At 41.2% G+C, this 144,179-nt stretch overlaps 1 protein-coding gene and 1 long non-coding RNA gene across 3 annotated transcripts; both read right to left on the reverse strand.

Annotated features, from left to right (window-relative positions):
* Positions 1-40,676: 40,676 nt before the first annotated feature.
* On the reverse strand, positions 40,677-41,922 carry LOC121278654. The gene is made up of 2 exons (XR_005943251.1): positions 41,866-41,922; positions 40,677-41,706 (listed from the first exon to the last, which is right to left on the reverse strand). It is a non-coding gene; the product is annotated as an uncharacterized LOC121278654 (long non-coding RNA).
* Positions 41,923-54,622: 12,700 nt separating this feature from the next.
* Positions 54,623-112,293, reverse strand: LOC121278653 (BEN domain-containing protein 5-like). Of its 2 annotated transcripts, XR_005943250.1 has the most exons (7): positions 111,785-112,293; positions 88,887-89,026; positions 72,276-72,534; positions 67,913-68,205; positions 67,608-67,818; positions 56,436-57,381; positions 54,623-56,292 (listed from the first exon to the last, which is right to left on the reverse strand). XR_005943250.1 is itself a non-coding variant. In XM_041188965.1 (6 exons), the coding sequence occupies exons 1-6, from the start codon at positions 112,029-112,031 to the stop codon at positions 57,131-57,133; spliced, it is 1,401 nt and encodes a 466-aa protein (XP_041044899.1). In that variant the 5' UTR covers positions 112,032-112,293; the 3' UTR covers positions 56,309-57,130. The 2 variants fall into 2 exon arrangements, 1 of the variants encoding a protein (XP_041044899.1); XM_041188965.1 differs by lacking the exon at positions 54,623-56,292 and having other exon boundaries at positions 56,309-57,381.
* Positions 112,294-144,179: the final 31,886 nt, after the last annotated feature.

Below are 144,179 nucleotides of genomic sequence, written 5' to 3' on the forward strand. Positions count from 1 at the left end.
CCTGGAGAGACAGAGCCTCCTTCAGGTTCGCACGTCAGACATATTGAGGTAGCTGCATCACTGCCTGTAAACCCTGGCAGCAGGATAGTGGCGTCTTCTGCGGCCCCTTCCGCCTTAGAATTCCTGCTGGCCCTGTGCTCCTTGTGCCTGCACCTCTCCTCCCACAGATCCCTCCCCTGCAAGCTGCATTGGGACACATGGCCTCCTCTCCCTTCTGTCCCTCTCTTCCTCCTCAGAGGAGGTGCCACCAACGGAGACCACAATCCCCATTACCAGGGTAAGGGAAGACTGTCAGATACCTGGAAGGGTCCACATGGTCCAAATCCTCAGGGGACCTGGAAGACACTTATGAGTCCTGAAATGACGTGTGGAAATGCTAAGAATGAAGCCCCGTTCAGAGGTTAAGCTGTCAAGTACCAATAAGCCACCAGCAGCAAGTAATCTCCAAAACCCCTCAATATTCACATTGACAATACTGCTGACCCTTCTTATTCCGCCTGTGGATGAGGTTTTACAAATTATGGGCTGCCCGCCTGCCTGTTTTTCCCGTGCGATGAGTGAAAAATCACACGGGCAATGTTAAATCGCCATCAACTGGGTTGTCCCGATGTCATTACACATAATTTTCCGCTCACCTGGGTCGGGCGCACGGCTACCTGAGAAGCAGAAACTTCTGCCCATAATTATGATAGGGATCATAGATGAAAGCCTCCTTAGGGAGTTTTGGTCTCTTACTTGCAGCATTGGTTCTTCTTGCATTCTCACTCTGACAACTTCTTGCCTTCTTACTCTACTCTCTTCAGTTTCCCTTTCTCTAATTGCTGTCTGTTGCTTCCCGTCAACTTTTTGCTCTAGCCCCTTCATGTAACCTGGGTCTGTGTGCCGCCTGTTGCTTTCCCTTACCAAGTGATAGCTATTTAATAATGTTAATGCATGTTAAATATATATCTAAGCTTCCATTTGTTACAAATATATGAAGATCCAAACTACTCCTGCACTGATGAACTCCTCAGGGTAATCCAATGTTAAGGTAAAGAGCAGGCATTGTTTATTACTAAAGAATATCCAAATAAAATGGTAAAATATAACTTTTATATTAGTATTAAAAATTGCAGCCATTTCTTTTTCTATGACATACTACTATATCTCCAAATAATATCTTTTATTTTCTTGCAGGACTGCATTCAACGTACAGTTATACAATTAGGAGCAGGATCCAGAACATATAGCATTTTACTGCTATCTGCTGGTGGAAATGATTCATTTCAGTGATTGAACCTAGTCAAAGTATAAATTTGAGAGTTGGAACTTGATCTTCAACAAAGATTATTATGTTCCCAAATTATTATGCATTTTCTGCTTAAATATCAAAAAATATAGTCACACCTTATGATGAGGAAGCATCTTTGAGATGAAATGTTGCCTGATTGACTTCTGTTTCTCACATTTGCTAGTTCACCTTCTGAGTATTTCCAATGTTTTCTATTTTGTTTTAAGACTTCCAGCATCTTGAGTACCTTATTTTTTGGTTAATGCCTTTTCCTTGTTCTATACTCAGTTTAAATATCATTGAAAGATGTAGATTCCCACAGATTTTATGGAGCCATTTGCTGACTAATTCTCATGGGTTTCCAAGAGTCTGTGCTGAGACAATCAAAGCTAAATCATCTATTTTCATGATGGTGATCTGCAACCTTTCTTGCTCAACATTTCTGAATCACAGATTGATAATATACTAACGTTTTGAACTTTGATCCTTCTGAACTTCTGATGTAGTCAGCACATTCCTTGTGGCTGGCTTGGCTCAGTGGTAGCACTCATGCCTCTGAGTCAAAAAGAATGTGGGTTCAGGTCCCATTCCATGAGAATTGAGCACATAATCTTGACTAACACTTCAGTCCAGCATGGAGAGAATGCTGTGTTGTTTCATTGAACTGAGGCCCCATCTATTTGGGTGGATGTAAAAGTCTCATGGCACTGTTTGAAGTAAAGTAGCAGAATTGCATTGGCTGATATTCATCATTTAGAGCTTATTTAGTTTTTGTCGCATTGCTATTTATGAGACTGCTGTGCAAAATTGTTTGCCACGTTTTCTAGATTAAAACAGTGACTACACTTCAAAAGTACTTAATTGGCTATAAAGTGCTTAGGGATGTCCTGAGGTTGTAAAAGTTGTTATATAAATGCAAGTTCTTTTTAGTTCTGACCTATGGATTGGGAGCATAGTAAAATGCATTTTTTAACCCATTTAGCTTTCAGCTATAAATACTTTAACTTAAAGCCAATTGTTGCAGCAAACAAGTATGGCTATTTTGTTGGTTATACAGATAAAATCAAGCATTCTAAATGTCAGACTTGTGTGGGATGTGTTGGTTCACAAAATATTAGCACTATAATCTTTAATAAGGGATGCGTTTCTAATGTATCATAATCAACATAATGAGTAAGCCCATAAAAGTTAAGGAGGGCCAAACATGGCTCGAAGTTCCTTTGCTTGTTATGTTAAACCAGAATCAAGTGTCTTAAAAGTAAGAAATGCAACACAAAAATTACATGAAATTAATTTGAAAATATACGGTTTTGTGCATTACAAAACTAAAATTAAAGTCCAATACAGAGTCACAAATTAAGGATGGAATTTTACGGCTCCGTTGAAGTGGGGGCTGGGCCGGAAAATGCAGCGAGCTATTCAAAACTCCATTGACTTTAGCAGGAGCAAAAGATCCAACTGACTGAAGGGGGCTGTAAAATTCTGCCCTAGAGTTTTTCTCCTATAAGTTGGGCATTCCACAGAAGGATGCTTGGATGAAATGGTCACCATATGGCTTTTAATCAAACTAGCTTCAAGACATTGATTAAGCAACAATTGTAGTTAAACCAGATTGGATAGCAATAGAATCTATGTGGTTACAGATAGGAGATAAAGAAAGATCAGTAACACTAATAGCGAGAGTCTACAGACCAGATAATAGTAGAAAGTAGTTGTAGGAAGAAATGTGCAAACAGGTTGGGGAAATGAGTAACACACATAGGGCTGAATTTTCCCCCCATTGGGGGGGAAAGTTCAAGGGTGGGCGCGCACAGGTGCACTTCCGATCAGCGCCCCCTATTGGAGGTGCGGCACCATTTTACATGGGCGGGCCAATTAAGGCCCGTCTAGCGTGACATCCACACAGAAGCGTTATGCGCTCCCTGTGCGGACGGGAAGGAATCCCAAAATCAAGAGTGCGCTCTTTTGCACATGCGTACAAAAGAGCGCACTCATCTCCCTGAAGCTAAGTGCAGCCTCAGGGAGATTGGCTGTAAATGTTAAAAACCTTAAAATAGAAAAATAAAATTTCCCTGACATGTCCCCTCATGTGACACTGTCACGAGTTGGGAACTGTCCATAATTTTCAAAAATATTACGTCACCGCGTGTCATTTTACACGTCGGCAAGCGGGCCCCACAAAATCCTGCCCATAGAATAACAATCACCGGGAATTTCAACTACCATGAACTTAATTAACCAAGAGAGATAAATAAGAGGTATAAGGGAATAGAGTTCTTACAATATGTACAGGACTCCTTTCTAACCCTGTAAGTGAAAAGCAAAAGAAGGGAGGATTCACTACTGGATTTGGTAATGGGGAACAAATCATAAAGGATAAAAGAAGTAAAAGTTGAGGAACATGTATGCAATAGTGTATGTAATATACTAAGGTTTAGGATAATAATCGAGAAAGATGTATGCATGACACAGAGTAATAGATTAAAGAAAAGCTGATTTTAAAGATCTGAGAATATAACTTGGTAAAATAAAATGGTTAACAATATTGGCAAACAATTACGTGGAACAGCAATGGAAAATACTCAAAACAGTGTCCAGCAGAGCTCAGGAAAAATATATTCCCTAAAACAGTTAACAAACTAACTACTAATGAGATGAGCAAAGATGCAAGGAAAAAATTGAGGATAAAGAAGGGGATAGGTACAGAGAAGAGTATGATAAGGGAGAATACAAAGAGATTAAAAGAGAAGTCAAAATACAAATAGAAAGGCAAAGAACAAATATGAAATTAAATTATCAAGGAACATGAAACAAACTAGTAAGATTTTCTTCAGCCATGCAGATAAAAACATAGGTGGCATAGAAAAATTGCAGAAATATTAAATTCTTCATTTTGAGTATTTACCAGGGAGATAGATCATGTGGACATGACATCAGAAGATAAGATTAGGAATGATATAATCGTATTGCATTTAAAGTGAAAAGAAGAGAAATATTAAATAATGTTACATGGGGAAACCATAAACCAAAATAACCCAATTTACCAAACAACCCCCAAATGAAGAAATTGCCAACAAGGTACTATTTTTTTTAGCATTTATTTTAACACAAATCAGAATCTACATAAACTAAACATGAATTAACAGGTGAATTACAGTCAGTACAAACTATAAATTACACATAGCATAGCAGATGCAACAAAGACTATCTCATGAGATTACAAAGATTTGCATCACTCCCCACACAAATATGACACCCCATGCAATCTCACAGGCTGGGATTTTCTAGCCCCATCATTGCGGGACCCACAGTGGGAGATTCAACGGCCCAGCCAAATGTCCCTTGACTATCGGCAGGATCGGACAATCCAGAGAAAATGGAAAATCCCGCCCACAGTCTTTCCAATTGGCCTCCAGAATGAAGGATTCTCACTTTTCTCACTCAATGGATTTCATCCAGTCCATCCAAGTTCCCTGGAGTCAGTCGTCACTCAAACGGCATACTCCTGCAAAACCTCCTTAGCTAGATTCATGACAGTCTTGATGGTGCACCTCAATAAAATGTCTGGTCCGCTTTGGCAAATAGAATTAGCCATAGAATTGACCAATTCACAATTTCTGCTTCTACCCTGTCTTCAGCTTTCTGTCTTTTTAACTGTAGTAGACACATAGCTCCTTGTAAATGTGTCTTCTCTGTTCTCCCCTCTGCTGTAGCTCCCTTTTGTCTGCAGCTCTCCTCTGTGTCTGGCCACATTGGCACTGCTTCCAGGTCAAGGCTTGCTTGGCCATATGGACCTGTATTTCTTATTATCCAAGAAAATTATAATTGATCTCTTTGCAATTGATGCAAGATCTTAAAAGTCCTTTTTAAACATTCTTAAAAACAATTTCAGATTCCCTAGACATTCCAAAGAAATTAGATATTCCTTAGGGTACTATTTCCAAAGGGTCAAAAGTTGTCACAATATCAAAAAAGAAATGGTTCTGGCACAATCAGGAACAACATTCTCTACCATCCTCCAGTTTGAAAAAAAACATTTACCATGATTGAATGTTTTCTGTCTTAAGCCAATTTTTTATGCAGGTTGACACTGAGCCTCCTATTCACGAGCCACAATTTTGAAACCCAGCCTTTTATGTGGTACATTATCAAATACTTACTTAAAATCCAAATAAACAAAATTTATTGCATTCCCTTCATCAGCCTTCTCTGCTACTTCATAAAAATATTCAGTTAGAGATTGATCTGCCTTTTACAAATCCATGCTGGTGATCCTCAATTAACTCAAGCCTGTCCAACTGCTTATATAAAACAAAAAGAAGTGCTTGAAATACTCAACAGATCTGGCAGCATCTGTGGAGAGAGAGTCAGGGTTAATGTTTCAAGTTGAATATAACTCTTCTTAAGAACGTTTGAAGAATTTTAGTTTCCTCCTTATCCACGTTGCTTGTTACTTCCTCAAATAACTGTAACAAATTAGTTAAACATCATTTCCCTTTCACAAAACCATGTTGACTTTGCCTGATTGCATTAAGGTTTTCTAAGTGCCCTGCTATAACCTCCTTAATAATAGATTCCAGCATTTTCCCTATAACAGATGTTAGGCTAACTGGCCTGTAGCTTCCTGTTTTCTGTCTCCCTCCTTTCTTGTATAGCGGAAGTATATTTGCTATTTTTCAATCTGATGGGACCTTTCCAGAATCCAGGGCATATTGGAAAATCGTAACCAATGCATCTTTTATCTCAGCAGGGACTGCTTTTAGATGGTCCTGGGGGCTTGTCAGCCTTTAGTTCTAATAGTTTTCTCAGGACCTTTTCCTGGTGATTGTAATTATTTTAAGTTCTTCCCTCCCTTTCACCTCTCAATTTACAAATATTTTTAGGATGTTTTTTGTGGCTTTTACATTGAAGACATACACAAAATACCTGCTCAATGCTTCTGCTATTTCCTTATTTCCCATTAATAATTCCCCAGACGCAACCTCTAGAGGATCAACACTCACTTTGGTTACTCTTTTCCTGTTTAAATACTTGTAGAAAGTCTTACTATCTGTTTTTATATTTATAACCAGCTCTCTCTCTCTCATACTCTAATTTCTCTCTCCTTATTTTTTCATAATTTGTCATATAAATTCTGTCCAATCTTCTGACCTGCCACTAATCTTTGCAGAATTGTATGCTTTTTCTTTCAATTTGATACCATCCTTAACTTCCTTGGTTAGTCACAGATGGTGCATTTTTCTCATGGAGCCTTTCCCATTGACATGCATCTTTGCTGAGTATTATGAAAAAGCTCCTTAATTATCTGCCACCGCATCTCTACTTTCCTTCCCTTTAACCTAATTTCCGTGTTCACTTTAGCCAGCTTTGCCTTCATACCCTTTTAATTTCTTTTATTTAAGTTTAAAACACTTGTCTCAGATCCACACTTCTCACCCTCAAACTGAATGCGAAATTATGTTATGATCATTGCTACTTAAGGCTCTTTTACTATGAGGTCATTAATTAGTCCTGTCTCATTTTACATTATTAGGTCTAGAAAACCCTGCTGTCTGGTTGGCTCTAGAACATGCTGATCCAAGAAATTGTCCCAAATACACTCTATGAATTCAAGTTCCAGGCTGTCTTTGCCAATCTGATTCATCCAATCTATATGTAGATTAAAATCACCCATGCTTATCATAGTACCCTTGAATATCAAGTACACTTTGATATTCAGGTCCCAGCCTTGGTCACCTTGCAGCTACATCTCAGCAATGGCTATCAGGTCATATATGTTTATTTCTATTTGTGCTGACAATTCATCAGTTTTGTTATGAATGTGTGCACTTTCAGATACAGAGCCTCTAGTTCTGTCTTTTTACTATTTTTGCAAACTCTGGCCTTATCTTAAATTTGTATGCTCTGTCCCTTCCTGCCATGCTCTGATTATCACTACCCTTATTGCTGCCTTGCTGTCTTACCTTGTCCTTTCCCTTTAATTTACATCTTCCTTCACCCCTACTATTCAGTTTAAAGCCCTCTCTAACGCCCTAGTTATACGACTTGCCAAACACTGACTCCAGCAGATGAAGACCATCCCAATGGTACAGCTCCCTCTTTCCCCAGTATTGGTGCCAAGGCCTCGTGAATCGAAACCCATTCTGCCATGCCAATCTTTGAGCCATACATTCAGCTCTCTAGTCTTATTTACTCCATGCCAATTTGCTCGTGGTTTAGGTAATAGTCCAGAGATCATTATCTCTGTGGTTCTGTTTTTTAATTTATCCTCTAGCTGCTCATACTCCCTAAGCAGAACCTCTTTCCTAGTCCTAACTATATCATTGGCACCATGTGGACCACAATAACTGGATTCTTCCCCTTCCATCTCAAGTATCTTTCCAGCGCTTTGCAGATGTCCTGAACCCTGGCACTGGGCAGGCAACACAGCATTCTGGATTCTCGCTCCCAAGTACAAAGAACTGCTTCTATCGCCTGACTATATAGTCCCCTACTACCGCTTAATTCTTATTTGCTCCCCATGCTTGAACGGCTACCTGTATCATGGTGTCAAAGTAAGTTTGCTCATGCATCCTGCAGCCCCAGCTCTCATCCATATAAGCTGAAAGAACCTCAAACCTGTTGGACAATTGCAAGGGCTGCAGCTCTTCCACTTCTGCCTTCTTGATCCCCATACTTTCCTCACTTGCAGTCACAACCCCTGTCTCTGACCACTGACCAAATCAGAAGTCCCCATCCTAAAGGGTGCAACTGCTTTCTGGAATATAGTGTCCGGGTAGCTATTCCCCTCCTTGATGCATCACAGTGTCTGTAGCTCGGCCTCTAGCTCAATGACCGTGAACCAAAGCTTCTAGAGCTGCAGAGACCTACTACTGACATGATTCACATCGGTGTCCATGAGTTCCCATATACTGCAGCTGCAACAAATCACTTGCCCTGACATCCTTAGTGTTTTAATTAACTAATGAATTAATTATTTTCTTACTAAATTTTTAAATTAATGCCTTTCTTCATCACCACTTAATGTGTCCTAATTTAAACCTTAGAAATACAATAAACCTTACCACTTAAAAATAAAACAATAGACTCACCAGCTTCTTACTTCCTTTCTGCTTGCATTAATTAATTATAAAGTAGCTGCACAAGGGCTATTTAAATTTTTTAATATGTTTTTCTAATTTCCAGCTACTTATACAGGTATCCTAATTAACCCTTTTGGCTCTTTGAACACAAGTGGTATTGTCCACTAACAGGGTGCTGCCGTCAAGCCAAATAATGTTCAGTTTATCACAAAGATGAGTAATGCGGTATATGAATTTCAGTACTGGTGTGATGCCAGGTATATAGGCTGTATGTCCCAACAACTGGTTGATCAAATCAAACAGCACATCCCTTCAGCTGTTCACAATAGGCAAAATATCTACCGTACCCAACCAGCCCATGTCTGCAAAATTCAAAACATGGTGTTCAACATTATGTGTGATTCCACGATTGGACAACACTAGCTAAACAATCCTGATTGTGCTAAAAATTATATTAACAGCCAATTTAAGATTATCAGTTGGGCTAGCAGTGTGGTTCACTTACACATGCTAGAAGCTACATATAGTCACACACAGGGTCCTGTACTTTGCAGACAGAAGGAGCATGTCCACACATTGCACCGTTTTTCAACAAAACAAAAGCTTGTGTTGTGGGGGGCAGGATGGGGAAACAGCCATTTCCTGGTTCATTCCCCATGGTGGTGCCTTGACCAATCAGAGTCCACTGGTTTGGTTTGAATTTGAAGCTTGGCAGTTAACTGTTTTCTGGTGCATTCTCCATGACAACACCTCTACCAATCAGAAACCACTTGCCAACTAATCAGCACTCTCTTCTCATGCAGTATAAATTGTTGTTCCCTTTACAATTGGTATTCTTGCGAGCTGTCCTGATGAGTGCAAGATCAAAAGTTTCAACATCATGTCTTTTTTTTCAGCAATATATATTTTATCCTATTCATTCAGTAATCTCTGAGTCAACTTCTCTGAATCTACTTTCCCTAGTTTGGTGTTGTTTGCAAATCTGAACACATAAAATTGAGTTTCTGCATGCAGTGAGTAACATTAGTGGTCTCAATACCAAGCCATGGGACAACCCAACTTTGTATTCCCTCAACGTGGACTTAATACCTCTAACGAATATTGTTTTTAACCCTTCAGTCAATTTCTTATCTGTTTCCAGGATTTACCCTAAATTCATAGAGTTCTAGGTTTAACCAATAATCTTTCATGTGAAAAGACATTTGGCAAAGTTCCAAAGTCATGTTGTAGAGGTCACCATTGTCCACATGAGCTGTCACTTCTTTGAAGTCAAGGAGGTTGGTTCCATTAGATCTGAATGCAAGTTGATTTCAGTTTACTAGATTATTGATATTCTTCAAATTTACTCCTGCTAATAAATGTCATTATTTTGCACAGAATGAGCTTCTGGGTGTGTAGTAGCCTGTGCCTGTTTCATTTCCTTTTTGAATGAGATAGAATTTTATTGAAGACTTCCTGTAAATCTAGAACATACTAATGGTATAAGCTTTTCAATAATCTACTTGAGCTGCCAATTCTTCCAAAATCTCTTTCCTACCAAACACTCCTTTCCCCCCCTCAGCCATTTTAATGCTTTATAATGTCAAGGTGCATGCTCAATATATCATATTTGAATAGCTCTTATAGCATCTTCTTGGAGATGGCCCAAATCTTCCTTTCAAGGTTGGAACCCCTATTTCTGACCTTGATCAAATAAATACACGCATACCATCCTCTGATTTTTATGGAACAGTATCCGATGGAGGATCCTTCCAAACTGACTTCGCACAGGAAACCTCAGACACATCAGTAAAGGGGATCTCCCCCGATCTTTTACAACACCAGCTGCCATGTTCTGGTTAAGTAAAGAGCTTAAACATCCCAAAGCTTCTTTGAAAAGCGACGGAGAGAAGTTAAGTAGGTGAGGGAGTAGGGTGGGTGAGGGAGTAGGATGGGTAAATGGACAGGGTAGGTGAAGGGGTTGAATAATGAAGGTGTTGGGTGGGTCAGAGGAGGAGAGGGATGGAGAGGGGCTAGGGTGGATGAGGTAAGCGGGTAAGGGGGTAGGATGAGTAACTGGGAATGGTAAGTGGATAAGGGGTAGAGTGACAGTTGGGTGGGGTAATGAGGTTTGGTCAGTCAGGAGGGAGTCAGGTGGTGGGGCTAGGCAGGTTGGGTCAGTGCGGTGTCGGGTGGTGGAGGCATTTCAAATCAGGTTGGGGGTAGTCAGGTTAGGTCAGGAGGGAGTTAGAGGGTAGGGGAGAAGACTCAAGGGGGTCCGTGTGAGTGATTAGAGTGTCAGCTATGTAGTTACCCTGGTGCTTGACTAGGGCCGGGATTTTCAGCACCCAATTGAGGCAGGCATGTTTGGCAAATCTCGTGAGAAGGTCTTAGTCGCGTTTCCTTGTGATGTAAATCCAGGAGGAGGAGGCAAGGCAGTACAGACTGAAGGAAGTACACAAGCACATGCTGGGGGGCAGGTGGGGGGGGAAAAATCGGCCAGGTACTCGGAATAGCATTTCAAGATTGAGCATTCTTTTGCAGCTAAGGCCATTCAGCATTAGCTCCATTGACATGCTTGGAGTCAGCCTTCTGAAACAATTATGTCCACTCAAGCAACACAAATTCCTGAAAGTGCCACTGATTGCTCCTGAAATTTTAACCCCTCAGGTGCAGACTGCAAAATATTCCAAGTTTAATGGGACTTGAGAACAATTGGGCGACTGGACAAGTTAGACAATCCCCTTGAGAGAGGTGGGCACTGGGGGAAGTGCTCAGAAGCCCTTGCTTTGTAGTTATTCCGGCTTTGAGCAGCAACCCTCATGGTTCAAGCTAACCACGTAGCCTTGGAGTGCAGGTCAGGATAATACCTGCACCTGCGCTGACAGCACAGGATGCAGTCAAGTGGCCGAAGCAGTCTCTACTTGGTCATGTGGTGTGGGCAGAGGGGTATGGGGTTTTGGTCAGGCATCAAGCGAACTAAGCACTGGCCATCTAAGTGGTGGCCAGGACTCTCCATCATGTGTGAAGGGCCTTGTGATGCAGCTGGAGCCAGAGACTCAACTAAGAGAGGCCTTTAGACACATTTGATGACCCTCGTGTCTTTCTCTTTGGTACTGCAATGAGGAACATGGAGCTGGTAATCTCGATCTCTGCCTCATGGCTTACAGGCAGGATTGAAGAAGGAGAAGAATGCAATGAAGGCACCTGGGCTTGGAAAAGGGAGGAGCACAACCTTCAAGATCAAAGTGCAGAAGGGCCTCCTCTGCATGTAGAGGAAGATCCACAGAGAGCCATAGTTTGTAGGCGCCTTGCTAGATCCAGGTTATATAGACAGTGCATGTGCTATCTGCAGCTGAGAGAACACCAGTGTCACCAAAGACTGTGATTGTCAAGGGAACTGGTTACTTGCATATGCCACTTTCTGCAGGATTTGGCACCTCAGGGACTCAAAGAGCATCCACTGCCAGTGGCATTGAAAGTCACTGCTGCACTCAATTTCTATGGCTGTGCTCCTTCCAGGGTTCCACTGGTGACCTGTGTGGAATCTCTCAAGCCTCCACCCACAAATGTATCCAGGAGGTCACAGACACCATCTTCATCAAGGCACACAACCTTATCAATTTTGACCGAGATCAGGTGAGCCAGGAAGCAAGAGCGCTGGGATTCGCTGAGATTTGCAGTTTCCTACAGGTGCAGAGTGTCATTGACTGCACTCATGTGGCTTTAAGATCTCTGTGGCAACAAGCAGCCCAGCATGTGAACCACAAGGCCTTCTACTCGCTCATTGTTCAGCTGGTCTGCAACCATAACAAACGGATCAAGCAGGTCTGGCCACTATACCAAGGGACTGTCCGCAACTCATACATTCTCAGCAGGTTTCAGATCCCTGACATCTTCCAGGGTGCACTGGGGCTGCAGAGCTGGCTCCTCAGGGACAAGGGTTACCCACAGAGGATGTGGCTGATGATGCCAGCGCAGAGGCCTGAGACACCAGCTGAGAGAAGGTGCTACAAGGTTCATGCTGCAACCCAGACTTTGGTGGAGCAAACCATTGGAATCCTGAAAATGAGGTTCCAGTGCCTCGACAGATCCGGCAGAGCACTTCATTACACCCCCTAGAGGGTGCCATTCATCATTGTGGCTTGTTGTACACTGTACAGCTTGACGATGCAAAGGGGGAGGTCCTGAATGATGAGGAGATGGAGGAGCTGCACGTCTCCTCTGATGAGGAGGAAGAGGCAGGGAAGGAGAGTGATGAGGCCCTGGATGCAGGTGATGAGGCCATTGCTCCGGCCAGACTAGGCAGGCATGCTTGTGAGGTCCTAATAGCAAGATTCTGTGATGAGGGTGATGAGAACAGTGAGGACTCTCCTGAGGGCACAAGATGACAACTGGGAGCATCTGGCACCAGTCGGCCTGAGGTCAGCACACTCACACGCTTTGCAGAATCTCATCTCATGCAGATCTTGCTGGAATCCAGCAGGAACTTGGACTTCAAAAGTGCTTGATCCCTTTGCATGCAAAATTACCTGTCACCTTCATCTGTCCAGAATGCAGATGAGAATGGGGGGCAGCTCCATCTCAAAGGTGCTCAGAACACACATAACATCACGTGACCCAACAACGCCACAACACAATACTGTTGCTGTAAACACAAACAGGGATCACTGAGGTGGGTTGTGACTTTGGGATGGGACAATCACTGTGGTCAGAGGGTTACGCCCTGCACAGAGGAAACTCCCTGGACTGCAACTTGTGACTTAATTTTGTGTAGGGACCAAGGATTCACTTCTGAATAACGCAAACACACCTCATCATAACAAGGAGCCACAGGCAAGGAGACATGACAGCATTTACATAGCTGAACATTATATACAAGTGATTAACACCCAGGCCCATGTTGTACAACTACATCTAAATAGCCAAGTGGTTATGGTACTGGGTTTGTAACCCCAAGATCAAGAGTTCAAATCTCACAATGGCAAACTATGAAACAATGTAACTTCATCTGAAACAGATGGAAACGGGTTTGTACTTGAAAGAGTTACATCTTCTTGACTTTCCTAACTCTGCTGCTACATCTTGGTGCACCCCTGACCTCCATAATGGAGGTGGAGGTGGCCTGTGGACTGCTCCGCCCTGTTGTCTGTGATGGCAATAGTGGGCGTCCTCTGGAGTGCCGAGACCTGGAGGGCCCTGGCCTGCCTTTGGGGTCCTGCTGTTGGGCAGTGCCACCCTCCTCGGCCTGCAGAGCTGGAGCTGCTGGGGTCACAGAAAGAGGGAATTCATATGGGCCAGTCACTCCCAGAATCACCTGGGTGGATGGCCCCAGGGTGTGCACCTGCTAATCCTTCTCCCTATGGGAGCCTGGGGGGAGACTTGACTTGTGATTTGACTCTTTGAGAGGAAGAGGCAGCTGGAGTGAGCTCGGGATCCGCCGCCCCCCTCACATTGACACTGATGGATGCCAGCAAGTTCCTCAGCGATGGAGTGCAGCCCCTGCAGCAGTACAGGATCGATGTCCTGGACCAAGGTCTCCAGGCGGCCACCACCCCTACCAGTGTTGACCTTGGTGCTTTGGCACGTCAGTGCTACCACCTCAGCCTGAAGGCAGACTGACTCCTCCATCATACTTTGCAATCTGAGGAATACAGCAGGCAGCCCTTCCCAATGTTCCCGAGCTTATCTCTGCAGCTTCTGAAACTGAGGTAAAACCGGGTCTAAAGGCTTGTCATCTGACTTGAACTCAGCACATTCCTGGCCTCCGGTTGTCCTCTGAGTGCTGCCACCCTGGGGTGCCCTGCCTCCGTCTGCTGAGGATCAGACAATGCGATGAGCTCACCAGATTGTGACCCGAGGCTGCTCTAGAACTTGGTCCCACTTCAGCATTACACCTATGTGCCTCTGCACTGGTCGAGGCTGTGAGTGAGTGCTGTAACAGGTCTTCAATTAGGATGTCATCAGGTTCCTCTTCCAAGGTGTCTTTAGGGCTTGAGTTGAGGGCCTAGCTTGTGGTTACTCTTGGATGCTTCTCAGATGTGCTTGTGAAAGAAAGGAGAGATAATTAGTACATGGCAGTGGACTACAGAACAGCAGACATCACTCACAGTATGGTTGTCTGATGGATGTTGTAGTGCAGGATCCTCACTTGGTTGAGCGCTGCCGACTTCCATCAGCACTGGAAAGGTCCACACCCTCACTGGCAGGTGGATCGCACTATTCTCAAAGTCAGTCAGGACCTTCAGTTGAGGCATTCCACCCCTGGTCTGGGACCTCTCCCTTTTGTTATGAGCCAGCTTGTCCTGCATGAAGACAGATGGATGGACTGTAAACAGGATGCCTGACATGTGTGGGTGCCATGGACGGACACGATTTGGAGAGATGATAGTGTGTGTGAGAGTGAGTGCTGATGTCCCTTGAGCTGGCAGTGTGTGAGATCCTTGTGGATGTGCAATGGGTTTGTGAATGTGTGAGTTGAGAGTGATGAGTACGGTGACTTACCCTGTTGGAAGGGAGATCATTCATTCTCTTCCTGCACGCGGTGGCTGTCCTCTTTTGTAGAGTGTTGGTGTGCACAACCATTCCCACCATCTCCCATGCTGGATTTGTCACTTTGAATGGAGGATCTTCGCCCAGAAGGGGTAGACGATTTCGCAGCGTTTATCCAGTAGATGTTTGAGAGAGGGAGGCATCTTTGAATTAGGGGGCAGCATACTTCCTCCCTTTGGAAGCCATGACTTTCCATCAGCTTTTGATCCTTTAGAGTGTGCTAGCTCTGTGCAGACATCTGAATTACAGAAGGCCTGAGGTGACAGTGGAATGGGCGAATCAGAGGCTGCCCCACCAATGATCTGGTGTGAAACCTCTGCCTCTCAATTTTTTCAACAAAGTGGCGCACGATGCAGCAAAAAAAGCTGCCATTGCCAACGGTGGGTCAAATGCCAATTTCTCAGCTGGCTTTCCGACTTTGCCGATTTCTGCCAATTTCGCCCTAGGTTTTAATCTAACATTTCCTGGGTAACTATCAGGTAAGTAACTCAGAACCAGCTAAAGTCTCCGACTCTAAGTCAGAGTTGGAGAGATTCTTAGAGGGTCCCAGGGAGCACAGGACTTGTCCATCACAAGTTCAAACTTCTTGGGTAATTCCCATGGAGCCATTGCAATGGGACTTCCGAGGGGTGCCTGAGTGCATCTTGCGGCGTACGTCTGGTCTCCCACTATCCGAAGACTAAAAGATCTGGACCAACATAAACTTATCATCTGATGAAATATCTCTCTTACTTCTAGTCTTTCATTTTTATTTCTCGATTGCAATCTTATTCGTCTCTATCATCATCAGGAAGAACATAAGAACTAGGAGCAGTAGGCGATACAGCCTTCAAACCTGCTCCACCATTCAACACAAACATAGCTGATCATCTACCTCAACTCCACCTTCCGGCACTATTCCATAGCCCTTGATTCCCTTACTGTCCAGAAAGCTATCTATCTTTATCTCACATATACCTAACAACTGAATATCCACAACTCTCTGGAGTACAGAATGCTAAAGATTCACAACCTTTTGCATGAAGAAATTCTTACTCAGCCCAGTCCTAAATGGCTGGCCTCTTATTCTGAGACTGTGACCTCTTAATTCTAGATTCCCCAGTCAGGGGAAATATCCTGCTAACATTTACCCTATCAAGCTCTTTAAGAATTCTATGTTTCAATTTGATCACCTCTCATTCTTCTAAACTGCAGGGAATATGGGCCGAATCTCTTCACCTCAGGAATCAGTCGAATACACCTATGTTGCAATCCTTCTAAGGCAAATATATCATTCCTTTTGTAAGGATACCAAAACTGTATTACAGTACTCCAGGTCTCACCAAGGCCATATATAATTATAATAAGACTTCTTTACTTTTGTATTCTAATTTCTTTGTTATAAAGGCTAACGTACTATTTTATTTCCTAGTTGTTTGCACCTGCATGTTAACTTTGTGATTGACGTACAAGTAAGCTCAGATCTCTTTGAATACCAATATTTTCAGGTCTCTCACCATTAAAGTATTTTGCATTTCTACTTTTTCCTATTCAAGTGGATAAGTTCACGTCTCCACATTATATTCCACCTACCAGCTTCTTGCCCAATCTCTTAGCCTGTCTAAATCCATTTACAATTTCCTTGCATCCTCCTCACAGCTTATTTTTCCCACCTAAGTTTGTACCATCAGTAAACTTAGATATATTACACCTGGTGCCCACATCTAAATCATTGACATAGATTATAGACAGCAGAGGCTCAATCACTGATCCTTGTGGAACTCCATTGGTTAGAGCCTGCCAATCTGAAAATGACCCATTTATTCCCATACAGTTTTCTGCCTATTAACCAGTCTTCAGTCCATGAAAATATATTACCCAAATGCTGCATTTCATGCATTAACATTTCGTGTGTCACCTTATCAAATAATTCTTGAAAATCCAAACGCAATTATGTGAAGGAATCTAGCTGTAATATGGAATTATAAGATTAAAAAGGGATTCTATGAAGTAAGGACTAAAAATTAAAAGTAGATTTCATCCGCTGGACAAGGTTTAAAAGTTCATAAACATGCCGAGGCATAATTGTATGCTCAAGGACAGCAAAATCCTGTGGCACAGGATATGGAATATCTTCATTGATAAGAATGCATCACTTCAGTCAGGCATTGATAAATTATAAGATACCACAACCTAACAATGGATAACTTTAAATTTTAAGGATGTCCCATATCAACTATCAACCAAATCTGGAGAAATGAGTTCTAATCTTAAGAGACAATTGTGTAGCAAGGATATTACCACGATCTGCATCTCTCAGTATTCTATTTGTTCAAAGGATGTGCTCAACATGCTTCCTGCTAGTTCAGCTCTTTTATGATAAACAAAATGGAACTTCACAGTATGATTATTAGATTCATTGTATTCACTCCAGCATCCCTCAAGGTAAAAGCATCAGCTATTGTAGTGTAACAACTATAGTCCTTCCCTTAATTGGATGGAGGTGCCTCGCTAGACTATAGCTTTCTACTCAGGGATTTAAGATAAATACTACTTTAAATATTGATGGATATCTTAAATATCTCTCTAACATTATTTAAAACCCGGATTGCTTAATCGAAACTAATTATGCTTTCTTTTCCTAGAACTGTCAATGTTGCAATTGAATTACCATTAAATGTGAATTGCATGTTCAGTTCTTTAATAAACTTTCATATAATTTGGAAAATATATTATCTCATATAGTCTTCTGTATGGAAACTCAAGGACCCATCTCCATTCACTCCTTAGTGGAGAGATACATTACTGAGTCTTATTACTCAGAGTCTTATAATTGCCAGGGTGTTATAATCTGGCTAAAACTCATTAAAAGGCTATCTGGAGGATGGTAACATTCTCTGATGGTTCCCTTCCTTCAGGGGGAGTTAGGTCATTTCTTCAGACCCATTTAAGATTCTGTGAGACCTGTCTTTCTCAATGTTAAATGAAAGTGATCATCCGAGGAGTGCACCTGATCTGGAATAGTCCCAGGCGGGCACAAATTGATTCAGAAGTCTATACTTATGTTTATATCTAAAATGTATCCTTTCGATCAGGCTTGTCCAACCTTTTCATGTTGGGAGGCCACATCTCAATTTTTTTCTCACTCAAGGGGCTTATAAGCAAATTTCAGAAAGGTAAGGATTGGCACAACATTAAACAGGAATTTATTTTTAAACTGAGGTGTGAAGAGAAACAACCTGCTGAGCAAAAGAAAAAAAATATCAAAGCAATGAATTGAAATTTTTTTAAAAATTAGACATAAAGATGACCATTAGGGCTTGCGAGGGTGAGTGTGTGTCTGTCTGTCTCACTCCCAGGCTCAGGGCACTCACTCACCCTCAGCCACTGTGAGAATGATGAGAGTGCATGTAGGTGTGTGGGGGTGAGGGTGAATGAGAATCCTGAGACTGGAAGTGAGCCAGACTGATGCGCACACCCTCCCTCACACACACAGTCTCCTGCCTTCCCTTATACACTTTCTCACTCACCCCTCAATCTTGCCCTTGTTCCCTCACTCCCTCCCCCTCACTTTCCCTCCCCTCACTCTCTCCATCACCTCCTCACTTTCTTCCTCCCCACCACCTCTCCCCCTCACTATTGCTTTCCCCTTTGGCCTTCACATTCTCTCTCCGCTGTCTCAGTCTCCAGTCAAACATTCAGGTGGGTCCCACATGCCTGCCTCGGATCTCACTCTGCTCTGGTTGACACATCCCCTGCTCGACTCTGCCTTTCCCAGGCCCCGCTCTGGCCGCCCTGTGCCCTGCTCCACTCCACCTTCCCTGGACCACGCTCTGGCTACCCTGTGCCCCACTCTGCTCTGCTTTGGCTGCCCTGCCCCCGCTCCACTTTGCACTGCCTTCCCTGGGACCCACTCTGGCTAACCCAGGCCCCAGTCTGCTTTGCCCTGGCTGCCCCATCCCCCACTCTATTCTGCTCTGCCCTCCCCGGACCTCATCCCTGCTACCCCATACCCAGCTCCTCTCTTTCTCTTGGGGCTCTAAAGCTCACCTTAAAAACTTACTTCCAAATGTTTGCTGCTCATCCATTTACAGGCTGGTTTCTCTCCGCATTTGCTGATGATAGGCTCAAATTAACCTATCATTAGCAAATGCAAAGAGAAACCAGCCTGTAATTGGATGAACAGCTTTACAGCATTTTTCAAATATAATTCGGTTGAATGTCCGACAGCTTTGGGGGGCCGAGTCCAGAGATCTTGGGGGCCACAATGTGCAGTCCACAGGGGGCCCTTAGCATTTCTTCAGTGATAATAAGGCACAAGTTGCTTTGATACTGCCAGATTACTTCCTATTGTTGAAGTTTACAGCCAGACATGGCTGATACAGCATCGCTCCACGTCTAAACAAAAAGTCAGAAGAGCAGGTGAACATGCTGCTTTACTTGATAGGCCTGGTTGCAGATGACATCATTGTAAGACAGAGAATCTATGAATCATCCACAAAATTTGTACAAAAGTACAGCACATACAGTGATGTAAGAATGCACATGACCTAAATCCAGGGACAATGTGGTGTTGAGTAGAGATGTGTGTAGATCTGAGCATGGAGACAGATCCACTGTTTCTAGCGGCTTTGGGTTGGCTTGGAAACAGGCGGACAGCCTGCTCCTGAACTTGGGTCAGCCTTTCTGGGCCCGGATGATAGAAAGATGGCACTTCTAGGAAGTGTCATTCCCCAACAATACAGTTTCTCATAATGACACATTTACTCTTACTAAAGTACCACTTCCTTTAGCATCATTTCAATACCTCAGCCTCAACCACTCGGGTTCTCACATGGCTCTATTTATCAGCCTACACAAGTTGAGCTTGACAGTACAATCTTAGCAAAGACTCTTGAAATTAAATCAGTTCAAATGGAAAATGAACTGGTTGCAAGACTTAATGGAGCCATGAGCAACCTTCAAAAAGAAAATCCAGTCTTTCAAATGTCACAGAATCACAATGTGCAGAAGAGGCCCTTCGGCCCATCGACTCTGCACCGACACGTGAGAAACACCTGACCTACCTACCTAATCCCATTTACCAGTACTTGCCCCATAGCCTTGAATGTTATGACATGCCAAGTGCTCATCCAGGTACTTTTTAAAGGATGTGAGGCAACCTGCCTCCACCACCCTCCCAGGCAGTGCATTCCAGACTGTCACCACCCTCTGGATGAAAAAGTTTTTCCTCACATCCCCCCTAAACCTCCTGCCCCTCATTTTGAACTTATGTCCCCTTGTGGCTGACCCTTCAACTAAGGGGAACAGCTGTTCCCTATCCACCCTGTCCATGTCCCTCATAATCTTGTACACCTCAAGCAGGTCGCCCCTCAGTCTTCTCTACTCCAACAAAAACAACCCAAGTCTATCCAATTTCTCTTCATAACTTAAATGTTTCATCCCAGGCAACATCCTGTTGAATCTCCTCTGCACCCCCTCCAGTGCAATCACATCCTTCCTATAATGTGGCAACCAGAACTGCACACAGTAGTCCAGCTGTGGCCTCATCAAGGTTCTATACATATCCAACATGACATCCTTACTTTTGCAATCTATGCCTCGATTGATAAAGGTAAATGTACCATATGCCTTTTTCACCACCCCACTAACATGCCCCTCCACCTTCAGAAATCTATGGACACACACGCCTAGGTCCCTTTGTTCCTCAGAAATTCCTAGTGTCATGCTGTTCATTCAATATTTCCTTGTCAAATTACTCCTTCCAAAGTGTATCACCTCACACTTTTCAGGGTTAAATTCCATCTGCCACTTATCTGCCCATTTGACCATCCTGTCCATATCTTCCTGTAGCCCAAGACACTCAACCTCATTGTTAACCACCCGGCCAATCTTTGTGTCATCCGCAAACTTGCTAATCCTACTCCCCAAATAGTCATCTATGTTGCTTATATAAATGACAAATAATAAGGGACCCAGCACAGACCCCTGTGGTACGCCACTGGACACTGGCTTCCAGTCACTAAAGCATCCTTCTATCATCACCCTCCATCTCCTTCAACTAAGCCAATGTTGAATCCACCTTATCAAATTACCCTGGATCCCACGTGCATTTGCCTTCTTCATAAGTCTCCCATGTGGGACCTTGTGAAAGGCTTTGCTGAAATTCATATAGACTACATCAACTGCACTACCCACATCTACACACCTGGTCACCTCCTCAAAAAATTCAATCAAATTTGTTAGGCATGACCTCCCTCTGACAAAGCCATGCTGACTATCTCTGATCAAACCTTGCCTCTCCAAATGGAGATAGATACTCTCCTTCAGAATTTTCTCCATTAGTTTTCCTACCACTGACGTGAGACTCACTAGCCTGTAGTCAGCTGGAGACCGGGTTGAAAAGACACCATATGAGCAATGCTTTGAGCAGGCGGGACATTAGTCATTTGGTAGTACAGAACTTGAATTATGCTGAAAATGAGAGACATGTCAAAGCTTTTCATCTTGCACTCATCAGGACACTTGCAAGAATACTAACATAAGGGTAAAACAACAGTTTATACTCTAAGTGAAGAGAGTGCTGATTGGTCGGCAAGTGGCATTGCCATGGAGAATGTGCCACACTTGATGACTGATAGTTAACTGCCAAGCATTGTTTGAAATTTAAACCAGGTAGCTTGACCCTGTCAGCAAATGGCTGTCATTTATTTTGTTTAGCTGAAACAGACGCAAAGGAAGAACATTGCAGGAGGCAGTGGCATAGCGGTATTGTCACTGGACTAGTAATCCAGAGACCCAGGGTAATGCTTTGGGGACCAGGTTCAAATACCACCATGGCTAATAGTGGAATTTGAATTCAATTAAAAATCTTGAATTAAAAGTCTGATGATGACCAATGACCATGAAACCATTGCTGATTGTCATAAAAACAAATCTGGTTCACTAATGCCCTTTAGGGAAGGAAATCTGCTGTCCTTGCCTGGTCTAGCCTACATGTGACTCTAGGCCCACAGCAATGTGGTTGACTTTTAAATGCCTTCTGAACAAGGTCAATTAGGGATGGGCAATAAATGCTGGCCTAGCCAGCAATGCCCATGTCCCATGAATGAATTAAAAAAACATACATTGCACCTGTTTCAGCTAAACAAAATAAGTGACGACCATTCACTGACTCATTCCTCAGGGCAATGCCTTAACCAATCAGGGTCAAGCTGGCTGGTTAAAATTCCAAATAATGCCTGGCAGTTAACTGTCAGTTACCATGGCAATGCCACTTACCAACCAATCAGCACTCTTTTCACATACAGTATAAATTGTTGTATTGACAATTATTGTCAAGATGAAAAGCTTAGATGTGTCTCATTTTTCAGCAATGCTCAGATGTGACACTGCTACTTCATTGACTGGGGGAGCAGAAAACTTACCCTTACACTGATAGCATTAAAAAACATCCACTGTCTGCATCCCAGACTACAGATCTTCACTGACACGGGCATGTTCCTATGAGGGCATGATATAGAATCATTGTGAATCATCCCAAGAATCAGGTGTGTTCAGATCCATTTCCCCTATTCATCAATATGTCCCTTATTCAACTCCATCATTCAGCCTTTGGCACTGTTATAAACCTATGATTTTACTCCCTGTTGATGGTAGATTTCCTTAAAATTCAATGGTATTTTGTTCCTTGAAATTTTACTCTGACTACTTTAAGAATACTTGCAGTTATGACAGGATGAATGAGATTGATCAAAAGCTCGTCAACAAATGCAGGACAAAGAATTCCAATTTGTCAGATGGTGAGTATTGTCTCGATGAGTCCTGCCTGCCCTGACATTGGCATTCAAAGGGTACTGGACAATTTCTTGTTATAGAGCTTCCAGATGCAGGCAATGCATGTGAAATGCCAGAAATGTCTTATTACTTAAACAGCTTACACTATGTAATTTCCTGCAGAAGTGCTGAGATCAAGCACTTTTCTAAGTTTAATTTGGCTCACATCTGGTTGGGTGGCAATGAGTGTGATGTACCAATTCAGTACAATGGTCAAGTGCGATGGCACAAGGGAAAACATGAAGAAACCTTGTTTGTATCACAAAGTTATCTTCTGATGGGACATATCCCTGTTATAAAGATAATCGAGTTCCCAATGGCACTTCTATCCAGGAATTTTCCAGTATCAAAGTTTATTCACTTTAATAAAAGCAAAATACTGCAGATGCTGGAAATCTAGAACAAAAACAAAAATACCTGGAAAAACTCTGCAGGTCTGACAGCATCTGCGGAGAGGGACACAGATGACATTTCGAGTCCGTAAGACCCTTCATCAGAACTAAGACATATAGAAATGAGATGAAATATAAGCTGGTAGAAGGGGGTGAGACAGGAGAATTCGACAGGGGGCCAGTGATAGGTGGAGGCCCAGAAGAGACTGCCAAAGATGTCATAGACAAAAGGACAAAGGAGTGTTGATGGTGGTGATATTATCTAAAGGATGTGCTAATGGGGACATTAAGGGAAGCAAGCTATTGGCAGATGGCCCTAGTGCGGGTGGGGTGGGGGGGAAGGGATCGAAATGGACTAACAGGTGGAGATGAAATAATAGATTTGAAATAAATTTTAAAATAGGAAGGAAAAGAAAAAAATATAGTTGGAAAAAAATTATAAATTATTGGAAAAAGGGGGATCAGAAAGGGGGTGGGGATGGAGGAGACAGTTCATGATCTGAAATTGTTGAACTCAGTATTAAGTCCGGAAGACTGTAAAGCACCTAGTCAGAAGATGAGGTGCTATTCCTCCAGTTTGTGTTGAGCTTCACTGGAACATTGCAGCAGGCCAAGGACAGACGTGTGGGCATGAGAGCAGGGTGGTGTGCTGAAATGGCAAGGGACAGGGAGGGCTGGGTCATGCTTGCAGACAGACCGAAGGTGTTCCGCAACGTGGTCACCCAGTCTGCGTTTGGTCTCTCCAACGTAGAGGAAACCACATTGGGAGCAGCGAATGCAGTAGTCTAAATTGAGGGAAGTGCAAGTGAATTGCCTCACTTGAAAGGAGTGACTGGGCCCTTGGACGGTGAGGATGGGGGAAGTAAAGAGGCAGGTGTTGCACCTTCTGCGGTTGCATGGGAAGGTGCTGTGGGTGGGGGTTGAGATGTAGGGGGTGATGGAGGAGTGGACCAGGGTGTCCCGGAGGGAACGATCCCTGCGGAAAGCTGCCGGGGCGGGGTGAAAGGAAGATGTGTTTGGTGGTGGCATCATGCTGGAGTTGGCAGAATGGCGGAGAATGATCCTTTGAATGTGGAGGCTAGTGGAGTGATGTGAGGACAAGGGGGACCCTAACATGTTTCTGGAAGGGAGAGGAAGGTGTGAGGGCGGATGCATGGGAGATGGGCCGGACATGGTTGAGGGCCCTGTCAACCACTGTGGGTGGAAAACCTAGGTTAAGGAAGAAGGAAGACATGTCAGAGGAACTGTTTTGGAAAGTGGCATCATCAGAGCAGATGCAACGGAGGCAAAGGAACTAAGAGAATGGGATGGAGTCCTTACAGGAAGCAAGGTGTGAGGAGCTGTAGGCGAGGTAGCTGTGGGAGTCGGTAGGCTTGTAATGAATATTGGTAGACAGTCTATCACCAGAAATTGAGATTGAGAGGTCAAGGAAGGGAAGTGTCAGTGATGGACCACGTGAAAATGATGGAGGGGTGGAAATTGGAGGCAAAATTAATAAATTTTTCCAGATCCAGACCAGAGCATGAAGTGGCACTGAAGCAGTCATTGATGTACCAGAGAAAGAGTTGTGGGAGGGGGCCTGAGTAGGACTGGAACAAGGAATGTTCCACATACCCCATAAAGAGACAGGCATAACTGGGGCTCACACGGGTACCCATAGCCACACCTTTTATTTGGAGGAAGTGAGAGGAGTTAAAGGAGAAATTGTTCAGTGAGAGAACAAGTTCAGCTAGACGGAGGAGTAGTGGTGGATGGGGATTGTTCTGGCCTCTGTTCGAGGAAGAAGCAGAGAGCCATCAGACCATCCCGATGGGGGATGGAGGTGTAGAGGGATTGGACGACCATGGTGAAGAGAAGGCGGTTGGGGCCAGGGAACTGGAAATTGTTGATATGATATAGGGCGTGAGAGGGATCGTGGATGTAGGTGGAAAAAGACTGGACAAGGGGAGAGAAAATGGAGTCAAGATAGCAAGAAATGAGTTCCGTGGGGCAGGAGCAGACTGACACGATCGGTCTGCTGGGACAGTCCTGTTTGTGGATTTCGGGTAGGAGGTAGAAGCAGGTCATCCAAGGTTGGGAGACTATGAGGTTGGAAGCTGTGGAGGGAAGATCTCCAGGGGAGATGAGGTCAGTGACATGTCCTGGAAACAATGGTTTGATGTTCAGTGGTGGGGTCATGGTCTGGGGGAGGTAGGAGGAAGTGTCTGTGAGTTGATGCTCAGCCTCTGCGAGGTAGAGGTCAGTGCGCCAGACAACAACAGCACCACTCTTGTCAGCGGGTTTGATGACAAAGTCAGGGTTGGACCTGAGAGAACGGAGCATGGCAAGTTCAGAAAGAGACAGATTAGAGTGGGTGAGAGGAGCAGAGAAATTGAGATGGCTGATGTCATGCCGACAGTTCTCAATGAAAAGATCAAGAGCAAGTAAAAATCCAGAGGGAGGGGTCCAGGTGCAGGGAGAATATTGGAGGCGGATAAAAGGATCCGTTGAACAGGGAGAGGACTCCTGCCCAAAGAGGTGAGCATGGAGACAAAGGCGGCGGAAGAAGAGTTCAGCATCGTGCGGAGCCCAAAATTCATTGAGGTGAGGGTGTCAGGGTATGAAACTGAGTCCTTTGCTGAGCACTGAATGTTCAGCATCAGAGAGGGGAAGGTCAGAGGGTATGGTGAATACACGGCCGGGGCTGGGATTAGAAGACGGGATGGGGACAGAAGGACGGATAGGGGTGGAGGGTCCTGGATGGGTGTTGGTGTCGATGACTTGTTGGAGCTTGCGTTCCTTTGCATCTGAAAACTTTACTCCTGGTGTAAGGACATTGTAGCTTATTCTTGACTGTACCCCAGCCAAAGAATATTAATTTGTGCCAACAGAAGCTTACCAATTCAGAATTGAGCAGAAGCTATCAAACATTACCTCTCTAATAACTATTTAGGGGAAAGTTTGATAACACTTCTCTACAAATATAACAATCTGATGTTTATAGGGCAATCATGCCTTTGAATCAATCTTTTATGGACTTCACTAAAGCAAGTGATTCTTTCTGAAGAAATGCAAGAAATGTTTATATTAATAAACACCAACTCACTCCCAACAATCTTCTCTGCTGCAAGCAGAATCTAGCTTAATGTTGGATTAGTGGAACAGAGACCAAGATCACACCTCAAAAAGATTGGGGATTTTATTAAGCTCCAGAAACTGCTTATTGTCAATGGTATTTGAACTATCCACAAAAAACTCCTCTCCTCAGGTGAAGGCATTAGAATCAATAGCCTTATGATGACTATACCTATGACCCTTTTAAAACTCCAGTCTAACCAGGCCCCTTAGTAATGGTATTGAGATCCTTTCAATAGCCTCAGGCTCAATACCATAAGGGAAAAAGCCCTTCCTAAACTCACATCTCATGACATGCTTCACAATATTTCTTCCCTTCGTACTGAACCATAATCGGAGCTAAATTTATCAAAAGGAGACTGGATATTCTTCTATCTATCCATTGATAAAACAAAGAAATCTATTACAAGCAGTGGAAGATCCTTTGGGCCTAATTAAGACTTCAGGTTCATTCAGGGCCCTGGTAACAGTCAGGCATCCATATAACAGGATGCCCTGTCCATGCTTGGAGCATAATTACATTTCCAATTCCGCCTCCATGAAATAGGATTTCCTTCCTGTGGAGGAATTTACTGATCTAGAGTTCTTCCTCAGTCATAAATGGGAGAAATTTAAAATGTGGAACTGGTTCAGATAATGCAAATTGCCCTGTCACCTCTACACCAATTAAACCAGATTAGTGGTGAATCTCTCTTTGGAGAACAGATCCTATGCAGTCATTACAGCTTCCAGGTGTTCTGACCGTGATCTTGACATAGGCACCTGGATGATAATACCCTCTAAAGAAGTCACTTGCTGTGGACACACTTTCCAATATATAAAGTCCTCTAGATCTAGAAATTCCTAAACTGCTTGTATTCTTTATACACCTATTGAACTTGGCAAACTTCGTACAGTTTTTAGCCAGTTACATGGCATGGAACTGATTCTTACCTTTATCAATTACTCAGTCGAGGATACTGTTAGACGGGAACAACATGTTGTCACAAATTGAATTAAATAATATTTAGCAAGCTCCAGATTGACTTCAGGCTATAGGTCAAGGTATTATAAAGACAATGCCAGGGTTAACTTCTGTTACTAAATCTGCAACTGAACGGATCACTGATCCTGTCTCATGAGCTTTTGGAAGTACGATTAGTGTCTTCTCATATGTCATTCCGGTACCCACTGTGATTGGGATTATGATCCTCATTTTGGTTATTAAGCAGTAACTTCTATTCAACGGTTGTATGTGGTATTGCTACAATTTGCAGAGGTTTTCCTTTTTGATAACGTAGATTTCTTTGAATTTGAGAATAGCAAATTCATCTCAGCATTTAACAGCCCTTTTGTGCATCTACCAATGCATGTTCAAGATTCATCTTCTCCCACACCTCATGTGAGTCCTCCACCTCAATGACTGCATTCAATTATCAATTATTAACCATCATAGATGTAACTCAGCATGTCAAGCTTCAGTCAGTTCATCAGACATTGAGACTTCTTGATTCACCTGACTGCCTCAGATTGACATTTCATCCGACTCATCATTGTTCAAAGATTTGTTTGGTTGGTAATGAATCTAAAGGTTGGCCTTGGCATAGTTTAGGGGAGCACTATTGTAGCCCATGTTTAAACTATTGCACATCTCACGGTACCGAAATCGTTTATTGTACTCTTGAGATCTCATTTGATAGCTATTGAATCTGTAGAATTAATCATTTGCGGACGTCACTTACTTGAGACCCCCTATCCTCTTTGCTCGCATATGTGCTGTGCAAGAGGGGCTATGAAAGAATTTAGCTGTAATAAGGAATTATAAAATTAAAAATACTGATTCTATAGATTAAAAAGAGTGAATCTATGAAGTAAAGATTAAAAATTAAAAGCAGAGTTCACCTGTTGAACAAGGGTTTAAAAGTTCATAAACATGCCTAGGCATAATTGTGTGCTCAAGGACACCAACATCCAATAGCATAGGATATGGAATATCCTTTTAACACAAACAATTACTGACAAACAGAAACTGGCCTCTGTAAATCATGGATACCTCATCTCAATAAGGCATTGATAAATTGTAAGCTACTAAGGATGCTGCTAACTCAACTGTCAACTAAATCTTGAAGAATAAGTTCTAATCTTAAAACAATTGTGTAGCAAATGAAGTTACCACTATCTGCACCTCTCAGTATCCTGTTTGCTCAAAGAATGTTGCCCAGCACAAGTGGTCAACATGTTTTCTGTTGGTTCAGCTCTTTTATGAAATACATAATGGAACTTCACAGTAGGATTTTTAGATTCGCTGGATTCACTCCAACGTGTCTCAGGGTAAAGGTCTCAGCTATTGTAGTTTAGCAACCATAACTCTCCCCTTAATTGGATAGAGGTGCCTCGCTAGGTTTCTGCTTGGGGGAGAGGTGGGGCGATTTAAGATAAAAACTGCTTTAAATATTGATGGATATCTTAAATATCTCCGTGTGACATTGTTTAAAACCTGGATTCTCTGATAGAAACAAGATTATACTTTTTTCCCCAAGACTTATCAATGAGGCGATTGATTTACCATCAAATGTGAATTGCATGTTTGGTTCTTGAATAAACTTTTATATAATTTGGAAAATATATTGTCTCCTATAGTTTTCTGTATCCAAATTATACAACCCACCTCTGTATACTCTTCAGTGGAGAGATATGTTACTGAGGAGAAATATTCGCATTCTTATAACAGCTGGGTTGTTATAATCTGGCTAAAGCTTGCTTAAAAGGCTCTATGGAGGATGGTAATATCCTCTGGTGATTCCTTTTCTTCAGGAAGAGTTAGATCAGTTCTGCAGCCCCATTTAAGTGTCTGAGAGACCCATTTTTCTCAACAGTAAGTGAGAGCATTCAGCTGGCAAATACGTCTGATCCCAGACAGTCCCAAAAGGGGCAAGGATTATAATTGACTTCAGTACTTCCACTGGTTTCCCTTTACCCACCCTGCTAGTAACATCCTTAAAGGCCACTTCGGATTTGTTGCACGCTATTTCTTTTTCATAAACCCCTGTTGACCCAGCTCAACCATATTATGATTTTCTAATTGCCCTGTTACCATGTGCTTAATTAGTCCAACATCTTTCCTGAATTATAGTCCGTTTTCGCCTTCCCTCCTACTTTGATCAATGTTCCTGTAAGGTAGCTGCAGTGAATCCAGAGGGTTAATTTATTTACATGCTTTTATTACTCACTCAAAAAATTATTACTATTTATGTCTGGAGTTTCATGTAGAATTAGCTTGCTGTACTGAATAACCAATTCAAATTATTTGGTTAACCTGGGCCTGTCAACAGTAAGAACACAGTACTCTGAACCAAGTGCAATTTAACTTATAATTGTCAGAGACGTCAAGGACTGAGATGGATATACAACTGTACTTGGCAACATGTGTAGGATACCACAAGAACAAAATTATCGAAGATCATGACCTATAAAATCAACTTTTGAAGCCTCCAAAAATCCTTCCAAAAATGGGGGTCGACTAATACAAGTATAAAATGTGAACTACTGGTAATATTTGGAAATGTGACAAAAAAACACTGGTAATTCATAACAATGTGACACAGTTTATTCCATGAATTAACTGTACAAAGATAACTTTAACCACAAAGTATTTTAAAACCATCAAAATCATTGCCTTCAGCACCTGCTGCAACGAGTTAATCGAATTCATTCTGAGTCACTTTCGCTATGGCATCATCATAAAGATCCCACTCTGGATCAGATGTAGCATTTTCACTTTCAGAAACTTCGCTCCACAAGACATCTTCCTCTCCAACCACTGAACTGCTGCAGATGCATCTGCCCATGACAGCATAGGCAGGAGCGACCACCACACAGTCCGTGTGGAGACCAAGTCCCATCTTCACGTTGAGAATACCCTCCATCGTGTTGTGTAGCATTACCACCATGCTAAATGAGATAGATTTTGAACAGATCTAGCACTGCAAAACTGGGCAACCATGGGGCGCTGTGGGCCATCAACAACAGCAGAATTGCACTCGACCATAACCTGTAACTTCATGGCCCGGCATATCCCCCACTCTACCATTACTACCAAGCCAAGCCTGGTTCAATGATGAGTGCAGGAGGGCATGCCAGGAGTAGCACCAGGCATGCCGAAAAATGAGGTATCAACCTGTTGAAGCTACAACGCAGGACTACTTGCATGCCAAACAGCATAAGCAGCAAGCAATAGACAGAACTAAGCGATTCCACAACCAACGGATCAGGTGTCTCTGCAGTCCTGCCACATCCAGTCGTGAATGGTGGTGGGCAATAAAACAACTGGAGGAGGAGACTCCACAAATATCCCCATCCTCAATGGTGGAGAATACCAACACATCAGTGCAAAAGATAAGGCTGAAGCATTTGCAACCATCCTCAGCCAGAAGTGCCAACTGGATGATCCATCTCGGCCTCCTTCAGAGGTCCCCAGCATCACAGATACCAGTCTTCAGCCAATTCAATTCACTCCATGTGATATCAGGAAACAGCTGAAGGCACTGGATACTGCAAAGGCTAAGGGCTCTGACAACATTCCAGCAATAGTGAAGATTTGTGCTCCAGAATTTGCTGTGCCCCTAGCCAAGCTTTTCTAGTACAGCTACAACACTGACATCTACCTGGCTATGTGGAAAATTGCCCAGTTATGTCCTGTACATAAAAAGCAGGACAAATCCAACTTGGCCAATTATTGTCCCATCAGTCTACTCTCGATCATCAGTAAAGTAATGGAAGGGGTCATCAACAGTGCTATCATGCAGCACTTACTTAGCAATAACCCTCTCACTGGCTCTCAGTTTGGACTCCGTCAGGGTCACTCAGCTTCTGGCCTCTTTACAGCCTTGGTCCAAACATGGACAAGAGCTGAATTCCAGAGGTGAGGTGACAGTGACTGCCCTTGACCTTGACATCAAGGAGTCCTAGCAAAACTGAAGTCAATGGGAATCAGGGGAAAATTCTCCACTGGTTGTAGTCACACCTAGCACAAAGGAAGATGGTTGTGGTTGTTGGAAGTCAACCATCTCAGTTCCAGGACATCACTGCAAGAGTTCGTCCGGGTAATGTCCTAGGCCCAACCATCTTCAGCTGCTTCATCAATGGCCTTCCTTCCATCATAAAGGTCAGAAGTGGGGATTTTGCTGATGATTTCACAATGTTCGGGCACCATTCACGACTCTTCAGATATTGAAACAGTGTATGTCCAAATGCAACAAGACAATATCCTGGCTTGGGCTGACAAGTGGCAAGTAACATTCATGCCACACAAGTGCCAGGCAATGACCATAGCCAAGAAGACAGAATCTAACCATTGTCCTTAACATTCAATGGCACTATCATCACTGAATCCCCCACTATCAATGTCCTGGGGGGGTTACCATTGACCAGAAACTGAACTGAACTAGCCATATAAATACTGTGCCTACAAGAGCAGGTCAGAGGCTAGGAATCTTGCAGCGAGTAGCTCAGCTCCCGACTCTCCAAAGCCTGTCCACCATCTACAAGACACAGGTCAGGAGTGTGATGGAATACTCTCTGCTTCCCTGGATGAGTGCAGCTCCAACCACACAAGCAGCTTGACATCATCCAGGACAAAGCAGCCCACTTGATTGGCATCCCCTTTCACAAACATTCATTCCCCTCCACTACTGATGCACAGTAGCAGCAATGTGTACCATCTACAAGATGCACTGCAGAAATTCACCAAGGCTCTTTACGTAGAACCTTCTAAACCCATGACCACTACCATCTAGAAGGACAAGAGCAGAGATGCATGGGAACACCACCACCTGGAAGATCCCCTCCAAGCCACTCACCATCCCGACTTGGAAATATATCGCAGTTCCTTCACTGTCACTGGGTCAAAATCTTGGTACACTTTCCCTAACAGCACTGTGGGTGTATGTACACCACAGGGACTGTAGCGGTTCAAGAAGGCAGCTCACCACTACCTTCTCAAGGGTAATCAGGGATGGGCAATAAATGTTGGACTAACTTGCGACGCCACATTCCATGAATGGAGTTATAAAATTTGCATTTTTTGAATGATCTGATAGCATTTGGTGCACTAATAGCATCCCACAATTTGATAATGAAACCACACAAAACGTCAAGTGGAGCAGCATGCATATTTCTACTCTTTTGTGAAGATATTTTCTCCCTTAATTATTCACTTATTCCATTTGGCACAAATGATCCTTGACCATTTTGTTGAGGCACGCATCCAAAGGTTGAATTATGAACATTAGACCCCCTGGTATAAATGCAATGCAAGTGTTATTCCTTTCCAAGTACTCCTGATTTCATTCGTTATAAAGGGACCTGAACATGTCTCACACGAGTAAGCTGCATTCTTTATGTATGTCACTGGGATGCCTATTCCACACATTATCAATCCATAACTTCACTCCATCCTTATCCATCCAGCCGTTGTCATGGACATGCATAAATACTTCTCATGGGACTTAGATAGTTGGCATGGTTGTACGTTTGAAAAGTACCATAGGTTTTAATTTTGCTCCATCAGCCATGCAGGCTGGTTTCACTGTGAATCTTGTCTTTTCATGTCCTGTCATTGTCAGTAGAGCTGCTTTTAAACCTCTCCTCTCCATGGTTTAACTGTTGGACCTATCGAAATTCATGGGCATTTCATCCATGATTCATCAATCTGATGACAAATTGCTGGAAACTGATCATTTTGACATCCAAGTCGTTTGGTGGTCTCTGAGCAATCTTCTACCATAAAATTAGATTGTTTTGTTTCATAAAGCAGCTACACCAACTAACTGTTAGTCTGAAATCTTTGCTGGACTCAGGGTTGGATTTGGCCCATTTAAATGTGCATCTACACATTGCATTTCTGGTGATGCTGCAACCATTCTGATCATTTTTGAGGACCCATTCTGATGCATGCTGATCACCGTTCTGATTGCACATTTGGTCTTGGGCATCTTCTTCAGGGAGGATTGCTCCTTCTTCCATTTTTGTGTCAGTTTTTCATTAACACTGAATTCCCTTGCTGCAGCACAGTTATTTGATGATTTAGTAAATGCTATTACTTTTAGTTTTAAAGTAGCTTCATACCCACTTCTGTTGGTCACTCCCCATGTCATGGGTGGTCTGCTGTGTGTGGGTATGTCAAACTCCTGTGTATCTTCTTCGCAACACAACCTCTACTGTCCGCTTGTTCCCATGCACCAACTTACAGTATAAGGTAATTAAAACATGCAGTTCTGAAAAATTGAGGCTGATTACTAAAGCAAGTACAGTAAACTCCCGCCGTTTGCAGGGGTTCAGTTCCTGTGAGATCTCATGAAGGGTGAAATTGTGAACGGCAGTTTATAATGCAACTGAATTAGATATGTTCCAGCCATTCCCAAATTTCGTATTTTTATCTTAATGGAGTCAATAAAAACATTTTTTGATTAAAGACAGTTTTACTGAAGAAATTGTTTTTGTTGTATTGACAAACTATGTAAAACTTTTCAATGACAGAATACAGTACCCTGTAGTAAATTACAGTACAGTAGTACTGTACATTACAGTACAGGTACATTGAAGACAATTTTACTGAAGAAATTATTTGTCAACACAAGAAAACAGGAAGAATTTAAAACTTATCAATTACAGAATACAGTATGTACCTGTAGTATAATTTACAAATCACAGTACTGGTGCTGTACATTACCGTACAGGTTTCATACTTTTGAGTGGGTGTAGATGGAGTGGGTGACATGGCTGATGCAAGCGTTGATATGGATGATTTGGATGAGAAGAATGATGTTATTGTTGACTGCTTTGCCTTTTGTTTTTCAATTTTGTAAAGCTCTCCTTAAAAAGCAATAGCTGTGTCGATCACTCTACAAAAAGCGATGCTTCTTTCCATGCTTGTATCATGGTCTGTTGCCTGCTTTTTCAAATCTTCGGCTGACTTTATGAGATCTGCCATCATCTTGCTTGTGAACTTTCTAGGCTCTTCTTCCCACTCCTGCTCCTGTTTAGGTTTATTTAATCTCGTTCAACCAATTCTTCCATAGAGAGTTCCCCTTGATGAGATTGAAGCAACTTATCCACTTCAGCTGTGGTGATGTCTTCAAATCCCTCTCCTCCAACTTGTTTTGCCAAGTCAATAATCCTAGCCACTTCAGTATCCACATTGGGGAACCCTGGGAAATCATTCACAGTCTCAGGTCAAACTTTTTTCCAGCAGGGATTTATGGCTAAAGCTGTAACTTCATCCCAAAAGTCCTTAATTATGCCTACTGCTATGAAGATGTTGAATTGCTTCCATCGATCTCAGACTGTGGTTGAACAGTCTGCTTCCAGAAGATGAAGGATGTGACTGAAACTTTATCCAGTGTAGCAAGCCTTGAATGAGGTCATGACCCCTTGGCCCATTGGTTGGATGAGTGAGGTCATATTTGGGGGCAAAAACAAAATTTCAACATCTGGATGGTTCTCGACAAGAATGTGGGGATGTCCAGGTACATTACCGAGGGTTAGTAGGACTTTGAAAGACAAGTTCTTTTCCCTCAGTTAAATGCGGACCTCTGGCAGAAAGCAATTAGCAAACCAGTCTCCAAATACGGATGCTGTAACTCAGACATTGCTGTTAGCCTTCCAAAAAGTGACAATTATTTTTCCCTTTGAAAGCACAAGGGTTTTCTTACCTATAAACCAGCGTTATTTTACATTTAAATTCAGCCTTACTGACACATAGCAGAAGTGTCTATCTGTCCTTTGCTGCCTTAAACCCAGGAGCTGTCTTCTTTTGAAATGTAGGTCCTAATTGACATCTTACAGAACAGGCCAGTCATATCTGCTTTGAAGACCTGCTCTGTTTGGTAGTCTCTCTCCTGTGTGTATTCCCTGCAGCACCTTGGGAAACTCTCCTGCAGCTGCATGGCCAACTGAAGCAGCCTCCCCCACCAACTTCACAATATGCAGCCCAAAACAATTTTTAAAGCAATTGAACCATCCTGTGCTGGCTGAGGATTTTTTGGAAATAGGAGAGGCGCCTTCTGTACCACCTTCATCATCAGCAGCACTACCCTCTTTATTACTCAATGTTCTGGTGCTATTTAAAGGCTTGGTTTCGAATGATTGGTCCATTAACTGGATTCCTCCTTTGGTGCTCGTGCTCAATCCACATGTTGAGTAGTAACTTCTCCATTTCCTACAAGTGTGGATCGCTCTTGCTTACAAAAGATATCTTGGCAGTACAACCCCCAGAAACACTAACTCTGGCCCTTATTTTTTCTTCAGACTGCCTAATGTACCCGATTGTGGATTAATTCACAAAGTTTTCCCTGGCCAGTATGGAAGCACTTGCACCATTTTGCAGTCTATCGATGATTGTGACTTTTTGTTCAAGTGCAATCAATTTCCTAGGATGCTTTCTGCTTAGCTGTGACTCTTATTTTTAGTAAAATGCTGTCCTGTCTTGTAACTGTACTGCAAAATACTGTACTACTGTATAATCTTGTAAATCACAGCAACCCACGTGCACCTGGTGACTACACATGCGCAGTGAAGGGACTTTGCGGTGCACGCTTTCTTCGAGGAGTGTTTCTAATGGAATTTTATAAGGTACAGTACGTTCTTTATTAACCTTTGTGCTTGTGTGTTGTTTAAATCATGATTGTCACATTTTTAACTGCAGATGAGCGAGGTTTCGGGGCAAAAACTGCGATTTGATACAGTTTTGTGCGGGTAACTGGAATTCCGAAGGGGGGGTGGGCGGTGCAAACTGCAGGAGTTTACTGGATAGCATTCTGTAGCTAAAAATGGGATTGATTTATATGCTGAGTATATGCAGAAGCATAACTTTTGGTGCCAAAAAAATGGGTAGCTGCTTTATACATCGGGTCCATTTATACGCCGTGGTCTACAGTAAATATATATAGTTCTTTTAAGGTAGTAAAATGTCCAAAGTGCTTCACAGGGGTGTGAAAAAACAAAATTTGATACCGATCCACATAAAAAGAGTTATTCCCTAGGTCAAAATCCTGAACGTCCTTCCTAACAGCACTGAGGTGTACCTACTCCAAATGGCCTGCAGCGGTTCAAGGCGGCAGCTCACCACCACCTTCTCAAGGGCAGTTAGGGGTGGGCAATAAATGCTGACCTAGCCAGTGATGCCTGTGAAAGAAAAAAGAAATTAGATCAAATGAACACATGGTTGGTCAAAGAGTAGGATTTAAGGAGCTTTTTGAGAGTAAAGATAGGTGGGGATCTGGAGAGGTTTAGGGAGGAATTTCCAGAACTCAGGGATTTGGTAGCTGAAGGCACAGCCACTAATGCTGGAGCAACTAACATCAGGTACATTGAAGATGCCACAATTGGTGAGCAACAGATATCTGAAGGTTGTAAATCTGAAAGAGTTTACACAGATAGGGAAGGGTGAGGCCATGGAAGAATTTGAAATCAACAATGTACGGTTTAGTAGTAAACTCACAAATAATTTTCACTATCCAAAGGTGATGGCGGGGGGAGACATTCATTTTCTGCTCTTTAATAACTCTTATGCATTGTTAACTAAGTATTCTGAAGTGGGATATCTCTCACCATCTTTATGCTTCTAAGTTAATCTACTGCAAAATAGAAAAACCTGCAGGTAATTGTGTATGTCCATTGTGTGCACACTCAGTATCCATCTTCTTCAACACCAGGCAGCTTAGGAGCAGATGGTAGAGCCAAGGTTTAGGTCCCTGAAGTGTGAACAGGGATACTTGTTAATAAGCTGAAGTGACTAAAACTACACAGTTCATTAGAGCTGCTTGTTCAGCTAGAACCATTGGGCCATTGGTTTTTCAGTTATTTGCAGCTTAGTCCATTAGTGAGCCTAGCTAGTTGATCACTTATCAATAAATTATTGATTCTGTCACAGGGAATTGCTTACTTCCCTCAAAGGGTGTAGTTGTTAGTTGGTCGTCGGAAAGCTAATACAGGTTTATAACCTATAATGTAGCTTATACACTGCAAATATTGAGTACGTTTTTCCACTACTGTAATTGCCCCTCACTCAGAATTTACAATTTATACCTCCTAAACTCCTCCAAACTTTCCCTTTTCATACGAATCTCCAAATATGCAATCCTACATGCTCTCCCTTGTGCTTACATCATCACGGAGTTAAAATTACGGCTCATTGTATAATTTCCCAATCCAATTTACGCTTATGAATCTGTGAAATACAGTTTCTCTCTCAGTATTACATTCATCCTAAAATAATTAAATATTCAGTTGTGGCCTTCCCTTTCATAGTTTTCAGCAATGGCTCTTTATTTTCCTTTTTTTTTAAAGTGATATTGCATGCAATATGACTTTCTGATGATTTTGGACCACGATTTGCTATAGCAGGTCATCTAACAGCATATCATATGTCAAAAGTTAGAATTGTTCTTGCACATTTAGGTTTTAAAAGTTTTTGCATGGCAAGTTGCTGAAACTGTAGGCTGTAGTGCAGGGAGGGAAAAAAGGCACCTGGGATCTGATGGCAATCCATCTGTATCCTCTTATGATTGAAGGATTGTGAAATTAACCAAGCAAGGACTGAGCAAATGTTAATTAGAGTAGGTGAATTCAATGTCAAATTAGTTACAAAAAGAGAAATAAAGAGATGGACAGTAAGATTGGATTGAGAGAGAAACAAGAGATAGGACAGAAATGTAAAAGAAAAATTATAGTTTTGAAATCCCCAATTAAAAATTTGAAGGAATGAGCTTCACACTAGTAACAGTTATTTTTCAGTGCCAGAGAGGTTGCTTGGCAGCAATTAACACTAATCTCAGCATTAAAGGTTACTTAGACTGGAAAGGACAATTTAACTTTGTGGTGAGTTTAGTTCCTTATCAGCTGTGGAAATGCAGCAAATTCGCGCCACTCAATGAATGCCAATAATGAGCCAGGCAGAAAGGTACTGCTTTCGGGAATCTAATAACATAGCACACAACTACAAAAGCAGCTTTGGATCTAAGCATTTAACTGCATTTCTGCCCTTGCCTGAAGTTGTCTTACCACTTACATATAAATAGCAGCAAAAACTGTTAGCTTCACTATTATTTTGACAGGAAGATCTGGATACAGTAGTGTATGTGGATACAGTAGTAAATGGATTATATTTTTAAGTGTAGTGTGTAGTCTAACAAAACTAAAAATTGAACAAAAAAAATAAAAAAGGGAAAAGCAGCAAATTGAACTACTGAATTTTTGAAGGAACTCCGAAGAATAAGCATGAAATTTTAAATCAAGTTTTCATGCGATCATGCCATAAAATCATTCTTGTGCAAAGTAACCTGTTCTCAATTTTATAAAGGCAATTTAATAAAAGGAACATCTGTCATTATATAATTATTTGCATATCTTGTGTGATAAGTAGAGTAACCTGATAAAGACTACTGTTTCAGACTATCTCACAATAAATTTTAAAAAGTGAATCAAAGCAATATTTAATAAATTTTCAGCATTAGAGCTGGAGTTCTGAGATTACCTGTGTTCATTCTTGAATAGACAAATTTATCACCTTGCGATAAAATCCCCACTTCCATTCTTAATATAAGACTTTTCATTAACTCAAATTGCAAACATTTAATAAAATACTTAAATACTATAATCACTACTTCAAAATACATATTTCAAAAAATGAAATAATTACTCATCACAATAGAAAGACACCAAGCCCAAGAAGCATAGTAACAACAATCAATTCCTCCGTTACTTACTACAGAGCAGCTCCTGCAAACTTTTGAAAATTATTGAGCACAAAGGAGCTGCATGCTTTGCTTACTTTAAAGGGTACAACGTATATTTGCTTCAATATGATATTGTAATTGGCCAATAGTCACCTGGGCAAACACAACATGAACGTACATCTGTGCAAAATATTTAGGTGATGATTAGTGTCTAGAGTTGGTAATCATAATTGCAAAAAAAAATAGAGACAGTGGAAAGCATTTAAATGGATAATTAAAACATTATTCCGTTTTGCAGCATTAAGCTATTGTGCAAGTTTAGCTAACAAGTAGCTTGGTCAGACATAACAGGAAGTTCCCAGATTCAAATCTAGGCCTAGACTGGGTTTGCTGATCTTAACAGTGGTTTTACAATTGACTTCAACGCCTATTGATTAGCAAAGGGAAAACTGGCTAGGATTTCCACCCTTTAATTGTTATCCAATTACCTCTGCTGTATGGTTATGGATGTCAGGTAGTGACAGGATCCATTTGATTATGGTCAAATAATCTGCAAACATTCACCAATAAGGCTCATGCTTGAATATTGATGAGTTATTGGAGAAAATCTTCGTTCATAAAATTATACTCTTGCAAACAAGGAGTCCTTGACTTCAGAGAGGAAAGGAGTACACCAGCAGTAAAAAATAAAAAATATGCTTCTTGGAAAATGAGTCTGGGGGAATGCAAGAAGGAAAGGCCTGATGATAATCTTAGCCAGGTAGCTGCAAGCATTACAACTGGTCTCAGTATGAATTAGGAACTACAGCTTACAAAAAAAAGAATCGCCTCCCCAGTCTCAACACAGTGGCCTATGTTGCACGCAGTACGTACAGAATGACGAGAGGCTTGTGCTCTGTCGTGAGATGCTCCACTCTCCAACTCCATTAACATGCTATCTGATCAAGTTTAATGCATGATGGATAATTACTTTGGCAAAGTACCTATTTAGCTGTTAAGATAGGAAAACTGTGTCCAGGGTGGCTCTTGGGAGGGAAGGAGAAATAATTTGGTGGGGGAGAAGGGGTACATCAAACTGTCTCTACTACTTTATGCAAGTAGAACACAATATGTGTAATCAATATTCTTCAAGGAAGGTGTACATCACCTAACATTGGAGTGCCTTCTACTAATTAAAAGCTCAAATCATTCTATCATGCTCAGGAATCCCTCAAGAATTGTACAATAGAACTTGGAGCTTCCCTGTACTGTAAGCATCCATTTTCAGGTAAATCAGGGGTTTGGCATGAAGTGAGAAGGAAATTTGTATCTTCTGGTTTGCTCATTTATTTGGGTGATAACAATAATGGTGGTGCCTGTTCAAATGAAGACAATTATCTGGGACCAGCAAAATTTCAATGCTTGCCAGATGGCTCATAAACTCCAAACAGTGATAGCAACTGATCCACATCAGTTGGTCCACTAAGCATCCCAAACTGGCAGGGATATAATAGTGTGATGGTCAGGAGTTGTAATTATGTTTCCTCTTGTAGTAATTGAACTTGTTCACATTTTCCATTGTACTTTTCATGTGCTAGTGCCATTAAGTTTTCTTGTAAAGATTACTTAAACAACTTGTGGTGGATATCAAAAATCCACTGGCTTGAATTGCTACAATAGGCTCTCAATATAGTTTTGCTGCATGATCTGAAGTTGACCCAAGTCCTAAGGAAGTAGTCCTGTGGATGAAGGATTGTTACATGCAAAGACATAATATAACTTAACCTGAAAATAGGGTATTTTTATTAATATGTTTGTCACTTGAAAGAAAATCCTTAAAAAGATCACATAGTTCATATGGATTCATTTTTGCCCAACTCCTTAAGGACATTTTCAAATGTGGAATACATCTGGTAAGCATGGTTCAATGTTGATATTTCCACAGTTGGTTTAAGAGCATTAAAACAATGTCCAAGTTCAAGAACACTGGTGCATTCGAACTAGTGAGAGGAAAGCAACCAGGTCTGATCTTGCTCCAGTACACCAAATTATTTTTTTAAGGTGGAGGGGAGAGGTCATGTCCTGTTTGAGGCTTTAACAATTTGCTTTATTTGAACTATACATTATAACCTAAAAAAACATTTATAAATAGCACCCAAAAAGCTGCATCTTCAGAATATGCCTCATTTACACCAATAAAGGAATAGCTGCTTTACAACCTAACCTTTTGTTGAAAAGCACTATCTGCTATGAACTGAGATCCAACATACATGGAACAGATGATGTGCAGGGGATCACAAAGGAAGAGGAATGTGCCCTTTAAGTGCACATATTTTGAATATAAGTAGACTAACCAGATTTTCTGAATGACTTTAAAAATCTCAATTTTACAATGAGGAACAGAAAAGCTGAGAGTGTCTTCACATTTACCCTGTTTGTAATGCCCAAGATCTTAATATTTTTCTTTTGTCAATTTTGTGCTAATCATGAACATTGGTGAATGGAATATGTTACATCTTGGACATGGTAGGAGCATTAAGCATTGTCAGATCCTGCACAGTTATATTAGATGCAGAGGAAAACTTACTTTATTCTGTCTCAACATTGTGCCTCAGTTGCAATCTTTGAAATGTATCTGTGGATGCACCAGTGAGACATTTTTCCTATTACCATATCAGCCAAACACTCATTCTTCTTGATAAAGACTGTTAATTAGGGCCAAATTCGAGGGCAGTTTTCCTTGTAGGCCGCTAGGATCTGGACTGTGACAACCAGTTCTGCCAATGGGTTCCACCAAGGCCATTCAGCTCCTAATCAGACAAAAGCATTGAACTTAAGAGGTGAGGAAAGAGTAGAGTGACTGCTCTTGACATCTAGGCTGTATTTGACTGAGTGTGGCATCAAGGAGCCCTGGCAAAACCGAAGTCAATGGGCATCAGGGGAAAACTCTCCACTGATTAGAATCATACCTAGCACAAAGGAAGACGGTTGTGGTTGTTGGAGATCAATCATTTCAGTCCTGGGATATCGCTGCAGGAGTTCTTCAGAGTAGTCTCCTGGCTGAACCATCTTTAGCTGTTTCATCAATGGCCTTCCCTCCATCATAAGGTCAGAAGTGGGGATGTTGACGGATGACTGCACAATGTTCAGTACCGTTTGCAACTTCTCAGGTACTGAAGCAGTCCATGTCCATATGCAGCAAGACCTAGAAAACGTTCAGGCTTGGGTTGATAACTGGCTAGTAACATTCGTGCCACACAAGTACCAGGCAATGACCATCTCCAACAACAGAGAATCTAGCCATCTTCCCTTAACATTCAATGGCACTACCATTGCTGAAGCCCCCACTATCAACATCCTGGGGGTTACCACTGATCAGAAACTGAACTGGACCAGCCATATAAATACTGTAGTGGCAACAGCAGGTCAAAGTCAGGAATTCTGTGGAGAATAACTCACCTCCTGAATCCCAAAAAACTTGTCTACCATCTACAAAGCACAATTCAGGAGTGTGATGGAGTACTTTCCTCTTACCTGGATGACTGCAGCTCCAACACTCAAGAAACTCAACACCATCCAGGACAAAGCAGCCTGCTTGATTGGCATCCCACCCACCACAATAAACATTCACTCCCTCCACCACTGATGCACAGTGGCAGCAGTGTGTACAATCTACAAGATGCATTGCAGCAACTCACCAAGGTTCCTTCAACAGCACCTTCCAAACCCACAACCTCTACTACCTAGAAGGACAAGGGCAGCAAGTGCATGGGAACACAACCACTTGCAAGTTCCCCTCCAAGTCACACACCATCCTGACTTGGAACTATACCGCCATTCCTTCACTGTCACTGGGTCAAAATCCTGGATCTCCTTTCCTAACAGCATTGTGGGTGTTCCTTCAACACAAGGACTGCAGCGGTTTAAGAAGGCAACTCACCTCCACCTTCGCAAGGGCAAGCGATGCCCACATCCCATGAAGGAATAAATAAAAAGATTATTCTACACAAGACGTTACAGACAACTGAGGAATCTAGTAGTTAAACCAACAGTTTTGGCCGGAGGACCAAGGTCTCAAAAGTGAAAGATTAATTTGTAACCCAATGGACCGTCAAATCACAAAATCGTTACAGCGCAGAAGTAGGCTATTTGGCCCATTGTGCCTGCACCGGCTCTCCAAACGAGCATTGTGACAGTGCCTTTCTCCTCGTACCCTTGCACATTGTTTCCATTCAAGTAATCATCTAATGCCCTCTTGAATGCTACAATTGAACCTGCATCTACCACACTTCCAGGCAGTGCATTGCAGACTCGAAAAAGTTTTTTCTCACATCACATTTGCTTCTTTTGCAAATCACTTTAAATCTGTGCCCTCTCGTTCTCGATCCCTTGACGAAGGAAACAGTTTCTCCTTATCTACTCTATCCAGTCCCCTAATGATTTTGAACACCTCTATCAAATCTCCTCTTAGCCTTCTCCTCACCAAAGGGAACAGTCCCAACCTCTCCGATCTATCTTCATAACTCAAGTTTCTCATCGCTGGAACCATTCTTGTAAACATCTTTTAAACTCTCTCCAATGCGGTCACATCCTTCCTGTACTGTGGTGCCCAGAACTGTACACAACACTCCAGCTGAGGTCTAACTAGTGTCCTATATAAGCTGAGCAAAACCTCCCTGCTCTTGTACTTATTGCCCTTATAAATAAAGCCCAGGATACTGTATGCTTTATTAACTGCACTCTCCACCTTTCCTGCCACCTTCAATAATCAATGCACAATACACCCAGGTCTCTCTGCCACTGCACACCCTTAAGAATTGTATCCCTTATTTTATATTGTCTGCCCATGTTCTTCCTACCAAAATGAATCACCTCTCAGTTCTCCGCATTTAACTTCATCTGCCACCTATCTGCCCACTCCACCAACTTGTCTATGGTCTTTTGAAGTTCTACACTGTTCTCCTCATAAGTTTGCAATACTTCCAAGTTTTGTATCATCCACAAATTTTGAAATTATCCTCTGCACACCAAGATTTAGATCATTAATATATATCAAGAAAAGCAAGGGTCCCAATACCAACCCCTGGGGAACGCCACTACTAACCTTCCTCCAGCCCGAAAAATATCTATTGACCATTAACCTACTTCCTATCACCCAGCCAATTTTGTATCCATGTTGCTACTGTCCCTTTTATTCCATGAGTTATAACTTTTCTCACAAGTCTGTTGTGTGGTACTGTATCGAATGCCTTATCAAAGTCCACGTAAACCACATTACCCTCATCAACCCTCTACGTTACGTCTTCAAGTAGTTAAACATGATTTCCCCTTTATAAATCCATGCTGACTCTTCCTTATCAACCCACATTTTTCCATGTGACTACTAATTCTATCCAGAATAATTTCCTCTAGAAGCTTCCCCACTACTGAATTTAAACTAACTGGTCTATAATTGCTGGGCTTATCCTTTCAAACTTTTTTAAACAAGGACGTAATGTTTGCAATTCCTCAGGTTCTCCAAATGCTGAACAAATATAGGCAAACAACAGCACTGCATGGTACATTCAGCAATACAGAAGGGATTTTTCCAACCCTTCCGATGTGCTGCAATTCAGGCAAAACTTGAAAAGCTGTTTGAGCAGGCGGGGATAGGTGGGATGGAGATATACTAATAAGCTAAATTTTATGTTGAAATTTTCAAGCCAAAAAAGTAATTCTACTGGGCTTTAAGGTTCTCAGTTTGGAATAGGTATAATCTATGTGAAAGACAAAAGGGAGAAATAACTGAACATTGCTGCCATTTGTTGACCTTTAAATGGGATTTGAAAGAAGGAAAAAAAAAATAGGTGCCAGTCAGCTACCCATGCATAATTTTAAAAATGTCCACCTAACATCTATTCTTCTAACCACTATCTGAATCAGAAATTGCTTAAATTCCTATCTGAATGCTTTAACTGGGCTAAAATACAATCTGAAGATAGTAGGCTATTCCACAATGACGGTGATCACAAATTGATTAGCTTAGTTTAGTTTGCAGCTTCTTAAGTTTATAGGTGAGATTTCACATTATCATGATGTAGTTTTGCACAAAATACTTCTTTACATTCACATTATTGATTTCCTTCAGTTATCAGAATTCCTTTCCTTGGTTTTCTGAAAAGTGTTGATTTAACATAGTATCAGACAGTGATTGCCTAAACATGAAGATTAGAAACTAAGATTTTTTTTCTAGACAGAAGGCTGTAATCAGAGTTACTTTTGAGAAGAATGGCTGAAACCAAGTGTAAATTGTGATATCCCACTAATGTTCTCTGAATCTGAACCATATGAACAATGGAAAAATGAAGCCGATATCTGGACACGGGTTATGTTGTTACCAAAGAGGAAACAAGGTATGGCCTTGGCACTGTTGCTTCCTAATAAAAGCATGATCAGGTGCAAAGCATTTTATGAGCTAGAGGCCCATCAGTTGGATACTGATGACGGTTTGGATGTTCTATTACGTTTCATGGATGTAATTTATGAGATAATCTATTAAATGCATACGAGGCATCGTTAGACTTTGATAAATTTAGAAAGATGGACAATTATTCCATTGAAGAATACTTCACGGAATTAAATAGAATGCAGAAATTCAATTTGGAAATTGCTTGTTCAGTGCTCGTTTTAAATTGTTGAGTTGTGTTATATATAGTATGATTTTAGTGACAATTCAGAGGAGCTGAGCGGGGTTAAAAGCCAGCGAGAGAAAGTGAGAATTCAGAGGAGCTGAGCGGAGTTAAAAGCCAGCGAGAGAAAGTGAGAATTTAGAGGAGCTGAGCAGGGTTAAAAACCAGCGAGAGAAAAAAAGTGAGAATTCAGAGGAGTTGGGAGGGGCTAAAACCAGCAAGAGAAAGCGAGAATTTAGAAGAGCTGAGCGGGGTTAAAAGCCAGTGAAAGTGAGAATTCAGAGGAGCTGAGCTGGGTTAAAAGCCAGCGAGAGAAATTGAGAATTTAGAACAGCTGAGCAGGGCTCTCTCTATTACAGTCTGTGGGTTCAGAGCCATGCTCGGAAACACAAATTGAGGTGTGACACCACAGGGAAGTTATAAGTTGATTGACTGGTGAGTATTGCTGCTTCGGTTCTAAGTCTAGGAAGATTAAAAATAATGCATTAAGTAACAAATGAATAGCTGATAACTGTTCTTTGAAGCAAGGTTTATTAATAATAGTAAGGTGCGTTAAATAGGGTGTATCAGTATTATGAGGTTTACTAATAGCAGTAAGGTTTATTGGCATTGGTAAGGTTTATTAGCAGAAGCAAGATTAACTAATAAATAGGGAAATGGCAGGGCTGGTCAGATCTCCAGAGTGCACATCCTGTGCTATGTGGGAACTGCAGGATCCTTCAGGTGAACCAGATAACCATTTGTGCAGGAAGTGTCATCAGTTGCAGCAGCTTGAGCTGCAGATTTCAGAAGTTGAGCAGCAGCTTGCATCACTGCGGTGCATCCATGAGCTTGAGCGCTTTGTGGATAGCATGTTTACAGATGTGGTCACCCCACAGCTTTAGAGTATGCAGGGAGAGAGAAAGAGAATGGGTGACCATCGGGCAGTCAAAAAGGAACAGGCAGGTGTTGCAGGAGTCCCGAGAGTATCCTACTCTCCAACCAGTATTCAGTTTTGATAGCTGGTTGGTTCATCCAGGGAATGCAGCCAGAGCCAAGTCCATGGCAACAATGTCAGCTCAGCTATACATGGGGGTACAAGGAAGACTGGAAGAGCAATGGTAATTAGGCATTTCTGTGGCCGAAGATGTAATTCCAGGATGGCATGTTGTCTCCCTGATGCCAGGGTTAAGGATGTCACTAAGCAGCTGCAGGGGACCGAGGTGAACAGCCAGGAGTCATAGTCCACATTGGTACCAATGACATAAGCAGAAAGGAGAATGTGGTCTTGCAGTCAGAATTTAGGTACCCTGACAGGAAATTAGCAAGCAGGACCTTAAAAGTAATAATTTCCAGATTACTCAAAGTACCTAGTACAAGTGAGCATAGAAATAGGAGGGTAAGACAGATGAATGCATGGCTGGAAAGATAGTGTAGGAGGGAGGGTGGGACATGGGAAAGGCTCTGAGGGCGATGAGAGCTGTACAGGCCAGACAGTTTGTACCTAGATAGATCCGGGATGCAATTCCTTGCGAGGTGTTTTGGTAGTTCTATTGGGGAAGACTTTAAACTAACGAGGCAGGTGCATGAAACACTGGGAGAGATAGATAGCCCTAGTATAAGGAATAGTAATTATTAGGTGGGATCAGAGTAAGGGAGAATGTAATAAAGTATAAATCAGGGTTGCTATGCATGTATGTGAATGCATGGAGTATGGTAAATAAGACTAGTGAGCTACAGGCACAGATTGCCACACGGAAATACAATGTTATGGCTATAACAGAGACCTTGCTAAAAGAATGGAAGGACTTAGTGTTAAACATTCCTAGATACATCGTGTACAGGAAAGATAGGAAAGGAAGAAAGAGGAGGGGTGATGGTATTGATTAAGGAGAGCATTGCAGTGCTGGGGAAAAAGGATGTCCCACGGGAGTCAAAGACAGAATCTATCTGGCTAGAGCCAAGGAATATAAAAGGTGGAATTACATTGTTTGCAGTAGTCACTAGGCTACCAACTAGTCAGGAGGATGTAGAGGAAAAATTACAAAATTTGCAAGGAAATTACAGAGAGGTGCAAGAATTACAGAGTAGTTATAACAGAGGACTTTAATTATTCGAATATAGACTGGGATATTACTAGGGTAAAGGGGCAGAGAGGGGAAAGAGCTCCTAATGTGTTCAAAAAAATGTTCTACACCAGTATGCTTCCAGTCTATGCTGACTATGGAAAGAGGCAAAGAACAAACCAAAGTAAGAATAATTAACTGGGGAAAAAAGCCAACTTCAATGTGGTAAGGACGGATCTGGGCCAAATAAATTGAAGTCAAAGGTTGGTAGGAGCTGAACATAGTAGCTGAACAATTGGCTATCTTCAAAGAGACAGTTCAGGCACAGTCAAGGTATATTCCCTCAAAAGGGAAAGATAGGGTGGGTAAACAAAGCCAGAGCTCCCTGGATGACAAGAGGTAGAAATTAAGATAAAGAAGAAAAAGTGCACTTATAACAAATGTCAGGTAGAAAATACAATTGAGAGTCAGGCTGAATAAAGAAGGTTCTGAGGTGAGGTGAAAAAGCAAAGGGAAGCAAAGAGGAAGTACAAAAAGAAACTGGTAGTCTTCTATAATCATATTAATAGCGCTAGGAAATAGAGATAGTTTAATAAGTTATATTTGTATTTGTAAGTGTTGGGAATGAGTTTTAGCTTTAAAGTTTAAATTTGATTTTTATTTGTGTTAAGAGAAGGTCAAATTGAGTTTCAGTTTCACTTTAAAAGATGCCTGCATTTCTAATGAGGGTTTACGGTTGTTGCAGCTAAGTTAAACAAACAAGAATAGAGAAACTGGGCGCTGCCTAGCAACTGTGGTCCAGAGAGGCAGGTCCCTCCCACAGACACACAGAAGAAACTAGACTTGGAAGCTGTGAGTTCATTTGATTTTGAAAGTAGCTGCCAGGAGAGATTGAAGCAAAGGGGATATATAGCCAGTCCCCAAGCTAAAGAAAATAAACCAAAATCCATGGAAGTAGAACAGGAGAAAGTCCCAAGCAGACCTTATAGTCAAAAGGAGGGCAGGAACATGGAAAATATCCTGTTAAGTGAAGTTAAGAGTGAAGGGCAGAAAGGCTCCAAGCTTCAGATTTAAAGAGACAAAAGCTGCAGAAAGCAGATTTAAAGTGAGAACAGCTTGCAAGAGGTCAGAAGGTGCAAAGAGACAACTGAAGGTCTGTCAGTCTTTGCTATGGGCATGTGAAGCAGTGGTGTACTGTTGACAACTGAGTCGGAGAGAGAGAGTGCGTGGAAGACAGCTTGAATGCATGTGGTGACCCAGGGGAGAACATCGGAAGGAGAGTTCGATACTCTGGAGGTGAACCCTTGTGGAAGGCATCTGAGAGAAAGCGTTGGTTTGGGAGAAGATTCCAAAATGGGCTCTTGGAGAGTGCAGATTGGAAACCCTCGTGTGAAAGACAGAGTGCAGTGAGACTGAGTGGCTCACTGTGTGACAAGCATATGGGCGAGGTAATTGATGGGAGATCCATAGCATCTGATTGAGGTGGCATCTGTCACTTGATTTCAGAATGTGGTGTGTCTGACCACAGGTTGCCAACTGGGTTACATGGACTGTGCACTTACTGTGAACACTAAAGTATAAGGTAGCTTTTGTAACTTGTGTTATCCTTACAAGTCTGCTTACCTGTAAAGGTATAGTTGTGGGTGAAGGAGTATTGTAATATAGTTAATCTTTTCTTGTTTAATAAATGCTTTATGCTTTTTTTTTTAAAGAAGTGCAAAAGCTGACTCCGGTGAGACTGTTCAGTAGCTCCTCTCCACGTATCTGAACAAAAAAATAGAAGTTAGGATCTATTAAGCTGGGTTCCACCCTGGGATCAGGCTTGTCCAGTGATAACCTCAGCTGGGGATTATAACAATAGTAGAAGGGTGGTAAAAGGGAAAGTGGGGCTAATTAGGGACAAAAAAAGGGGATTTATGCACGGAGGCAGAATTGAGGTATTAAATGAATACTTTGCATCTGTCTTTACCAAGGAAGAAGATGCTCCCAAGGCCATGTAGGAGGTAATTCAGACACCAGAAGGATTTAAAATTAATATGCATTGGATAGGCTGTCTATACTTAAAATTGATAAGTAACCAGGACCAGATGAGATGCATCCAAGGATACTGAGGAGTGAGAGTGCGGCAAGTACAGAGGCACTGGCTATAATTTTTCAGTCTTTCTTTGACCTGGGGTGGTCCCAGAGGACTGGAGAATTGCAAATGTTACACCCTTGTTCAAATAAAGGTTATAAAAGATAAAAATGTGAAGTGATTCATTTCGGTCAGATGAACATGGAATGACAATAAAAAAAGGGTACAATTCTAAAGGGGGTGCAGCAGCAGAGGGGCCTTGGTGCATATGTGTATAAGCCATTGAAGGTGGCACAGAATATAAGAGCAAAGAGGTTATGTTGAACTTGTGTAAGACACTAGCTCAGCCTCAGCTGGAGTATTGCATCCAATCCTGGGCGCCGCACTTCAGGAAGGTTGTGAAGGCATTGGAAAGGGCACAGAAAGGATTCATGAGAATGGTTCCAGGGATGAGGAGCTTCAGTTATGAAGATAGTTTAGAAAAGTTATGACTGTTTTCCTTTGAGAAAAGAAGGTTGAGGGGAGATCTGGCGGAGGTGTTCAAGATCATGAAAAATCTGGACAGAGTAGGTAGAGAGAAGCTGTTCCCACTCAAAATGGTTAAGAATGACAAGGCACAGATTTAAAGAAATTGGCAAAAGAAGCAAAAGCGATATATAAAAAAAAAGTTTTTATGCAGTGAGTGGTTAAGGTCTGGAATGCACTGCTGGAGAGTGTGGTGGAGGCAGATACAATTGAAGCATGCAAGGGAATTAGATTTATCTGAAAAGGAAGAACATGCAGGGTTCCAGGGAGAAGGCAATGAATGGCACTAAGGGAATTGCCCATTTGGTGAGTTGGTGCAGACACAATGGGCCGAATAGCCTCCTTCTGCGCTGTAACAATTCTGAGACATGGATCAGCTCCTGGTCTTAATTGGAGTTCTCCAAAAGGAACATGCTTTTGGAGATGAAGTCTGATGTTTTAAAAAAAAATTGTTAGGAAAGCAGTCATTTCCAGCAGCCTTCATGACAGAAATGGAGCATTCGGCAGGGTTACAGATAATGGAGGGATTCAATGGTCAGAGGCTAATGGAGCCATTCAGGTCTGGAATGTAGGCATCAATATAACAGAAGAATCATAGACAAAAGAAATGACGGAGACATTTTTAGCAGAGCTGGCAGACGACAGGATTGGAGTAATAATAACAAATGAATGAACCCCACGAATGCCCAGGAACTATTAGCACATCTTTCAGATGTGATTTGAAATATCATTATGCTGTAAACTGTCCAAACAGAACAAGAGTTTGAGGCAATGCATGACACGAAAGGTTCAGAAGTGAAAGATGATGTCATCGATTTGTCTGAGAGAATCGTACTGGTTACAAGAGGCTTCAGTCCGGTAATGAACGTACTAGTTGTGGATTCATTTATTTGCACGGTGTTGGAAAGTGGTTACACATTGACAATGTGTGGAATGGATTGGTTGAAATATTAGTAGGAAGGGTCAAAGTAAAGTCAGGGAAAATGAAAATTCTACTTGCTTCAGCTTCGGGTATGACAACACATTAAGGTCACTGAAAACAGTGGTGATTCCATGCAGAGTACAGAGTGAACACTTTATTAGTGCAAAACAAAAACAGAATTACCTGGAAATACTCAGCAGGTCTGGCAGCATCGGCGGAGAAGAGTTGATGTTTCGAGTCCTCATGACCATTCAACAGAACTGTTCTGCTGAAGGGTCATGAGGACTTGAAACATCAACTCTTTTCTTCTCTGCCGATGCTGCCAGACCTGCTGAGTTTTTCCAGGTAATTCTGTTTTTGTTTTGGATTTCCAGCATCCGCAGTTTTTTGTTTTTAACTTTATTAGTGCAGATGTGCTACCTAATAAGGTACCCTTGCTGCTGAGCAAGCCTTCCATGAAAAAGGTATAAATGAAATTGGACAGGAACTATGATAAAGCAATTGTCTTTGGAAAGTCAGTAGATATACAATTTACCCCATCAGGACATTATTGCATCCCTTTAATAAAACCTAGACCTCTAATCAGAATGTTAAAGTGTTAATGGCATCAGATGATAGGAGTTTGAGAGAAAAACAATTTGTTTTAAAGTTTGTGACAATTTGTTCATCCCTCGACACAGATTAACAATCCAACTAAAGGATGCAGAGGTAGCTGATAACGAGCATATGAAGCTTGGTGAAAAATGTGATATAAGCAAAAAGTATCAGAGGATACCATCATGGCTTTTTATAAGTCTCCCATTAGCATGAGTAGTAGCAGTAATGGATTTAAAGATGTGGGACAAAGAATGAAACATGATCATTTTGAATTTCATAAACATGGCAACAAGGTTCAGTCTTTCTACATAACACATGATTAAGATCATGGAAACATGGATACGTTGCGGACTGGGAGCCAGCTAAATTCCTGACTGACCATCATTTGGGGGGGTGGGGTTAGGGAGCGGTTAGTATTTGCAAGTGACGACTTTAGAAATGTGTGAGGAAATATGAACATTGTAGTTATGACCACCAGAGCTGAAAATCCTTTCAGCAATGGACTCTATGAAAGAAATCATGCCATGTTTGGTGAGATGCTCCATAAGATTTTAGTCAAACAATCAAATTGCAAGCTAACATCTGGTGTGGGCAGTCCATGCAAAGAATTCACTTCAAACATTTGGGAGTTTAGGTCTGTATCAGTTGGTCTACGGACAGAATCCAAAAATACCTTCTGTACTGTGTGATCATATTCCGGCCTTTTTTACGCACTTGAATTCCCTACATGCAGAGAGAAGTTCATTCATCAAAGCAGAAGTCTCAGGGAAAATTTGGCAAGCTTCACAACACTATAGAAGACCTTCAGAGATAAGCTTTAATCCTGGAGATTTAGCATATTATGAAAGTGAGGGCCAGGAAAAGTGTAAAGGTGCAGGTAAAAAGTGATAAAGTGTGCTGGGAAGACAGTGATTCTACATGGTAGTCAAACTATTTGGGTCCATTCATCTAGGTTAATCTAGATTTACTACGAACTTTCAGAATCTAAGAAATTAGAAGAAGGAGGCATCCTGTACCTCACACTCAGATTTGACAATTATAAAGGGACAGAATACCATAGCTAAGGGGCTGGGTGACAACAGACAAAGTGATACCAATGCATAGGATAGGACAATTGTACCCAAAGGACAACTGCCTAAAATTGGCATTAATGTAATGTACATAACAGAAGGGTCCAGTGAATGCAGGGATATGACCGTTATAGGGAGAGCAGGTAAAGCCACCAGCAAGTTCACGCATTGGTTAAATGTCTAAGATGATGGGAAAGAGGTAAGATCTCTGGACTGGCAAATCAAGTGAAACAGTGGAAATCAGGAAAACAGAATGCGAGTCCACATGGTGGACTTGACTCTGGCATTAGTGAACAATCACTTACTGGTGACAGAACCTCTGATCTTGGGAGGGAGAGATCCTGTAACAGTAGTCCAGGAATAGATAGGAGGGCAAATAGAGGCCATAGCTTGACTAAGCTGTGTGATAGAACAAAGACTACAGAAAAAACTAGGAATATGAAGAGAAGTAGAAGACATTATTAGGTAGTTTTGGTGGCTGCAAACAAATTAGAAGATAAATCAATATGAGAAGTAACAAAAAAAGAGTTGGATAGTTGGAAGGAATTTGGTGTCTATTCTGAAGCCAGAGAGGAAACAGCCAGCCTTAAACACAAATGGACGTGTACGGAGAACAATACTCCCAGATGGGACATAAGGCTAAATTGAGACACGCAGCTAAAGGCTTTGAAGAGAGACTTGGTGATCGAGATGTTGGAGTGGTGCCCCCATGACAGAAAAAATAATCTTGAAAACTTTAACTCCTTTAGCCACATTCATGGGAATGTAGGTCAATCCAAATAAAAGCCGCATTTTTGTAGGGTAAAAAATTTCAATGAGAAGTGTTTTTGAAGCTACCTAACAAAGCAAGTGATGTAGAAGGGAAGCCGTGGAAATTAAACACGTGTTTGTGGATTAAATGATGCATTGATGCCATGGCATTTCTTGGTTAGGTCTGTCTTGCTGAAAGTAGGATGCATTTAGCTGAAGGTAGATCCAGCAATATTCTATTGTAATCACAAAGAAAAACTCTCAGGTATCTTCATGGTACATGTCAATGCTTTTCTATGGGTAGCTCTGCAGATTCTGAGCAATGTGTGGGGAGTTTAAGATTGAAAGTCAGGAACTGGGGCCTCTAAATATATAAGCTTACACACTGATCACCCTACACATTGATCAGAAAACGTGAAATCAAAAATCGTATCTAGGAAGTGTTAATCGTATCCCAATAAATCAGGCTACATCATCACAGAAAGAAGAAACAGAGCAGCTAAGAAGCTTGATTGGACAGTTAAACTAGCTTTGTACTCAGACAAGGCCTGATGCCAGTTATGGTGTATTGGAAATTAATACTATGATGAAACACAATACAATCAAGATGGCTTTTGAGGGCAAATAAAACATTAACAAAATTAAATTTTGAGAATGTGCACTCTAGTATCCAGACCTGGATCACCCAAAAGATATGAGGTTAGTCCTTTTTCCTGATTGGTATTCGAGTACAGCTGGATTACTATTCCTAGTAGGTAAAAATGGATAAAATGTTCTCCTTTGGCCTGGGAAGCCAAGAAAATAAAAAGGGTGGTTAAAAGTACCCTAGCTGCAGAAATTCTGGCTCTGATAGAAGCAATGGCTATGGGACTTTACTTAAACATTTGAAGGAATTTAAGATATTCCGAAAAAAGTTTGCCCATTCAATGCAATGTAGAAACTATTCCCTGAGGGATAATGTACATTCAGCAAAAAAGTACAACCTAGAAAAGGCTAAGGATTGGCATTGTTAACATAAAAGATATGCTAGAAAGAAAATAAATCACCAAGATAAAATGGGCTGACGCAAATCACCAATTGTTGGATTGCTTTACCAAAAGGAATGCTTGCACAGAAACACTATTGGAGGTCTTAGAAGAGCAAAGTCTTGTATTATGATGTGACATAAAGAATATGAAAATCATTTTTTTCTTTGATTTGTTTTGGAACATTGTGTTATAAAGTTTTAATTTAAAGAGGGGAATCTATTAATGGTACGTTAATTGTATTATCAAGGTTAAGGATACAAAGGTGAAGGGCACTGATTAAGTATCTTGAGCACATATAATGAAAGACTTCCTCTTTAAAGGGGTGATTCATTAGGTTAATTGTTCTTAGTTTGCTCAAAAATGAACAAAAGGAAGCCTTCTGGGATACGGTGTTAGTATGTAGGATGCTGCATTTTATAGATAAACCAATTATTACGCAAAGAATTTGTGCCTAGTTTCACATTTCACCATTTGGCTTGGAACCTATTTAACAGATAAAGAGATCCACAACGCTGGCCTAAGATGCTGTCCTATTTAAACAAGTGTTTAGTAAAGACTAAGAAATAGTCCTCAGTATGAGGTAAACAAAAGTAATGGACAAGGGGGATGTGACCCCTCCCCCCTCCCACCCAGGGTAAGCAATCAGCCCCTAGAAATAAAGTATATTAATGGGTTCGCAAAGGCTGGGGGTAGTCCTCGTCAGGCATATGCCTGATCTTCAGATGCAGGAAGACCAGAGATGATGGGAGACCGGGAGAAGATTGACGTAACACTTTGGCTACAGAGCAGAAGGCTGTCGCCACAAGGGATCAACACACTCTGCGCCATCCATCCATTTGTCCTCTGGGATCAGCATACTGCTCTCACCTGTCATGGCTGTATGCTTTTCCTATCTATTTAGCTTATGCATCATATATAATCTGTCACTTCTTAATAAACTGCCTTAAAATCACTTGGGAGTTCCCAACCATGTATTTTGGGTAATCTGTGACTTCTGAACCTAAAACTTATACAGTGGTTCTTACAGAACCTGGTATATCTTACTTTTAATGTTTTTTTCAAAAGAGTGAACTACTCAGTTCCAATAGTATGACACAAGCTGAAAGTTATCATTGACAAATAAGGATACGAAATATACAATAAATGCTGAAACCTTAAAAAAGAGAAGCTGACGACTTAAGAGATTCCAATCAATATTTGTAAAAGTGAGAGGACAAGTTCACTTCCAAGGGACTTTGATATCAAGGCAGCATTTGATCACATACATGCCAAGAAGCACTAGTAAAACTGAAGTGAATGGGAATCCGGAGAACACAATCCAGGATAAAGCAGTAACTTGATCAGCATGCCAGCCACCAGCTTAAACATCCTCTCTGGGGCTGCAATGTTTACTATCTACAAATTCACCACAGCACCTTCCCATAGCAGTCCTACAACCTCTACCATCTAGTTGGACGTACGGGAACACCATCACCTCAAAGTTTCCTTCCAAGTCACACATAATCCTTACTTGGGAAATATATTGTCATTCCTATATTCTCACTGGGTCAAAATACTGGAACTCCCCACCTAATAGCATTTTGGCAGTACCTTCACTAGACGAGTTGCAGCAGTACAAAAATGCTCAACATCATCTTCTTCAAGGACAACTAGGGATTGGTGATAAATGCCAGCTCGGACAGTGATCGCCACATCCAACGAATGAATAACGATAAAGCTGTATAAAAAAAAAGTATACAACAAGATTCTATGTTTTATAAATTGGGACACAGAATACAAAAGCAAAGGGTAAGGCTAAAGCTAAACATAATACTGGTTCAGCCAAATTTTTGATTTTATATTTGGTTTTGTTTGACTTACTGAGAGAGGGACATCAAGGACACAGTCAGAGTACAGAAGAGATTCACTAAGATCATTCCAGAGATGAGATAATTTGGTTATGAGGACAGATCACAGATACTGACACAATCTTTTATAAGATTACAAGCAATATCATGAGAAGATCTTATGCAATATTCAAAATAAAAGAGTTTTGATACGGTAGATAGGGAAAAACTATGTCCAATTAATTGATGACTCAGTAAATAAAGAGCTTAAATTTATCGTTACCAAAATAACAAAAGGCAAAAAGAATTATTTATTATTAAACTCAGCATTGTTAGGTCGTGGAAACAGGATCTATTATAGGCTTTAACAGGGAAGTGGATAAATATTTGAATTAAAAAGAAACGATATAGGAGAAGGGCAGGAAATGGGGATTAAGTAGACAGCTGAGAATGGCATAGTTGCAACAGGCTAAATGGCTTCCTTCTGTAGAATTCCACAACAATTTGCTGAATTATCTGAACATTCCACTGATTTAACATTGATATATAAAACTTGAAAGCTATACAGAAATTAATAGGAAAAAGCTTTCTATGGTACCATTCTATGTAAACAAATGATAAGAGAACAAGTAGATTTCACTGTAATCAAATATTAGTTATATACTATTAATAATCAGAATAGCCATGAACAGAACTTTCTGATCATGCAAGACATTAGTTCTCACTAGATTATTCATAGATAAAAGTTTCAATCTCTTCCTTGATAGGTACTTCGGATCTCTCACAATGTGCATGAGTTTCACATTTTAATCCCATCTCACATTCACAGTTCCTAAATTTTGATATTTCTGCTTTGGCTTTTCGCCACTGCTTATTAATGTCCATTATTTTTTCCCCAATATATCGATTGACTTTATTTAGTCGCTTGTGGATCTCATTGTCATCTTTGGCATCTTGTCGTATTCTGTTCAGTAATTGTTCTGTAGAGGAAACAGAATTTTATTTAATTTCACTAAAATATTAATCTAGAGCTGTAAATTTTAAGAATTGATTTGTTTTTGAAAACTGAAATATATATCAGATGCCTCATTGATAGCCTTCGCAGTCAGTTATAAGCATGCTAGGAGTTCAAGGCCTGCTCCAGGACTACAGCACGTAGTCTTGGCTGACGGTTCAGTGCAATTCTGAAGGAATCCTGCATTGTTGCAGGTGCTACTTTTCGGATCAGAAGTCAAATCGAGGTCAGGTGGCTGTAAAGATAGCAGGTTTCAGTCTGAGAAGCAGGAAAATTCTCCTAGTGTGCTGCCCAACATTTATCATCATGGATCAAAATAAGTTCACTGGGAACTTGGGCGCAGATTGGTTGCTTTGCCTAAATAAAAACAGAGACTATGCTTCCATTGCTGAAGCGCCTGAAAGATGCTATATAAATGCAAAATTTATGTTAGAAAGATTACAATATCAAAAGAGGCCAGATTAATAAAAACACTTAGAAATACTTAGCCAAAACAAAAATACTAAATAAATACTGTAAGGGACTAAAGAACTCAAAAACTTATGAAACAAATAACACGTATATGAAGAGATTTAAGACAAAAAAATGGAGAGATCATACAACTAGAATTTACATTAACAGCATATAGGTTTATATAGGTTAGAATGATTTTAATGCCTCAGTCACAGGCATAGTCGCCGGTAATGGCGGCAGTTTTGGTGGAAAAGAGCTACTTAAAAAAGAAATCCCCAATTTTCTCAATTCCTCTAAGTGTTCATTCCTTACTAGGGAAGAGTTTGAGTTGTATCTCTCATAAGTGATGCTTACAAGCAGAAACCTTGCGGTGGGGCAGGGAACGTTGTCATTAGATAGCATTAGATAGATCTCCTGCAATGAAAGCATTGCACAAAAATGTGAGTTATCTGGTCCAGGCTAAGCTGCAGCAAATGAAAGACAAAAAAAGTGGATAAAATCCAATATGTTCATCAAAATGACACAAAGAGCTTCTATGATTCATTAAGAAAAGAGCACAGCTCCTAATATACCAAGACTGGATTTCTGAAGAGTACAGAGGATGCTGTCCTAGTCTATGTAAAGACAAGATTGCATAATGATGATACAAGTACTTTGATAAACCATTGAATAAACCAGCAATCAACATATACACAAAATCTTCAGTCACACAGCAGCTACAAAATAACATGGAGATCCTAATAACTGCCACAGTTAATGAAACAAATCAGACAAAGGCAATCATAAAGCCCCAGAACCAGGTGTAAACCTTGCAAATATTGACAAATGCAGCACTTGGGCTGCCACTTACTAATTATACAGGTGCTTCAAAATCATCTGGAAGTGGTGCCAGACAACAAGATTTAAAGAATACAATCATAGCATTTATAAGCATGAGAGACTAAAAAAACTGGCACATATTGAGAAATTTATTTTAATTTGATAGCTGGAAACAAATCCACAAAAGTACTTCCCAATCAACCTTTTCAAAATGTTGACTCATTCCTCCCAAAGGCATATTGTCGCTTAAATTCAAACTTCAACATCATTGACTGTTTTCATCACTCAGTAGATTCAGAAAGAACACGTGTAGTAGTATAAAAGACCTTTACATAATCTTCACTGACATGATCAAGAATTGTGACACACTGTCAGCTGACTGGGTCTGTTGAAACCTCTGGCCAAGTTTGGGTGCCAAGAAAGGTTTGTTTAGATGGTGAGTCAGCTCTATTTGGAGCATTTAGTAACTTTTTTAATTCTTTCATGGGACGTGAGCGTTGATGGCAAGTTCAACATTTGTTGCTCATCCCTAATTGTCCTTAAGGAGGTGGTTTTAAGTGTCTCCTTGAACTACTGCAGTCCAACTGCTGTAGATACAACTATAGTGCTGTTAGGAAAGGAGTGCCAAGGTTTAACCAAGCAACAGTGAAGGGAATAGTGATATAGTTCTAAGTGAAGATGATGTGTGGTTTGGAGGGGAACCTGCAGGTGGTAGTATTCCCATGCATCTGCTGCCCTTGCCCTTCTAGGTGGTAGAGGTCGCAGATTTTGAAGGTGCTGTCAAAGAAGCCTTGGCAAGTTACAGTGATACATCATGTACATAGTACGCATTGCTGCCACCATGCATCGTTGGTGGATGGGGTGTCAATCAAGCAGGCTACTTTGCCCTGGGTTGTGTTGAGCTTCTTAAGCATTATTGAGGCTGCACTTTTCAGGCAAGTGGATAGCTTTCCAACACACTCCTGACTTGTGCCTTGTAGATAGTGGACAGGTTTTGAGGAGTCAGGAGACTAGTTACTTGCTGCAGGATTCCTAGCATCTGACCTGCTCTTGTAGCCACAGTATTTATATGGCTGGTCCAGTTCAGTTTCTGGTCAATGGAAACCCCTAATATGTTGATGGTGAGAATTCAATGATGGCAGTGCCACTAAATGTTAAGATGAGATGATTAGGTTCTTTTGGCTGGAAATGGTCATTACCTGACACTGGTATGATGCCAATATTACTTGCCACTTTTCGGCCCAAGCCTGGACGTTATCCACGTCTTGCTGCATGTAGTAATGGACTGCTTCAGTACCTGAGAAGTCCCGAATGGTGCTGAGCATTGTGCAATCATTATCAAGCATTCCCAATTCTGACCTTATGATGGAGGGAAGATCATTGATGAAGCAACAAGAGATGACTGGGCCTAGGACCTGAGGAACTCTTGCAGCAATGTCCTTGGACTGAGATGATTGGTCTCCAACAACCACAGCCATCTTTTTTGCTTGGTATGACTCCAACCAGTGCAGAGTTCCCCAGTACCCCTCCCTAAATTCTCCTTGACTTTAATTTTGAGATTCCTTGATGCCATACTCAGTCAAATGCAGTCACACTCATCTCACCTTTTGATTTTAGTTCCTTTGTCCATCTTGAATTCAGTTCTTTTGTCCATATTAGGGCCAAGGCTGTAGTGAGGTCAGGAGACAAGCAGTCATGGTGAAAACCAAACTGGGCATTGGTGAGCAGGTTATTTGCTGTATCAGTGCTACTTGATAGCACTGTTGATGACACTATGTCACTTTGCAGATGATTGCGGGTAAACCAACAGCGCAGTAATTGGCCAGATTGGATTTGAGCTGTTTTTGTCGAAAGGACATATCTGGCCAATTTTCTACATTATCAGGTAGATTTCAGTGTTGTAGCTATATTGGCTAGGGGAGTAGCTAGTTCTGGAGCAGAACTACTGCCGGGATTTTGTCAGCACCCATAACCCTAGCTGTAGTCAGTACCTTCAGCCATTTCTTGAAGTCACATGGAGTGAATCGAATTGGCTTAAGACTGACATGTGATGTTGGGGACCACAGGAGTAGGCTGAGATGGATCAAGCACTTGGCATTTCTGTCTGCTGATGGCTGAAAATGTTCAATCTTGTCTTTATTTTTATTCATCCATGGGACTTGGGCATCGCTGGTTAAGGCAGCATTTATTGCCTGATATGCTGGGCTCCCCCATCATTGAGGATGAGCATATTTGTGGAACCCCCTCAAGTTAGTTGTTTAAAGCTACCTACCCATATTCATGACTAGATGTGGCAGGACTGCAGAATTTTAATCTGATCCATTGGCTGTGGCAGCACTTAGTTCTGTCTATTGCGTGCTGCTTCTTTTGTTTGGCATGCATACTGTGTTGTAGCTACAACAGGTTGGCACTTCAACTATTAGTATGCCCGGTGCTGCTGCTAGCATGCTCTCTTGCACTCTTCACTGAACCAGCACTGATCCTCTAGTTTGATGTAATGGTAAGGTGAAGGAAATGGCCCATGAGCATATGAATATACGAATTAGGCGCAGGAGTAGGCCATTCAGCCCCTCAAGTCTGCTTCTACATTCCAAAAGATCATTGCTGATCTGATTGCGGCCTCTACTTTCATGTCTACCCCCTATACCCTTTGACTCCTTTGTCAGTCAAGAATTTATCTAACTCGGCCTTCAAAAATTCAGTGACCCTGCCACCACTGCTTTCTGGGCAAGAGGAGAATTCCACAGTCTAACGGCTTTCAGATAAAGTTTTTTATTGTCGCTGTCTTAAATGGGAGATCCCTTATTTTTAAACCCTGTCCTCTAGTTCTCATCTCGCCCACAAGGGGAAACATCCTTTCAGCACTCACTTGTCAAATCCCCTTAGGATCTTATATGCTTCAACAAGGTCACTTCTCATTCTTCCAAACTCCAAGGAATACAGGCCCAGCCTGTCCAACCTTTCCACGTAAGATAACCCCTTCATCCCAGAAATCAGTCGTGAACCCTCCCTGAACTGCATCTAATGCAATTATGTCCTTTCTTAAATATCATCAAAACTGTACTTTTGATGTCTCACCAATGCCTTGTACAACTGTAGCGAAACTTCCCTACTTTTACATCCCATTCGCCTTGCAATAAACAACAATGTTCCATTTGCCTTCCTAATCACTTGTGGAATACTAACTTTTCATGATTTCATGTACCAGGGCACCCAGAGAAGCCAAGTAGCAATAATGTCCATGGGACACACCTCAGCAAACTTTGAAAAACTGTTTTAAAAGTTTCAATTTATTTAAGTTCATAACAGTTTTAAAAAGTATCATAATTGTTTCAAAATATTTAAAAATCACAAAAGAAAACTGACAGGTATTCCAGACTGCCCCTCAAGGGGCATGTTTTCAGCTCATGATGTCAAAAGGGGTCTGGCCTCTGTACTAGAGTTCTGTAATCTCACTCTCTCCATTCAAATAATATGCTGCTTTTCTATTCTTCTTGCCTAAGTGGACAAGTTCACATTTTTCCCACATTATACTCCATTTGCCAAATTTTTGCCCACTCTCAATCTATATCCTTTTGCAGACTCCTTGTGCCCTCTTCACAACTTCCTCTCCTATCTACCTTGTGTCATCAGCAAATTTAGCAACCATACCTTCTGTCCTTTCATCCAAGTCATTGATGTAGATTGTAAATAGTTGAGGTCCCAGCACTGACCCCTGTGGTATTCCACTCTTTCCATCTCGCCACCCCGAAAATGACCTATTTATGCCTACTCTGTTTTTTTGCTAGCTAACCAATCCTCTATCTGTGCTAATATGTTACCCCCTACACCATGAGCTCTTATTTTCTGTAGTAACCTTTGATGTGGCACTTTGTCAAACGCCTTCTGGAAATCCAGATTACAGATTGTGGTGGAATACACTTCTGCTGATGGCACCGACACCTCATAAATGCCCAGTTTTGAGCTGCTCGATCTGTTCTGAATCTATTCCATCTTGCACAGTGGTAGTGCTACAACATACAACAGAGGGTATCCTCAGTGTGAAGATCAGGCTTCATCTCCAAAGGACTGTGCAATGGTCACTCCTACCAATATTATCATGGACAGGTACAGCTGTGACAGATAGATTGATGGGTGCAAAGTCTAGCAGGGTTTTTTTCATCTTTTGTTGGTTTCCCCCACCATCAGCACTTGGCCAGCAGAGTCAGTAGTGGTGCTACTGAGCCACTAGTGATGGGCATTGAAGTCCCCCACATGAAGTACATTCTGTGCCCCTGCTACCCTCAGTGCTTCTTCCAAGTAGTTTTGAACATGGAGGAGTACTGATTCATCAAGTGAGGGAGGGCAATACGTGCTTATCAGCAGGAAGTTTCCTTGTCCATGTTTAGTCTGATGCCATGAGACTTCATGGCATTCAGAGTCAATGTTACTCCCAGCACAACTTCCTCTTGACTGTATACCACTGTACCACCACGTCCTGTTGGGTTTGTCCTGCCAGTAGGACAGTACACACCCAGGGATGATGATGGAGGTGTTTTGCACATTGGCTGCAAGGTATGATTCAGTGAATATGTCTATTGCTGTTACTTGACTCATCTGTGGAACAGCTCTCCCAATTCTCGCATAAGCTCCTAGATGTTAGTAAAGAGGACTTTGCAGTGTCAACTGGCACAGTGTGCCGTTGTTATTTTCAGCACCTAAGTCGATGCCAGGTCATACATCCAGTCATTTGGTAGTAGAGAACTTGAGTATTAATGAAAAAAAATTTTTTTTTTTGAAGGTTTTCATTTTTTGCTCATCAGGACAATTTGCAAAAAAAGAAACCCAATGTCAGGGGAAAGTACATATTTGTACTGAATGAGAAGAGACTGATTGGCTGGCAAGTGGATTTTGATTGGTAGAGGCATTGCCATGGAGAATGCATCAGCATTTCCTCCTTACATTAGTATTTTCTTGTGAATTGTCCTGATGAAAAGACTAAAACCTTTACAAAAGTGTCTCTTTTTTATAGCAATACATCCAGTTTTATTCTTTTTTACTTTTCTGTAACTGTTTGGTATAACTGTGTGGCTTTCTAGGTTGCTTCAGAGGCAGTTAACAGTAAACCACATTGTGGGTTTGGAGTCACACGTAGACCAGACCAGATAAAGACGGCAGACTTCCTTCCCTAAAGGACATTAGTGAACCAGATAGGTCTTTACAACAATCCGATAGTTTCATGGTCTCTAATACTCACATTTAATTAATAAATCTGGAATTAAAAATGAGTTTTACCAGCTGCCATGGTGGGATTTGAACCTGTGTCCCCAGAGAACTTGGCCTCTGGGTAACTACTCCAATAACATTCACACTATGCCACTGCCCCAATGTTGATGCGCATTGGTAACAAAAAGGTTCTGTGCTTGTACCCAGCCTCTTTCCACTGCTGCGCTTGAAAACATGACCAAAGGCTTAGACATGGCCATCCATGGAACTGGAAGCTCATTAAGCTAAGTAAAGCCGCGACAAAGGTCACACAGAGGTCCTACATGGGTCTGTGCGTGCGATAAGATGTAAAAGAGTTGATCAATAAGCTCGTGGATGACATGAAAATTGGTAGGGTGATAAATAGTGAGGATAGCCTTAGATTACAGGAGGATATAGACAGGCTGGTCAGATGGGCTGATCAGTGGCAAATGGAATTTAATCCGGATAAGCGTGAGGTGATGCACTTGGGCAGGACAAACAAGGCACAGGAATACATGATGAATGGTAGGACCATGGGAAGTACCGAGGGTCAGAGAGACTTGGTGTGCATGTCCACCGGCCCCTTAAGGTAGTGGGACAGGTAGAGAAGGTGGTTAAGAAGGCATATGGGATACTTGCCTTTATTAGCCGAGGGATAGAATATAAGAGCAGGGAGGTTATGCTGGAACTGTATAAAACGCTGGTTAGGCCACAGCTAGAGTATTGCGTGCAGTTCTGGAATCCGCATTATAGGAAGGGTGCGATTGCACTATAGAGAGTGCAGAGCAGATTTACCAAGATGTTGCCTGGGCTGGAGAGCTTTAGTTATGAGGAGAGATTGGATAGACTGGGGTTATTTTACCTGGGGCAGAGGAGATTGAGGGGGGACATGATTGAGGTGTATAAAGATTATGAGGGGCATAGATAGGGTAGATAGGAAGGAACTTTTCCCCTTGATGGAGGGATCAATAACCTGGGGGCATGGATTTAAGGTAAGGGGCAGGAGGTTTAGAGGGGAAGTGAGGAAGAATTTTTTCACCCAAAGGGTGATGGGAACTGGAACTCACTGCCTGAAAGGGTGATAAGAGGGAAAAACCTTCATAACATTTAAGAAGTATTTGGATGTGCACTTGCGATGCCATGGCATACAAGGCTCTGGGCCTAGTGCTGGAAAATGGGATTAGAATAATTAGGTACTTGTTTACCGGCGCAGACTCGATGGGCTGAAGGGCCTTTTTCTCTGCTGTAGACCTCTATGACTCAGATAGATACTAATTGGTTTGCCAAAGCAGCAAATACCATCTTATCATAAGAAAAAAAAAGATGCTTTGCTTTGTTGGGGCTGGTTGATGCTACAGCAAACTATCAACATTAAATGCTAAATCAAATGTCAATAATTACACTGGCGTTAAGTTGTTAAATGAGGCACTAGTGGCTAACAAACCTCTATCATGAAATCCATTAGTTCGATTGAAAAACTGGAAAAACATGTTTCAAATCAGCACAAGGCCAAATATATTATTTATATATATATATATATATATATATATATATATATATATATATATATAAATAAATATATATTTTATATATATTTAAATATATAAAATAGAAAAATGTATATTCTGTGATCACCCTTTGGATGTAGAATGAAAGCCTTGGACATGTGAACAATGTAATAATTGGCAGTTTAACAAGTTCCACTTCTACCTAACACCTGAGGTCATGCAAATCAAGTGGTAGGAAAAAGTAACAAACCTGAAGATTAAAGAGCATATCAAAGTCATTGGAATCGAGGCCATGCTTAGAACAGCATACTCAAAACACGTAGTCTGCATGGAAAACTCCACAATGCCAAAAATGATGCTTCACTGCAAACCGGGATGGGCCAAGTAGAAACAGCGCTGGTAGCACGATGGACAAGGACATGCTCAAGCACAATCTTATATCAACATTGACAACTGAGAAAATCTTGCAGCAAGTCACATGAACTAGTGAGAAGCAATATCGGATGATATTAGCCACTGTGAATACCAGCTTACTGAGCTCCTAAAAGAAATAGGAACAGAAGAAACAGCAGCATTGGTTGATGCCAAATTAGCTGTATGGGATTGTGAAATATAAGCACAGCATGACACTCACATTGGTTTGAATAATCATCAAGACAGATTTTGCTACCACTAAGGGTTGTTATCTTTGAGTATGAGGGATTGCCATCAAAAGGAGTCCGTCACTCCGCGAGATGAAACAGGAGGAACAGTAGAGCTTTGTTCTTCTTCCTGTATGCAGAGTAATGCTGGAGTATACGTTTAAGGTGCAAAAGCCCTCCAAGCACCTTGCCCAACTAGCCAATCTTCCTGTGTGAGCCCAATGAGAGTAGGCAGACTGTTCAAATGCAGGTGGCATCATTGATAATTATGATCCTGACTACATCTTACATTCACACATACAACTTCCAACACGAATCAGTGGACATCAATAAGGATCAGAAAATCTGATTGATTTTCCACTTTCTAGCAGAGGCAAATTATAACATTCCTGACATTGAGTTCGCTGATCTCAAGCAGAGCAATGTTTTATAGCAATCAAATCTAGCACCATATGGCTTAGTATTACAATGGTCTACCAACTAGATAAGCGAACAAGCAGAAATAAATCTTTTTTTCTCACCAGTTTTTTCTCTTCAAAAAAGAAAGTTTCATGGGCGCCAGTCATACTCTAACCTCTCAAACTTCTTCCTATGTGAACCTAGACAGCAAGTCAGCAGGCTATTCTGCCGTGGTATTTCACATCCAAGCCAAATCCTGTCCTTTGCCACCATCTCAGCTGAGAACAGAAAGGCAAGCACAGACTGAGGACCAAACTTGGGATGCTCTTGGTCTTTATACCTTAGCTGTTTGCTTCCTTAACTGTTAGGAAACTGCAGGAATCGTACTCTCTCATCACAGTTTGGATGAAAATAAAACTTGCATTTATTGGACATTGGAGAAAGAATACATTTAAGCCCTCTTTTTCACAACATGATTATATTGAGGGAAAACATGATATATTGAATCCACTAGTGACACGAGTTTTATCTTCCCATTAAAGATATATTAGACATACATATAACTGTATCTCCACAAAGTAACTTATCAACAAGCCAGTTGTAAAATACAATTGTTTCAACCGCCTTCCATAAAATTAAAGCAGCTTTTGAGTTTGTCCAAAACTGTTTAATAAGCAAAATAGAAGTAGTAGGGAAGAACACAGGCAATTTCTATTTGGTTTTATGCCAAACTAGCCAAATTGAAAAAAATATTAATTTTCAAGGGTCATAAGTATACCATTAGATGGTTACTGGTTGGTGACATTGCTAAACTCATAGTTGTAACAGTGATTGCTCTGCAAGTGACATTTGTCACCAGCTGTTGGGCACTGCCTATGATGCTTCCTTGCTTTACTAGAACAAAATTGAGATTTATTTGCTTTAAAAAAAATGCTTTAACTTTGCAAAGTGAAGAAAAAAATGCTGATGATAAGCTTTTTTGGTACAGCAGAATTCTGAAACATGTCTACACAAAGCTAGAACCTTCCTAGGTAAGCAGGAGGGTGGGGAAGGCAGGGACAAAGAGGATGGAAATTGTAAGGAAAAAAACTAAAGAAGCTTAAAAGGCAAAAACCTCTGCTGTGTAAAGTTGTTCTTAAACTCACCTTTAATAATTTGTACTTTATAAGGGGAAAGAGGTGGTTTAGGCGACGACTTTGTAGAGTTGCATGCAATTCCAGTGACACTTCTGTCCTTCAAGGTATCCACTCCCCAGACAGCCACAGCCAAGCACTTAGTAAATCTTGAATCACTTGGTTGACGTTTCACAGTTTCCCACTTGTCCTCATCAATCCATATATTAGCACCAATGTGAACCTATTAACAAATGGTGTTAGAATCTGTAGCTCACAAATTCAGCTCATATATGCAAAATATGGGAAGTATCTATAATATATAAAGCTAACCTTACCTTTCCATCCTGAACAGAGTAAACATTAGGCTGAGCCATAGCAATAGCTTGGGTTGAAGCCCACGGACATGGTACCATGTTGTTCCCGTTTTCAATCTGACTCTCTAGATGATCAGAAGTACTTGGAGTTGGAAGAAGAGCATGTGGGCTTTTCTTGCCAGGATAAACTCTTTGTTGCATGTTCAAATGGTCTTGCAGAATGGAAGTTACTGGAGTACTTGAAATCAGTTGATGTGCTGATGTGTTGTCAATTAGCTCTTCCTCAGGATTTGAGCCATGGTATTGTTCTGGTACTGAAAATGTGAAAATATTGATTTACTATTCAATTGCTTTCAAAGAGCTAATTCAAAAACTAATGTTTTTACAGATTACAAAACAATTTTAAAAAAGGTGAGTTACCCATTCTGTGCAAACTATTAAAGTCTATTTATACTTGTGTCATCAGCTATAAATATCTATAAAAATAACATTGGTTGTAACATTATAAAGATCAGGAGAAGCAGAAGACAAATTCATAACTTATAAACAGAGCAAAAAAAAGGAAAACTTGAAATTAATAAAGTGACAAATACCAATACAAATTAAAAGGGAAGAGGATAAAAGAACAAAGCATGGAAGAAAATCCAATGACCTTAAGATTCTTAAGGCTATAGGCAGTTTGGAACAATAGCCCTATTTTTTTAAATCTATACCACTGGAAACCACTGTCGAGTTTAGTCACCAAATAGGCCCTGCTCTGAAAAGATGTCATCCGCCTTTTCCCAAGTCCTTACCAGAAAGTCAGGTATCCTCAGTTAGACATACTTGCATTAGATGGTTCCTTATGCTATAGTTTTACAAAAAGTGGCTCGAAGAAAACCTAGGACACAGTTTAGCAAGAGCCATAACTTGGGGAATTTCCAGTACATGCAAGGATACTTGTGGTACTTAAACAGTTAAGACAATAAAGTGTTATTTGTCCAGAAAAATGCCACTTGAGCCATTATCATAGTGGTTTCCAAGATCTGAAGCAGAAGAAGAATTGTAGCCTCCAAGTACATAATCAGCCCTATAGCTCCAGGTCTCATTAATGAGACAGGCTGGAGGTTAAACACCAGTGTCCTAGTTAACTGCAGGTTGAAGTTATTGAGTCTGCCAATGATTGATGGTTCCAAACTTCCACTGGTAGCTACATCATTTTGGAGCTACCTCAACCCAAAGAGATCCTGCAGATCTTCCTCCTTGGAGGATCATCATTAGTAGATATTAATTAACTGAGACTCGAGAGTTTGCGTCATGGATACCTTTCCAGCAGGTACCAGAAACTCCTCACAGACCACATGGAGGACATAACAATTCACTGTAAAAATTCAAATTTACTGCCATCATTCTGAGGACTACAGGGAGCACATACAGAAGACTTTCAAATGTATACATCTTCACAAGCCATAGTTGACACCAAATCCTGAAAATATGAGAGCATGATCCATTGACAGAATTTAACTTTCATACACAGATGTGTGCCCTATTATACTTCGAAGATATTATCTACCAAAAGCTATAGAAATCACCACCCACCCTGGAAGAATAAGGGTTTTGTAGATTAACAAAATTAATTGGAGGTTCAATGTTAAATTTCATGGTTAGTCACAATAAACATGTAAAATTCTCATTTATATTATGACTAACAGTGGTGCTCTAATGTAATTATGGAGGCACACATTTTATTTAGCTGAAACTGGTGCAATAACTGACAGCCATTCACTGATTCATTCCTCAGGACAATGCCTTGACCAGAGTGTAGCTACTTAGTTTAAATTTCAAACCATGATTGGCAGTTAACTGTCAGTCACCATCACTAGTGTATTCTCCATGGCAATGCCTCTACCAAAAAAAGTCTACTTGGCAACCACTCTCTCCTCATACAGTCCAAGTTGCTGTTTCCCCCGTTATATTGGTATTCTTGAAGTGTCCTGATGAGTGCTAGCAAAAAAGCTTCGACATGTCTCTTTTATCAGCAATACTCAAATTTGGAGTAATGGAACACAGGTTTGCTTTTCCCCACACTAATTCTTAGCAAGTCTCAGGCAAATTATTATGCAAAGATGCCAAATGGACGCTAAGAGGTTTCTAACAGAAGGAAAACATTAAGGGGTTGATCATCCTTAGCCTACTTCTCCTGGGAGTTGTCACATAGTAGTAAACCTATAGGTGCAGGCCCCCCATTCTCCAGACTAAAAGTAGTACACAGGAAGAGAAATAAATTAAAGGATAACTATCCTCAAAAGATTTTCTTTTCACACTTGTATCCAACTCATCTCATAGCACCCGACACACACCTAGCTATGTGGCCAAGAATAACCAATTGCCAACAGCTTAATAGCTGGAAATAGCCTATTACTGCATAATTGTCATGGTATATGAGCTGAGTCAGTCAATCCTACATTAAAATGATTGCGTATGTTAGTGCGCCAATACTGAGCCAGCGATAGCTTTACCCAATATCAGTCCCCTTCAGATTGCATTCCCATTGTCTAGCAGCATAGCAACAGGAGAATGCCATTTAACTCACCCTGCTTGGTTAGCCATGGCACTATTCTTTTCTCAATCCCAAATTCCTATCTTTGCTCCATGTTAATAAAATGGCAGAATGGGCACAAGAATGGCAGGGGGAATTCAAATCACTAAATGTGACAAATGCAGCCATTACAAAAAGGCTAACAGACTTTTATGTTTGCTGCAAGAAGTGTGCAATACAAAAAGTTGAGATGTAATAGCAAGGTTAAGTAAAGTCTCAGCATAACCACAGTTTTGAGTATTGTGTAATTTTAGGGTAGACACCACGAAAAGTTCTGTCGAAGGGTCATGAGGACTCGAAACGTCAACTCTTTTCTTCTCCGCCGATGCTGCCAGACCTGCTGAGTTTTTCCAGGTAATTCTGTTTTTGTTTTGTACCATGAAAAGGATATTGAAATAAGGAGGCTAGGAATCCTGTGGCAGGTAACTCATCTCCTGGCTCCCCAAAGCTTGTCCACAAGTCAGCAGTGTGATGGTTAGGGTGAGTACAGCTCCAACAACACTCAAGAAGCTTGACACCATCTGGGACAAAGGAGCCTGCTTGATTGGCACTCCATCCACAAACATTCACTCCCTCCACCATCAACGCACAGTGGCAGCAGTGTTTACCATCTACAATGTGCACTGCAGGGATTCACCAAGGCTCTTTAGACAGCACCTTCCACACCCACAACTGCTACCATCTGGAAGGACAAGGGCAGCAGATGCATTGGGACACCACTGCCTGGAAGTTCCCTTCCAAGCCACAAACCAGCCTGACTTGGAAATATATCACCGTTCCTTCACTGTGACTGGGTCAAAATGCTGGAACTCCCTTCCCAACAGCACTGAGTGTACCGAGAAGGCAGCTCACCAGAACCTTCTCAAGGGCAATTAGGGATGGGCAATAAATGCTGGCCTCGCCAGCAACGCCCATATCCATGAATGAACAAAAAAAAGACAAAACAAGGCAGATTCACTAGGATGCTATCTGGTATGAAGAGAGTTCAAATATAATGAAAGACGTGGAAAATTGAACAGAGGAGATTCGAGGTTAAATTGATCAAGGTATTTCAAATTATAACGGGGTGAAACAGAGTAAATAGAAGCAGACTACTTCCAGCAACTGAACAGCTAGAATGAGGGGACACAGATAGAATAAATGTTAGAAATTTAAGGCATAGGAGCAACGAGATGGAGTTGCTTTTGACTTGGCTCAAATTGTAAGATTATTCACCTTGTTCTGGATTCCCCTATTGGAAAATTGGCCCCACTTACCCTGTCAGTTTCCCAGATAATTTTAAACAACTATCAGATCATGCCGTGACTTTGTCTGTTTGAAATGTCTCAAGCGCTAGATCCCTTTAAATTAATAGAGTCACACCAGGTACCGAGAAATTACCCCTATAAACTAAATGGATACAGCAGGTTGGGAAGTGAACTGGAAAGTCAGGAGCCAAAAGCAATAATTCAAAGAGGTATGGTATACTTTGTACAGGAAACACATCTATCGCCACATTAGTACAAAGCCTCTGATGTAAAAGGAATTGAATAATGGACTACAAACTTTTAAATATTTAAGCACCTCATGTTTGCATTAACTAGATAATTTACCAGGTTCGAATTTGAAAAAGTACTTAAATTGGCAAAGACAATAATACAGCCATTTAAATCATTAATTTAGATAATTACTTTTAATAAGGTTATTGCAGAGGTTTAAAGTAATGAAAAAGATGCAAGTGAGACATTCAATAGTAAAATCCATTAAGTGTTGCTACACTTAACTCTAGCTTGAGCTGGAACCGAATTATGGAGAGATAAGACTTACATCTAAATAACTTCAAAAGCAGTGCATTCTGAAGGTCCATATTTAGGTCCCTCAGTCTCTGTAGTTCAGATGCCAAGTGTTCATATTCCTTTTGCTTTTCTTCAGCAAATCGGAGTTTTGTTGTAACTTTTTTAAGTTCCTGAATCAACTTTTTATTATTGGCCTTGGCCTGAGAATATTTATGCTTTAGTTCATCAAAGATTTTTAGTGTTTGGTCGTCATCATCACTGCTATCTTCAAAGCAGGAGACATCTTGTTCCTAGGAGAAATAAAATAAATCATTTTCAGTGTTCATTCAGTTTCAGAAACAAAAATAAATACTAACTAGATTCTCTTTTTCAAAGGAAGGAAAAGATTTTGTGCTCCAAGTGTAAATCATCTGAGGATTAACAGAAGTCTATTACATTGCACAACTGATAAATTAGTAAATTTTGTAACACAAGCTGCATTGCATTTACATTCCAAGAGTAATATCAGTAATTGCTTATTGAGCATAGAATTGAAAACAATATGATTCTTACTAGCGCGTGATGCAATGTTGTTGATCTTCGTTGCAAGATTCCATTCGCTCAACTCAACCATGTGGCTTTAACCTCCAGTTGGTCGTTATTAAAATGCTACAGAGGAGCATTGCTGTTTTTTCCTCCATCCCCTAAAGTTAATGTGCTTTTGGCAGTCTCGTTTAAAAATGGGAAAAAAGAAAACCACACATGCTCTTTTCTTTACAAAGCAAGTGGGATCAGTTAGGTTACGGAGTCTGATCAGTTAGGTTACTTGCAACTAAGCAAGAGGGGTAATTACAGTGGCTTCTCAGATCAAAAATTTATGGTCCAGGGATGACAGGTCAAAGTCAGAGGAAAAATAATAAGAAACCTTAAAAATATTAATGCTAGGATGCTAAAAAAGTAAAATACTGTGGATGCTCGAGATTTGAAATGAAAGCAGAAAGTGCTGGAAAAACTCAGCAGGTTTGGCTGCATCCATGGAGAGAGAAATAGGGTTAACGTTTCTAGTCCAATTAAATGTCAACTCTGTTTCTCTCTCCACAGATGCTGCCAGACCTGCTGAGTTTTTCCAGCACTTTGTTTTTATTATTAATGCTAGGGCCCAATGGCTCAGCTGATTAAGGTAGCTTTAATGGAGGGATAGATTAGAAACACCTAATTTGTTTCCTGGGCTACGCTGTTAGCTGTCAGGATAATAGAGACCCTAATGAACTAGAGACAGGAAATAGCAGCAAGAATTCCCACTCCTGATCACTGTTCAGTGGTGCCTTCTGTCATTGAAGACTGCACTCAGCACAGCTCTGAAAGCTCCTGTGGTTGAATAGCTTGTGGATCCTCAATCTAGGCACAATTACAATGAATGACCACTTGGGCAAGTACCGGAGGGCTCCAGCTACAAGCACCTTAGAGGAGGACAGGAAAATAGGCTGAATATAAAAATTGTAAAATAAATGTGAACATTGGACTAACTCGAGGTATAAGATTTTAAAATAGCAAGCTATGTACCTGAGGTATCAACAAAACAAGGACATAAACAAAAAAAAAGTAGCAAGCTGTTTCTGTTATGTGACTGCAGGAGACAAACAAGTGGAATTAACATTAACTCCTCAAAATTACTATCTACTTCTCATTAAAAACTTATTTTCTCTCTTCAAGCTATTTGGCTGCTAAAAGCTACAACAGGATTACTGTGAAGTACCAGCAACATTAGAACTTAAGAAAAAGCAGAAAACCATATGGCCCGTCGAGCCTGCACAGCCATTCAACACGATGATGGCTGATCTTCTGCCTCAATTTCACTTTTCTGGCTGCTCCTCATTTCCCTTGGTTCCCTTAGAACCCAAAAATCTGCCTACCTCACCTCTCTGGGGTAGAGAATTCTGAAAATTCACAACCTTTTGGAGTGAAGAAATCTTTCATCTACAACCTGAATGATCAGCTGCTAATCTTGAGACTGTACTCCCATGTTCAGCCAGGTGAAACACCTTCTCAGTGTCTACCCTGTCAAGCCCCTTCATAATCTTGTCTATTTCAACTGGATCACCTCCCATTCTTCTAAGCTCCAGAGAAAGTAGACTCAATTCAACCCTCTCATCTCAGGGGCCAATCTAGTTAATCTTCATGGTACCACCTCTGATGCAAGCATATCTTTCCCTAAATATGGAGGCCAAAACTGCACACACAACTCGAAGTATGGTCTCAATAAAGTCCAATACAGTATAACTGTAGCAAGACTTACTCCAATCCCCTTACAATAAAAGGCAATATGTCTTTTGCCTTCCTTGCCTTGCTGTACCTGCATGCTAATTTTGTGTTCCTTGTACAAGCACAACCAAGTTTCCCTGAAAACCAACATTTGCAATTTTCACACCTTTTAAAAATATTCTGCTTTTCTATTCTTATGATCAAATTGTACACTTCCTCACTTCATACCCCATCTGCCACCTTGTGCTGACTCACTTAATCTGCCTACATCTCTTTGCAGCCTCTGTGTCCTCCCCAAAGCTTTCATTCCCACTTGGCTTTGTGCCATCAGCAAACTTAGGTATATTACTCTTGGTGTCCTCATCTAAATCATTAATATAGATTGTAAATAGTTGTGGCCCCAGCACTGATCCTTGTGGCGCTCCACTAGCCTGCTAACTTGAAAATGCCTCATTTCTCCCTACTCTTTGTTTCCTGTCCATTAAGTAATCTTCTTCCATGCTGATATATTACCCCCAATCCATGAGCCCTTATCTTGTGTATTCATCTTTAGAATGGCACCTTATTGAATGCCGTTTGGAAGTCCAAGAATACTACAATTAGTGGTTCCCCTTCATCCACGTTACTTGTTACATGCTCAAGAAACTCTAATAAGTTTGTCAAACATAATTTCCCTTTTGGAAAACCATGCTGAATTGATCTGATCATACTATGATTTTTCACGTGTATTGTGAAGACTTGCTTAGTAAGACATTTCAGCATTTTTTCAACAACTGATGTCAGCCTAACTTGCCTGGCGTTCCCAGTTTTCTTACTCCTTTCTTGACTATCTCGTTACATTTGCTAACTTCCAATCTGCTGGGACAGTTCCAGAATCGAGAGAATTTTGGAAAATCAGAACCAGCAGATCCATTCTGTCTGCAGCTATTTCTTTTAGAACCCTTGGATGTAGCCTGGGGTTGTTGGATTTTAGTCCCTTAGGTTGCTCCAATAATTCTTCTCTGCTGATAATTACCCTAATTTCCTCACTCTTAGCCACTTGATTAGCCTCTACTTCTGATATGTAACTTAAGGCTTCAGCTGTGAGGGCAGACACAAAATGTGTGTTCATTACGTCTGCCAATTCCTATTCCTATGCTAATTTCTCCTGTCTCTGCCTCAAGTGGACCAACAATTAATTTAACTACACTCCTTTTTATATAATTGTAAAACCTCTTAGTCTATTTTTGCATTCCTGGGTAGTTTGTTCCTGTATAGTTATTCCCCCATTTTTAAGCTGCCCCACTTTAAAGTCACGCAGTTAATGGGCATTTGTGTTCAGCACCAGGAGTTTCATTTTAATGATGTTTCATGCTGAGACTGACATAGGACCTCATGACCCAATGTGCGCCATTTTGGAGCAGTCACCCCAGCTCCCTGATCCTCCCAGTCACTGTCAACCCTCCCTCCCCTGCTCTCTGACCCTCCCAGTGGCTGCTGACCCTTCCCTTCAACACCCCTCTGGCTTGTTCTATACCTGCTCTTCCTGATTCTCACCATTCACCTCCCAAGCCCTCATTCACAGCAAGGGCTTGGGAAAGGGAAGTGGCAAGCAGAAGTGGGGAGCCAGAGGTTTGGTGAAAGGGAGCTTCAGGCAACAGGATGTTTGGAGAGTGGGAAGTTTGTTGAGCACAATTGGCAGCAACGAAGAGGGTCAGGGAGCCAGAAAGGCAGCGAGCCGCAGGGTCGGCAAGCAGGAAGTAAGTAGAAAGAGTTAGCATATTTCTTTCATATTTTTAAATTTATTTTATTTTGAAAGTTACTTAATTTACAAATATAGAAATTTAGCAATGTAAAGTCTTTCAATTTACAGGGTATAATCTTTCCATTTTTTTCCTGACGAAAAATGTCTTCCAGAACCAAACTACAGCTCTTACATTGGTTGAAATGGGAAAATCTTTTTGCTTAACATTGTTTCATTTGAAGTTGGACTTTCCAGGAATGCAACTACAACATTAAGTGAGGACTTACTGTATTGTATCATTTCCCTTATTTAATCAACTTTTTGGTGGCCCTTTGCTGGTTTCTACAAAAACTCCTAATCTTCAGATGTACTGCTATTCTTGCAACATTATAAACCTCTTCTTTTAAACTAATACTATCTTTAACCTCCTTAGTTCTTTCTTTTTCTTGCTCAGTTTTTGTTTCAAAGTGAATTATAGCCCTTTTTAGGGCTACCCCAGATCAGGAGCACTCTCCTAATAATCACCCTCACCTGCGTTCAAAATAGCCACTTCCCACAGACACTTGTTTTTGGGTCTGAGCAAGTGAACCACTTCTCCCCCTAGGAAGATAACTATCAAGAGATATTACCTTCTTCTAGGTAGTTTTTGAAATAATTATCAGCTAGGTTATAATTACCTGGGTATTGTAAGGGTCTGGGGGTCTCTCTTCAAAAAATTGTATTTCCCCACTTTGAAAAATACAGAGAGGGTTCTTAAGCTGCTTACACAAAACTACAAGACATTATATTTTACTAGCTGATTAGCAAGTTTACTGAAGAATCGTTTAACATGCAATACATTCAAAAGTGCATAAGTACATCGCAACATTAAGGACTATAAAAAGATGGAAAACAGTTTTAGTTCTAATACAGAATCCAGTAAAAAAGGCTTTAAAAAGTAATACAAGTCTAAAATTCTCTTTAGGATATCCAACAAAAATGTTTAATTTTTAATTATTTCAAATATCAAACATTAACACAAAGTATTACCTTAAATCTCTGAGCTGTTACAGCTGTCTGAACAGCAGGACACAAAAAACTTGTTTGTTCTAAAAAGCGTCCAACTCTTCAACAACCTGAGAAGCATTTGTTTAAGGTTTCTTTCTTAAACCCTTTTTCAATACGGCTGCTTTTTAGAGAAAAAGCCTGTATTTTTATACCCCTCTAAACTAAATTACATCATCTCTAGCAGCTATGGGTGCTGCTTCATTGATTAAACTCCTCCCTTTTGATTATCCCTTATAATTCACAATTATTTAATTACTGCTGTAAAACAGAGACGTGTCGAAGCTTTTCGTCTTGCATTCATCAGAACACTGAAAGAATACCTATTATAAGGGGAAAACAATAATTCATACTGTATGAGAAGAGAATGCTGATTGGTTGGTAAGTGGACCCTGATTGATAGAGACATTGCTATGGAGAATGCACCAACTGATGATGACTGACAAGCATTGTTTAAAATTTGAACCAGACAGCTTGACCCTGATTGGGTATGGCATTGCCCTGAGGAATGAGTCAGCAAAAAGCTGTCACTAATTTTGTAGAGCTGAAACAGGCACAATGTGAGTACACGTTCTTTCTGTCCTCCGAACTAATGGCTACCCTGATTAGATCATTGCACACTGCAAATCACGCAAACTCATGAACTCATGAAGGCCATCACTTTCGGCCCTGAAAAGATCCCAGTCTGCCTCAGATTACCCTGGAAGGTCAAGGTATCTCAAAAATTTGAATAGGTGAAGCTAGCTGTTTCACATTGTTACTGTGCAGTAGCAACATGAATGGTATTCAACACTAACAGCCTTCAAGCCAAAAAGACATTCTGCTTATCACACAAATGAGTTATGTGGTATATGAATTTCAGTGCCATATGATGCTAGGCATGTAGGCTGTACATCCTAAAGACTGGTGGATCATTTCAAACAGCATGTCCCAGCTACTGTTTGCAAGGGGCAAGTTGCAGAAAACTCAGTGTCCAAAATTAGATGTGATTCCATGATTGGACAATAGTTGCTAAATAATCTACAGTGTGTTAAGAATTATGTTGACAACCAATTTAAGATACTCAGTTAGGCTCGCACTGTGGCATGTGTGGGTGTACGGGAAGCTACACATATTAACACACAGGGCCCCATTCTTTGCAGACAGAAAGAACATGTTCACACATTGTGCCTGTTTCAGCTCTATAAATAAGTGACAGCCTTTTGCTGATTCATTCCTCAGATCAATGCCTCGACCAATTAGTGTCAAGCTGCCTGGTTTAACTGGGCAGTTAACTGCCAGTTGCAATCAATTGATACATTCTTCGTGGCAACGCCTCTACCAGAGACCACTTGCCAACCGATCAGCACTCTCTGAGTATAAATTGCTGTTGCCCTTTCATACTGGTATTGTGAAGTGTCCTGATGAGTGCAAGACAAAAGCTTCAACACGTCCCTTTTTTAGCAATACTCAATATCATGTGCCAGCATATGACTAATTATTTAATTGTTGAGGGTAGCATTATTATATAACACTGAGCATGTATCTGGTCAATATATGCTTGTGATATGTTCGAATATCAATCCTAATTAATTTCACTTGTTTCCAAATTTTCATAGTGATTTTAAACTTTTAACACAAATAGTGATTCTTAAGTTATTTTCTAGTTCAGTAAAGACTACATTTTTACAGCATCTGTCTTTTGTACTAGGTGTCTGATCTTGTTCAATTCTGAGTTTCTAAAGACCATTGAGCTTTATTTGAAGAATGCCTTCTTAATAGGTAACAATGCTAAATCCCAGACTGAACTACCATTAACATGCGTTATCACCTTTTTAAGAATTCCTTTGGTAGCGAATAAAGTATTTAAATTACCAAAGGATAGTCCTTATCAATAGCAATTTCCAAAAAGGGGCAGGAGCACTAAAGACCAGTGAATATTACCAACATGAAGTAATGTTGTCTGTCTTTAATTAAATTCAGAGCTGTTTTTAATTAAGTTCAGTGCTGCCCATGTATGTGCTTGAAAAGGCTTTTGGGCAAAATGGCTGTTAGCCTGTAACTATTTTCTCAATTCTCAAGTATGATGTCCTAATTATATATGAATTCTACCACACATCTATATTTTACCTAATTATTCATGTAATGCACAGTTTTTCAATGGAATATGTTTCTGAACATTGAAGTATTTCAATATTTCCCACTATTTATCTACCATCACACCTCTTAGTCTATTTACCCAATCAACCTTAGCCAGCTCTCCCCTCATACATATTTGGCTTTGTTTAAGCTTAAGGTTCTTGGTTGTGATTACAGTATGTTGCTTTCAAACTTAATGTGGAATTAAATTGCATTACGATTGCAATTTCCCACTAAGATTCTGAATTAACCCTGCCTAATTGCACAATACAAGATCTAAAATAGCTTTAATCACTGGTTGGTTCTACAACATATTGCTCCAGGAAACCATCACAAAAGTATTCTACAAACTCATCTTCCAGACCAGCTTTGCCAATTTGACTTGTCCAGTCTATAAAGAAAGATTAATATCCTCCACAATTATTACATTGCCTTTGTTACAAGCTGCAAAAATTTCTTGTTTAATGCTCTGTCCAATGGGCCTATAAACTACTCCCACTAGTGTTTCTGACTCTTGCTATTCCTAATCTCAACCCACATTGATTGCGCTTCCTGATATCTGAGCCAGGGTCCTTTCTCACTAATGTCCTTATGTCAACCTTTACGACCAGGACGAACCCTCTTCCTTTCCCATTTTGTTTGTATTTTTCAAAATGTAATGTAACCTGGAATAGTCATTTTCCAACTTTGGTCACCTTGTAACTATGTCTCTGTAATGGTGATTAGATCTAAACCATTTATCTCTATTGTGCCACTCGTTCATCTATTTATTGCAGATGCTTTCTGTATTCCAATAAAGAGCCTTTAGTTTTTTTTTTACTTCTATTCTTCAGCATGAATCTTACAGACTGATGCACTATTACTGTTAAACTCTGTCCCACTCTGCTCGTCTTTACCCACATCGCTCCACTGTTCTGTTGTCTCAACTTTTCTCTTTGGTTCTAAATCTCCTGCAACTGAACTCTGTTTCCCATCACCACTGCCACCCTACCTGCAACCTGTTAGTTTACAGCCCTATCCATGGCCCTTGTAATGTACACACAAGGTCACAATCTCACATGAGTTGCTCCATGTGATTTAGAATAGACAGTTGCTTGAATACCAAAATCATTCACATCAGCAACGCAGGGTGCAACAACACAACTGAATTTAGTACATAGTAGCCAAAGCATATCATCAGTTTTAAAAAAAAAGGGGTTCTTATGAAATAGACAAATCCCCCTAATGTTTCAGCTTTGATGTAAAGTGATAGTCCGCTGGAAATTGACATCCTATGTGACTACCATAAAGGTAAACCATCATCCCTATGCTCACTGACCTAAATTGGTTCCTGGTTAAAAATCACCTTGATTTTAAAATTCTCATCCATGGCTTCAAACCCCTCCATGACCTTGCCCCTCCCTATCTCTAATCTCCTCCAGCCCCATAACCCTCAGATATCTGTGCTCCTATAAATCTGGCCTCCTGAACAATTTGATTTTAATTGTTCCACCATTGGTAGTCATGCCTTCAACTGCCAAGGCCCCAAGCTTTCAACTTCCCTCCGTAAACCTCTCCGCCTTGCTTTCTTCCTTTAAGAGGTTCCTTATAACCTACTCTTTTGGCCAAGATTTTAGTAATCTTCCCCAATATCACTTTGTGGCTCACATTCTGTTTTACAAAGCTCCTGTGAAGCACCTTGGGATGTTTTATGTTAAAGGTGCTACATAAATGCAATTGTTGTTAATGCTGGATAAATATCTTCAACCATCCAGCAGAGAGTTTACAATATTTCTTCTACCAAAAAAACTGCCCAAGGCTCCCAATGATTCTGTGGTACATATACAACTTGGTGTGAAGAGTCATGTTAGACCAGGAGGTTCCAGATTTATAAGGTCCTGGATATGATTTCTAGTCTGTACTGAGCTACAAAAAGTCTGCTTGGATGACAACAGGTGTAACAGTACACTTTTAAAATCAATAGTATCATTCATTCATGTGTACCATGCCTAGGCATGCCCTATTCAAGGATAAAAAGGTGGGTCCAAAAACAAAATACTATGGATGCTGGGAATCTGAAATAAAAGCAAATTGCTGGAAACACCCGCCAGGTCTGGCAACATTTGTGGAGAGAGAGAAACAGACTTTATATTTCAGGCCATGACCTTTCATCAGAATTGTTCCGATGAAAGGGTTAACTCTTCAGGTTATGACCTTTTTCTCTCTCCACAGATGCTGCTGGACCTGCTGAGTATTTCTGGCATTTTATGTTTTTATTTTAGCATAATAGTGGGTTTTGTTCAACTGTCTAGTATTTCACAGATCAGCTACTTAAATGACTAGCTATGTTGTATCAAGTAGTGCCATGAACATCAATTGCAGGAGACTTAATACTCTGAGGCATTATTTGCAGGCTTTTGTCAAGGACAACATGTTACAACTAACATCACAAGGAAGTTTTAAAGAGCTTAGGAAGTGGGTTGTCTAGGTTGCAACAGAGTGAAAAGGAAAGGTAGAAAGCGAAGGAAGTTAATCAGAAGTAAGCCTGTAAAAGTACATCACAATGGAGGAACATGGCATATTTCAGAGTAAAATTAGGATCATCAATGCTACCACAGTTGCCACTAGGATCAAAATGATCGTATGTCTCTACCTATAATTTATAACAGCCACAATATTTGAAGCTAGAGATAGACTAGTTGTACAGTGTATACAAATTTTAAACATAAACTTGCTAAGCTTTTTGTTAAGGCTGGTCATTGAATCTGTTATATTATCAAGCAAAAGCAGAGATACAGTGATCAGCTACTTTGTTCTTATGCTGATTAAGCTTGTTGGTAAATGATATCCCCCAAGTTAGTTGTTTATTAACTAGATTTAATTATATACATGTGGTATGCATTAACAGGAGATTTACTTGTGCTTCTACAAATAGTAACAGGCTTGGCCTAAATAGCCAAGTGGTTATGGTACTGGGCTTGTAACCCCAAGATCAAGAGTTCAAATCTCACAATGGCAAACTATGAAACAATGTAACTTCATCTGAATAGGAACAGATGGAAATATGTTTATGGTTCCTTTAAATTTTGTCCTTGGTTTTACAGCTGACCTGAATTAGGGGCTGTGCCTGATTTATCCCAATTTTGTTGATTTGGTTTAATTGGTTTTAATTTTAAAAGATTATCAAGAGTTCAAATCTCACAATGACAAACTATGAAAACAAAGTAACTTCATCTGAAACAGATGGAAACGGGTTTGTACTCGAAAGAGTTACAAATAGTAACAGGCTTGGCCTAAATAGCCAAGTGGTTATGGTACTGGGCTTGTAACCCCAAGATCAAGAGTTCAAATCTCACAATGGCAAACTATGAAACAATGTAACTTAATCTGAAACAGATGGAAACGTGCTTGTACTCGAAAGAGTTACAAATAGTAACAGACTGTAACTGTAGTGGTTCAGTTAGGGGGTGCATGCTTGTACTGTGTATTTCTGTAAACAAAACCATGTAAAGATTAGCTCCAGTACTTCAACACCAGTTTTTTTCTGAAGTTTAACATATGTACTTTATGAACTCCTCAAAGTTTAAACCTGCGATGGTATTAATCGTGTTACCATGAATTTGTTAATTAAATCATAGAATAGCACAGGAGACCACCATTCAGCCCGTGTCAGCTCTTTGAAACAGCTTACCAATTAGTCCCACTTCTTTGCTCTTTCTCTAAAGCCCTGCAAATGTTTCCTTTTCAAATACATATCCAATTCCCTTTTGAAAGTTGCTATCAAATTTTCTTTCACCACCCATCAGGCAGTGTACTCCAGATCATAACTCGATGTGTAAAGAAAATTCTCATCTCCCCTGGTTCTTTTGCCAATCATCTTAAATTTATGTCCTCCAGTTACTAATGCTTCTGCCTCTGGAAACTGTTTCTCCTAACTTATTCGTCATTTTGAACAGGTCTATGAAATCTCTTTATCTTCTCTGTTGTAAAGGAGGCCAAGCAGTGAGTGACTCAGCTCCTGCCTCTCCAAATCCTGTCCATCACCTACAAGTCAAGAGTATGATGGCTGCTCCCCACTTGACTGGACGAATACAGCTCCAGCAACATTGAAGTTCAATGCCATCCAGGACAAAGCAGCCCATTTGATCAGGTTCTTATTCACCACATTAAGTATACACTTCCATCACCACTGATGCGCCATGGCAGAAGTGTGCGTCATCTACAAGGTGAATTGTAATAACTCACCAAGGCTCCTGTGAACTCTACCACCTTGAAGAACCACAGCAGCAGGCTCATGAGAACACCACCACCTGTAAGTTCCCCAAGTCACACATCGATCCTGACTTTGAAATATAAATTGCCATTTATTCACTTGGTCAAAAGTCTGAAACTTCTTCCCTAACAGCCCTATAGGCACACCCAAACCACAGGTTGGGCTCACCATCACCTTTGAGGGCAATTAGGGATGGATAACAGGTGTTGGCCTGGCTGGTGACACTCAGAGCACATGAACAAAAAAAAATCCAAGCTTCTTTAGTTTCTCCTCATAAGTCCTTCATCCTTGGTACCATTCCAATTCATCTCCTTTGCATTGTCTTCAAAGCCCTGCCATACTACTTAAACTGGTGCTCAAAATTGGACACAATATCACAGCTGAAGCCTAACTCATGATTTGCAAAAGTTTGAGCATAACTTCCTTGCTATTGTACTTTTAAGCCTCTATTCATATGGCAAAATATCATTAAGCTTTCTTTGATTGTGTTCATTTAAGTACTATTAGTTACTGCATTTCTGTGTTCAACTTCATCTTTGACAAGTCTGGTATTTAGAGGTTAATCACTTAGTAAGTAGGCCATTTAGCCCCTCAAGCTTGTTCCATTGCCATTCAATGAAATCATGGCTGATCTACCACCAAACTCCACGTATTCATTTTAGCTAAAGGTATTAAGGGGCAAATAAAAAACCTATCAATCTCAGATTTAAAATTAACAATTGGCTGAGGATTAAGTATCATTTATGGAAGAGTGTACCAATCTTCTATCCTCCCTTTGAGTGACAATATGCTTCTTAATTTCAATCCTGAAAGGTCTGCTCTAATTTTTAGATTATTTTCCTGGACTTCCCAATTAGGAAAAATTGTTTCTCCCAATCTATCCTATCTGCTCCCTTTAAAATTTTGAATATTCAATCAATTCACCCCTTAACCATTTAAATTCCAGGAATACAACCATAGTTTGTTTAATCCCTCCTCGTAGCTGAAACCTTGCGAGCCCCAGGTCTCGTTCTAGTAAATTTACACTGCACTTCCTCCAAGGCCAATAAAATCTTCCAAAGATGTGGCGTCCAGAATTGCTGGCAGTACTCGAAGTGTGGTTTAATCAGGGGTTTGTACAATTGAAGAAATGGCTTCTACCCTCCTGTATTCTAATCCTTTAGATATAAAGGCCAGCATTCCATTAGTGTTTTTGAATATTTTTTGTATCTGTACATGACATTTTAACGATTTATGTACCACATTCCAACCCCCAACAAAATCTCTTTGAACTTCACTATTTCTACATATTCCCCATTTAAAAAGTACCCTGTTTTATCTTTTTTTTTTAGGTACAAAGTGGATGACTCACATTTGTCTACACTGAAATACATTTACCAAAGTTTTGCACGTTCACATTGTTGGGGAGCCAGTGGCATAATGGAATTGTCCCTAGTAATCCAGAGGCCAGGCTAATACTCCTGTCGAAGGGTCATGAGGACTCGAAACGTCAACTCTTTTCTTCTCCGCCGATGCTGCCAGACCTGCTGAGTTTTTCCAGGTAATTCTGTTTTTGTTTTTGTAATACTCTGAGGATACTGGTTCAAATCCCACCATGGTAGCTTATAGAATTTAAAATTCCAAATTAATAAATCTAGAATTAGTAATGGTGCCATGAATCTATCATCCCGTTCACTAATTCCTCATTAGGGAAGAAAAGCTTACCTGATCTGGCTTACATGTGATTCCAGAGCCACAACAATGTGGTTGACTCTTAACTCACGTCTGAAATGGTCTAGCAAGGCATTCAGATGTACCAAACCTCTCAGATACCAGATGGACTGCTATTGTTCAAGAAGGCAGCTCACTACCATTTTCTCAAGGGCAATTAGGAATGGGCAACATCCCATGAAAGAATTTTTTAAAACATCACTTGAACTATCAATATCTTTTAATATTTACACTCCTTAGAATGCAGCCTGTGTGTCAGTAGTGTTCATTCATTGGTTTGGAGTTATTGTTGGCCCGGATTTTGCAATAAGATTATTAAATTTTAAATCGGACAGCCTCAGCATGTTTAAAGATGGAAATCAGAAAAGCTGCTGTACAATTTTCCCTGCTCCACCAACTCGCCAAGAAATTTAGCATTAAAACACATGAAGGTCATAAAAGTTGTGGTACTTACCACTATTCACACCACAAAATGTTAGGGCTTGTCCTTTCCAGTACATGTGAATGCATAACAGAGTGATAACTCTTAATTAGAATCAAACAGTCTCTCTGGCACTGAAAATTTACTTTAACAAACGTGGAGTCTCATTGCTTCAGATTTCAATTATTACTTGCATTTAGAAATTTTTTTTAAACTTTAATTTTCTCTCTCAATCACAGTTTCCTTTCCCACTTTTCATTTCACTTTGTGTATGATTTCACATTTAAGTAAATATTCTAACTTACACTTCCTGCTTTAGATTCTGTGTTGTAAGTAGTTTTGGGATGGTTAGAATTAGTTCTTAACTAAAGCAGTGAGTTATCAAAATAAATCTATTTACCCCAAAACCTTGACTGAGTTATGCATGTATTAAACTACAGCATTAGTTAGTTTTAATAGCATAAAAGTTCGAAACAATCAATATAACATGTATTGCAATGAAACCACAGGGTTAACAGTGAGACGAAGGCCTCCAGTGACCCTTTGGGAAATCTAAGCCTTTCCCTTTGGGAAAGGCTTGATACAGCCACCTTATCAAAATGTATCAGTGGGAATGAATATCACATCAGAGAGGTGGATAAGGTCTTGTACTGCAAGAATAGTTACCTGTTACACAGATGTCTTATCAAGTGGAAATCACAATTAAAGAAACAATTAAACAATTAAGTTAGGCTAGCAACAGTCACAGCCAATTACCAGGCCAGCTTGAGTCTGATTGCAAGGTGGTGTTACAGTCAGGAAGGGGTTAAAAAGAGAGTTTCATTGAGTCTTATAATAAAAATAAAATACTGCAGATGTTGAAATCTGAAATAAAAACAGGAAAAACTCAGGTTAGGCAGCATCTGTGGAGAGACAAACAGAGTTAACGTTTTCAGTGTGTATTACTCTTCTTCAGAGCCTTGTGTATACACAATCACAGACCCCAGAGGTAGCAAATCACAACAGATGATGTGGTCTCAAGAGTAGAGATCCAACCGAATAAGAATTTCTCCACAAGTATTTTCAAGAACAAATCAAGAGGGTTCTGGGAGGGTATACATTACATCTGTGGCCTGTGCTCTACCTAGTGTGCAACTGCCTAGGGCAGTAAAGTCGCTAAGAAATTTCTATTAAGTATAATTTTACTAATTTCATTTTCTCTCAAATTTTCCAAAGTTTCTAACCCAGAATCCTGATTGGCAATTGATTAAAGTCTCATACAAACATTAGTTAAAAGGGTCTTCTCCAGACAGAGTTTAGGATGATTTATGACCTATAATTGATTTATCTAAATGTACCTCAGTAATATTCTTCACTCTTGCCCTTTTCACATTGCTCCAGATCTCTCTCCGAGGGCACTTCACTGAAATAAATCTCTAATTACTGTAAGTTGTCATGCAAAAGATATCAAATTCTGTGGGTAGCTGCAAACATAATGAACAGCGAGTGATGTTAAGTTTCCACTGACCGCAAAATCTAGGCTAATATATTTGAGTAGGTTATGTAAAATGGTTCTGAGGCAAATTAACAAGGCATCTCATAAACCTTACATCTGAATATTAAATTCCAGCTTAAGGCACACATCTGAGATTTGAGAAAAAAATCTGATAGCCTTTCACTCATACAGCTTGCATATTTGTACAATTGCCAGTTTTACCATGTTCTACCTAACCCTGTAAAGAGAGCAAATGGGAAATTATTAGCATACTTATCAATTTGATTGTTTTTCCATACATGGCAATATTTGAAGAGTCAGAGTTCCCCTAATTCCCTGGTTGTTGCTCTTTGCTAAATAATTGTATTTGCTTGTTTAACAACAGCAATCGCCCTTCAAAAGTAATCCATTGGTTGTTAGGCATCGTGAGGATGCCATAAGTTATGAGATTCCATACAAGTACAGGCTTTTTCCAGCTCTTTGTGCACAAAGACAATAATGTAACATATGGTGCTAAGCAATTTTCTTCTAATAGGGTACATATCAGGAGGTTTGTTAACATGTCAGTCTCATGAAGTCTCTTTTCAATGGCTTCTGTGCCACTAAAATGAGCCACAGCTGGCACGAATACTTCTTGTACACTTACATAAAATTGATGTCTCACGAATGTCTGGGTTGTATAATGGTCAAACAGTCCTTTTAGGTCTGAGTCCAACTCAGCCGAGGCTGGTGTTGTACATTCTTAGAGCTCTTACAACTAGCTAAATTTATTAACTGTTCAAAGCTAACATTCCTCCTTCTGCACAGTGTTGCCATACCTGGGGGGTACTTTAAGTATTTCTGTTTTTATTTCAGAGTTCCAGAATCCCCATTATTTTGCTTGTCTGCAGCTGAGAGACTGGACGTATTCTCCTACGGCTAATTTCCATAGGACTTCCAAAAGTTCCATAAGTACAGTGCAATTAATGCAGGCGCATTAGTGTGATAGAGTCTGAAGTATGAAGCAGTCTGGTCATCATCAACTCTGGCTAGTTTCACCATTACCTTAGGTACTGGCAATAACACCTCGAGTTTCAGCAAACTTTGTTACAATGGAGGTGCTTGAAAGGGCCTAATAACAGGGGATCACACTAGCAAGGTGCAAACAACTGCTTGAACTTCCCAAAATAGTCACCATGCTTAATGCAACTTACATGGTGCCTTCGTAATTGTTGTCTATGGTAATGACAAATCTTAGCACTGTTTGCACGATATAGGTGACAGACCAGGGTTAGTGGGTAAGGCATAAGTGGCGGGGACTGAAGTCACTATTGTTTTGTTCTATTCGAGTCTTTGCTGTGCTAACTGATGTCAATCAGGGTGACAATTGAGGTGATACAACTGATCTCAGACTGAATCCTATTTCTGAAAATATTTAGTGACCATTATCAGAAAGTGTATGTTTATGGCGCTCAGCTCAGAACGTGCTCAGCCATGGCGCTCTAAGATAAACAACTTGCCGGCACATTGGTCAATTGGATGAAGTGTTGGTCAGCCTCTTTCAAAAAGGGTGGGGGGGGGGGGGGAGGTGGAGAGGAAGGGAAGAAAATAGGAACAGAAAGAGAGAAGTTTTTTTTTAAATTTAAAAATGGTATCAGATTCTCAAACATTATTTAATACCTGGATATTGTTGAACTGATGTGGTTCCTCCTCAGTGCTGTCACCATCTTCTGATTCAGACACTTCAATGAAACCTTCAATTGTTTTTGGCACTTTGCATTTTTTCAGTTTCAAAAACTTCTCCAGTTCTTGTCTGCTATCTAAAGAATTAAAAAAATTGGTGAAGGAAATAAAATGAAAATCAAGAATTTTTACTGATGCAGTATATATCCTGCCAGCTGTTATTTGAAAAGTTATAACTCTTCATATATTTAAATTTCATTATAAAAGCACTGCTATTAGATTGAAAATATCACCCATATATTTATAAAAATATAGATCACACTTAAGATTCAGATGCCAAAATGTAGAATTCTATAATCTCCAAAAGAAATGGAGCAACAGTAAGGTATTTAAGTCTGAACTTAAACTTTACTATGAACAAGGCGCGAAAACCTTTGCGAAGGCTTCAGAAAAATGCAGACTCTGAATGCTTTGTGGTTTCAATTGTTTAAGATTGGAATAAGAAAATATTAAAATTAAGTAGATAACTTCCTTTGTTTTTATGTTCCTAAGGTTCAAAGGATTTTTGTGCTTTGATTTCCTTTCAAGCTATCATTTTGACAGGAAGGCTGTTTTGCTAAAATATTTTATGAGAAAATACTAAACACTGGTTTTTATTTTGTCAAAACTTTCACTCAAGAGTGAGAAGTTACAACAAAATTCCTATTTCTAGAATAAAAAAGCACTTTGAAAAGGCATTTTCTGCTGGAGCTGTTTTTCTTCGAGAAAGTTGAGAGATTTGATAGAGGTGTTCAAAATCACGAAAAGTCTGGACAGAGTAGATAGAGAGAAACTGTTCCCAGTGGTGAAAGAAAGGACACCGATTTAAGGTGAGTGGTAAAAGGAACAAAGTCAGTAGTGGGAAAAACCTTTTTTAAATGCTGTGTGCGATTGGGATCTGAAATGCACTGCCTGGGAGCGTGGTGGGGGCAAGTTCAATTGTGGCTTTCAAAAGAGAAATGGAAAAGCTCCCGAGGAGAAAACATTTGCAGAGCTATGGAGAAAGAGCAGTGAGACTAGTTGTGTTGCTCTTGCAGAGAACCGTTTGGAAGCAACAGACCAAATGGCTGCCTACTGTGCTATAACGATTCTATAGGTGAACTACACAAAACAAAAAGATAAAAGCAAAATACTGCGGATGTTGGAAATCTGAAACAAAAACAAAAACAGCTGGAAAAACTCAGCAGGTCTGACAGCATCTGTGGAGAGGAATACAGTTAATGTTTCGAGTCTGTATGACTCATCAAAAGACTTGCATCTGTATGGTGTTTTTCATGACTACTGGACATCTCAAAGTGCTTCACAGCCAATTAAATACTTATGAGGTGTAGTCACTGCTGCAATGTAGGAGGAAGGTTCCTGATACAGCCACCAGTCTGTGCTGTTAGCTCATCTCAGGTGGGACAATACAACTTTTACCAGCACCCTAGGTTTAGAGTGGAAAATTAGCCAGAGATCATGCTTCTGATAGTTACGCAACAACTCTTGCTGGTAGTTTCTGTGTGTATGAGTACAAAGCTAGACTTGGCTGCAAGTAAACAGCCTGCAGGCTATCATTATCAAAGCTCACAAAGTAATGGCTGTAGAAGGCACCTGGTCTCAGAGACTAATGAAAGCAAATAAAAAGCAAGCAGTCATCCAACCTTGTGATTAGTAACTACTCTCTGAATGAACAGAGTTGGGGGTTAAAAATGTTGTTTGTCTAATTGCTGCAAATTGATCCAATTAACTATCAAATACTGTATGGCTTGTAAAATTAGAGCGAATTTAAAGTTGAATTTGATCTAAGTCATCAAATATAGATAGGTATATACTGAATTTGGCAAAATCTGCAAGAAAACTCATAAGGAAAAGTGAGCAAAGAGAGAGTTTAAAAATAATCCATCTTGTATCTTAATAAATTAGAAAAGCTAAGGATAGGTTACAATGTGCTTTCAAAGTACTGTTTTCCTTTTAAGTTACAAAGTGCCTTAATTTCAGACTACAGGCTCGATTTTAACCCATTCTAAATCCACCCACCTAACCCTACATTTTATTTTTATTGAGAGGTGTATAAATGCAAGTTGCTGTAGTTATTTAAGACAGGATTACCAATTGTCCTATAGCAATAAACTGCAAAGTGGAATTTATATAAACAAGAGTAATATGCTTCATCTACTGGATGGATGGAAAATTACCACAGTGCTATACATTTAGGATGCCCAGCTATCTGATGAAAAGAATTGTTATTCGATATGCATATCACATGGAAAAATAAAATCCACCAACCAAAAGCCATAAAGTCTAAGATCTGCCTGCATGGACCGTCAAAAGAATGTTTTGAGTAGTAAAACTGGTGCTGACTGCAAGTTTGCACATTGGGACTCTATGGATTCACCAGAGTTTCAGTTAAAAGATTCTGAAAGGTCTCTTAAGAGTTAGTACACAATAAATATACTAAGTAGTTTGGAATATTGTTCCAGATTTTGCTGTGGTAACAATGGCCAAAGTGTCAGTCTTTGCCATCAGTACTCCAGTGCAACTCTGAGTCCCCACATACGCAGAAATTTTGCTGTCAGTGAGTCTACACTCCTCCATCCATTCAGCTGTAAAGATTCCCACAGGCTGCTACCTCCATTGTAATCACTACTTAGTGAGAACATCCACTTCTATGCCAACCAATAAGCACTCTATTCTCATAAAATATAAATTGTTGTTTTCCCCTTATATTGGTATTCTTGCGAAGTGTCCTGATGAGTGCAAAACAAAAAGCTTTGACATTTTTTTTTCAGTAATACTCTATGCTGTTAGTTTCGCTGTAAAAACCCTGGAAAAAGTAACATCTTGTTGAATGGGGTTTAACTGGATTTTTAAACCGTGAACACTACTAAAGCCAGAATTATTGCTGAACCCTTACTGCCCCTTAAAAGCTAATGATATTTGTGGATCTCCCAATTTCTTCATAATAAACAGGTTTCAAAAATACATATAATAGTTCTCTTTTTACAATGTTTTTTTAGTAATCCCATCATAATCATTTAAATCTGAAAATTTAAATTAAAAAAGTGAAGGATGTTAAGTGCTTTTGACTTCCTGGTTTGCTGCATATGAATGCTTAATCAGCTATGATCATGGTCAGCGCCATGGTGATGGGAAGGTAGAGTGCGGCAGGGACAGAGCAGCAGCTCCAGGAACCAAGAACAGGGATACCAGGAGAAAGAAGCCAATGATTCCCTGTTGCCTGCAGCAACAGGGTCACATTCCTTCTCCCTCCCTCCCAGCAGATCAGGAACTCCCAGTGGCCCAGGCGATCTTACCGGCATACCAGCAATGAGCAGACGAGCCTGATGCCAGTGGCAGGGTCTTGAAACATTACCTGGCACGCATAGCTGGGCCGCCCACTTGACTTGGTGCGGGCTGTAACAAGTAGTCAGCTTATCTCTCAATAAATCACACCAGCTCCTGGACCAAAGCCTCGCTTGTGCTGCTCGGGTTCGGTCTAGCCTGTGTCTGTCCAGCTGTTTCCTGAGGCTTGGACTGGGTTCAGTTTTGGCTGTTCTGGTCTGAATTAACTAAAATTATAATGGGACTGAACTTCTGTACAGTGGCAGATTGCTTCTCTGCTCCTAGTTTCTCCTACATTGAAATCCAAGCGATCTTTTCTCACCCGACCTTCCAGCTCAGGCCAGGTGAGAACTGTGTAGGGCAGCAAACTCCTGAGGCCTTCACCCACCTTCAAGCCAAATGTACCACTAGCCAAGGTGTATGCAAGGAAAGTTTCACTAGAGAAGTTAAAATTAAAAAATGAGTGGGTGAATGCAAGTCAATCCAAAGTGAAGCAACAAAGATAGCAGAAAAGACAAGTTACTCCACTAACTCAAGCGGGCGGGATCAGAATATAGATAGTCATATGTAACCAGACCTACCCAAAGTCAGCAATCTTCCAAAATCAACAAAGGCAAAAACCACAACACAGGAAAGACCAGAGCTACTCTTCAAAATCCTTCTAAGCTAAACTCTATTGGGATTGGAAATATAAATTGCAACGGTATTCGAGGGAAAGTAACTCAATTGGAGTTACTTATCAGCCAAGAAAAACTTGATGTTATCATAGGAACTAAATCCAAACATAATGGAAATATTCACACTACAGCAATATTTCCTGAAAGTTTCACAGTATATCGTAAGTATAGATCTACTAAAGGCGAATGAGTCTTTATTGCAGTCAATAACTCAATTCCCAGTTTCTCAAGACATGTTTTGTCCTCAACAGATGCGCAATTGGTATGCTGTCAACTGACCCTGCAGAGGGGAATTATTTTTGTCGGAATTTGTTATTAGAGACCCAGCAGCTCTAAGGATTCATTAAGTGGCCTAGATGCAAGACTAACAACACTTTATAATACAACATTGTCACCCTCCATCATATTAACTGGGTACTTTAATGTCCCCGATCTTCCTTGGAATTAGGACGTCCCCCAAGGTGCAACAAACCACTTCAGGAAAAGTTCATAAATATAGGGAATGGCCACTTGTTAACACAGGTGGGGAACGTTACCACTAGGAAGCATCAAATGGAACAGAGAATATATCGGATCATCATCATCTTGTTACACAAGCTGCTTTGATGGAATCCGTCAGGCCCCATTCTTGGCTAAGTGACCATTCAACAGTATTGAGTGAGTATTGCCTAAAGGCACAATTGCACCGAAAATCACTAAGCAAAGTGCCGCAGTGGAACAGTATCACTATTGATGTCTTTACGAGCCAAGCTGCACAGATGACAAAAAAGTCTCAACAACTCTCCAGAGACCAACTCAGTGGACAAGCAACTGGAAGGTGTTTGTCAAATGTGCAAATGACCTTATAAATCCACACGTTCCTCACAAAATCTACTCTGGAAAAGGGAGTACTCATGGCTTACAGGCTCTCTCAAAAAGAAAGTCTGCAAGAAGGAGAAACTACATACACCTGTGTTAAACATTCTAGGTGAAGTGATGATCTTTCAAAGAAAGAGGAACTCTGGATTAAATTTGAACAGCACCAAACTGTGGTCAACAGGGAGATTCGACATACCAAGCGTAAATACAAAATGGAATTGGCCAGGACAGAAAGCCCCAGAAAATTTGGGAGGTATATTAAATCAAAAAGAAAGGATAATACTGGAATCCCAATTCTGCAAGTGGAGGACAAATTACCACTGAATGGCAAAAGAAAAAGCTGAAGCCCTAAGCTCACAGTTTCAGAGCGTCTTCAAGGAAGGAATTAAGCACCTAAGTACAGATCTGTAGCGGGAAGGCAGCCTGACAAGAACATACTTGACTTATAATGACAACAAAAAGTGTTGAGAAACTCCTACATAACATTGGGCCATCTAAAGCTTGTGATCTTGATGACATTCCAAAACACGCACTTAAAAATGCAGCAAGTGAGTTTGTGCCAATGTTACAGTACATTTTTCAATAATCCATAAACATAGGAGAACTACCTGTTGATTGGCTAAGGGCTAACATCTCTCCAGTTTACAAGAACTCCCCACCGATCCATCAAAGAACCGATCTATTTCGCTTAGTGTTTGATATAAATTACTAGAACACCTCATTGATAGCTAATGAGACACTTGAAGGGCAGAATATTCTTATTGATGATTGCCATGACTTTCATAAAACAAGATCAACAGAATCACAACTCATCCTTACTATCCATAATTTGACCTTGACAATCACATCACCATAGATCTAGCTATTTTAGATTTTACCAAAGCTGTCGACCACGTACCACACACAAAGCTACTGGACAAACTAGATCATTATGCAGTCTGAAGAAATACTAAGCAACGGACAAGAACATTTCTTACCAAATAGTAACAAAGAATGAGGAAGCCTCAAACTGGAACATACGAATTAGGAGTAGGAATAGGCTCCTTGGTCCCTTGAGCATACTCCACTATCCAATAAGACCATGGCTAATCTGATTGTAACCTCAGCTCCACATTCCAGCCTATCCTCAATAACCTTTCTTCCCCTTGCTCATCAAGAATCTATTTAGCTCTGCCTTAAAAACAGTCAAAGATTTTGCTTCCACAGCCCTTTGAGGAAGATTTCCAAAGGCTCACAGCCCTCAGAAAAAAATTCTCATCTCTGTCTTAAGTGGGCGACCCCTTATTTTTAAACAGTGACCCCTAGTCTGTCCTGGGACCACATTGGTTCCTCCTCTTTATAACTTATATCCAGGGTGGAATATCAAGCCAGTCCAGACAACAAATTGCTGCCTAATCTACAGAACAGATGAGGTGAGCCTCTAGGAAGATATAAATAATCTCATCAAATGGGCCAATATATGAGGAATGAAATTCAACACAGAAAAATGCAACATCATACAAATCAGAAATACTCAATGACCATCAGTACCCAACTGCACAATGCATGATTCCCCTTTGAAATTACTAAAAAATGCTGTTACTTAGGGATCCACATCCAAAATAATTAAGTGGGAAGTAGAAAGTCAACAAGCAGCTTTCAAGGTGCTTGGTTTGTGAAATGGAACTTCCATCACTCCAAGTGCAATGAAGGAAATGCTGTACCAAATACCATCAGACCACACCTTGATTATAGCACAGACACTTGGGACCCATACATTGCTAAAAACATTACCCCCCTTGAGAAAGTTTGACACCGGGCAGCTCACTTTGTTACAATTACTCATGAGATACCAGTGTCTCCCAGTTGATCATGTCTCTAAGTTGGCATAATCTCCAGAACTGAAGCAAGGCCCAAAGATTGACATGCCTCTATAAAATAGAGCATGAAAAGATCACAACCAACAGCTCCAATTTTACAATGCTTCCTTTGCTTCAATGCTTCCAACATGCTTCCTTTGTGAACTCCTTTCCCCCCCTCCCCAACCCTTCCAGCAACAATTAAGGGTCTAGAACAAGCTCCCACAAACCTTAATTTCTATGCCCTCCATTTAAGGAAAATCTGTTGGAACTTTTTTTTAATTAACGTGATCATCGACTGCATTGGTTGTGCACCTCCTGTGAAGATTCTCTCATGGAAGACTTAGCAAGTACCAATGCTTCAATGTGATTGGTTCCTTACCTATTTATTGACATCACTGCTGCTGCATGTCAAGGCATTGCCTTGATTTGGCATTTGATTTAAACTGCCATCAGGAGAAGGGAAGACCACACTGTAGAAATACTAGATTTTCTGGACAGTTTTCTTTGAAATCAGGGTGAGCTTCTCTACTGAAAATCCGGGTTATCATGTACATCAAGCACTGTTTCACTGTCTTGCTATCTCAAATCAATAATTCTATGTTTCCTTTCCCTATTTGCACTAGTATTTCTCTTGGTATCTATAGGAAACTTAACATCTTCAATTATTGGAGCATTTTTCCTCTTACAGGCCACAAAGTGAATGTAAAATACCTTCTAAATGAGAAGGAAATAACCTGGAACAGGATAAAAATTAAAACATCCAAATTGAATTTTAACATAATCAAAGGACTATTATTGTAGAATTATATTTTCATTCTTTTTAACACTACAGAGCCAATAATTAGCAGGGGTGCTAAAACTGACTTCAGCTAGTTAAGAGAAAAGAAAGTATAGTCACTCCAATAACCTGTTCTGGCAGTATATATATGGACAACAAATGCTTTTAGGAGAAACGAGGAGAGAAAATTGATGGGAAAATAAATTGCTATGTTGGGAATCAAGGACAATTTATTCAATTTGAGAAACACAGAAGAAAGCAGAAGGCCCATGCTGAAGATCACCGTTGAGGTCGAAAGCATCTGCTCAACTTCTGTACATACAGTTTCTGCTAAGTGTCAAATTCTTTGGTAACTGTTAATTTAGCAATTGAGTTTCCCCAATCACAAAGATTATAAACAGCTCAGGAAGGTGTAAAATCTATTAACACAGAAAGCAAAAACAAAATCACATCACCCCCTGATTAGGGAACTCCTCAGCACCGGCAATGTTGTACTAATCGCCTGTAACTTATTCCTCCTGACTGCAAGAGTCAAGAGGGCCAAAGTGCTGCAACTCTGGCCCTGATCACACTCAACAACAGCCCACAGGAAGTGGTTAGCAAATTCTGCTACTTTGAGTCCACAATGATAGATAATGTCCCTTGATACAAAGCAGCTCAAAACGTGCACAAGAAAAGCACCAACACCTTTGACTGACTGTCAAAACACGCATGGGATGACATCAAGTTGACTCTTAGGATCAAGCTGATGATTTATAAGGCCTTGATGTATGGTTGTGAAACACGGGTGACTTGCAGTCACCAGGAGAGGCTCGATAATTTCCATCCTCACTGTCTGTGGCACAGCATGGATATATCCTGGCAGGACAAAATCATGAATGAGGCATTCCTCTCAAAGGCAGAGTTCCCAAGTGTGTTGGCACTGTCTGAGGCAGTTTTGGTGGTTCAGGCACATCTGCAGGATGGAAGACAACAGCATGCCCAAGGACCTCGGTATGGTGACTTAGCCAGAGCCAGATGACCAGTGGGACGCCCAAGGCTCCACTTCAATGATGCTTGCAAGCGTGACACGTAGACCCTAAAAACACTGAATGCTGCACCTGGGAGTCATTAACTAGCAAAAGAGGAAAGTGGCAACACCTCTAGTGCTGGTATGCACTACCATGACAACCAGTAGCTACAGCAGCTTGGCAACAGGTGCCAACACTGAAAACAACCCATAATTTCAGGTAGCAGTTTCATGTGAGGCACTTGCAGCAGAACCTGCCTGTTCACAGCCATCAGCAAAGGTACACCAAATAATGACCCCCACCTTAAGTGGATTGTTTGCTGCATGTCCATCATCTCTCATAGATGGAAGGATACCAACAAGAGGGATGCAGCAGACAAAGAATAATTACACAATGGCTTTGCTGTCTTCAATAGCAAGGGCATAGAGTTGTGCCAAGGTGCTCACATTATTGGATGCAATACAATAGTACAAAAGTTGAGACATTGGTAAGAGGTGCTGGTTGCTGATGAACTTGAGACAGAGTAGCAACCAAAATTAGATATGCCATTAAACTGATTGATCACATAAGGATTAAATAGGAGACACAGATACAATGAAGCGTACAGGCTCAGAATAAGTTACTATGCTTGTTCAATCATCTCAATTTTAACTTAACCATAGCCAAATGAAAATATATTGAAATGAAAAGCAAGCTGCAGGAAGAAAACCAAGTCTCTGCCAAATATTTCAATATAAAAGTGCAATGTAAAACTGAAAAATCACGATTCAGAGAAACAAGCATCAAGTTCAGAAGGTTCTAAACTCAATTCTCAATCTGTCCCAATTTCTTCAACTATGGCTGTAGTTGGAGCCTCAGCTCCCCAAGGCAAGGAATAGGATAAAATTAGCCAGTGCTTTCACCTGAACAGTATCCAATGGTCTTTGTTGGCAAGAGTCCAAGGACAGATACCAGGTGAGAAAAAGCTTGGTCTTGGCGATGACTTCCTTCATGGACAAATAGCTTAGTTTTTAAAAAAATTGCAATTGTATTTATATCCAAGTGTTCTAAACGTTCAATAGCCTGGTGAAGAATATTATGTCATCAAGCAGCCCCTGGCTATGTGTGCGTGCGTTTGTGGGGCTTAAAAAATCTGTGACCCACATCTTCTAACTGGCCGCAGCAAAAGGTTAACAAAGGCATCAACAGTTATTTGCTGCACATCTAAAGCAACTGAGTTCTATCCAGAGAGTGGGGTACAAACCAGGGGTGTGGATTGTTGGATCTCTCACTAAATAGGAATTGGCTGCATTTGAAAGTCATTCTTTCCACTTAGTACATCATTTGAAAGTGACATTTAGGTTCCTTAAAAGAACTTTCCAAATGGAGTTCTGTTACAAATATCTCATTTTATGATTCATATGTTTTAAGAGTCTAACTTTTAGTTTGGGAATTGAAATTTTTAAAATGTAAGCTAAATGAAAACACCTGGTTTGAGAAGATTTGAGCTAGTAAACAGACCTAGAGTAGTTGCAAATCAAAGGGAGGCCTATGCTTATTTTATAAAGATCATAGTGGGAATTATTGGAAACAAAACAATGGATTACCTCTCTGAGCTTCTTGATGGAGATGGGATGTTTACAGCTGCCTCAATAAGGAGTTTAAGTTCTTCAAATAGCTTCCCAGAACAAAGGGAAGGTTTGGGAATCTGCCAGGAGCTATAAAGCGTGGTGCCAGGAACAGAGGGCTATCAGAAACCAGGGGTATTTGATTTGAAGTCACTAGGCAGGAATGCAGTGAGGTCCATGCCTGAGCTGGAGAGTCCATAATTGTGAGGTTTTGAAGGACAGTTGGACAGTTCGCCTAGCCAGATGCTAGTGGAAGGACCCGAAGAAATCTCATACCTCAGAGAATGGCAGGGACACTGAGGAGAATCAAAGTGATTCCTTGAGAGTTGCGGCACACCTTGGTTTGATCCCAGGAGAAGAGAAGGAACCCTCAAGGTCGATCCTGTAAGTATAGGGAAACTCTTGGGTAGAAATAAAAGTAGAATGAGGAGTGGTCAGTTGAGGTTTTCAGGTGTGAAGTATAAGTATTCATGAAATATAGTGTTAGGTTAGTAGTACTTTAACTCTTGGAGAGTAAAATATTTTGTTTAAAATGTGAAATCTTGTGGCATAATTATTTCAGTCAATAATTGGGAGTTCAAAATTTTTTTTAAAGTTACTGGACTCTACCAAGATCATAACAGTGCTTTGAGCCAACAGTGGGTCACTGGGTGAAACATTTTTAAACAGGGGTAATAAAAACAGAAAATGCCATAAATACTCAGCAGGTCAGGCAGCATTTGTGGAGAGAGAAAGTGTTAACCTTTCAGGTTAATGGCCTCTCATCTGAACTGGAAAATGTTAAGAGTTGTAACAGGTTTTAAGCAAGTGGAGAAGCAGGTAATGGGAGGAGGAGAGGAAAAAACAAAAGGGAAGGTCTGTGATTGAGTGGAAGGCAGGAGAGGTTAAATGACAAAGGGATGATGGTGCAAGACAACAGGAGATAACAATGGGACATATAAAGGAACAAAAGGTGTGTCAAGAGGAGGTCGAAATGGACAGGCGGTATCATTATCAATAGCTGCTCTCTGAAAAATAGGGCAGTGTTTATGGTGTAAAATTGTTGAACTCAATGTCCAGTCCGGAAGGTTTAAGTGTCTATTCAAAAGATGAGGTGCTGTTCCTCGAGCTTACATTAAGCTTCATTAGAACAGTTTAGGAGGCCATGAATAGAGAGGGCAGGGTTGGAGTGGCACAAGGAATCAAAATAACAGGCAACCGGAAACTCCAGGCTACCTTGCAGACTGAACAGATGTGTTTGGCAAAGTGGTCACCCAATTTGTGCTTGGTTTCCCAGGTGTGGAGGAGACCACATTGTGAGCAGTAAATACAGGGTACTAAATTGAAAGGAGTACAAGTAAATTGCTGATTCATCTGAAAAGATGTTTGAGGCTCTGGACAGTGAGAAAGGAAGAGGTGAAAGGGCAGTGTTGTTCTCCCATGCTTGCACAGGAAGGTGCCATGGGAAAGGAGGGGGTGTTGGGGGTGATTCAGAAGTGGAGCAAAGTATCATGGAGGAAATGCTGAAAAGGGGAAGGAACATTTGCCGGTGGTAACATGCTGGTGGTGGTGGTAACCTGTTGCTCCTAATGGAGAACAATCTGTTGAATCTGGAAGCTGGTGGGGTAGAAGTTGAGGACAAGGGGAATCCTAATGTGGTCCTGGGTGGGAGAGGAAGGGGCGAGAGAAAAAGTTAAGGAAATAGAATGGACACAGTCGAGGGCCCTGTCAACCATGTAAAAGGAAATCCTCAGTTAAGTCAAAAGGAAAACATATCAGAAGCAGTGGCATGAAAAGTAGCATTATCAGAACAGATGCAATGGAGACAGAGGAACTAGGGGAATAGAATAAAATCTTTACCGAAGGCAACAGTGGGGTGGGGGGCAGTATAGGAAAGGTATGAGGGTCAGTGTAATTATAGTGGATGAGCTATCCCCAAAAATGGAGACTGAAAAGTAAGGGAAGGAGAGAGTCAGAGATGGTTCATGTGAAGACAAGGGAAAAGTAGAAATTGAAAGCAAAGTTGATTAAACTTTCCAGTTTGGGGTGGGAGCAGGAAACGCAGAATAGCAGCAACATGGAGGAGAATCAGGAGATAATCAGGCATTAATGTACTGAAAAAAAGAAGAGAGGGGACCCAAGTAGGATTGGAACAAACAACGTTCCACATATTTCATGAAAAGGCAAACATAGCTGAGACCCATATGATTCTCCATAGCAACACTCTTTACTTGGAGGAAGTGAGTGCAGTCAAAGAATAAGCTTTCAATACGAGGACAAGTTCAGCAAGGCGGGAAGGGCGGTGAATGGGGATTGGTTGGACCTCCGATCGTGGAAGAAGCACAAGGCCTTCAGGCCATTCTGGTGGGAAAGGAAGTGTTGAAAGGGTTAGTGAAAAGAGGATAGTTAGATCCAGGAAACTTTTAAATTGGCGGAAGGAACACAAGAGGTACAGATATCAGTGGGAAAGACGTCTAGACAAGGGGAGATGGGAGGAAGTCCGTTCTGTATGGCAAGGACAGGCTGAAATGATAGGCCTCCCAGGGTGGTCCTGTTTGTGACTCTTGTGAATAAAAGCAGGCTACATGGGGTTGGGGACCTATCAGATTAGAAGCTGTGAGAAAGAACCCCAGAGATTAAGTCAGTTAGATTCTTGGAAACGAAGACATGTTCAGTGGAGGGTCACATTCTAGGAGGCTGTAGGAGGAGGTGTAATAGAGTTGTCGTCGTTCAGTCTCTGGAAGGTAGAGGTCAGCTGGGCAAACAACACCAGCGCCACCCTTGTCTGTAGGTTTAAAGAGAATATTAGGATTAGTTCTGAGAATGAAGTGTTGCAGACTTAGTGGCAGTGGCTTTGCAGTACAACTATATGCAGCCTGCAAGTATAACCCGTAGCTTCCAGTCACCTGTCATTTTAATTCCCTGCCTCATTCCCAGTCTGACCCAAGTCTCTTCAAGGTTCCAATGAAGTTCAACATAAGCTTGAAGAACAGCACCTCCTCTTTGAATTAGGCACTTTACAGCCTTCTGGACTCCAGTAAGTTCGATAATTTCAGATCATAACTGTCCATTTTCTCAGACAGCTGCTGTTGATAATGGTTCTACTATTTCTGTTTACACCTGCTCTAGACTTGTCCTATCCACTGCCTCCTTTTGTCTTGCACCACAATTCCTTTTGCCATTTAATCTCTCCTGCTTTTTTAACCACCTTATCACCTTCCTTTTGCCATTTAATCTCTCCTGTTTTTAACCACCTTATCACAAGCCTTCCCTTTTGCACTTTCCTACCCGCCCTGCTTCTCGCCTTTGTGCTTGCTTAAAATCTGCTGCATCTTTAAATTCTTTCAGTTCTGATGAAAGCTCATCGACCTGAAACATTAAACATTGAAATAGAGAAAAATTAGAAAATTTATGACACGGGAGGCCATCTGGCCCATTGTATATACGCTTGCCATAAAAGAGCAATCCAGCCTAATCTCATTTTTCGGTTCTTGGCCATAGCCATGTAGGTTCAAGCACTTAAAATGCACATCTAAGTATTCTTCCTAAGTGTGATGAGGGTTTCTGCCTCTACTCCAGTTACAGGCAGTGAGTTCCAGGCCCCCACTACCCTCTGGCTAAAAAAAAAATTCTCCTCAGCTCTCCTCTAATTCTTCTGTCAATTACTTTAAAACCTGATTATTGACCTCCATATTAAGGGAAATAGTTTTTTCTTATCCACTCAATCTAAATGCCTCATGCTTTTATACATTCCAATTAGATTTCCCCTCAGTTCCAAAGAAAACAATCCCAGTCTAGCCAATCTTACCACATAGCAAAAATTTGCCATTCTTACTTACATTCTTACATCCTCAGAAATTTCCTCTCTACCTTTCAAGTGTGATCACATCCTTCCAGTAATGTAGAACTGTACGCAGTACTCTAGCTGTGGCATCACTAGTATTTTATCGAGTTCTCACATAAGCTCCTTGGTCATATATTCTAGGTCTCAGTTACTAAAAGAAAGCATCCCATATGCCTTCTCAACAACCTTATCTATCTGTCCTGCAAACTTCAGGGAACTGTGGTGATACAATCCGAGGTCACTCTGCTCCTTTACCTTCTCAGTATCCTACAATTTGTCTATTGCCTTTCCTTGTTTGCCCTCCCCAATTATATATTTCATACTTTGCTTAATGAAATTCCATTTGCCACTTTTCTGCCAAGCTGATCAGCCCATTGACACCTTCCTACAGTCTGCAATTTCTTCCTCACTCTCAACCACACAGCCATTTTTTTGTATATTCTGCAAACTGCAGGAGGAAAGCAGAAACCTTCACATCGTCTTCACGTTAAAGTAAGTTTTCCAAATGGAAAACCTGCAAAAATAATGCTGTCTAGGTGGCAACCCTGTCACCAGGCTCCCAGTCCAAGCAGTAAAAACCCACTGGAAAATGGATTCTCTCAAGGACAGCAAAGCCAAGAAACATGACCAGCAACGAGAATATACTAGCTCAATGTTAAAGGCCTATCCTAGACAAAACGTGAGCTACCCACAAAAGAACACTAACAAGAATGTGGCCAAAGTCACCCCACAAGAAACACACCTCATGGGCCAGTACAGCTGTCAGGGCCAACTTTCCAAGGTACCAACTCATTGCAAGCAGGGATAACAAGATATGCAGCCTAGCCAGATAGATAAAGGAAATATTCACCAAAGACACTAAAGACCTAAAAATCAGATGATCCCTACTCCCTCCCCATCAATTTAGCTAAGCTGACCATTACAAATGCCCAACATCATAACACAGCCAACAGCACACCCAACCATCCACATTGGCTTCTTCAACAGCTAACATCACAAGTTGGGGGATCTGAACAACAACACTGGGGGGCAAGAATTGTCAGACTGGGCTTCCATGCATGAGCTAAAACTTGTGTACAATGCAAAGCAGCCTGGCACATTCCATTTCTCCAGGTGGGAGGGCTACTCACCTGATTTTTGCTTCACGACCACAACAGCAGCAACCGGCTGCTGACATGCTCAAGTGCTGCCCATCTTACCCCGTTCCCAACATCCCGCAAACCTCACTTATATCAACCTCGAACTACCATCCATAAACTCAAAGCCAAAACAAGGCTGGAATCTGCAGAAGGGCAACTGGGATGTTTCCAGCAGATACTTAAAAACCACCATTCACCAAATTCGGCACCCCACCCACACACCCACACACACCCACACACCCACACACCCACACACCCACACACCCACACACCCACACACCCACACACCCACACACACAACTACAACTACTTTACTCGACTTCTCAAACTGGCAGCCACCAAATTTGTTTCCTGGGCTTCAGAAAAACTTTCATCCACTGCTGGACCCTGGAAAGTGGACGGCTCCTGGAAGACCACAGGAAAATGAAGATCCCCACGTGGCAATAACACTGAGTCCCTTGACGAAGTGACTCATAAGATGGCAGGAAACAGCAGAGTAGATTGACTTCATGCACTCAAGCCAGGAGGATAAGTGGACAGTAAAAACAGCCCTGAGGCTCTCAAGGATGCCCCAGAGCAGACAGATTTCTCAAGCACTTACACCTACGAGGAAGCGGACACTGCCCTGACAACCAAGTCAGGCAAAGCAACAGGGGTCAAAGGGATTTACTTAGAATTCCTGAGGAACATAGAAGCACAGGGAAAGAAGTGGCTTGCAAAGCCATTTTACCAAAATCCACAGCACAGGCATCTTGCCAAACATCTAGCACTGTGAGAAATGGGTGTTTTTTAAAAAATATTTTTGGAGAAAATTGTGTTATTCTGTGAAGACAACTGTGTGTGTGTGTGTGCGTGTATGATTTAATTAAGCTGGACAGAGATCAATAGGAGACAGGTTGTCTGGAGGGCTTAAAGCATAGAAAGGACAGGGGTGTTAGGTTTGAGGTACAATAGGTTGGATCTAACCTTTGCATTTTTAGATAATTGGACAGTTTGTTTGAATAGCAAAGGGAAACCAGAAGTGCCGAGAGACATGTTTGCATTTTGCAGGAGTTCCATAGGTAAACAGAAGTGGGGATATTATATTTTATTGACCTGAAAGCAAAGACAAAATAGAGACATGAAAGATTTTGCATTTGGAAGGATTTGAGTTTCAAAGAGGTGTGAGAACGATAAAACCTGAGATGAAAAGGGAAAAAGATATTTTAGAGTTACTTTGGAAAGGCTTAGGGTAGCTGTTGAACTGGGGCTAGAGCTGTGAGATATAACAGCTGGAGCTATAGCTGGAGGTCTGGGCTGGAAGAGGGTGCAGGTTTGAATCAGCCACCCAGTCAAGCCAGAAAAGACTTGGGCTGCAAAAAGCAGTTTTATTCTGAAGTTTGGATTTTCACAGCAGTGTGGAAGAGAGTTTAAGATGTCGTGTAGTGTGCTTTTATTAAAGCTACAGCAGCTGGCCTCTTGGGTAACACTACAGGATTTTTATAGTTAAACATCCATAAGGGAGTGTTGCCTGGAAGGTGTTTACTTGTGGGTCTGACCAAGTGGTGTGTCTTTTTGGGGAAATGTTTTGTTCTCTGTAGCAAAGAGCAAGAGTCCAAATGGCTTTGTTGCCTGCCCAGTGCCTGCCAGGGTTCAGGACATCTGCTCAGGGCTGGAGAGGAACTTGCCATTGGAGGGTGAGGATCCAGTGGTCATGGTCCATGTAGGTACCAAAGACATAGGCAGGGTGAGCAAGGAGGCTTTGCATAGTCAGTATGACGAGCTAGGTACCAAGTTAGGAAGCAGAAGCTCAAATGTAATAATCTCAGGATTATTACCCTGAGCCATGTGCAAATTGGCATAGGACAAATTAGATTAGAGAAATGAATGTATGGCTCAAAGACTGGTGTGGGAAAAGTGCATTCCAGTTTGTGAGGCAATGGCACCAGTATTGGGGAAAGTGGGATCTGTACCACTGGGACAGTCTACACCTGAACCGTGCTGGGGCTGGTATCCTTGCGAGCCACATAACTAGGGAAGTAGAGAGGATTTTAAACTGAATAGTGGGGGCAAGGGATCAAATTTGGGAAGATGTGGTAAATTGAAGAGTAGAGACAAGGCAAGAAAGGCGTTAATATGGGAAATGATAAGCAAACTGTAACAGGAAGGGGCAGAGAGTACAACTCTAAGAGTAAATCAGCAGATAAGGCTCGACGCTACAAAAATAACAAAAGACCAAACTAAAGGCTCTGTATCTAAAAGCAAAAGAGATGAGCTGAAAGCGCAAATAGAAATAAATAAGTATGATCTGATAGCTATTACAGAGATACGGCTACAGGATGACATAGATTGGGACCTGAATATTGAAGGATACTTGACGTTTAGGAAGGACAAGAAGTTAGGAAAAGATGGAGGGGTGGTTCTGTTAATTAATGATGGTGTTAACACATTAGAGGGGTATAACCTAAGTTCAGGAAACCAGCATGTAGAAGCGGTTTGGATTGAGATGAGGAATGGTAACGGCAAGAAGTCACTTGTGGGAGAGGTGTACAGGCTCCCTAATTGTAACTACATGAAGGACAGGGTATAAAAGAGATAATGGGAGCTTGCCATAAAGGTACAGCAATAATCATGGTGGATTTTAATCTACATATAGACTGGAAAAATCAGATGGGTAGAGATAGCATAGATGAGGAGCTCATAGAATGTTTTTGGGATAGTTTCTTAGAACAACACGTTTTGGAGCCAACCAGAGAGCAGGCTTTACTAGACTTGGTATTGAGCAACGAGGTAGGGTTAATTAATAATCTCATACCAAAGGCATCCCAAGGTAGCAGCAATCATAATCTTACATTCACTTTGAGGGAGAAACAAGTGCATTCAAAACTAGTATTTTAAACTTAAATAACAGCAATTATGAGGGCATGAAAGCAGAGCTAGCTGAAGTAAAGAGGATATAGGATAGGTCAATAGAGCTTCAGTGGCAGACACGTAAGGGATATTTCAGAATACACAGAATATATACATTCCAATGTGGAAGAGAAATTCCAAGGGGAGGGACCACCATTTGTGGTTAACTAAAGAAGTTAAAGACAGTATCAAGCTTAAAGAAAAAGCATATAATTACACAAAGACGGGTGGCAGGGCAGAAGATTGAAAAGAATGTAAGGAACAGCAAAGGATAACAAAAAGATTGAGGGAAAAATTAGAGTATGAGAGAAATCTAGCTAGTAACATAAAGATGGATAGTAAGAGTTTTATATAGATATTTAAATAAGAAAATTTAAAAAGTGAGCATTGGTCCGATAGAAAGTGCGCCTGGGGAATTGATAATGGAAAGTAGGAAGATGATAGATGAGTTAAACAGATACTTTGTTTTAGTCTTCACTACAGAGGACACAAGTAATATCCCGGAAATAGCTGTAAAATGGGAAGGAGGGAGGATCTTGGGGAAAATTACAATAATCAGGGAAGTGGTATTAAGCAAATTGTTGGGCCTGCGGGCTGACAAATCCCCAGGTCTGGATGGACTTCACCCTAAGGTCTTGAAAGAAGTGGCTAGTGAGATAGTTGATGCATTGGTTTTGATTTTTCAAAATTCCCTAGATTTAGGGAAGATTCCATTGGAATGGAAAATAGCAAATGTAACTCCTTTATCCAAAAAGGGAGACACACAGAAAGCAGGAATCTACAGACCAGTCAGCCAAACATCCGTCATAGGAAAAATATTAGAAGCTATTATAAAATAAGTTATAACAGGGCACTTAGAAAATGTCACAGCAATCAGGCAGAGTCAACATGGTTTTCTAAAAGGGAAATCATGCTTAACCAATTTATTGGAGTTCTTTGAAGGAGTCACATGTGCTGTGGATAAATGAACCAGTGGATGTACTGTACTTGGATTTCCAGAAGGCATCTGGTAATGTGCTACATCAAAGGTTATTACGAAAAATAAAAACGCATGGTGTAGGGGGTAACATATTGGCATGGATAGAAGATTGGCTAGCTAACAGGATACAGCGAGATTGCATAAATGGGTCTTTTTCTGGTTGGCAGGTGACGAGTGGCGTGCCACAGGGATCAGTGCTGGGGCCTCAGCTTTTTACAATTTCCATAAATGACTTGGATGAAGGAACCAAAGGAATGGTTGCCAAATTTGCTGACGACATAAAGATAGGTAGCAAAGTAAATTGTAAAGAGGATGTAAGGAAGCTACAAAGTGACATGGATAGGTTAAGTGAGTGGGCAAAGACCTGGCAAATGGAGTATAATGTGGGAAAATGTGAAATTATTCATTTTGGCAGGAAGAATAAAAAAGCTTATTATCCAAATGGTGAGATTGCAGAGCTGAGATTCAGAGGGATCTGGGTGTCCTCGTGCATGAATCACAAAATGTTAGTATGCGGGTACAGCAGGGAATTAGGAAAGCTAATAGAATGTTATCATTTATCGTGAGGGGAATTGAGTACAAAAGTAGGGGGGTTATGCTTCAATTGTATTTGGACATTAGTAAGAACACACCTGGAGTATCGTGTACAGTACTGGTCTCCTTATTTAAGGACCAAAAAGTAGAGACAAAACAGAAAGGTGTTAATATGGGAAATGATAAACAGACTATAACAGGAAGGGGCAGAGAGTACAATTCTAAGAGTAAATCAGCACATAAGGCTCGATGCTACAAAAATAATAAAAGACCAAATTAAAGGCTCTGTATCTAAACACACGTCATCCCTCTCTAGTGTGCTAATATCTCCATATTTAAATGCTTTAGCAGTTCAGAGAAGGTTTACTAGGCTAATACCAGGAATGGGCAGGTTATCTTATGAGGAAAGGCTGGACAGGTTAGGCTTGCATCCACTGCAATTTAGAAGAGTAAGAGGTAACTTAATGGAAATCTTAAGATCCCGAGTGGTCTGACAGGGTGGATATGGAGAGGAGTTTCCTCTTGTAGGCGAATCTAGAACTAGAGGTCATTGTTTAAAAATAAGGGGTCGCTCATTCAAGACATAGGTGAGGAGAATTTTTTTCTCTCAGAGGGTTGAGAGTCTTTGGAACTCTCTTGCAAAGGCAATGGAAGCAGAATCTTTGAATGTTTTTAAAGCAGAGCTGGATAGATTCTTGATTAACAAGGAGGTGGAAGGTTATCTGGGGTAGGCAGGAATGTGGGGTTAAGGTTACATTCAGATTAGCCATGATCTTATTAAAAGGCAGAGCCGGCTCAAGGGGCCGAGTGCCCTCCTCCTGCTCCTAATTTGTACGTTTGTATTTCAGCCTTCAACCTGAAGGAATTGAAGGCCAGGGAAGAACTTAATGTCCAGTTCTACAGCCAATCACTCACACACAATCCAACAGCAAAATACCTCGGCATCACTGAACCATTGACCGACCAGCAATACCTCCAGAACGCTGGAGCCAAGGTCAAGACAAGAGTGAACCTAATATGGAAACTGGCAGATACCACCATTGGCAACGGAGCCAAAACACTATGCACTGCTTCACTCGCTTTGATCTCCTTAACAGCAGAATACTGCTGCTCAACCTGGCTCAGAGGCTGCCACACAAACGTGGTAGATATCCGCCTGTGAGGAGCCATGAGGATTATTTCTGGTACGTTGAGACCAACACAGTTTGAGTGGCTTCCTGTATTAGATCACATTGAACCACCTGAAGCCTGATACTAACAAAGTACTCCCATCGACACAGGACCTTAAAAAACCTCACACACACACCTGAAATCCCATAGCCCCTACTAGAACACACATCACACCCTACAAGCTGACAACAGCCCCATATCTTGATGATACATTTCCTGGTTGATTGCAAACGTCGCCAAATGCAACCTGGTTACTGACTCGAGTGGTAAAGTCCCAAGGTTCAACCTTCCATGGGAAATCTAGACAACCCTCAACCAGTTAAGAATGGGCCAGGGAAGATGTGACCACGTGGAACAACTCAAATTGTGACTATGATCATTCAAGTCAAGCCCATATCCTGAACTTCTGCTAAGATCTCCATCACAACCATTCACACTGCATCAGCTGAAGCTGTTGAATGGATTGTTAACCTCAACAAACTACAACTATAAAAAGATGCCCCTACATTTAAGACTAAACCATTGATTTGTACCATGAAAAACAAGGAAACCAGTTCTGAGCCTTATGGAACCCCCACAGGAAACAGCCTGGCAGTCACAAAAATACCCGGCATCTATTATCTTTTGCTTCCTGCCACCGAGCCAATTTTGGCTCCAACTTTCCTTTTCGTCTTGGATCCCACAAGTTCTTACTTTACTGATCAGGACCTTGTCAAAAGCCTTGCTAAAATCTATTAAAGACAGCATTCTTATTGACTCTCCTTGTTACCTCATCAAAAAAATTAAATCAAGTTAGTCAGACAAGAATAATACTGAAGAAGTTATACGGACTAGAAGCCTTAGCTGCTTCTCTCTCCACAGATCCTGCCAGACTTGAGTTTTTCCAGCATTTCCGCTTATTTTAGTCAGACAAGACCTCCACTTAACAAATCCATGCTGACTGTCCTTGATTAATCCACGAGTTTCTAAATGGTGATTTATACTGTCCTTCAGAACCTTTTGCAATAATTTATCCACCACTGAGGTTAGGCTGGCTGGCTGGTCTGCAATTACTCAGTCTATCCCTTCCTTTTTAGACAACAGTACAACATTAACCATCTTCTAGCACCAAACCTGTAGTCAGAGAATTGGAAAACAATGGTCAGAACCTCTATTTCTCCCCTTGCTTCCCTCATGGCCTGGAATACATTGCATCGGGCCTAATGGTTTATTCATTTTCAAAGCTGCTAAACTCCCTCATACTTAGTTCCTGACTCTGTTTATACCATCCAATATTTCACACTCCTCTAATGTTCGCACTGTCCCCCTCTTTTGTGAAAATAGACATGAAGTATTAAGAACAATGCTCAATTCTTCTCCCTCAATACATTAAATGCAATTCACTTACCACAGATGCTACCTCACCTGTTGAATAATTATAACTTCTATTTTTCTTATAGATTTCTAGCACCTACAGTATTTTGTTTCCTTTTAAAGCAAGGATACATGTGTGCGCCTTGCCCATAATCAGAATGAGTGGTGTTGGACAAGAGAATAAACCTTACTGTTTTGAATCGCATGTAGATTTGTCAGTGTTCAAGTTACTGGAAGGTTGCAAAGAAGTAACCTCGCACTTCAGAAATTGAGAAATTTGGAAAGAAAATGTTTTTCCACATCAGTTCCTTAGCCAGCCTTATTAAGCCACAATATTTTAAGGCATTTCTCTTACTATATAACATTAACTTAAAAAGTGGCAAGGTCTGTTCACGTTGTTAACTGCAGTACCATCTTCAAAATGCAACATCTATCGTTAAATGATATTTAAACATGTAATAGCGGCCCCCGCTGTCAGAAACCAGGAATTCCGTGTTAAAAAGGGAAAATAATAGAAGCTCAAATTTAGCTTTTTCTCTGCACTGAGATGAAAAAATAAAGGGGCGGGAGATAAGAGTTCGAAGACACCAAAGGAAGTGGTGGCCGGAACAAAAACAATGAATAGCTCCTACCCACCACGGGTTGGTGGGAGAAAGAGATCAACACCCCCCGCACCCCAACAGCAGCATGGGGCGGGGGTGAAGGAGGGGGGAGAATAGTGCCACGTGTTTTAACCAATTGTGCCGATTTCGGGGAGAAACTGTCCAAATAACTATCGGCCTTTGCTACAGCAGTGAGGACAGTCGGAGTCCAGCGGTGGGCTAACACGAAACATTCCCTCCCCTTCTTGTTTCCGGCCTGGGTTAGTACCTACCTCCCAGAGCAAGAATCTGGGCCTTCCGGCAGTGGCCCCCCCTGGTAACGGCGCCTATTTCCGGCTCTCCCGCCCCGGGCCCTGATCCCGGAGCCGGTCCCAGTCCCAGTCCCAGTGCCGGCAGCATCAATCGATAAACTTGTTTCTTGTTGAAGTCGCACTTGGAGGTGGGGTGGAAATTTTTAATGTGGGACACCGGCACGATATGATGCACTTGGTCCTGCAGAAAGCGCACGCAGGCGAACATTTCTGTTGGTGAAGGTTGCCAGCAGCTTCCCAGTCCGGCTCCGAGCAGAGAGAGAGGGAGGCCGGGGTGCAAACAGGAGCCGGATCTCAGGCTCCACCGTGAGCCCCCAACCAGCAGCTGGCTGCGCCTGACGTCACCAGCAGAGGCGCACTGGCGCCGGCAAGAGGCAGAGTCAGACTGTACCCCAGGGCAAAAGGGCAGCAGAATCAGAAAGCTGGAATTATGTGTCGTCGGACTTGTCCAAAATCGATATGGTTGGGCAGCGAATCATGCTCCACGAAAAAGCGTAGAAATGCATGCAATTTGTTGCAGGGAATCCAATCAATTCCCTTAATTATTAGGGAATGGGATAATTCCGCATATTGTGCAAGGCTCACGAATCAGGATGAGGAAAATAGAACATGCAGTAGATCTCAGGGTGAAAAAAACAGTTCAGCACAATGAACACGATTCACTAACGCATGCAAACTTTACCTGACACAAGGCTCATGATGGAGTGAATAACCAAGATGATAAGCAGCCTATAAAGAAAACTTTAATGTACAAGGCAGACCTCACACACACACACAATTGTTACAGTGCAGAAAGCGGCCATTTGGCCCATCGTGTCTGCACCAGCTTTCCGAATGAACATTATGACTCAGTGCCATTCTCCTACCTTTTCCCCATAACCCTGAACGTTGTTTCTATTTAAATAATCATCTAATGCCCTCTTGAATGCCTCAATTGCATCTGCCTCCACCACACTTTCAGGCAGTGCATTTGAGACCTGAACCACTCGCTGTGTGCAAGTTTTTCTCACGTCGCATTTCCTTCTTTTGCAAATCACTTTAAATTTGTGCCCTCTCATTCCTTTTACTAGCACGAACAATTTTTCCCTATCTACTCCATCCACCCCCATTGTGATCTTGAACACCTCTATCAAATCTCCTCTAAGCCTTCTCCTCTGCAAGGAGAACTGTTCCAACTTCTCCAATCTATCTTCATAATTGAAGTTTCTCATCTCTCAAACTATTTTTGTAAACCTCTTCTGCACTCTCTCCAATGCGTTCACAGCCTTCCTAAAGTGTGGCACCCAGAACTGTACATAATACTTCAGCTGAGGCGCATTCATGTCCTAGACAAGTTTAGCTTAACTGTCTTGCTCTTGTACTCTATGCCCCTATTAATAAAGACTAGGTCTGTATGCTTTATTAACTGCTCTCTCCACTTGTCCTGCCACGGTTAATGATGTGAGGAAACAAGCGAATACGCCAGAGTGAAATGGAGACAGAGTGAGTAGTGAATTAAGTTCTGGTAAGTACTTTTCAGATTTTAACTATGGATTAAGAATCAAGACATGACATAGTACGAACATTCAAGGAAGTTAGGTTAGCTTGTTAAACAGAGAGCTGCCTGGAGTGGCAGTTATCTGTCAATCACCTGAAAGCAGTTGGTTGAAGTGGCGTTAGTTATCATAACAGGAAGCTAAACTAGCTAGTGACTCATCAGAGGGTCTATAAAAGAGACAGACTTTTCAAAAAGTACAATCAGTAAGGGGGCACAAGGAGACAGGAGAGTAGACCTGATTGAGACGGAGATTGCATGGGTAGTGAATTAGGTTCACGGGGGAATTTGGTGCACAGGCAAAGAGGTATAGTAAATATAGGAATCATTCTAAGTTAATCAAGTGAGTAATGAAATTAAGTTAACTCAATAACATACGTAACAATGGCAGAACAGGTGTTATGTTGCAGCTGTGGAATGCAAGAGCATTTTGGATGCCAAGGCGATCCATGACAAACACATCTGCAGAAAGTATATGCAGTTAGAGGAATTCCAGATCAGAATTATTGATCTGGAAGCCGAACTGCAGATACAGTGCAACATAACAGAGGGGGAGAAATACCTGGACACTTTGTTCCAGAAGATGATCAAGCTTCCTAGAAGAGGGTTGCCTGTTTTGGTCAGCAGTGAGGGACAGGAGGATGTGACTGTGAGTGAGGCAGGTAATGGGACTGAGTAGACAGTAGTGGAGAAGCCTCAGACTTTGCAATTGTTGAACAAGTTTGAGATGCTCACAGCCTGTGTGGATGAAAGTGAGGTCTGCAAGGTGGATGAGCAGGCTAGCCATGGCACCATGGTACAGGAAGCCGTTCAAGTGGGGGGAGCAAACAGGAATGTAGTGGTTGTAAGGGATAGTATAGAAAGGGGGATTGACACTCTTCGCTGCAGCAAAGAGCAAGAGTCCAAAAGGCTGTGTTGTCTGCCTGCTGTCAAGCTTCGGGACATCTGCTCAGGGCTGGAGAGGAACTTGCAGTGGGAGGGGGAGGATCTAGCTGTCATGGTCCACATAGGTACCAATGATATAGGCAGGACAAGAGGCTCTGCATAGTCAGTATGAGAAGCTAGGTACCAAATAAAGAAGCAGAACCTCAAAGATAATAACCTCAGGATTATCACCTGAGCCATGCGCAAATTGGCACAGGGCAATAAAGATTAGAGAGATGAATGTATGGATCAAGGACTTTTATGGGAGAAGTGGGTTCCAGTTCATGAGGCACTGTTATAACGCAGCAGATGATGTGTGCCAGGGGTCTCAAATCCACGAGGGAAACTTGATCATGCGGTCAAAACAGTTTTGCAATTTGTATTTCATTTCAAGAGGCATGCCCTAAATTCAGTAGTAATAACTCCACCAAGATTCCAGAGATTTTTTTTAGAAAATTAAATTAAATATTTATTAACAAACAAAAAGACTTTAAGCACACACATAGGTCTTCAAATTATTATAATAACTCCTAAAACCCCTAATTAATCTGGCTTCCAGTTAAGGCAACAATAAAAAAACAAATAGATTTTAAACAGATTCAGGCAAGTCACCACAATACCCTGGACAGTAGCATTCAAAGTGGCTTTTCCCAGCTTCGGTTTCTGTAGACAGCAGTTTATTGCACAAATACTGGAAACTTTTCACACTTTTGATAGATCTTATAGTGCCTTCTCTAACATATAACCTCAATCTCCTTTATATATGTTTCTCCCTTTTAGTGCAAATTTCATTGTTCCCATATGTCTTTGGAATTTCACTTTTATTATAATGAAAAGCATTGCATGGTGATAATGTTATCAGTAACATTTGGGAAAAATAAACACACTTAGCTTCTCTGGCTAAGTGTAACATCCTACCATCTCTTTGAAATTCCAACTACCCTGATTTATCTAAAAATGTAAATTCTCCTCACCTCACATTCTAAAACTTCCAACCAAGTTTATGTATTTAGCATTTCAAACCTAGCTTCTTTTGATGAGTCAAAGCCTGCAGACCAGCTGTCTCCAATTCAATTAAATCCCATACACACACAGAGAAATGATCCAAACCCAACTATTAACCTACTTTTACAATAAATCACGTTATAGTATGAGAATTATTATACTTTCGTGACAGGCATTAACACCAGTGCTGGGGAAAGTGGGGGCTGTGCAATTGGGGTAGTCTATACCTGAACTGTGCTGGGATGTGTGTTCTTATGAATCACACAACTAGGGAAGTAGAGAGGGCTTTAAACTAACTGGGTGGATTGGGGGGGATGGGTGCAGTGAGGGATCAAGCTTGGGTAAATGTGGCAAATCAAGGGGTAGACTATCACAATGGTAATATGGGAAATGAGGGTCACAGAATAGCATGAAGGGACAGATACACCAATAGTCAAGACAAGATGTTACAAAGATAACAAAAACCAAAATTAAAGGCTCTGTATCTGAATGCGTGTAGTAAATGAGCTGATTGTGCAGATTGAAGTGAATAAACATGATCTGATAGTAATTATGAAGAAATGCCTGCAGGATGACAAGGATTGAGTCCTGAATATTGAGGGGTATATGACATTCAAGAAGAATAGGAAGCTAGGTAAAGGTGGAGGGGTAGCACTGTTCCATCACGGATGGCATTGATGCAATAGTTAGAGATGGCCTTGGTTCAAAAGATCAGGATTTAGAATCGGTTTGAGTGGAGACGAGGAATAGTAGGGGATATAAGTCACTAGTGGGAGTGGTCTACAGGCCCCCTAACAGTAACCACAATGTAGGACAAAGTTTCTAAAAAGAAATATTGGGTGCTTGTGATAAAGGGACAGCAATAATCATGGGTGATTTTAATCTGCATATAAACTGGAAAAATTAGTTTGGCAGTAGTAGCCTGGATGAGAAATTCATAGAATGCTTTGAGATAGAGCAGCAAATTCGAGAACCAACCAGAGAGCGAGTTATATTGGACTTGGTATTGTGTAATGTGACAAGATTAATCAATGGCCTCAGAGTAAAGGCACCCTAGGTGACAGTGACCACAATATGATTGAATTTTACATCCAGTTTGAAAGGAAGAAGCATGGGTCAAAGAATAGTATTTTAAACTTAAATAAGGTCAACTATGAGGGCATGAAAGCTGAGCTAGCGGAAGTGAATTGGGATATTAGGCTAGGGGATAGATCAATAGAGAAGCAGTGGTAGACATTAAGAGGATATTTCAGAATGATCAGAATAAGTATATCCAGACTATGAAGAAAAATGTTAAGGGCAAGACCCACCATCTGTGGTTAAGTAAAGAAGTTAAGGAAAGCATCAAACTTAAGGAAAAAGCACACAACTATGCAAAGATGAGTGGCAGGTCAGATGATTGGTCAGAATATAAAGAACAGCAGAAATGACTAAAAGGTTAATCAGGAGAAAGAAGTTAGACTATGAGAGGAAGCTGGCTAGAAATGTAAAAATGTATAGCAAGAGTTTCTACAGGCATTTAAAAAGGAGAAGTGTGTGTAAAGTGAGTATTGGTCCTCCGGAGAGTGACAGTGGGGAGTTAATAGTAAATAATAAGGAAATGGCGGAACAAATATTTTGCTTCTGTGTTCATTATAGAGGATACAAAAAACATTCCAGAAATAGCTGTAAATCAGGAGGTGAAAGGGAGAGGAGAACTCGGTGAAAATATAATCACAAGGGAAGCGGTATTGAACAAGCTGATGGAGCCGCAGGCTGCCAAGTCCCTGGGTCCTGATGGACTGCATCCGAGGGTCTTAAAAGAGGTGACAGGTAAGGTAGCAGATGCGTTGGTGTTAATTTTCCAAAATTCACTAGATTATGGAAAGATTCCATCAGACTGAAAAGTGGCGAATAAAACTCCTCTATTCAAGAAGGGAGGGAGGCGGAAAACAGGAAACTATAGGCCAGTTAGCTTGACATCTGCTATGGGGAACATGTTAGAATCAATCAATAAGGTTATAACTGGGCACATAGAGAAACTAATTGGGAAGAGTCAGCATGGTTTTGTGAAAGGGAAATCATGTTTAACCAATTCACTGGAGTTCTTTGAAGGAGTAACATGCGCTGTGGATGAAGGGGAGCCTGTAGATATGCTGTACTTGGATTTCCAGGAGGGATGTGATAATGTTTCACATCAAAAGGTTATTGTGAAAAATAAAAGCTCATGGTGTTGGGGGTAACATATTAGCTATATTAGAACATATATTAGAAGATATATATAGCTATGTTAGTAAATTGGCTGGCTGGTAGAAAACAGAGAGTATGCATAAATGGATCATTTTCTAATTGGCAGGATGTGGCAAGTGGTCTATGCTGGGGCCTCAATTTTTTACAATTTATATCAATGATGTAGATGAGGGGAATGAAGGCATGGTGGCTAAATTTGCAGATAACACAAAGATATATACGAAAGTATGTTGTGAAGAGGACATAAGGATGTTGCAGACAGATATAGATAGGTTGAGTGAGTGGGCAAAAATCTGGCAGATGGAATATAATGTGGGAAAATGTGAACTTGTTCACTTTGGCAGGAAGAACAAAAAAACAGAGTATTACTTAAACAGAGAATGATTGCATAATTCTGAGATGCAGAGGGATCTAGGCTTTCTAGTGCATGAATCACAAAAAGTTAGTATGCAGGTACAGCAAGTAATTAAGGCAGCTAATGGAATGCAATTCTAAATCACGAGAGGAATGGAACATAAAGGTAAGGATGTTATGTTTCAGTTATACAGGGCATTGGAGACACCATTTCTTGATTGTTGTGTGCAGTTTTGGTCTCCTTATTTAAGGAAAGATGTGAATGCATGAGGGGCGGTTCAGAGGAGGTTTACTAGGTTAATACCAGGAATGAGTGGGTTTGTCTTATGAGGAAAGGTTAGACAGACTGGGCTTGTTTCCACTGGAGTTTAGAAGGGTGGGGTGTGACTTTATTGAAGTATATAAGATCCTGAATGGTATCGACAAGGTGAATGTGGAAAGGATATTTCCTCTTGTGCGTGAGTCAAGGATGCGGGGGCACTGTTTTAAAACTAGGGGTTTCTCTTTCAGGACAGAGATAAGGAGAATTTTTTTCTCAGAGGGTTGTGTGACTTTGGCGCACTCTGCCTCCAAAGATGGTGAAGGCGGGGTCATTGAATTTTTTAAGGCAGAGGTAGATAGGCTCTTGTCATGCAAGGAGACAAAGGTTATTGGAGTACATGGGAACGTGGAATTCAAAACACAAACAAATCAGCCATGATCTTATTGAATGGCCGAGCAGGCTTGTGGGGCCAAATAGCCTACTTCTGCTCCTTTTTTGTATGTTTGTATGCACATATACATCCAGGTCCCTCTGCTCCTGCACACCCTTTAGAGTTGTATCCCTTATTTTATATTGTTTGTCCATGTTCTTCCTAAAAAAAGGAATCACCTCACACTTTTCTGTCTGCCACCTATCTGCCCACTCCACCAACTTGTCTATGTCCTTTTGAAGCTCTACACTGTCCTCCTCACATTTTATAATGCTTCCAAGTTTTGCATCATGTGCAAACTTTAAAACTGTCCCCTGTACACCAAGATAATTAATATATATCAGGAAAGGCAAGGGTCCGAATACCGACCCCTGGGGAACTCCACTACAAATCTTCCTCCAGCCTGAAAAATATCCATTAATCATGATTTGCTGTTTCCTATTATTCAGCCAATTTTGTATTCACGTTACAACTGTCCTTTTTATTCCATGAGCTATAACTTTTCTTACAAGTCTGTTGTGCGGCACTGTATTGAATGCCTTTTGGAAGACCATGTACACCACATCAACAGCATTACCCTCACCAACCCTCTCTGTTAAGTCAACAAAAAACCTTAGCAAGTTAAACACAATTTTCCCTTTATAAATCCATGCTGGCTCTTTCTTATCAGCCCACATTTTTCTATGTGACTATTAATTCTACCCTGCATAATTGTTTCTAGAAGCTTCTCCACCACCAAAGTTAAACTGACTAGTCTGTAATTGCTGGGCTTATCCTTACATTCTTTTTTGAACAAGGTTTGCAATTCTCCAGTCCTCTGGAACTCCTCCTGAATCTAGGGAAGAATGAAAGATTATGGCCAGTGCCCCTGCAATTTCCACTCTCACATCCTTCAATATCCTTGGATGCTTCTCATCTGGTCCCAGTGCCTTGTCAACTTTAAGCACCAATACCACCTCTTCATCAATTCTGAATCCTTTGGTGAAGTCAGATGCAAAGTATTCATTTAACAACTCAGCCATAACCCCTCCATTGGTAAACGCCCTTTTTGGTCCCTAATCTGCCCTACTCCTGCTTTTACCACCCTTTTACTATTTATGTGTCTCTAGAAGACTTTGGGATTCCCCTTTATGTTGGCTTCCAATCTTTTTTTCTTAATCCCTCTTTGCTTCTCTGATTTGCTTCTTCACCTCTCCTCTGAACGTTCTGTATTCAGCTTGGTTCTCAATTGTATTTTCTACCTGACACCTGTCAGAAGCACAATTTTTTTTCTCTATCTTAATTTTTATCTCCTTTTCCATTCAGGAAGCTCTGGATTTATTTGCCCTACCTTTCCCTTTTGAGGGAATATACCTTGACTGTGCCCGAACCATTTTTTCTTTGAAGGTAGTCCATTGTTCAGCTACAGTTGTTCCCACCAACCTTGGGTCCAGTTTATCAGCCCAGCTCCGTTCTTGCCCCATCGAAGTTGGCTCGCCCCCAGTTAATTATCCTTACTCTGGATTGCCCATTGTCCTTTTCTACCGTCATCCTAAACATTATGATACAATGATCACTGACTCCTAAATGTTTCCCCATTGATACTTGACCTACTTGGCCCACCTCATTTCCAAGAACCAGGGCTATCAATGCCTCTTTTCTTGTTGGACTGGACACATACTGCCCTAGAAAATCCCCCTGAACACACTCTAGGAACTCTTGCCCCTCTCTGCCCTTTACACTACCACTATCCCAGTCTATATTCAGGTAAATAAAGCCCCCCCTCCTTACATCTACGTGATAATGTTTACACCTCTCTGTAATTTCCCTGCATATTTGTTCCTCTACATCCTTCCCACTAGTTGGTGGTCGATAGACTACACCAAGCAATGTAAATGTACCCGTTTTGTTCCTTAGCTCTAGTTAAATTGATTTTGTCCCCGAATCCTCTGGGACATCCCCTTTCTCCAGCACGGCAATGGTCTCCTTAACCAACACAACCACCCCTCCTCCTTTTTTTCCTGTCCTATCTTTCCTGGACACTGTAAAGAACATATCCTTTTTATTTTTCTCTATTTCTGTTGGACTGTGGATTTGAAGCTTCAATGGCTGCAGTTTGAAAGACATGTTTACTGGAACAGGATGAGAGATATATACAATGTTGCAGCCCTGGAACAGAGTTTGCCATGAAAGACAGGATGGTGCTGGAAAGGAGTCCTGGACCAAGGGAGCTGCCTGACAACAGCATTTTAATTGGCTCCTGACCAGGTGATCAGGGTATATGTGGTAGCAGTGCAGCAGAAAACTCCTGGCCTGCAAAGAGAAAACATAAAATCTCTTTTCCTCATATTTTTATAACCTCCTGCTCTCTCTCTCTGAAGGAACCTTTGTAAAAAGGAAAAGGGGAAAACTGCTGTTTGAGACATTGAAAAGCAACCTCTCAACCAGTGAACTAAAGACTGAAAGTGCTGGAAGACCACCTCGTGTCATCAACAAAGAACTGAAAGGAATTTGGAAGACATAGATCAAAATCAACCCATCAAATCCTGTACTCCAGATTGGTACTATTGAACTGTTTTTTCCCACCCTTAAAATCCATGTTTTGTATGTCTTACGTGTCTTGCATGTCTGCGTGTGTATAGGGATTTAAGAAGGGGGTAAAGTTTAAGTTATAGTGTTTGAGGTTAGCAGTTCATATTTCTTTCTTTTGCCACTGGTTAGAGACAATTTGTTCAAAAAACAGTAATTTACTTACTAAGTTTACAAATCTAGTGCTCATATTCTATTAACCTAAATTAAACAGTTTGGTGGAATTGGGCAATTTGGTGGTCTAATCAAACTTTTCACATTTGTCTTGGCTCGGGGAGCAATAGGGCTTGATATTACAGCGCACCATCCCCAGTGAGTCATGACAAAGTTTGGGGGTTTGGGTCTAGGATATTTTGGAACAAAAGACAATGACGATTTGGATGACGATTTAGTAAGTATTAACTAAAATGAAACAGCAGGTTTGTACTATCAAAAATAAGATGGCACTGGAAACTGCTAAAGATTTCCTGCAAGTGGAAGAGATGTCCCTGACGATTTTACAAGAGATCCCAGAAGCCAGGTTAATTGTATTGGCAAGTAAGTTAAGAGTAGCAATGCCTGCCAAAGCTAGGAAGGCAGAGATATTCAAAGAGATAGCGCAGCATTTAAAACTGGAAGGAATACCTGAGATATTGAGTTCTCCAAGGGGTGAGTCATTGAGATGGGCTCAAATTCAGTTGCAAATAAAAAAAAATTGGAACCAGAGGCAGCAGAAAAGGAAAGAGAAAGGACATTCCAAAGGGAACAGGCAGAAAGGCAGGAAAGTGAAAGAAAACAAGAAAGGGAATTAGAAATGGCGAGGTTAGAAAAGGAGGAAAGAGAGAGAATTTCAGCTTAAAATGCTGGCAGTTAAAAAAGAGACTCCAGTGGGTGAGGCAGGAATTATCTCCAGATCAGAACCCAATGGGGAGATATTTAAATTTGTACAAGCTCTTCTCAAGTTTGAGAAAAGGGATGTTGACACATTCTTTATTTCATTTGAGAAGATAGCTAAACAGATGAACTGGCCAAAGGAAAACTGGACATTGCCCATGCAGAGCAAATTGACAGGTGCAGCACATGAAATTTATGCTTCACTTGTCAGAGGAGGTTTCTAGGGGTTATGCTGTGGTGACAAAGGCTATTTTGAGTGCATATGGTTGGTCCCTGAAGCATACAGACAAAAGTTTTGAAATTTAAGGAAACAGCCTGAGCAAACTAACATTGAACTTGAAAGGATTAAGCAAAGTAGTTCTGACAGGTTATAAGCATTAGGAGTTGAAACTACCTATGAAGTTCTGAGAGAGACTATTCTCTTGGAAGAACTTAAAAACTCCCTACCTTCTGTAATAAGAACCCATGTTGAAGACCAAAAGGTTGTAACTGCTAGACAGGCAGCAGTAATGGCTGATAATTATGAGCTGATCCATAAAATTAAATCTTATTTCCATCAACCCCAAATTTGAAAAGGATACAAAGTGGGTGAGTGAAAAGAAGGCAAGTAGCCAGGGTAAAGAATGGATAGCAGGGATCCCCAGATCAGGAAGGTACTGAGGGTGGAGGTGAAATTCGAAGGCCTAAGTGTTTCCAGTGTAATAAAATGGGACACATTTGTTCAGAATGCTCAAAGTTGCGAGGGAAGCCCATGGGACTTATTGGAGTTTGTAAGAGTGAATGCGAAAAGGGACCTCAAAAAGAAAATGCCACCGATCAAATTGTAGCTTTAACTACAATAACTACAAATAAGGGACAGGAGGTAAACACTGCTGTGAATGCAGGTGAAATGAATAAGGTAGATGAGAGATATAAAGGGTTTTTGTCTAAAGGGAAGATAACTATTCTTTCATCAAATGATGCAGCTAAACCCGTAACTATTTTAAGGAATGCAGGAGCTACTCAAACTCTTTTGCTGGAGAAGGATCTAGTTTTCCCTCCAGAGAGTTCAATGAAAGCTGAGGTATTGGTAAAAAGGATAATTGGAGATTATATCCAGGATCCATTTTACAAAGTACAATTGGAATGTGATTTGTTGTCTGGATCGGTGGTTGTAGGAGTGGTTAAGAAATTAACAGTGGATTGAATTGATTTACTCCTGGGGAATAATTTGGCAAGAGTGAAGGTTATAGCTTCGCCCATAATTATGGAAAGTCCGAGAGAGACTGAAGAGACGAAGTAGTAACAAGCACAAGTTCCTGGTATTTTTCTATCATGTGTGGTGATCAAGCAAAGTCCATCACCAAGGTCAAAGTAATATCACGAGCTGGTGTTAGAGTAACCGAAACTTTCTTTAAGGATGAGGATAATTCAAAGGAAGTGTTTGGTATGTCTTCATTAATTGAGGCTCAGAAAGCAGTTCCAGAGTTAAACAAGTTATCACAGTCAGCTCACACTGAAGCTGAGACTGAAGGAGCTCCGGAGTGCTATTACCTTAAAAACTGAGTTCTGATGAGGAAGTGGAGACACCCTCACAAACCTGCGGATGAGGAATCATCAGATAGTGGTACCACCAAAATATAGTAAAAGATATTGTGAGTAGCACATGAAATTCTTACAGCAGGACATGTAGGAATACGGAAAACCCAAGCATCGATAAACAGACCATTTTACCTTGCCAAGACTCCATAAGGGCGTAGTGCAATTTTGTAAAACATGTCATACATGTCAGGTAGTAGGTAAATCTCAACATGTAATCAAACCAGCACCTTGCATACCCATACCAATTCTTGAAGAACCATTCAGTCAGATATTAGTAGATTGCATAGGACCATTACCCAAAACGAAAGCAGGACACCAGTATATCCTTACAATCATGGATATGACAACCCAATTTCCAGAAGCTATTCCTTTAAGGACAATTACAGCTAAGATGGTAATGGAAAAGTTAACTCAGTTTTTCAGTCGTTATGGCCTACCAATTGAAATACAATCTGACCAAGGTTCGAACTTCATGTCTAAAATTTTCCAGGACATAATCAGAAGTTTTGGTATCAAACAACTAAAGTCTACCACCTATTATCCACGGACACAGGGAGCTTTAGAGAGGTACTATCAGACTCTCAAAACCATGATTAAGACCTATTGCCATGAATACCCAAAGGATTAGCATAAAGGGTTAGATTTCTTACTATTTGCGACCAGAGAATCTCCAAATGCATCTACTGGATTTAGTCCATTTGAATTGATCTATGGTCATGAAATGGGAGGTCCATTAAAAGTGATTAAGGAAAAGTTCCTAAAGCAGAAAGATGAATCCTCTGTGTTGGATTACATGTCCATGTTTCTAGAAAGACTCATAGGAGCATGTGAAGTAACACGAGTGCAGACTAATGCAAAAGAGTTGGACAAGTTATATCAAAATCCAGCACGTGATCCCGAGCAGAGTAACTGTAAAGAGGCAAAATCTAGAAGTGGAGATCATAAACAGAGTAAAGAGAGAGAAAGACAAACGGGCCACAACAAAATCTAAAAGTCAAGGATGAAGTAAAAGCAGAGAGCGAGGTAAAAGGGCCAAATCAAAATCTAGAAGCCAAGATAAAGAACAGAGTAAGGAAAAAGATAGAACGAAAAAGGACAAATCTAGAAGTAAAGATAGGGTAAAAGAAAAAGTAAAGGAAGAGAAGAACATGTGAACTCAAGAAGCAGAGGCAGGGAACAAAAACACAAGGAAAACTGGGTAAATCCAGTAGTAATGATGTGGAACAGGGCAAGAGTAAAGATCAAGAAAAAAAGAGCAAAATCCAAAAGCAAGGAGAGGGATAGAGAAGCCATAGAGTACTTTTCTTAGAACCTAAATCAATATCGGAGGAAATACTCAACAGTTGAAAAAGAAACTCCAGCACTGTCGTGGCCTCTTCAACACTTTGAAGTTTATGTCCAACACGACAACAAAGAAACACTAATCTACGATGAGCATAATCAGCTGGCTTTCATTGAAAAGTTTAAAAACTCAAAACTCAAGACTGTTTAGATAAAGTCTATTCCTTCAACCATTCAATGTAAAGATTGTTCACATTGATCACGGATGCATTGTCGCGGGTATAAAATACAGAAATAAATTAAAAGGGTAAAAAATGCTGAGGATTGTATAAGATTATTTAAGGGGAGAAAGGAAGAATGGATGTAAGTCTCGTGTATTGTTGATCATGTGTCACATACCTTGTGATGAAACACATTTTTGAAATGGCATTTTATCTCTTTTAAGGCTGGAGGCATGTAAAGAACATATCCTTTTTATTTTCTCTATTTCTGTACGGCTGTGGATTTAAAACTACAATGGCTGCAGTTTGAAAGACATGTCTACTGGAATAGGATGAGAGATATATACAATGTTGCAGCCCTGGAACAGAGTGTGCCATAAAAGACAGGATGGTGTCGGAAAGGAGTCCTGGACCAAGGGAGCTGCCTGACAACAGCATTTTAATTGGCTCCTGACCAGGTGATCAGGGTTTGTGTGGTAGCAGTGCAGCAGAAAGCTCCTGGTCTGCACTGAGAAAACACATGAAATCTCTCTTTCTCATATTTCTATAACCTGCTCTCTCTCTCTCTCTCTGAGGAAACCCCTGTAAAACGAAAAGGGGAAAACCGCTGTTTGAGACATTGAAAAGCAACCTCTCAACCAGTGAACTAAAGACTGAAAGTGCTGGAAGACAACCTCATGTCATCAATAAAGAACTGAAAGGTATTTGGAAGACATTGATCAAAATCAACCCATCAAATCCTGTACTCCAGATTGGTGCTATTGAACTGTTTTATGCCTACCTTAAAATCCATGTTTTGTATGTCTTACGTGTCTTGCATGTGTGCGTGTGTATAGGGATTTAAGAACAGGATAAGAGTTTAAGTTATAGTGTTAGAGGTTAGCAGTTCATATTTCTTTCTTTTGCCACTGGTTGAAGACAATTTGTTCAATAAACAGTTATTTACTTATTAAGTTTACAAATCTAGTGCTCATATTCTATTAACCTAAATTAAACAGTTCCATTGAATTGGAGAAATCTGGTGGTTTGGTCAAACTTTTCACATTTGTCGCGGCTCAGGGAACAGTGGGGCTAGGTATTACAGCACACTATCCCCAGTGAGTAGTGACAACACCTTGTACCTGGGAATATTTAACACCTAGTCCTGCCCTTCCTTGAGTCAGGTCTCTATTATTGCCACAACATCATAATTCCACATGGCAATCTGCGCCTGTAACTCACCAATCTTATTTACTATACTCTGTGCATTCACATACATGCGGTATAACACTGATTTAGAATTCATTACTTTCTCCCTTACTCCAACTCTGCCTATTAACTTACTATTCTCTATTCTAGTGCTATCTGTCTCTCCCAGTATTTTGTGCACCTTGGTATTACTCTCTGATGTCCTCTCTTGGTTCCCACACCCCTGTCGAGTTACTTTAATGACCCCCCTAACAGCAGTAGCAAGGAACTCAGTCCCGGCTCTGTTCAGGTGCAAACCCGTCCGGCTTATACAGGTGCCATCTCCCCCAGAGCCAGTCCCAGTGTCGCAGGAATCTAAAGCCCTCCCTCCTGCACCATCTTTCCAGCCACACATTCATCTGCCTTAACTTCCTATTTCTGCACTCACTTGCACGTGGCACGGGGAGATTACTACTTTTGAGGTCCTGCTTGCTAATTTTATAACTAGTTTCCTAAATTCTGTCTGTAGGACCACATCCCCCTTCCTACCAAACTCATTGGTATGAACATGGACCATGACCTCTGGCTGTTCACCCTCCCCCAGAAGAATCACCTGCAGCCACTCGGTGACATCCTTGATCCTGGCACCAGGGAGGCAACTTACTATCTTGGATTCATGTCTACGGCTGCAGAAACACCTGTCCGTTCCCCTAACGAATCCCCTATCACTATCACCCTTCCTTTCTTCTTCCTTCCCTCCTGTACAGCTGAGCCATTAGTGGTGCCACAAACATGGCTCTAACTGCACTCCTCTGAGGAACCACTAGTATCCAAAATGGAAAACTGACGAGTGAGCGGGACCCAAGGGGACTCCTGTACTACCTGCCTGGTTCTCTTGACTGCCTGGTGGCCACCCATTCCCTTTCTGCCTTCATGCCCTAACCTGCAGTCTGTCCACGTCTCTGAATGTGCTACCATGTAGCTCTCAGCCTTGCAGATGCGCCACAGTGACTCCAGCTGCTGCTCGATCTCTGAAACCAGGAGCTCAAGTTTCTGCAGCTGGCAGCACTTCCTGCACATCTGGTCATGCGGGTCACCAGTAGTATCCACGACTTCCCATATATTACATGGCACGCATTCCACATGACCGAGCTGTCCTGCCATGTCTTAACTTAATTTCCCTTTTACTTTGGTTTACTTATATTACTTTACGTTATAGGCCCCGACTTCCCCTTACTCCTAGTGTTCCTTATTCAAATCCATGTAGCTACTTCTTTAAAAATAGTATGCTTTTCTAATTCACAGCTATTTAAAGGTACTCCCTAACAGCAGTTTCTTACTGACCAATGAACTTACACTTTTCCTGTAATGTTACTGTTCGATTTTTTTTCTCTAAACTCAGCTCCAAAGGTGGGGTTTACACCCAGGTCCCTTTCTGCTCAGTTGTTCCTGTTTCGAACTTAAAATAATTCCTATGTATAGCACACATTTTTCCACCCCTCTTTCCCCCATGCACCAAATTCCCATATGAGCCTAATTCGCTACTCACTCGGTCTCCGTCTCACTCCAGTGTAGTCGCCTGTCTCATCACTTGTCCCTTACTGACTGCGCTTTGAAAAGCCTGTCTCTTTTATAGACCCTCTGATGAGTCACTAGCTCATTTCGCTTCCTGCTACATTAATTAACATCACTTGAACCAACTGCTTTCAGGTGATTGACAGATAACTGCTACTCCAGACAGTTCTCTATTTAACAGGCTAGCCTAATTTACTTATGTTAAATCTTGATTCTTAAACTTACTTATGTCAGATCTTGATTCTTAACATATACAGTGAAGTAATTTGCGCTCTTTGCACTTCCCGCTTCAAAAAGAATCATCTCCCTCCCCTTTTTCTGAATCTGGACTCAGAAGCAAGAAGTATTAGTAATGGATAATTTTCCATTCTTATTTTTAGGATCCAAACTGCAGCGCAGTCATGTGCAGTCTGAAGTACAGTACCCAATATTCTATCCCATCTCAGAAGTACACCCCTCCTTTACTGCAACAGTTTGATGTTTTCCCTTTCCCACACTACACAATTTATACAACCTCTTAAAACCTACAATCTCTTAAATTAATAACCCTTGACAAATTAATGCCCACATATTGAAGTCAGATTTGTGCTGTGGGAGCACAAAGAAATGGGTTCAGAGACTTTTTGAACCAATTTATGAGATCTGGGTGTTTATTTCCCATCCCCAATTTCCCTGAAAGAGATGGTGGTGAGCCACCTTCTTGAACTGTGGCAGTTCATGTGACGTAGGGATTTTGAAGATGTTGACGGAACAGTGATGTATTTCCAAGTCAGGGTGGTGTGAATAGAGGGGGATCTTTCAGATGGTGATGTTCCTGTGCGCCTGCTGCCCTTGTCTTTCTAGGTAGTGGAGGTTGCAGGTTTGGATGGTGCTGTTGAAGATCTCATAGGTAGTACACACTGCAGCAACAGAGTGCAAGTGATAGAGGGAAACGAGATTTTGCGCAAACCTTTATCATCAGAGGTTTTCAAGATATCACTCTGGGGTGAATTCCAAGCTAGGTCCCAGATATGGTAACAACAATGCCACCAGTTTCATTTTGTTATAATTCTCCACAGGATAGAAAAACATAATAAAACTTTTTGCACATAAGGTTAAGTAAATTTACGTTGTATCCACACAGTACATTGTGCATTTATATATGTTGGTATGTATAGTGTCAGAACTGGGAGAATCCATAAATGGGGTAGCTTGCTAAACAGAATGACAATGAGAATTTGATGAGTGTGCTAAATAGTACAGATAGTGTGTTTTTAATCAGCTGAAATTGAACATTTTCTTTTTACTATAAAACTTTACTTTAAAGCTGCAAGTTAGTGGCTTCTGTGACTGGTGAGCACCAGAGGGACTCAAGTGCACCATGAATGTACAAAACAATATGCTAATTTGGTTTTGAAGTTATTATTTGTGCACCTTTAAGGGGTTTATTCCCAAGTAAATTGAACATTGACATGATGTCATCTAAATGACCATCTCAAAAGAAGCAAATATGTGGAAGTTCTCTTAATCAGTGTACTGACTAAGTGTTAATTATTGTGGCTGATGAGTTGCAACTAGGGTGTTTGTAAAAGGTTAGAGGGATATCTGTTGTACACAGGGCTGAAACAATCTGATAAATGGAAAGACTTGCTAAACAGTGCGGCAATGGGAATTTGCTAAGTGGGAATTCAGAGGAGGAAGGAGGTTCTAAGTAATTTTAAACCAAGGGAACAGCAGTAAATATAGAAATATTCAGAATAATTAACTGGATCTAAAGAAATTCTTTAAGCAAAATGATGCCACAACTGAGACCCACTGCCTGCAAATCCTGTGCTATAGAAACTCTAAGGCTCTTCACATGTTATGGATAACCACATGTGCAGGAAGTGCCTGTGAGTCTTCTGAGCTTGAGGACTAACTGGAGTCACTGCAGGGCACACAGAACTGTAGAACCGGAGAAAAGTTATGGCATAGAAAGAGCCCATTGTACTGTGCCAGCCGAAATTGTTTTTTATTTAAAACAAAACTAGCTGCCCATTCTAATCCCACCTTCCAGCACCTGGTCCATAGCCTTGCAGGTTACAGCACTTCAGGTACAGATCCAGGTATTTTTAAAATAAGTTGAGGGTTTCTGCCTCCACCACCAAACTAGGCAGCGAATTCCCACAACCCTCTGGATGAAGAAGTTTTTTCTCATGTTCCCACTAATCCTTCGACCAATCACCTTAAATCTGTGCTCTCTAGAAAGTGACCTCTCCACTCGGGGAAACAGGTCTTTCCTGTCTACTCTATCTAGGCCCCTCAATCTTGTACACCTCAATTAAGTCACCCCTCGGCCTCCTTTGTGCTGAGGGAAACAACCCTAGCCTATCCAATCTTTCCTCATAGCTGCAATTTTTAAGCCCTGGCAACATTCTTGTCAATCTCCTCTGTTCCCGCTCTACAGCAACTACGTCCTTCCTGTAATGTGGTGACCAGAACTGACAAAAGTCCAGCTGTGGCCTAACCAGTGTTTTATACAGTTCCAGCATTACATCCCTGTTTTTGAATTCTTCACCTCATCCGATAATGAAATGCATTCCATATGCTTTCTTTACCACCCTATCCACCTGTTCTGCCACCTTCAGGGACCTGTGGACATTCACTCCAAGGTCTCTCACTTCCTCTACCCCTCTCAATATCCTGTTTATTGTGTAGCTTTGTTAGCCCTCCCTAAATGCATTACCTCACACTTCGCTGGATTAAATTCCATTTGCCACTTTTCCGCCCACTCAATAAACCATTAATATCATTCCAGAGTTGACAGCTAACTTCTTCACAATCAACTACACGGCTAATTTTTGTGGTATCTGCAAATTTCCCAATCATGCCTCCCACATTTAATCAATATATACAACAAACGGCAAGGGACCCAACACTGAGCCATGTGGCATGCCATTGGAAACACTTTCCATTTGCAAAAACAGCTATCGCCCATTAGCCTTTGTTTTCTGTCCCTGAGCCAATTTTGGATCCAACTCACCACATTCCCCTGTAACCCATTGGCTTTTATTTTACTGACCAGTCTGCTATGTGGAACCTTGTCAAATGCCTTACTAAAATCCATGTAGACACCATTCACTGCACTACCCTCATCAATCCTCCTTGTTACTTCCACAAATAATTAGATTGTTAGTAAAACCTTCCCCGAACAAAACCATGCTGACTATCTCTGATTAGTCTGTTCCTTTCCAAGTGTCTCTCAGAATTGATTATCATAATTTGCCCACTACTGAAGTCAGACTGACTGGCCTATAATTATTTGGCCTATCCCTTGCAACCTTTTTAAATAATGGTACAATATTTGCAGATCTCCAATCCTCTGGTATCTTGCCTGTTATCTAGTGAAGACTGGAAAATGATCCTCAGAGATCCGCTATTTCCTCCTTGGCTTCAACAGTCTGGGTTACAATCCATCCAGCTCTGGTGATTTATCCACCTTCAAGGATGACAGTCCCTCCGGTACTTCCTCTCTCATTATTTTTATTGTATCTAATATTTCTCAATCCTCCTCTTTAACTAGAATGTCTGCATGTCTGCATCATCCCTCTCCTTAGTGAGTACCTTGTCTCTGTCTTCACAAAGATCCTGGCCCACGCTTTCTGCATCCACACATAAGTTATCTGGTACAGAAAGCAGAGAATTTTCTGTAGCATACATTCTAGGAGGTGGCCATCCCAGATACAGATAGTTCAGGAAGATAATAAGAAAGGTGCATCCAGCAGGATAGGACGAGGCAGACATTATATGAATCCTCAGGAAGATAATAAGAAGGGTGGATCCAGCAGGATAGGACGAGGTAGACATTACATGAATCCTCATGAAGTATAGCACTCTTAAACTGGTTTTCAGTGCTGAATACCAGTGAAGGTGGCAACACTTTGGAGTTCAGTCTAAACATATTCACAGCATTGTGGGGCAAATGACTGCACAAGGAAGCACAGAAAAATGTAAAAACACATTGGTCATAGGGCATTTGATTGTCAGGTGTTTCTGCAGCCACCATGAGTCCTGCATGTTATCTTGCCTGCCTTCTGCCAGGTTAAAGGACATCACTGAGCAGTTGGAAAACATTTTGATAGGGATATTGAACAGCCAGTAGCTGTAGTCCACTGACACAGGATGGGAAACAGTTGGAGGCTATGTAATCAGAGTTTCAGGAGCTAAAGAGGAAGTTAAAAAGTTTCTGAATTACTCCCAGTGCCAAATGCGAGTGTAAGAATAGTAAGATAAAACAATTTAATGCACAGCTTGAAATGATGCTGGAGGGAGAGTTTCAGATGCCTGGGGCATTGGGACCAGTTCTGGGACAAGGGATACCTAACTAAGGTGGACAGGTTTCACTTCTACAGAGATGAGACTAATGTCCTCACAGGAAGATTAATCAGTGCTATGGGAGAAATTATGATTTAGAGAGGGGATGGACACCAGGATGCAACATTAGGAAAAACAAGGTGTACGAAGTATTGGGAGAGGCAAAGAGCACTAGAGTAAAGAATAGTTCAGAAATATAAGGTAACAGACAAGGGGCGAATGCAATTCAGTTTAAGATGGATTGGCAGTGCAAACACGCAAAAGTATGGAGCATGGTATGTAGGTTAGTGAGTTTCAGGCACAATTTGCCATGTGAGACTATGATATGGCGATATACAGCAGAGATCTGGCTCAAAGAAAGGTGTCACAAATGAGGTTTATAAAATGGTTGTATCTTGGGACTGTGTCTTTAATTTAGGATAAAAAGAATTGGGTCATGCGACCTGTTCTAAAGTCTGCCGAACAACTAGAAGGTGACGTGGCTGTTAAAGAGCGCCAGGTTACTTTGCTGAAAAGGTGTAAGATGTTCACACTTGGAGACAATGGCAGCAGCATCTGTGTTTACAGTGTTACACATACAGTCTCATACACATAAAAGTCCTGGGAAGATGTTGAGAATGTCGATGTGTAAACAGTTATGTTTTAAACTGTCCATTTACTTCCAAAATACAATAGAGTTAGAGTCTAAAGAATAGAAAATCAGCATTTCTACCTGGATAAAATGCCCATATGATTCAAGTTGCAATCAAGATGGGCGTTGAGAGGGGTAAGAGTCCATAAGAAGCCATTTGTAGGATCAGGTTACAGGTTTTCCAAAAAGATCTCTCTAAAATTTGCAGACAAGTTAGTCTACCAGGATCTGCAGGGGGTGGGGTGGGTTTTTTTAATTCATTCATGAGATGTGGGCTTTGCTGACTGGGTCAGCATTTATTGCCCATCCCTAGTTGCCCTTGAGCAGGTGGTGGTAGGATGTCTTGTTGAACCGCTGCAGTCCATGTGGTGTAGGTATGCCCACAGTGCTCTAGGAAGGGAGCTCCAGGATTTTGACCCAGCGACAGTGAAGGAACGGCGATATATTTCCAAGTCAGGATGGTGAGTGACTTGGAGGGGAACATCCAGGTAGTGATGTTCCCATCTATCTGCTGCCCTTGTCCTTTTAGATGATAGTGGTCGTGGGTTTGGAAGGGGCTGTCGAAGAAGCCTTAGTGAATTTCTGCAGTGTATCTTGTAGGTGGTATGCACTGCTGCTACTGTGCGTCAGTGGTGGAGGGAGTGAATGTTTGCGGATTTGGCGCCAATCAAGCGGGCTGCTTTGTCCTGGACAGTGACAGGCTTCTTGAGTGTTGTGGGAGCTGCACTCATCCAGGCAAGTGGGGAGTATTCCATCACACTCCTGACTTGTGCCTTGTAGATGATGGACTGGCTTTGGGGAGTCAGGTGGTGAGTTACACGTCTCATGATTCCTAGCCTCTGACCTGCTCTTGTAGCCACAGTATTTATATGGCTAGTCCAGTTCAGTTTCTGGTCAATGGTAACCCCCAGGATGTTGAAAGTGGGGATTCAGTGATGGTAATGCCATTGAACATCAAGCGGCGATGGTTGGATTATCTCTTGTTGGAGATGGTCATTGCCTGACACTTGAGTGGCGCGAATGTTACTTGCCACTTGTCAACCCAAGCCTGGATATTGTTCAGGTCTTGCTGCATTTGGACTACTTCAGTATTTGAGGAGTCACAAATGATGCTGAACATCATGCAATCAGCAGCGCACATCCCCACTTCTGACCTTATGATGGAAGGAAGGTCATTGATGAAGCAGCTGAAGGTGGCAGGGCCAAGAACACTACCCTGAGGAACTCCTGAAGTGATGTCCTGGAGCTGAGATGACTGACCTCCAACTACCACAACCATCTTCCTTTGTGCTGGGTATGACTCCAACCAACGGAGAGTTTTCCCCCTGATTCCCACTGACTGCAGTTTTGCTAGGGCTCCTTGATGTCACACTGGGTCAAATGTGGCCTTGATGTCAAGGGCAGTCACTCTCACCTCAGCTTGGAGTTCAGTCTTTTGTCCATGATTGAACTAAGGCTGTAATGAGGTCAGGAGCTGAGTGACCCTGGCGGAACCCAAACTTGGCATCAGTGAGGAAGTTATTGCTAAGCAAGTGTCGCTTGATAGCAGTGTTAATGACCTCTTCCATTACTTTACTGATGATCAAGAGTAGACTGAAGGGGTGGTAATTGGGCCGGATTGGATGTCCCGCTTTTTGTGTGCAGGACATACCTGGGCAATTTTCTACATAGCCAGCTGGATGCCAGTGTTGTAGCTGTACTGGAACAGCCTGGCTAGGGGTGTGGCAGGTTCTGGAGCACAAGTCTTCAGTACTATTGCCGGAATATTGTCAGGGCCCATAGCCTTTGCAGTGTCTAGTGTCTTCAGCCATTTCTTGATATCATGTGGAGTGAATTGAATTGCCTGAAGACTGGCATCTGTGATCCTGGGGACCTCTGGAGGAGGCCAAGATGGAACATCCACTCAGCACTTCGGGCTGAAGATTGTTGTGAATGTCTCAGCCTCTTTGGCGCTGATGTGCTGGGATCCTCTATCATTGAGGTTGGGGATACTTGTGCAGCCTCCTCCTCCAGTGGGTTTTTTAATTGTTCACCATCATTCATGACTGAATGTGGCAGGACTGCAGAGCTTAGATATGATCCATTGGTTGTGGGATTGCTTCGTTCTGTCTTCCACTCGCTGCTTATGCTGTTTGACATCCAAGTAGTCCTGTATTATAGCTTCACCAGGTTGACAACTAATTTTATGTATGCCTGGTGCTGCTCCTGGCTTGCCCTCCTGCACTCTTCATTGAACCAGGGTTGATCCCTTGGCTTGATGGTAATGGTAGAGTTGGGGATGTGCCGGGCCACGAGGTTACAGATTGTCTTGAGTACAATTCACAGCGCCTCATGGATGCCCAGTCTTGAGTTGCTAGATCTGTTTGAAATCTATCCCATTTAGCACGGTGGTAATGTCACACAACGCGATGGAAATTATCCTCAATGTGAAGATGGGACTTTGTCTCCACAATGCCTGTGCGGTGGTCACTCCTATTGATACTGTCATGGACAGATGCACCTGCGGCAGGCAGGTTGGTGAAGATGAGATCAAGTATGTTTTTCCCTCTTGTTTGTTTCCTCACCACCTGCCGCAGACCCAGTCTAGCAGCTATATCATTTAGGACTCGGCCAGCTCAGTCAGTATTGGTGCTAGTGAGCCATTCTTGGTGGAGGACATTGAAGTGCCCCGCCCAGAGTACATTCTGCACCCTTGCCACCCTCAGTGCTTCCTCCAAGTGGTGTTCAACATGGAGGAGCACCGTATTATTGGTACGTGGTAATCAGTAGGAGGTTCCTTGCCCATGTTTTACCTGATGCCATGAGACTTCATGGGGTCCGGAGCCGATGTTGAGGACTCCCAGGGCAAATTCCTCCCGACTCTGTACCACTGTGCCACCACTTCTGTTGGGTCTGTCCTGCCAGTGGGGGAGAGAGAAAGAGCGAGCAGCTAGAGGCCTAAAGTCTCTTTGGTTCACCCTGCATGAATGTGAATGGGAGCTCACGCTCGCACTAACAAGACCAAATTTGTGAGGATATGAAACGAGACTGGAAGACCTAACTTGTGGTAGAGGGAGAATCTCCAGTAAAAACTCTCACCGTGAAATAAATTAGACTTATAAAACAAGAGTCACTTCAGACTGTCCAGAGAATCAAATGACTACCAAAGGACAATGTAAAGTATACCTTTGAAGTGGATTTTTTGGTTGTGATAAAATTAAAAGGGCAAAGTTCTGTCATACAGTTGAAAATATAAGTTACCTACAAAAAGTGTTTGGTCGATAGTGGTTTTAGTCTGTTTATTATGGTAAAAGTCTTAAAACGTGATATCTTATCATATCATCATTTCAGCTATCAACCAGAAGTTTGAATTTTTTATTTTTGAAATTATTGATTTCTATGGGGATCATAACAAGGCCAGGATTGGGAACTTAATATTCCTTGCTACAAGGTATTCAGGAAAATTGGGAAAGGAGGAAAAAAGGTGGGAGGATGGCAGAATTTGTCAAAGAAACCATCATATTATTGGAGAGCAATGATGTAGATGATAGGCCAAGAACAGAGTCTATTGGTTAGAATTAAGGAACAATTGAGTAGCTATTATGCTACTGGATTTATGCCATAAGCCACCAAACTGTGGGGATAAGACTGAGAAGCAAATTTGCAGACAAATAACAGAACATCCAAGAAATGGGAGTCCCCGATTATCCTAATGTAGACTTGGAGAGTAACAGTGTAAAGGACAATGACAGTGTAAAGGACAATAAAGGAGAGGGTAAAAGAGAAATTGTGTATGAGACAACTTTCTTGATTAGTGTGTTTCTAGCCCAACAAGGAAGGAATGCTGGATCTAGCTCAGGGAAATGAAGTATGGCAATTTGAGCATGATTCAGCTTTTTGGGAATAGTGGTCAGAATACCATTGGGTTTAGAAGTCACGGAAAAGGACAAGACACAACCATTTGTAAAAATACTTAACCTGAGGAGGACTAACATTATTAAGTTGAAAAGGGATCTGGCACAGAAATTGGACTCAAAATCTGGTAGACAAACTAAGGCAGAAAGGGAATTAGAGGGGCAAAGAGTGTGTGAGAACATAGCTGCATCTATCATACAAGGGAACCCCAAAACAAAGAGTAAAAGTGTATTCAAAGGAAGGGCAGGGCCAATTAGGGACCGAAAAGGTGATCTGGTAGAGTCAGAGGGCATAACTGAAGTAAAACAGAAAATGTTGGAAAAACTCAGCAGCTCTAACAGCATATGTGGAGAGAAAAACAGAGTTAACATTTCAAGTCTGTATGACTCTTCTTCAGAGCTAAAGAGAAGTAGAAATATGATGGATTTTATACTGTATAAGGGGGGTGGAGCAGGTGGAACGAGATTGAAGGTCAGGGATAGGTGACAGCTAAAGCGAGATTGACAAAGATGTCATGGACACAAGACAAAGGGAGTGTTAATGGTAGTGGTGAAGAGTAAAGAAGGGGCTGAGAGTGGCATAAAGGTAAGATAGCAGAAGGTCCCACATGAGAGACTTATAAAAAAGACAAATGCACATGGGGATACAGGGTAATTTGAAAAGGTGGATTCAAAATTGGCTTAGTTGTAAGAGAGAGGGTGATGACAGAAGGATGCTTTAGTGATTGGAAGCCAGAGTCCAGTGGCGGACCACAGGGATCTGTGCTGGGTCCCCTATTATTTGTCATTTATATAAATGACATAGATGACTATGTGGAGGGGTAGGATTTGTAAGTTTATGACTGACACAAAGATTAGCTAGGTGTTTAACGGTGAGGCTGAATATCTTGGGCTACAGGAAGATATAGACAGGATGGTCAAATGGGCAGATAAGTGGCAGATGGAATTTAACCCTGAAAAGTGTGAGGTGATACACTTTGGAAAAAGTAATTTGACATGGAAGTATTCAATGAATGGCACGACACTAGGAAGTTCTGAGGAACAAAGGGACCTTGGCGTGTGTATCCATAAATCTCTGAAGGCAGAGCAGCATGTTAGTGGGGTGGTGAAAAAAGCATATGGGACACTTGCCTTTATCAATCGAGGCATAGATTACAAAAGTAGGGAGGTCATGTTGGAGTTGTATAGAACCTTGGTGAGGCCACAGCTGGAGAACTGTGTGCAGTTCTGGTCACCACATTATAGGAAGGATGTGATTGCACGGAGAAGGTGCAGAGGAGATTCACCAGGATGTTGCCTGGGATGAAACATTTAAGTTATGAAGAGAGGTTGGATAGACTTGGGTTGTTTTCGTTGGAGCAGAGAAGACTGAAGGGTGACCTGATCGAGGTGTACAAGATTATGAGGGGCATGGACAGGGTGGATAGGGAGCAGCTGGTTCCCTTAGTTGAAGGATCAGTCATGAGGAGACATAAATTCAAGGCGAGGGGCAGGAGGTTTAGGGAGGGATGTGAGGAAAAACTTATTTACCCAGAGGGTGGTGACGGTCTGAAATGCGCTACCTGGGAGAGTGGTGGAGGCGGGTTGCCTCACATCCTTTAAAAAGTACCTGGATGTGCACTTGGCATGTCATAACATTCAAGGCTATGGGCCAAGTGCTGGTAAATGGGATTAGGTAGGTAAGTCAGGTGTTTCTCACGTGTCGGTGCAGACTCGATGGGCCGAAGGGCTTCTTCTGCACTGTGTGATTCTGTGAAGGTGTTAACAGTTGAACAAGGGTCAGCACTTGTGAAAGCAAAACACAAAAACAAGTGGCAGTTGGCCCAGTGGGGGGAGGAGGTTTGGGTAAAGGATAAAAAAATGAACAAACCATTCAATATAAAAAAAGAAAATTTAAAAAAAAAATGGATTTAAAAAGGCCCCCTTTCCACCAGCCCCCCCCCAAATAAAAAAGGCAGGTGAGTTGTTTGAGTCAACGATCTATCAGCAGCTTATTAAAAAATTCTACTTTAGTTTGCTACTACTAAAATATATGGTAACTATGTAAATTTGAACAAGGAGCAGGAGTAGGCCATTCAGCCCCTCAAGCCTGTTCCGCCATTTAACAAGATCATGGCTGATCTGATAGTAACCTGAAATCTGCACCCCACTTACCCCTGATAATCTATCACCCCCTTGCTTACCAAGAATCTATCCGCCTCTGCCTTAAAAATATTCAAAGACTCTACTTTCACCACCTTTTCAGGAAGAGAGTTCCAAAGACTCAAGGCCCTCTGAGTGAAAACATTTGCCTCAACTCTGTTTTAAATGGGCGACCCCTTATTTTTAAAGTGATCCCGGTTCTAGATTCACCCACAAGAGGAAACATCTCTTCCACATCCACCCTATCAAGACCCTTCAGGATCATATTTGTTTCAATCAAGTCACCTCTTACTCTTCTAAACTCCAGTGGGTACAGGCCTAACCTGTCCAGCCTTTCCTCAAGATAATCCACCCATTCTAACTATTAGTCTCGTAAGCCTTTTTTGAACTGCTTCCAATGCATTTACATCCTTTCTTAAGTAAGGTGACCAGTACTGTACACAGTACTCCAGATGTGGTCTCACCAATGCGCTGTACAACTGAAACATAATCTCTCTACTTTCCTAATTACTTGTTGTACCTGCACACTAGCTTTTTGCGATTCATGCACTAGGACATCCAGATCCCTCTGCATCTCAGAGCTCTTCAATCTCTCACAATTAAGTAATATGCTTCTCTTTTATTCTTCCTGCCAAAATGGACAATTTCATATTTTCCCACATTATACTCTATTTGCCAGATCTTTGCCCACTCACTTAACCTATCTATTATCTTTTTGTAGGCTCCTTATGACCTCTTCACAACTTACTTTCCTATCTATCTTTGTGTCATCAGCAAATTTGGCAACCATCCCATCCTTCCCTTCATCCAAGTCATTTATATAAATTGTAAACAATTGAGATCGCAGCAATGTCCCTATGGCACACCACTCGTTACATCTTGCCAACCTGAAAAAAACCCATTTATGCCTACTCTCTGCTTCCTGTTAGCCAGCCAATCTTCTATCCATGCCAATGTTACCCCCTATACCATGAGCTTATATTTTCCACAATAACCTTTGATGTAGCACTTTGTCAAATGTGACCTGCATTATGTCACAAATCCCATGTAAAAGTGGCGCCTTAGTAGACATCTGCATTGTAAACTTGAAACACCCTACCGATACATCTGTACTCAATCTTAGTAAACTCCAATGCTAGTAGATAGCATATAAAAATGAATGGTAGTCTAAGACCAAGATATAGGAAACTAGATACTGGAGAAGAAACAGGTGAAAGCATGGAGATGATACTCATTGCCCTTAAACGAGGTTGATTCAAAATCATTCACCAAATCTGAAGCAATCCACACAAATTTCAAAAGTTCCATTGCTGCCTGAAAGGAATTCAGCCAGAAGTTTATACATTTGTGAATGTTCTCCTTAATCCTCTGCATGAAACCATTCTAGGCAACAATCTCAGAGAACAAAGACTTCAGTTTGGCTTCATTGGCCCCAGATGCAGCCCTGTGCCCCTCTACTAAGGTTGAGAGCCCCCTGCTAAGGTTCCACTACAAGCAGCAAGTAAATACATCCTCTACCATTGCAATGTGCCATCACCTTCACACAAAATATGCATCTATATCCCAATGAAGACAGGTGATGTACAATCTGTTTAGAATTGAGACAATACCATAAAATCTGGATCCTCTTCTGGGAGACCAAGTGTTTTCCATAAAGAATAGATACCCAACAGAACTGGAATAATGAAATAGAGTCATATCTAGATCCAAAACCCAGGAAACACGCTGAGCAACAGATGTACACTACACTTGCTCATCTGCTCCTCACCCAATGACTGACAATCTGCCTCTGTCCCTTTCCTTCCCCTTGAAATTCCCATGCACCATTCTCCAACTTCTGTGACATTCTTGCAACTGTCCTGATGTGTGCAAGACAAAAAGCTTCAACTATCTGTCTCTTTTTTCAGAAATACTCAAATTCTCCAAATTGTTTGGTCAATGGCTGAACTGCTCTGCAAGTCATTGTCAATGCCACACTTTCCATAGCACAGTCCAGGGGGAAGTCAATTGTGCTATCTCTTCTCCCCAAAGTTTGATCAGATTCATCCAAAACGTTGCAGGAGATGAGGTGAGAGTGACCGTCCTTGACATTAAGGCAGCATTTAACAGAATGTGGTATCAAGGAGCCCGAGCAAAACTGAAATCAATGAGAAGAGAGAGAAAGCTCTCCACTGGTTGGAGTCATATCTAGCACAAAGGAAGATGATTGTGATTGTTGGAGGTCAATCATTTCCATCCCAGGACATTGTTGCACGAGTTCCTCAGGGTAATGTCTCAGGGAATGTCCTAAGCCTAACCATCTTCAGCTGCTTCAACAATGGCCTTCCCTCCATCATAAGGTTGGAAGTGGGATGTTCATTGATAATTGCACGATGTTCAACACCATTCATGACTCCTCAGATACAGATGCAGTCTGTGCCCATGTGTAACCAGACCTGGATAACATTCATGCTTGGACTAAAAGTGGCAAGTAACATTCACGCCACACTATTGCCAGCCAAAGACCATCTCCAACAAGAGATAATCTAATCATCTGTCCTTGACATTCAATGGCATCGCTGAATCCCTCACTATTAACATCTTGAGAGTTAACCAGAAACTGAACTGGACTAGCCATACAAATACCATGGCTATAAAAACAAGTCAGAGGCTGGGAATTGTGCAGTGAGTAACCCACCTCCTGACTCACCAAAGCCTGTCCGCCATTCACAAGGCACAAGTCAGGAGTGTGATGGAATATTCTCCACTTGCCTCGATTAGTGCAGCTTCAACAACGCTCAAGAAGCTCAACACCATCAAGGACAAAGCAGCCCGTCTGATTGGCACCCCATCCACTGCCTTAAACATTCACTCCTTCCACCACCAAAGCACAGTGGCCGCAGTGTATACCATCTACAAGATCTAACATCTACTGCTGCAACTCATCAATGCTCCTTTGACATCACCGTCAAAATCCACAACCTCCATCACCTAGAACGACAAGGACAGCATATGCATGGGAACACCACCACTTAGAAGTTCCGCTCCAAGCCACACACCTTCCTGACTTGGAACTATATTGCCATTCCTTCACTGTTACTGGGTCAAAATCCTGGAACTCCCTTCCTAACAGCACTGTGGGTGTACCTAAACCACATGGACTGCAGCAGTTCAAGAAGACAGCTTACCACACCTTTTCAAGGGCAATTAGGGATGGGTAATAAATGCTAGTCTAGCCAGCAACACTCACAACCCATGAATGAATAAATAAAACAAAATCTAAATTAACATAAAATGCTGAGCAGAGTTAAGGTGTGTGGTAAAGAATGACTGGACTGTTTTGACTATTGGAGAGAAAGGAATATTTTCCCAATAGTTTTATACAACATATGTATTTGAGCAATTTTTGATTAACATTTCACTTTTAAAATTCTGACACTTGTCAATATACATTGTTTCCATTCACACATGAAAAAGCACTTCCTGCAAGATGAGATGATGGATTGCTATTACCAACGGAATTGTTCCTCAATAAGGTAAAAGCCTCTAAAGTGGAAGAGGGGGAAATTAAGAAAAGAAAAAACCCAAGAACCACAGTGGGTTAGAATACAGACTCTTTTGACTTTGTTGGTTTGAATTCAGTTTTAATTTATGGGATGTAAGGTTCCTTTCTTTGTTAGGTCTCTATAAGTTCTGGCACATAAATGAATTTAGGCAACCTAGTTTTAGTGGGTGTATGTATTTACAACAAACTTGGAGTTAAATTGTAAACCTCATCCAGAGGGCTAGTGAGGAAAACCAGCGTAAGTGTAATGTGCAGGGATGAGAGTGGCCCGAAACAAAAAAGTCTGAAAATTACTGGCCGAAGATAAAAAGATCTGAAAATTCTTTGTGAAAAAGAATCATGTAATTATAGTACTTATGATCTGTAGTGAATGCAAATACTTCTAAGCCATTTCAAATGGGTGGAATTACTAGACTTCAAGTGGTAGAAATATTAGTTTTCCCTTTGTTTACTTTCTATGACCATCAAGACTGTTGACCAAAGCCATTGTCTCTCTCCTCATGACAAAACCATTTGCTAGCCACCAACTTCATCCAGAACCAGTCGGCTCTGACCCCAAGATGAGCTTCTAACCACATATCTGCAAAATCACTGTGATTGCTTATTCCCACCTCTATAACAGTGTCCATCTCTGTCCCTGCCTCAGCTCATCTGCTGCTGAAGTCCTCATCCATGTCTGTTATTTCTAGATATAACTATTCTAACACCTGGCTAGCCCCTACATTCTATTCTCTGTAAACTTGAGGTCATCCAAAACTCTGCTGCTTATATCCTCAATCACCAAGTCCTGTTCATATTATCACTCCAGTGCTGGCTGACCTACAGTGGCTCCTGTTAAGAAACATCTCCACTTTAAAATTCTCATCCTTGTTTTCAAATCCCTCCATGGCCTTGCCCCTCCCTATTTCTAAAAGTTTCACCAACTTCACAAGTCAGATATCTATGCTCCTTAAATTCTAGCCTCTTTAGCATCCTTAATTTTACACACTGCTCCACCATTGGTGGCCGTGCCTTTAGCTGCCAAGGCCTAAAACTCAGGAAATTCCCTCGCTTCTCTGCCTCTCTACCTTGCTTAAACAGAATTACCTGGAAAAACTCAGCAGGTCTGGCAGCATCGGCGGAGAAGAAAAGAGTTGACGTTTCGAGTCCTCATGACCCTTCAGCAGAACTGGGTGAATCCAAGGAGAGGGGTGAAATATAAGCTGGTTTAAGGTGGGGGGGGGGGGTCAGAGAAGTGGAGAGGGGTGGTGTGGTTGTAGGGACAAGCAAGCAGTGATAGGAGCAGATAATCAAAAGATGTCACAGACAAAAGAACAAAAGGACACAGAGGTGTTGAAGTTGGTGATGTTATCTAAACGAATGTGCTAATTAAGAATGGATGGTAGGGCACTCAAGGTATAGCTCTAGTGGGGGTGGGGGGGCATAAAAGATTTAAAAATAATGGAAATAGGTGGGAAAAGAAAAATCTATATAAATTATTGGAAAAAACAAAAGGAAGGGGGAAGAAACCGAAAGGGGTTGGGGATGGAGGAGGGAGGTCAAGATCTAGAGTTGTTGAATTCAATATTCAGTCAGGAAGGCTGTAAAGTGCCTAGTCGGAAGATGAGGTGCTGTTCCTCCAGTTTGCGTTGGGCTTCACTGGAACAATGCGTCAAGCCAAGGACAGACATGTGGGCAAGAGAGCAGGGTGGAGTGTTAAAATGGCAAGCGACAAGGAGGTTTGGGTCTTTCTTGCGGACAGACTGCTGGTGTTCTGCAAAGCGGTCGCCCAGTTTACGTTTGGTCTCTCCAATGTAGAGGAGACCGCATT

The sequence above is a fragment of the Carcharodon carcharias genome, chromosome 6 (assembly GCF_017639515.1).
Source record: "Carcharodon carcharias isolate sCarCar2 chromosome 6, sCarCar2.pri, whole genome shotgun sequence".
Classification (NCBI taxonomy): Eukaryota; Metazoa; Chordata; class Chondrichthyes; order Lamniformes; family Lamnidae; genus Carcharodon; species Carcharodon carcharias.

What these genes read in the sequence shown, in the direction of transcription:
- LOC121278653 (XM_041188965.1), bottom strand. Translation starts at nt 112,031, where the DNA reads ATGTTCGCCTGCGTGCGCTTTCTGCAGGACCAAGTGCATCATATCGTG. An exon ending in CCAGATTCTTGCTCTGGGAG is followed by an intron (nt 89,027 to 111,784) that starts GTAGGTACTAAC and finishes TTAATTCTTTAG; the next exon opens with ATAGCAGACAAGAACTGGAG. An exon ending in GCTTTTGAAGTTATTTAGAT is followed by an intron (nt 68,206 to 72,275) that starts GTAAGTCTTATC and finishes TCACATTTTCAG; the next exon opens with TACCAGAACAATACCATGGC.